We start from the raw sequence: 144,179 nt of genomic DNA on the forward strand, positions 1-144,179 counted from the left end.
GGCATTACTCTCACGCTCCCGGAGGGAACAGGTTCTCAGTCCTTGTGATTTGAACCAGTTCGTCCATCCTGCCTATCCCAGAAGGGTGGTCAGGTGCTCACGTGGAAGAAAGGGGTGAAAGGCTCTAACGCTGACCCTGCACGCCACTGCGACTCCAAAAACCCCCAGTTAGCGACCTCAAGTGTAAGGCTGACTAGTATTGGCCATGCGGGGCTGTTTCTACCATTATTACGCAGTCCTATTTCCGTGTGGGAAAAGCACCCAGAGAAAGGTACGTCTCCCCCGCCGGGGTACTTCAGCACCTAAAACTTCTGCGACGCTACACTCTGTGCCGGTGTCCATTCCGGCTGCAGTATGGAGGCCCGACTCGAATTTTTGGTTGGCAGATTCGCCACTTTGGGGGGTCAGAATTTAAAATGAAAATTCGAATTTGCCTATTTTGGAAGCCCTTTAAGTACAAGAAAACAGAATCAAGAGAGATTTGGGGTCCTTGAATATTTTTATCTTCTGGCTTCCACCTAGCGCGCCGAAAAGTTTCGTCGAAAGCGACGACGCGGACGCTCAGGTCGCCGTTCCTGGCGCGTAGTCGCTGCGGCCCTTAGCTCCCGCCCCCGCCGGGAGTCCGACGTGGAAGTTACTGGCTTCCAAGGGATTCGTTTGGGAGCCGGAGCCGAAGTCGGACCCGGAGCCGAAGCCGGACCCGGAGCCGAAGCCGGACCCGGAGGCCAAGGCGAGCAGAGGTGGAGGCGCCGAGCCCCGAATAGGAGTAGCTGCCGAGACCGGGGCCTGTCTCTGACCACCGACAAGAGCGGACAGGCGGTTCACGATGGGTGAGGAATCTGAGAAGGGCTCCCAAGAGCGGTGGAGGGGCTGCGGCTGAGGGCTGGGGTCAGGAGGAGGAAGGGGGCCAGCTTGGGAAGCCTAGAGTAGTCAGCTTTTCAGGGGCGGGTCGCTGAAGACTTAACTTACCTTGGCTCTTCACCTGTGGGGGTGGACCCTGCTTGGAACTTTCGCCCCTGCTCTCACTTTTATCCCCTTAATCCCAGAAGGATCAGGGGGTGGGGGCAGCGCGGGCCTGGAGAGCGCTTGTGCCTGGGAACCCGGCCCTGAGTCCTTTCCCCTGACCATGAATTTTTGCCTCACCTCCTCAGACCCAGCTTAACTTGGGGGACAGAGTTGGCCTTGAGAAGCTTGGCAGTTTGTCAGTCGCAGGTTTCTTGCGTTAAAGATGAGATCTGACCCCACAGTGGAGGCTGATTCTCTTGTCCTGGTCCCTGGGATTGCGTCAGTTTAAAAAATCCAAAGGGAATGTTGCTCCAATGTTTTCTAGTCAACTTGGCATTTGCTTGCTTATCTGTAGCTTTTCATGTAAATGACAGAGTAAGGTGGAGAAGGAAATAGGGACTGTATTGGTCATTACTGGTCAGTGAATGAAATTTTAATACCGGTATTTGGAGTGCTAATTGAGGGCACTGCATTGCTAGCTTCCTCCCCGCTGGAACCTAAATGAAGGTGCAGATTGTTAAACTGGTTTACAACTGTCCACATGATGCAAATTCTTTGGATTATTTTAATTCCTCTACCATTTTCCAGGGGATTTACTTCTTGTCCTGGAACATAAGTACTTTCCTGTCTTTTTCCATAACTCCCTTAAGTTTTTTTTTTTCCTTAAAGCTTCTATTTGTAAGTAATCTCTACACCCAAGGTGGGGCTCGAATTTACAACTGCGAGATGAGTTACATTCTCCACAGACTAAGTCAGCCAGGTACCCCAGGTTTTTTTCTTTTCTTTTTCTTTTTTTAAGGTGTAAAAGGTAGAAAGGATTTTGTCAAGTTATGTACCTTCTGTTACACTTTTCTAAGGTTCTCTGGCCCATGGTTCTTCATTTTTCTAGACTTGAGGCTCTTAATTGTGTCATTTCTTTGCCAGATAACCATGCATTGCATGTGACATCTTTTCAGTTGTTAACTGTTTTTGTTTTTTTTAATATTGTTCATGTAACTGTCCAATCTTCTCTGATAGCTTTTGGTGGGAAAGGGCCAAAGTGTTTTTTTTTCTGATAGTCATTTAAAAAAATGTATTTTAAAAAAGAGTGGGAGGCTTAACTAGCTGAGCCATTCAGGTGCCACCGAAGCGTTTAATCACCAATCAGTGGTGATTCTGATAATTACAACTCTTGCTCACAAATTTATGTTACACAATGCCTTATATATAGGAAACTTTCTGGAAATACTTAACTATACATTGATACATTTATTATTTTTTAAAATGAGTTTTCTCTCAAAACTAGGTTTTGTTATTTTGGGCTTCTGTGCCTCAATTTCTTTTGCAAGTTATATTGCTTAGAGAGAAATCTCAGTGATTGGAGGTAGTTTTGATGGTGGTGCAATACAGTGGAAACAATAGCTTTTCATATGTGAGAACCTTATTGTCTCACTGCCATTCTGATTTGTCCTTTAGTGTTTAGGGGTTGTGAGGAGATCATGCTAAGGTATTTATAGCCTCCTGATTAGAAAGTGAGCTCCAGGGGGCGCCTGGGTGGCTCAGGCAGTTAAGCACTTACCTTTGGCTCAGGTCATGATCTCAGGTTCCTGGGATCCAGCCCATCAGGCTCCCTACAGGGAGCCTGCTTCTCCCTCTTTCTCTGTTGTCCCCCTTGCTCTATTTTCTCCCTCTCCCTCTGCTGCTCCTCCTGCTTGTGCTCTCTCTCTTACCTCTCTGGAATAAGTAAATAAAATTTAAAACAATTTACATAAAAAAGTGAACTCCATGAGGACAATGGTTCTGTTTCTCTTATTCTGGAATATATTCTCTTGTGCCTTCCTGACACATTATTTAGGACTGGTGACAATCAGTAATTACTTGTTTGATCTTGATTAATATATATCATTGGTAGCAAACTTAGGCATCTAAGAATTGAGGAGAATATAACAGTATTATTTGATTTGGTATCACTTTCAAAGGGCAAGATTAAATGTTTATGGACTTAGTTCACAAAATGATACTGAATGCATTTTTTCTTTTATTACTTTTTCAGGTGGGTTTTTCTCAAGTATTTTTTCCAGTCTGTTTGGAACCCGGGAAATGAGGATTTTAATTTTGGGATTAGATGGAGCAGGAAAAACTACAATTTTATACAGATTACAGGTTGGAGAAGTCGTTACTACTATTCCTAGTAAGTGTTGGTATGATAAACTAATTGTAGGGGTTCTTGTTTTTCCATTTAATGTAATAATAAGTTAATTTTAATGTAGTAAGGTTTGTAAAGTTCTAGTATGGACATAATATTGGTAACATTATTTTTCATAAGTTTAGAGGCAATTTGTAAACCCATGTGCATGGCTGGGTTTTGTTCTTTAGAGCTGTTTTTAAAGTTGGCTGGAGTTAAGACACTTTCATTGAGAAATGAAATGAAGCCACTTTCATTGAGAGCCAGTATCTTTACTGATAAAATGAAGATAATACCCACTGACTTTACGAAGTACATAAAATACTTTGTAAACCTGTTTTTAAAGAATTATGTAGGTGTTAAGTGGTGTTATTGCATCTGATAGGCTTTTCCCCCGTACTTGCTATGATTTTAATTAAGATTTGTTTCTCTTATTTAATTCTGTTGATTGCTTATAAAGAACTTAGTGGAAGAGACAGACTCTTGATTAATCTGGTACCTTTTTAGGTATTACTGATATTTTTATATCAAGAGAAGCACCACCTCAACTTTTAAATCAGTTGTTGATACCTTAGAAGGATATTCTCAAACAGTCCTGTTTGACTACATGAGAATACTGTTGTTTATACTTTTTAAATTTGTTGGTGTGAATTTACTTAGACAAGATTAATATATTTAAACTAAGAGTTTGTAGAATTTGCTGAAGAGTGTTAAATTATGCCTCTAAAATCACTTGTCACTCAAGATATTTTTATATTTAGTATTTAAATTTCCAGATAAAAAAAGTCTAGGTTTCATAAAAGAAGAACTTTTTAACCCCCGTGGCATCGGTTATTTTCTTTGTGCCATCTTCAGTAAATTTTAGTTCCCGTGGTTCTTGCTTCTCAAAGTAACCCATCTCTGTTGTGGTTAAGTCTTGGCCCTTGCAGTGCACACAGTCCAGTGAATTGCATTTCAGTGAATACCCTTTACAGCATACTCTTGTCCTGTGCATATAAACAGTGTTTGTAACTGAGGTAAAGATGGTGATTACACTCCTACCTAATTCTAAGGGAGACATCATAAACTTGCTTTTTAGTTTTTCACTTAGGGGTAGTATAGCTATTTTTCAGTTGTGATAGGGAATGTTTACTGTATACTCATTAGAATCATTTACCAACATAGGCTTAAATTTAAAACAAAAGTTAATTGTCCAGTTATAGCTATAAGTCATTTTTCACTTTGATTTTTTAAGCTTCTAAAATCTTAGAAACCAGTTTTTTTTCAGAATTCTCTCCACCCTCCCTTAAATTCCTTTCAATGAAAACAGTATCCTGCCTTAGCCATGTGGTGTTAGAGCTCCCCCTAAAAAGGATGGGAGGGAAGAGAGATGGGACACCTCCCCATTGACTAGCCACAACCTTACTACAGATGAGCTCTTGAGGAAGTCTGCACAGGGTCTGTGAGATTGCCACACTTAGAGAAACCATTTTCCATAAAGTGGTATATAGCTGTTGCCGAATCCTTATCTACTGAAGTTTAGAATTTAGGCTTTCTTGGTTTTGTTCCCTGTTTACTTGCCGCCTATCAAAATTCCATTTTTTGTAATACATCTGTTGCTGTTCTTCAACCTCCTAAACACTTGTATGCCAGGGTTGTATTATACAGAGAGCTTAACAGTATGATTTCCATTGAGCTAAAAATTCTATGTTTGTAGAGGTGACTAGGGATTCTTATATAACCTGAAAGTGGTGCTCATATTGCTAATTGATGGTGTGTGTGTGTATAGCACAGCAACTGTTTTGTCTTTGTCTTAAGTGGACTAATTTAACCAATAATGTGATTCAGTAGTAATTCGTTAATTGCTAAAATTGGATTGGATACTTTGAAGGTAGAATGCATTAGTCTACATAGACTACTGATTTTAATTTCTTTTCTAGCTATTGGATTCAATGTTGAGACGGTAACATACAAGAACCTTAAATTCCAAGTTTGGGATTTAGGAGGACAGACAAGTATCAGGTATGTACAGAGACCAGATTACTTTGTAGTACTGAACATTTAGTAAGCCCTTTAAAGGTTAAGAGCAATAAGTCAGATATGTTTTCTTTTGTAATTTAAATGGGAACCACCTGGTTTAAAATGAGGTAAAACTACTTATTCTCTCAATTGAATTAAAATAAAAAAAAATTTAAGGAAGCCAGTTCTTCAGGTACCACCTTAATGAAAAGTTTTTTCATGAAAATCTCAAGATCTAATTACTTCAGTAGTTTTTTATCTGAAAAGGGTCTTCCATTTAGTTCTTGTCACTCTGTGAAACAGACTGTTTTGGATTTTATAAAAATAACTTTCAGTCCACCATTTAGGTCTAATGTGAACATAGATACCCTGTAGAACTTACGTCTCCATAGGTCTCCTGCCCTGCATTCTGTGCTTGGCATGGTCACTGTGAGGTTTGGTGACTCACTGTAGTACCTACCATCTTAAAACATAAGTAGGACATTCTCCACACATCCTCCTGCCTTTTAGCTGGTCTTATTTTTTTATTTTTATTTTCTTTAAAGATTTTATTTATTTATTTGACAGAGAGAGACACAGTGAGAGAGGGAACACAAGCAAGGGGAGTGTGAGAGGGAGAAGCAACTTCCCGCTGAGCAGGAATCCTAAAATGGGGCTGGATCCCAGGACCCTAGGATCCTGACCCAAGCTGAAGGCAGATGCTTAATGGCTGAGCCACCCTGGCGCCCCTTAACTGGTTTTAGTTTTTGAACCACTTTTGTGTCCCTCTCTAATTTTAGCCATTTCTGCTCATGAAGTCTTCAGTAGTCAATTTAATGTCTGCTGTATAAAATCACATTAAAAGTTTTTTTTAAGAACCCATTCCTTAAGGAGTTCCTAGTTAGAGATTTATTAGATGTAATAGTAAGGTCTATGTATAGCTTTATCTCAGTACAGTTAGTGATTTTGTAGATTGATTATAAAGTACTCTCTTAGCCTAAAGTCTGAACTCGTTTTGAAACTTCTTGATCCTGTGAATTATGTTTATCATTCCACTCCATCACATCTGAAGGATATGATACATACCATCAGAAACAATGAATTATGGCATTGATTCTAACACTGGGGGCTGGCAAGATTGGCATGTAAACCCCCTAATCCCCATCATTGCCAAGTCCTAGCATATAAATTAACATAACAGGTTCTTTTTCCTTCAAATAATAATATATTCTCCCTTTCTGAGTTTTCTTTAGGCCGTACTGGAGATGTTATTATTCAAACACAGATGCAGTCATTTATGTGGTAGACAGTTGTGACCGAGATCGAATTGGCATTTCCAAATCAGAGTTAGTTGCTATGTTGGAGGTAAGAAAACTTTATTCAAATGTGGGGACATCTTTTACATTTGCTTGCTATTTTTATTGTTACTACTTGCAGGAATAATTAAAAGCAGGAAATTTCCCCCCCTTGGTTTTAGTATCATTTTCTTTTATAAATTACTTCCTATTCCAGAAATTCTGTTGGGAAGAGAGATGGAGACAAAAAGACCAAAAAAAAAAAAAATAATAATAATAATGATAATAAAATTTAAAAAAAAAAATTCCAAAAAAATAAAAAAATAAAAAAAATTCCAAACAGGAATTTCTTTAAACTAGATTCTTTCTAGGAAGCTCAGAGGTAAAACTCTCTCTAAACTGAAGAAACTATTTTAAGTTACTCCTGTGAAGTACTTTTTCATAAAATCTGTTTCTAGTTGTATAACTTAGTTTATGGAAGCAGATAAGGGTATAAAGAAAGCCTATTTGTAAGAATTTCTGGGTTTCTGGCACACCTCTGGCCCTTCTTTATCTTTTCCAGCTTTCTCATTCTTTATTCTTTCCGGTGTTTACAGTCCTTCAGCCATACTGACCTTTCTGTTCTTTGGATACTCCAAGCTTGTACATTCGACACTTAACTTATGGCTTTTTGCACCTGCTCATCTTTCTGCTTGGAATGCTCTTCCTCCAGATCTTTGCATGGCTACCGTCTTGGCATGTTTTATCTCATGTTTCTGCCTCAGAGAGGAGCCTCAGTTATTTGCTAACACCTTATTCTGCCTTATTTTTTGTACAACTTATTGTTTCTTTCCAGTATTTTAAAATATATTTGTTCATATATGTCTCCCACCCTAAAATATAAGTTGAGTTTACCCGAATATTCTTAAGTGTACAACACTTAAGAACTCAAAACATTATAGTTACTGAAGTTCATAAGGTAATTTATTGGCTAGCTGAATTCAGAGGATGCATTAAATAATCAAAAGTTTAAAAAATCTCCAGTTGTTAAATAAGCTTTTCAAATGTGCTTATGGTTCATTTAAGTAATAATGAAATTGCCTTTGTTTGTGAAAATTAGATGAGTAAGTTCCCTTTGCCTGCCAGAACTATGATTCTGACTTAGCTAATCATTGAATGCTTAAATGTTTTCTAGGCCATTTGATTACCAGGGTAGAAGCATTCTCAGAATACTTCGGACTTGTGATTTCTTGACTAATGACTTCTTAATGCTTTCTGAGTTATAAATTGCAGACCTACTCGTTTTAAACTTTTGCTTATTTTTTTTTCACAGTGTAGCATCATACTTATCATAAGAGCTTCTTAGACCAAATTCAAGTGTAAGGAATTCTAAGGGGCTGTTGAACTGCTTTCAGTGTAATGGATTTTTAAGATAAAAGCTTACTTAGATATAATCTAAATGGTATGGATTTTTATCATAAAAAGTACTACATAAAAGAAATCTGTTATTAGCTTCAGTGTACAGTTTTCTTGAGTTGCACTGGATTATTTATGAAATTGGGATTTGACTTGTATAATTTTATGAGTAAGAACTAAAAATTATTCATTCTTTAGGAAGTAATTTTTAATTGATTCAGTCACTGAATATATAATATAAAGTACATGTAACTTATGAGTCAGGTCTGTTCTGTTACATTCAAACTTAGAAAACCAATTTAACTTATCTTATTTTTGTACACAAAGATACATTCTCCTGGAGTAAAGAATTGAATGTAAAAAATTGAAGTTGTTAACTCCAAGAATATGTAAGAGAATATGTTTAACATTTCTAGATAGGGAGGATCTTTCTAAATCAAAGGATTGGAAGGAATTACAAAAGAAAAGATAGATTTAATTATATTAATACAAACAAAAACCCTGCAAATACAAATTAGTGTAAAACAGGGAACCAGTACATAGTTTTACAATCAGTGATTAAGGATTAGTGTTCTTAATCATATCAAGACTCTTTGCAAATAAATAGAAAACTGAGCAAAAGGCATGAACTTAAAGTGCACAGGAGAAAACTATATTGCACATAACATTTGTATTTCTAATACTCTGATACTATTTAATGAGATGCTATGTTGGAAGAATATGTAATTTCTAATTCTTCCAAGGCTATCATATGCTGTTGGTGGAGCCTAAATTGTTATAACCTTTCTGGAAAGTAGTTTGTTAATATATATATAATAAGAACCCCAATAAAGTTTATACCTTATTCTACTTTTAGAGAATTTGTTAAGGAATTAGAGATTCAGATTTCTGTGTAATGACTGTGTCCCTTGGGTTTCTGTAATAGTCAAGTAAAAAGAACCTAGTAAGAGTCTAATACTGGAGAACAGTTACATAGTTGATGGTACATGCATTCATAGTATACATTTTTTTGAAAATTTTGATTGTTTGGAAAAATATCCATGATTTAATGTTTATTTTTTAGAGCAGGTATAGAACTGTATATAAATGTGATCTTAAATGTGTTAATGTGCATATTAATAAATTGTAAGTATCTGAATTATAAAGCAGGAGAAAATATCCAGAGTGTTAAGAATGATCATTTTGGGAGGTAGGATTATGGATGAAGCTTTTTTCTTTCATACTTCTTTATAATTTCAAATAATTTATAATGAACATTATAGATTCATAATTACAGAATAAACTTTTTTTTTTTTTAAAGGTTTTATTTATTTGACAGAGATCACAAGTAGGCAGAGAGGCAGGCAGAGAGAGAGGAAGGGAAGCAGGCTCCCCGCTGAGCAGAGAGCCCGATGTGGGGCTTGATCCCAGGACCCTGAGGTCATGACCTGAGCCGAAGGCAGAGGCTTTAACCCACTGAGCCACCCAGGCGTCCCACAGAATAAACTTTTAAAATAATGTAGTTGTTGACATTTCTTTCTAAAGTCAAGGAAGCAAATTGATTAGAGAAAATTAAGTACCTTCTATTTTATTTAGGAAGAAGAGCTGAGAAAAGCCATTTTAGTGGTGTTTGCAAATAAGCAGGACATGGAACAGGCCATGACTCCCTCAGAGATGGCAAATTCACTTGGGTTACCCGCACTGAAGGACCGAAAATGGCAAATATTCAAAACTTCAGCAACTAAAGGCACTGGCCTTGATGAGGCAATGGAATGGTAAAGTATATTTACAGAAGTCATCTGTGCATTTGTTTGTGTGTGTAGCTCTTTGTACATGTGTGCTTTCCCTTTAGTCTTAAGGATGAAATTCAGATTACTTTGCAGCTTATCATATTAAGTTCCTCCAGCCTTTTCTTCCGCTGGTCTTCATATACATCAGCTATTATTTCAGCCACACCTACCTGATTATAGGTAGATAAGCCAGCTTTCTTTTTTTTTAAACTTTTCCCTTCCTCACCACATCCCTCCAATTCCTTATCCTTTAGGACTTAGGTTAAGACTGTCTTCTTCTCAAGAGCTTTCCCTTACATATCTCCATGCTCACTGCCGTAACACACGCATAGTTGGATGTCCATGTCACAGATCAGTGTTACAGTAGTTACACTGTCCTGTAATTGATTTGTGCAATTTGAGACTAGTTTTCACCTCTTGAGTTATCCACATCTTGAGTTTTCACCTCTTGAGTTATCCACCCACATCCATGCTGCAAGTAGTTAACAGCCCGGAAAAAAAGAATTTGGTCCTTTTGATTATTCAGACCACAGATAAAAGTGAAAGCTAAAAGGCTTTCATGGAAATTGGGTCCATAATGCTATTCTTCAGTGTGACTGTCTTAGCTTTCATCATTTAAAGTGCTTTGAAATCCACTGTCAGCATAAAACTTACTATAAGTGATCATGCTCTATACCTGAAAGTTTGTAGTTAATGTTACTAAACTGTTTTGTCTTCACAGGTTAGTTGAAACATTAAAGAGCAGACAGTAGTTCAGTCACTTCTACCCTGTGAAATGAAGACTACATCCTTTATCCCTTTGGAAAGAAACAGTTAAGTGTGCTTCATGCTACTAAATGTTAAAACTGTGTGATTGTTGGCATATACTGAACTGAATGCAATATTTGTAATAAATATAAAAAATAAGTATTTGGTTGGAAGGGTAACTCACCCATGATTGAACCAACTGGATGTCTGTTCTGTGTAATGTAAAATCCTCCCTTGCTTTCTTGTGTTAAGTATACATTCTATTTGTATGGAATTCTTACTCAAATAGAGTCCTATTAAAGAATGTACTCTTACTGAGGAAAAACCCTCCTATTTTTGAATTAGTAGTTGCAGCTTGTTTGTATAAACACTAATAAATATTTTAACCCCGATTTTTTCCACTAAAATGAATTAAGTTCTTCCAAAGATTAGACTTAGTAGAGTAGGAATGTGGTTTGGGTAACAGAGTCTTCATTTGGTTAATGACCACTTTAAGCTGTTTTGTTTAAAAGCTTTTGGGTAAAGGCATGAAGCTGAAAAATTATCTTGGTGGTTAACCTCATTGATGTCTGTAATTGTCATTTTATAGTACTTGTATGGTTGCCAAAACAATTTTCATATATATAGGAACCCTGTGATAGAGGTAGGACAGGTTGTAATGTCTTTATTTTATGGACATGGACCCAAGGTTCTGATTAGTTGGCTTGCACAGGGTCACCAGCTAGTGAGGTCAGAACAGGGCTCAAAGTGAGATTTCGGTGTCAAGCTTATCCCATAAACTGTATCGTAAATTCCTGAAACTCAGTACTGGCAAGATAGACAAATTGCTTACATAAAATTATGCTAATTGAAGTAGACATGGTATATTCAAAATAATTTCTGTAAATTTGTCTATACTAGTAGAGGTAGTAAAAACAATCCTAAATGGTTATATTTGATGGAATCCACAACATATTAAAGGAAATTAAAAAAAATCTATTTTAAGAAGCATGTAAGAGGTATCTTTACTGTCTTTCATTTCTTTTATTTATCTGTAATTGGACATGTAAATTTGGTGAAAAGCCAAACATTACTGGTTGTACAGGGAGAAATTGAGCATTCTTGGCTTTAAAAAATAGACTTAGTGCTAGGATATCACAAACAGTTACGTTCAAAGGAACTTTTCAAATTATCCAGTCTACCACAGGATTGGCTATGGTGGTGATAGAATATGGTCCCTTGTATTTACTTAAACTGGGGGGAATCTTTAAGTTGGACAACCAGCATTTAAAAAACTTGATGCCCCTCATACTAGTGGTCCATTCCCTGTTCCTGCCACTTTCTTTCTGGAGGCCTCTAGCCTCTTTCCTTCATAGTTTGATCATTTAGATCAAATGAATATGGCTTTCTCTTTTCACCTGTGGGACTTCCATGTTTTTACCCATTCCCCAGCACCCATTCTTTTTTTGTGTGTGTGTTTTTTTTTTTAATATTTTATTTATTTATTTGACACAGAGAGAGAGAGAGATCACAAGTAGAGCAGCAGGCAGAGAGAGAGGAGGAAGCAGGCTCCCTGCAGAGCAGAGAGCCCGATGTGGGGCTTGATCCCAGGACCCTGAGACCATGACCTGAGCTGAAGGCAGTGGCTTAACCCACTGAGCCACCCAGGCACCCCCCCCCCCCAGCACCCATTCTTAATTTGGTTTCTGAAGTCTATTTTGAAGAACAGCTCCTAGGCCCAAGTGTTCTCAGTGCTGCTCCTACTATTACTGAGCATGTAATTAACATTGTTTCATAGTTTCCAAATCACTCCTGATGGATAGACTTTATATATATAATATATATGTAAATATATATATATATCTCCTTGGAATCCAGTGTGGTGCCTGGCACATTGTGGCACCTTAGAGTATATGCATGGTTGAAATAGTAGGTTATATGCCAGCTAGGAAAATACCTCTTCAGCTTCTACTGGGTTCTCCTCTGGTCAGTGGCTGGGTTTGTACCTAAGTAGCTAAGTGCATCCCCACCACCCGTCCACTTTAGGAATACTGTTGATAAGTATGGGAGAAGAGAGGCCCTGGCAGGCAGATGCTGGGCAGCAGATAGCTCTTGGCGTCTTGAACACTGAGCACACCTGAAGTAATAGCCAACACCACCACGTGAATGATCATTATCTCTGTTTTATCACAAAGACTAGAATGTGGTAAATAGAGCATATACTGATTTTAATGTGGTATAAATTATGAGGTCCTTGTCTAGCAGAAAATGACTATATAGGTAAATTATAGGAGTTTGAATGATACTTATAAAAATCTACTGAATATTATTTTGGAGAACCATGAAGATGGGAAAAGCACCAAACTTAAAATCTGAACGCATGAGTTCTAGGCACAAATGGCCATTCCTTCAGTTTGTCTGTCTGTTTTTCCATAAAACAAGAGACTTGGACAAATCACATCAAAGATTTCTTTTAGCTTTGATATTCTGTTTATAACCGTGGTTGGTACTTGTGCTGTGTTATGTGTTCACATTTGAAAAAGGAATGCTGGAATTTTGTTACTAGAATACTTGAGATGCACTTTAAGTTGTGGAAATGTAAGCTCCTTGAGGGTAGGGACCATACCTTATTTATTGTTAGTGTCCCTTGCATCTAGTATGGTGTACTTGGCATACAGTAGGCACTAAATAAATATTTACTAAATTGTTCTTAATATCCCTGAGATACTTGTTCTTTCTGCTTTTTGCCTTAGTGTTAACTCCTGATTTGTATTAAAAATTTTCATAAAACCAGTACAGGCACTTTAAATCACTTAGCATTAATTGCAGTCAGCCTTCTGTGATGCCCCATGTTTATGTCTTTGGCACATTATAAACCCCTTGGAAGTATGAGAACTCCTGTTTGAGACGAACTACATCAAAACACAGATGCTAAAGTTCAGGAATGTTTGAACATTTGATTTCTATGCCATATGCTATATTCTGACTCCATAATTAGAAATTATAAAAAGCATAGGCTTTCAATCTTGGGTGTGAATCCTGATTATGCCACCTGCAGCCTATGTTACCCTTAGGTAAATTATTTAACTTCAGTCTCAGTTTCTTCATCTGTAAAGTAAGAACCAATTTTAGGCAGCTCTTAGAAATACTGTGAAGACTAAATAAAATGTTAGCAAAATGCCTGGCACATAGGATGGATTCTTCTCTCCACCCACCCAGATCCCGCCCCGCCCCATCTATATATATCCAGCACTAAAATATTGCTTCCACATCAATTGTAGATTGAGACAAAGATACCACATAGGTGAACAAGGTAACACCAAATTGTTTTCCAAAGTGGTTTATAAGAGTTCCCTTTGCTTCACCAAGCTTGCCAGCACTTGGCATCATCAACCTTATCAACCTAAAGAGTTCAAAATGGAATTTCATTGATGTTAATTTGCATTTTTGTAATTATTGAGGTTGAATACAGGAGTGATTAAAAATATTTAATAAATAGACATAGCTGATATAGGGGGAGGACCCCTGCCAGTCCAGCTGTTAATTCTATAATTTTTGGTGTGAGGAGATCGGGAATCCAGGACTCAGGTAGCCAGGGTGGCACTTGTGTGTCTCAAGGCAGTGACTATTTACCAACTAGTACATAAGTACTTGAATGTTTAAGAACCAGTATAGCCACATCAGCTCAGTATTAATATTTAAGGGCCATTTATTTTTCTTCTCTGCAATGCCTGTTTCTCCTTCCTGACACTGTTTCTACTGGATTGCCTTTGGTAATTCATACTTAACTCATTATATAACCTGCGTACTACATTCATTATCCGTATATGCTACATACCATATTCCACTTGTGTCTGCACAAACAAAAATTTTTAATTTTCATGTAGAATTTATCACATGGTCACTATGGATAGCACTTCTTGTGACTTACTTTTGATATCTGACCAGGGAAAAACTCTGTTATGCTTTTGAAGAACATCATGGTTATTTTCAGCTTATCTTCCATATAAATTTTAGAACTGGTTTGTTAGGATAATATGAAGAATTCTTGCAATTATACACAGATATGCCTTTAACCAGTGGGATCCAACTTGGGAGGAACTAGTATCTTAAGATACTACATCTTCCTGACCATGATCATGGTTATTTCTCCATTTGCACAGATTTCTTTTAATGCCTTTTGATAAAGTTTTATAATTTTCCCCATAAAAATACTGCAAATCACTTTCATTCCTAACTTATATGTTCTGTTTTGCTGTTGTCTTAAAAAAAAGTGTCACATGTTTTTTAGACAGTGAAGGTAACAGTAATATTATGAAGATGTTTTAATTTAAAAATATATGAGCATGATTATATTAAACTGTGTAATATACAACCTGTGCCAGTTTAACTTAAATAATAAAACCTGCTGTGATTTCAGACCAGCAGATACGCTGAGAAGTTCATGCTTTGGGGTAGATTGAGATACTTTATCAGCAGAGGGAGCACATTACTCCACCATTGCTAAATCTTTCAGGCTGTGGCGCTTTTGTCTCTTGATCTTATAGCCTGGACGCAGGAACTCTATCTTTCTCTTCTTCGCTTCACTTTTATTTTTGTGTTTCTTCAGCTTTTTCTTGGCAGCAATATCAGGATTAGTTACGAACTTGAAAAAAAAAAAGGAAATTTTATATTACTTTTAAAGTAAATGTTAAACCAATAAAAATCAAATGCAGAAATGGGCCATTTTATTCACCTTTAAATATCACACATGTAACACATTCCCATTAAAGACAATCTGGAGCCCCAGCTGTAAAGTCCCCACTTCTCAAACATAGGCAGTTCTTCTTTCCTGCCTGGGTGAGTGTGACACACATGCATGCACATACCCCTGGTTAAAAATACTAAGTCTAAGGAACACCGTAGTTTCAAACAGCAAACATACCTCTAAAGCCTTCCTCTTTTTCCGGAGTGCCCTTTTCTCATTAGCCTGCTTCTGTACTGAGGCAAAAGCTAAGGAGAAGCTCTCAAGTCCAACCAGTTTTTTGAGTAATTCTATGATTTCCTGGGATAGATTCTTAAGCAGAGGATCTGATAACACACAGAGTAATAATCAGAAGTAGTCATGTAGGAAAGGGCACATTTGAACATCTATAAAATCAACAACATGCAAAATTTAAGCTCTTGCGGCATTATCACTTATTACTTGAACATTAAACACTGATCTAAATCCAGCCTTTATGTATCTGAGATGGGAGGATGGCAGTGCTGGGCATGACAATTCCAGCCACCACTCCTCTGGGATGCACCAAGAGATCACAGACCATGAAGCCCAGTTTCCAGCGGAATCCTGGCTTGGAAGACACTAATTTGAGAACCCAAGAGAAACAATTTGGGTTACTTTGTTGGCCTCCTCAACTCTGTGCGGACAGGGGAAAGGTAAGTGTGTGTCTCTAGGCTCTCTCTAATTCATGGGTCATAGATGTTTAGCTCTGGCCATAACCTTTTCTCCAGGGGGGATCAAAGACAGAAGCTGACAAAAATCTTTGCTTTCCCACCATTCCCTGCCTTCTGTCTCCCAAATGCAAATGACCCACTGGTTTTTATATTCAATTTCAGGAGCTGTTCTAGATTACAGCTTTTTTTTTTTTTTTTTTTTTAAGATTTTATTTATTTATTTGACAGAAAGAGATCACAAGTAGGCAGAGATGCAGTCAGAGAGAGAGAGGAGGAAGCAGGCTCCCTGCAGAGCAGAGAGCCCAATTCGGGCCTGGATCCCCAGACCCTGAGATCATGACCTGAGCTGAAGGCAGAGGCCTAACCCACTGAGCCACCCAGGTGCCCTAGATTACAGATTTCTTGAAGATGGGGAGTAGGGTCCTTTCTACCATTGAACCTCCAGTGCCTGGCAAATATTAGGGACGCAATAAAATGCTGGGTGCGGAGAACCAAAGCAGACCTGGCCTTGACCATTGCTTTCTCCTCTTGAGAGGAAACAAGTTTTCTCTAGGTTGTAAGACTAAAATAGCTCCTGCTTTGACATTCACTTTGTTTTGTTTTAAAACTTACTATCTACTTTATCTCTGGTCTCTTTTTCTATATCTAGAAAGACCATTTAGGATCCGTGAGGGAAATGCATCAAATGCCCAGGCAAGAAAAATGAAAAATCGGAAAAGTAAAAATAGTTCACACTTTTGGGGCACCTGAGTGGCTCAGTGGGTTAAGCTGCTGCCTCAAGTGTGTCTGCCTTTAGCTCAGGTCATGATCTCAGGGTCCTGGAATCAAGCCCCACACTGGGCTCCCTGCTCAGCAGGGAGTCTGCTTCTCCCTCTGCCCCTCCTCCCTGCTTGTGCTCTCTCAAAATCTTTAAAATTTAAAAAAAAATTTTTTTTTTTTAATTTATTTGACAGACAGAGATCACAAGTAGGCAGAGAGGCAGGCAGAGAGAGAGAGAGAGAGGAGGAAGCAGGCTCCCTGCCAAGCAGAGAGCCCGATGCGGGGCTCGATCCCAGGACCCTGGGATCATGACCTGAGCCGAAGGCAGAGGCTCAACCCACTGAGCCACCCAGGTGCCCTCAAAATCTTTAAAAAAAAATATTTCAACTTTAGCTTTATAATTCACAATAAGAGAATATACAGTTTATTACTCATTATTGTCCATAGCAGCATGAGGTTTAGAAGCACCTCAAGTTATAGATTTCTTTGAATATTTAACCTATGCTTAGGTGTAAAACCTCTTTTAGGAGAGAGACATTCACAACACAAGAAAGCACACAGAAAGCAGTCAAATATGCCTTATTTGCTTGCTACTAATTGTTTTGATTCCTAGCAAGTTTTCTTAAACTCTGGCAAAGAGGGAGGAAGAAGGAAGCATTCAGGAAAGAAGTGAAGACTGCTGAGGTGCAAGTATTCAAAGACAGGCTGCAGTTACCCTGGTCCGAGTATGTGCTGTTCAGTTCTCGGAACAGAGGAGCTATGATCACTGGGAGATATGGCTTCACCTTGTCTACTCCAAGATCCATTGCTACAGCTCCGAGAAACTTAAAGATGCACGTTCTCTGAAAGTAGAGATCATTCGTTGTTTATTTGAAGTGTTTGTCTTACTGTAGCCATACAAACAGTTAACTTAGAAAACAAGGTCTCTTTTCGGGCAGATATTGATGCAGTTTTGGGTTAAAAAGTTCCTAGAGACTTGGGAGAACTACTAATGCCACTAAAATGCTTTTTTATTTTTTTTTTTATTTTTTTTTATTTTTTTTTTTCCATTTTATTTTTTCAGCGTAACAGTATTCATTCTTTTTGCACAACACCCAGTGCTCCATGCAAAACGTGCCCTCCCCATTACCCACCACCTGTTCCCCCAACCTCCCACCCCTGACCCTTCAAAACCCTCAGGTTGTTTTTCAGAGTCCATAGTCTCTTATGGTTCGCCTCCCCTCCCCAATGTCCATAGCCCGCTCCCCCTCTCCCAATCCCACCTCCCCCCAGCAACCCCCAGTTTGTTTTGTGAGATTAAGAGTCATTTATGGTTTGTCTCCCTCCCAATCCCATCTCGTTTCATTTATTCTTCTCCTATCCCCCTACCCCCCCTTTTTTAAATGTATTTTTAAAAAATGACTACTTTCAGTTATTCTATACATTCATCGCACCTTTAAGGGGTTTCTAGGTGAATAGGCAGCCTCCAGTTTTGCGATCCGGGACAACTTCTGGATCAACCACAGCAGTGTGGCTGGCTTGCTGTGTTCCTCCTTTGCCTCCTCCTCCTCTTCTTTGTCAGAGTCCATCTTCTCATCTGCACAGGACTTGTATTGTTTTACTTCCCCTGTGGCCACACCTTCTCCTAAAGTTTCTTGTTCTTCCATGTCTTCTTTTATCTCACCTTGCTTATCTTCAGATTCAGGTTCCAGTAAATATAAGACTTTGGCTACAAATAACAAATTCTTAACAACCTTAAAAAAAGGGGGGGAGGAGATAAAGGGAGGAATTGGGACTTTGATTTTGAAATAAATGCAGCTTAGTACAAGATAGGTATTCTATAATAAGGAAAAAAATGTAAGTGGGTAATTTACTATTAAACTGATGATTGTTCCCGATTTTGATAATCTTCAGGTCTACCTTATGGTGTATCCAAACTCATTTTCATGTAACTCATCTACTTGGCCTAGTTCTACCCTTCAAGGTCACAAAGAATACTAAGGAAACGATTTCATTCCAGACTATCCATTTACATTTTTAAGAGCGCTTTCATCCCTCCTCCATTAAATCTCTTCATAGATATAAGAGTTTCCATTTATTGAGCAATGACTTTATACACAGCATTCTAATTCAACTCCAAAATACCACTATTAGGTACTATTATCAGGAGAGAAAACCACAGCTCAGAATTATTAAATGACTCCCCCAAAGACAAATTGGTCAGCCAGGATTTAAAGGTCTTTAGAATTCAAGCCTACGTTCTTAGGCACTGAGCTCTTTCTCCTCAAATCCCATCTGATGGAGTTAAACAGCCCAGGGACCTAAATTTTAGACTTATAATAATGGACCCATATATTGAGTCCCTAACTGGACTCCATGAAAGATATTTCATACTATGTGAAGGAGGAAACCAAGTTGGGTTTCGGTTCCTTTATCTTCCTGGATGCTCTAGTAGAGGTGCTGTGTGTCAAAAGTTTCCCCTAAATGAAGGACTCAGAACCCCACACACTGTCCAAGGCTAGCCTGGTCATCAAGAATTCATACCAAGATTATTACTTCCTTTTTCTGGAACATTGGCCTTCCTGAAGACAGTCCCAGTTTTGGAGGCCTTTTCCCCTTGTGGCAGACATTTCACCCTAAGATTATGGTGAACTAAATTCTATAATTTCTTTCATCCTGGGTCAGTACTAGTAAATCCCTTCCTGTCCCAAGTTTCTATGGTTGTATCTGTTAAGATGGATATTGTAGGGGCGCCTGGGTGGCTTAGTGGGTTGAAGCCTCTGCCTTCCGCTCGGGTCGTGATCCCGGGATCCTGGGATCGAGCTCCACATCAGGCTCTCTCTGCTTGGTGGGGAGCCTGCTTCTCTGCCTTCTTGTGATCTCTGTCTATTAAATAAATAAATAAAATCTTAAAAAAAAAAAAAGAGATGGGTATTGTATGGGACGCCTGGGTGGCTCAGTTGGTTAAGCAACTGCCTTCAGCTTAGGTCATGATCCTGGAATCCTGGGATCAAGTCCCACAGCAGGTTCCTGTTCAGCAAGGAGTCTGTTTGTCCCTCTGCTCCTCCCCCTTCTCATGCTTGCTCTCTCATTCAAATATAAATAGATAAAATCTTAAAAAAAAAAAAAGACTGGTATTATATGAGATCCCACTTGCTACTACCCTGGCAGGATTTCTTCGGTCTCACTTTGCTATCCACCAAACAGCTTTCCATTCTTTCTCTGGCCCTGCCATATAATGAAGCATGCTATATTTTCATGAAAAAGTGATGGAAGTATCAGGGTTTATGGGCATGCTACTTGAGATCGCTCTTTGGATACAGCGTTCAGTTTCCATTGTCCGGTCACTTAATCTACATTGCGGCTCCATCTTGTCCATAACGACAAGAGTCATGATCAAATGCCTGCTCATAACCAGATACCACATCTACGTCATCTCATCATCTACCAACCCAATGGCTTTATCAAAGGAGATTAAAAATAAAGGGAACAAATCTTTAGAAAAAAAATAAAGGTAACAGCAGATCCTATTCAAAAGTAATTTACATCTGCTGCATATTTATAAATGCTTCCCTATTTACATTTTACTTATAGTGACATTTTATCATATGAAAACCCCTAAAAGTTTTTAGTGACTTATCTGCCTTCTGTTAGGGACAGACAATTCTCAGACCACACTGTATCATGACCATTATTACTTTCTTTTCAGCTTCCAGGGTTAAGGGAAGGAAATACAGTTTATTACAGGAACAATCAATCAACTCAGTCAACCAACTAATGCTCTTCAGAGCTTTGGTCACAATGTGGAATAGTTCTTAATAAATCTTTTTTTTTTTTTTTTTAAAGATTTTATTTATTCATTTGACAGACAGAGATCTCAAGTAGGCAGAAAGGCAGGCAGAGAGGGAGAGAGAGAGAGGAGGAGGCAGGCTCCCCGCCGAGCAGAGAGCCCAATGCGGGGCTCGATCCCAGAACCCTGGGATCATGACCTGAGCGGAAGGCAGAGGCTTTAACCCACTGAGCCACCCAGGCGCCCTGTGGAATAGTTCTTAAAACTGAACACGTAAAGATGAATAGCTTCCCACTGTATCACCTTTATTGGGAATTTTAAATGAAGCCAAGAATACCCCTAACATGGATCCCAGAACTGATTAGATGATTATAACTGAACATGTATTTCAGTGTATGTCTTTATTTCATTTAATTCCCCAAGCATTAAAATAGGAAAACAAGGGGCGCCTGGGTAGCTCAGTGGATTAAGCCGCTGCCTTTGGCTCAGGTCATGATCTCGGGGTCCTGGGATCGAGCCTCGCATCGGGCTCTCTGCTCCGCAGGGAGCCTGCTTCCTCCTCTGTCTCTGCCTGCCTCTCTGCCTACTTGTGATCTCTCTCTCTGTCAAATAAATAAATAAAATCTTTAAAAAAAAAAAAATAAAAAAAATAAAGCCTCTGCCTTCAGCTCGGGTCATGATCCCAGGGTCCTGGGATCAAGGCCTGCCATCGGGCTTTTTGGTCCGTGGGTAGCCTGCTTCTTCCTCTCTCTCTACCTACTTGTGATCTCTGTCTGTCAAATGGATAAATAAAGTCTTTAAAAAAAAAAAAGGAAAACAAACACAAATACGAAATATAAGCCTATTCCTAGACTTTGTAGATTAGATCCCTTATATTAAACCAGAATGATGAGAACACTTACCTGCTCTCCTAGAGACTGATCTAAGAATTTGGAATGCAACTGATGGCAAGAGGCTAGGGAGATACTTTTCATCTGTGAAAAGAAAATGGATATTGGCAGACACAATGCGGGAGACTTTTCATTGTTTTTAAAAACTCCAAGTAACTACCCACAATAAGGCAACTGAGATGCTTGATTTTGCTCTGAATGACTTGTACCAGTCTGGAGAGGGAAGGTCTATGATCAGAAATTGTGTTACTGTCTCCTTCTACCTGCCCCAAGGACTTCAGCTCAAAAAAATGGGATACTTTCAAGCTCTGGGGTGATACAATCCCTCAGATTATTAGTAGAAAACTTGACAACATTCCAGTACTTTTTCCCTTCTTTCCTTCCCTTCCATCTTCTACTTGTTTAGTATTTATGGAGTTCTCACCATGAGTCATGCATCGTTTTAAGCCCTAGGAAATCAGAGATGGATACAACATGGTTTCTAACTAATATTTTCATGAACATCATCTCATTTAGGACACAGGATCGATTAAGCAGAAGTCTGAGTAGAAAGATAGTCTATAAATGATTTTAGAAAACCTTGGCCTTGAACTCTCTAGTTCCCACACCTCCTATAGAATAACATGTGTGACAAGTCAGCTGTTAAAAAGAGTTTCTCCCAAGGACCAACCCCAAGACAGTTACATGAAGCAGAATGAACATCTCATGTAGATCACAAAGAAAGAAAAAGGTTTTAGGGAAACTTTACCTTTTGTTCAAGGTCATTTGTTAAGAACCTTATTGCTACAGGTACCGAGAGTTTCTTTTTAGTTTTTTTGGCCTTATGTCTTCTAATAAGTTCCTCTGGTTGGCAAGAGGCAAAGAGTAATCCAAAAATCTGGGCTGCAGTGAGCCACACCCAGCTGTGTGGATGTCTCAGGTGACAGTGCACATAACCTAAGGGAACCAAAATGTATTTTCAGATGTTTCAACTTTCCTGACTCTTTGGTGGTAAATGTGATTAGTGTAGGCAATCATTATCTATTATGTACTTGGATTTAGGAACCAAAGATGGACAAAATAGTCACTGCTTCCCAGAAGCTCTCAAGAAGCTAGGGGTAAGTAAGGTGGTGAAACACTGGAAACAGGGGTGCCTGGGTGGTTCAGTGGGTTAAACCCTCTGCCTTCAGCTCAGGTCATGATCCCAGAGTCCTGGGATCGAGCCCCGCATCAGGCTCTCTGCTCAGCAGGGAGCCTGCTTCCTCCTCTCTCTCTGCCTGCCTCTCTGCCTACCTGTGATCTCTATCTGTCAAATGAATAAATAAAATCTTAAAAAAAAAAAAAAAAAGAAACACTGGAAACAACTAGAAAACCAACTCCTAACATGGTGAATGACAAAAGAGGTACGAGTAAACCCAGAAACAGACCTGTTCCATTAGAATTAGTTTCAGGTTCAAAGGAGATAAGGTGACTGTAACATTTACAATTTCTAAATTAAGTAACATAAATAATGCATATAGGCACACATTTGTTTCTAATAATTCTTGAAATCAGTGGAAAGTTATCATTGATTTCTTGAGGCTTTATGTGTGCCAGGCACAGGACTAAGTGTGTTAGATAAATTATCCTGTGTAGGCCTCACAACAGTTATGTGACATCAGAATTGTCGGTTGCATTTTAAAGATGAGGAAAGCTTTCAGATGGGCTAGCTGATGTGCCAATTCTAACAGGCAAAACCAGGCCTGGGCCCCAGCTTGATTTGGCCCTAAAGCTTACACTCCTGAGAGACATGCCCAATCTGAAAAGCCTTGTGGGTTTTAGGGAACAGGATTAAAATTCTGGATGAACCATGTCCTATCTGAGTTTTAGTCTATGCTGCTTTATTTCATTAACAGGGTTTTACTTTTGTTCTCTGTGTATTCTATTTTGTAACAATCTGGCCATGCCTCAGTGAAGTCATACCAGAGTGGGCCATATACTGTATGGGCCATACAGTAACTCTGCAACTGTACTTAAAGCTTTCATTCCAATGTCGATTTCCTACAGACTAATCAAAATTGAGTATGTTAAACAAAAAAATTCTAGAATCTTATTTTTCATTTAGAGAGTGATATATAATAAATGTCCCAGAGAAGTTAAATGGTTTACTAAATCATGGCACATTTGCATGGTGGATTATTTATAGTTATTTTAAAAAACCAGCTACTAAGTGTGTTGTGGTATCATAATATTCTTATTTAGGTACAAACAAGATAATGAAATGTATTACTTGTGAAGTCATAAATATGTATTACTTTTCTTAGAAACGTTTTCACTGTAATCAATTTGAAAGGGCCTTTTACATCTTTTTCTCATGGACCTTTTCCCTGACATTATATACTTTCTAAGTGTTCATATTCTAATTTCCCAAATCCATTTTCAGTAATTCTATTATAACTAATGTGTTTGTTTTTAAATTTAAATAAAAAGGAAACACTTACTCCAGATTTTATTCAGCGTCTCAGAGGGCTTGGTAAACTGAATAATATTACATTCCTTGATGAGTTTACTAATCAATGTAAGAAAACTAAACAGAAGGCGATCTGCCGCTTTTTCTTCAGTCTCTTCCATGATCTAAAAACAGGATGAATGTAAATCAAGTAAGATAATTTCAAAGTTTCTGATGGATGTTTTTACTCCAGCATGTAAATCTGTACCAGGGTTTCTCAACGTCAACTGGCATTTTGGGTCAGATTAATTCTCGGTTATGGGAGCTGCCCTGTGCTCTGTGGAATAACTGCAGCATTCCTGGCCTCTGCCCACTAGATGCTAGCAGCAGCCTCCACCCTCCAGTTGTGACAAACAAAAAAATTTCTCTATATGTTGCTAAGTGTAGAGTGGTTGGTGGTGGGCTGGTGAAATCAACCATGCAGGAGAAATTTCACTCTTCATACACTATGGAAGATAACTTACTTTAAACCTCATTTAAAAAAAAAGAAGATTCAACTGCACAATTCTTTTTTTCCCCCCAACTACACTACATTCTTGCTTTCATTAATAACATTTTTTGAACACAAATAATATTTAATCTTTTAGCCAAGCCACTTTAAGTAAAACTACAAGAATTAGCACAAGTTTTATTCTTCAGCAAATTACTTACATCTTTTAAGTTTTCAGGATCAATTTCCTTTTCGATCACAGGAAGAATAGTTCCAAGTCTTCTCTCAAAAGAGACTCCTTCACTTTCCACAAACAGGCCACAGATGAGGGCAGCCAGTTGTCTATTTAACCTCTACCAAAAATAAACCACCAGAAGATGTTAACACAACTTGCGAGGCCATTTCCAAAATCATAAAATGAAGGTGGGCATGACTTTATCCTCAATATCTCTTTATGATGCCAGAAGTCAACAGAATATGGATCTTTGGTGGCTAACATGAAAAATATAGAGAAGTCTTCATACCCAAGAATAACATTTAAAAAAAAAATGGAACTCATCATTACCTATTAATACCTTCCCCCCATTTTAAGTTAAAAAAAAAAAATCATGGTTAAGTACCAAATAATGTAAAGAACTGTCGAATCATTATGTTGTATACTTGAAACTAATATAACATTGTATGTCAATTATACTTCAGTAATAAAAAAATTTTAATTAAAAAAAGGAAATAAATTTCATACAGTATCCTCATTCCCCATTCTGACTTTAATACTTAAAGCCAATATTAAGATATGACATACGTTGTTTATATTCCACAAACAGAGGCCACTGATGATGGTGGTAGAGTTAGCAATGGGATGCAATCATTGACAAAAATTATATTTCATTAGCTGAATAAGCAAAACTGAAAACAAAGATTCATCAATGGGGTTTGGTTAAGTATATAAATGATACATTCATGTGGCAGTGTAACTGGCTGACAATTATGTAGTGGGACTACATATGTATTCTTACTTAAAACACCAAAAACTAAGACTTTTCATTGAAATATGACTAAAAGCAACCCTAACCTTTTTTGCTCCAAACCAGGTGGTAACCATATCAAAAAGCCAATCTTTTTTCTCAAGGTTGATTTTACTGAGTAAGGATTTGATTGTCATGGATGCCATCTTTTTGCACGTGGCAGAGTCATCATTCACCATCATTAGACAAAGAGGAATAAAGAACATTCCACAGTTCTCATGGAGCAGTCCCTAAAAGAAAACAGGCAGTTATGAGCATACTCAGACTGGAATTCTCACAGGTGCCAGATGGGAGGACTGTGGCTCCCAGGGCTCAAGGGGAACACACACACAGTTTGTGGTTCAAGGTACCTGAGGAAATGTGTCAAAGAGATAGGAGATCATTTCCAAAGCAGACTCTCTCCCAGTCTCATGTTCGTAACTAGGGCAAGAAGATTAGACAGACTTGTTAGTATCTTTTAAATATACCAATAATTGTTTTTAAAAATTTTCAACATTGTTTTAAGGTGTTCATCTATTTCTTAAAAAGTGGAAAAAACTCCATTTTCCCGATTTTAATGTTTATATATATCTATCATATATATATATGCTACCATACAGCTTTAAGTGAATTTTGTTAGATTTTTTATCATTCTCCTTAAGTAGATTCTAATGAAAATCAATGCTCAGACTGAATTTGAAAAGCAACCTTCAGAGAACTGTCAAGGAAGCCATGCACATTGTTTGATAATCAAGTCAATGATGCATAGGGTAAGACCCTTAGAGAAGATGCCATCAGATTTAGGTTTTGTCATTTTTAAGACAGCTGCCACATTAAAATAAGAGAGGATACTAACTCTCTGCCCCTGTGTAGTTTATGGCTTAAACTTACTTCAGTTGAGCAAGCACGAATTCCAAGTTTGGTCTCAATTTGTCACCCAAGGGATAGTCAAGAATATATTTCAGAAAAACCTAGGAACAGAAGTCACACAGATGATTATTTAGGTCCTGTCTCTCCAGGATTCCTGCTTCCTAAGACACACTGGTAAGTTATAAAGGCTTTTCATAAGAGTAATCAGTCAGGTGAAGCCTGCCTTCAGAGTCAACAATGTACTTTCCTTTCTTCTCTGACCTGACTTACTCAGGTCCCACCCCACATGCCTGCTTAAGACTCAAGTCCTGGTCTACCACTGGCACGGCTGTTTTGGGCTCCACATCTACGCTCACTTGTAGGAAGCACCTCTCTTCCATAGGTGGCATGCTGTGGTGGATTCAGTATGGACTATGGTTCAACCCTGTATTTCCCCATGAATAAGAATGACGATGAGGATAATATTAATACTGACGAGAGTAACTATTTCATTTATTAAACCTCTTCTATATGCCAAACATTGTACTAAGTGTTTCTCAATAACTGTCATCACTCCCTTAGAAGGTAACGGATAAGTAACCCCATTTTACAGATGCTGAGAAGGATGATGGCACAGAGAGCAAGTTAACTTGCTCATCTGACAATGCCAGAATTCCATGCCTAGTCTATTTGCATCCAAAGGCTCCGTTTTCAAGCCATTATACTAGTCAGCCTCCTTTATTAATAAACTACAAAAGCTAAGGCACATCATTATACTTTTTAAGACCTGTTTCTTTCCCCCAGCCATAAAATGGGGTATTATTTCTTCTGAAGGGTAACTACAAATGGAAGTCATGTATGTAACGTTCTGGACACACAGCTAGAGCTTGATAAATAACAGCTGGCCCTCCTTCTTCCTAACAATACTCAAGGAGACTTTTTCTAGAGACCTGCTTCCTCCCTTTCCAATGTGGCTGTCTCAGCAGCCCACAGATTCCTTCAACCCCGAGTTTTTATTTCCAATTCAGACACTTCTACGTCCTAGATGTGATATGCACTCATATAATCATGGATGAACAAATGTATAAAAATAGATCTTCTCACATCACTCTCCTCCCTTGATTTCAATAGCTTTCTGCTAGTAGTATAAAGCCCTCAAATCTTCAACAAGACCGTAAGGTGCTGCCTGACTTGGCTCCTTCTGTTTAGCTCCTCCAAAAAGCGAGGCCCTTACTGACCTTGAGGTTTACCTTCTGCAGGCACTGGCTACCCCCTTTACCTAGAAAGCTAAGCCTTATTCTTCCTTCACATTTTGGCTTACAGGCCAATTCTCAGGAAAGCCCTGATTCTAACACTAAGGTAGTCCTCAACCTGATCATATGCTCCTCCATATTTTCTCAATTCTAAGAGGCACAGTTTTTCTCATTTTAACATCTCTGAAATCGGGCTATGTCTTGAAATTGATGGCATCTCACACTGTGTCATAGATTTTTTCTTTCTCTGAGGTGTATAAATAATGGTGTGTCTTGTAAAAGATGAAATATGACAGTGCTTTCCCCTCCTGGCACTTAGGATGGTCTGTAATTAAAGAACTGTGGAATTTTTGCTTTGTGGCTGTCTACTGTAAAAATTTCATTGATAGAGACGGCAAAAATTTTGTTGACTGCTTTTCCAGCAGACCTGGCACACAGTGATATGCACAATTAATGGACTGAACCAAGGGACAGAAACCTTTGGTGCAGGCTACTATGCTGCAGAAGGAAAACGTCTTCACCTATTTGAAACATTCTACTTGCGATGGGCTATAACTCAAAGTGCTCTTTGTTAACTGAAAATGCCCTTAAGACAAAGCAGAGTTGTTCCTCATACTTGATAAGTAAAGGGGTTCCTGAGTCTTAGAATAAAGTAACAACCATGTGACACAAAATAATCTTCAGAATTCAGCCAATGTTGACATGTCTCTAAAAACCAAACTGAGAAGACAGGACCTGACCCTTCCCATGGGAATAAGGTGTCTCGACAAACCTGTCTGCACTGGACTCTGACAGGTTCACTTTGTGCGGAAATTGCCAACTTGGATACTTTCCTCATGACATCATCAATTTCCGGGACCAACAACTTTCTTGATAAAATGGCCTAAGGTACAAAAGGAAAAGACATCTCATTTCATCTTCTACTGCAGATGGGTGTAAGCTGACCTGATGGTAAAGCAGTCATAGGCAACCTCAAAAATAATGAAGGCAATTGCCAAAAGCTAAAGAATATACACTTAAAAATGTTTAAAATGGTGAATTTTAAGTTTTATATATATTTTACAATATTAAAAAATAAAGGAAAAACTCCAATGTCCATCACAATGAATACAAGCATGGTATTTTATTTTTTAAGATTTTATTCACTTATTTGACAGAGTGAGAGAGCACAAGCAAGGGGAGTGGCAATCAAGAGGCAGACGGAGAAGCAGGCTCCCCACTGAGCAGGGAACCCAATACAGGGCTTGATCCCAGGAGCCCAGGACCATGACCTGAGCCGAACGCAGACGCTCAACCAACTGAGCCACCCAGGCGCCCCACAAGCATGGTATTTTTTAACCTATATTTTCCTATATCTTTATAGAAGTCTCTGGAAGTGTTGATAGGGAGTTTATGTTCAAACATCTTAATAAGTAGATATATTAACTTACAATTAATCCACCAAAATCATAACAATGTTTACAAATTAATTTTGGAAATCTATAGCTAGTCAAAACACTATGTTCTACATTATTCTAAGTATCTAACCTAAGATGCATAAAGTATAAAATCCAACATGCTGGTGACACCGTACCTTCAGAAGACCAAATGCAGTGGCCTGTCTTGAAGTATCATAAATGTCTTCCTCAGCATATGCTAGTAGAACTTGAAGCTGCTTTTCAGTTATCTGGTAAGATTTCACTTTCTTCACAAGTATGGTCACACACTGCAAATTATAATACTGAGGTTAATAACCAGGACATCTTACAAATGAAGATTCATTGAAATGGTATGGATTTAACACAACATCAGTGCTTTTTTACACAGGATACCAACCCTCTGGCCTTAGTAAACTAATCTGGAAAAAATTCTGACCAAGACCACAAAGGACAATGGGGAAAACCATAATTTTGATGTTAATTCTGGTCCTGGCTATTTTAAGTACAATTGAAAACACCTCACCTTGAAACAATTTACCACCAGGTGGAAGTTCTGGCCCTTGGCAGCTCCAAGTTTTGCATAGTTCTTCAGCAAAAGGAAAAGGTGTTTGGTCAGCTGTTCTGCTTTTGTTTCTATGGAAGGCAGAGGGAACCTCAAGACCCAGATCAGGCATTGTAAAGCACCTGTGATCACCTGAAAAACAAAAATAAAACCAATCAACCTGTGTAGTGACCAAATCCAATAACCCAGTACCCAAGGCTATGTAGGCTCTAAAAGTGATCAAGTTGAAAGAGTAAAATACTCTGCCCAGCTCAGTCTGGAATAACTGTACCAAAAGCTTAAGAAAGAGGGAGGTTTCCTTTTCTCTCTGGTAGAACTTACTGCTTCTCCATGGCAAGTAAAGATATATCCCAAGCAAATAAGAAAAAGTGGTCAGTGTATTCTTAACCTGTACAAGTAAATGATTGGATGGGCTGGCCAATTTTAGCACCTTTGTTTTGTGTGCAGAAAAATACATTATAAATGACTTCTATTTTTTAGACTGGTACTTTAATCCATTCTAAGCATATGTATATAAGGCATTCTAAATATTAGAAGTACAAAGATAAAGAGAACACCACCCCCCTATTTTCATTCTTTTTTTAATTTTACTAAGTAGGCTCCATGCCCAGTGTGGGGCTTGAACTCACGACCTTCAGATCAAGAGTTGCATGCTCTACCAACTGAGACAGGCACCCCACAACATCCCTCTATTTAAGGAACAGACAGCTGGCTCAGAAACTAAGCATGGGAACAATACATTATAGACTTTAATATAGTTAAGTGCTGTGCAAAAGGTATGAAAAACATATGCTGGAACCAAGCAACCACATGAGAACCCCTGAACCTCTGGGCTAAACCTTAGAGATTGCCTAGTTCAGCTCTACCTAACAGACCCATGCTGTCTGGTTGCTGTAATGGTCTTTTTGGACTGAATTAGATGACGACAAAGGAAAGGTCTTGGGAGTCGGAAAGGCCAGGGATCATATCCCAAGCTCTGCAGTTTATTACCTATTTGACCACAGAGATATTACTTAACCTCCTGGCACCTTCTAAGAGAGGAAATCGGGACATGGGAGAAGTGTAGGTTCTGGAGTCTGACAGACTGAGGCTCATATACGAGATCTGTGATCCGGGCCAAGTCACTTAGCCCAAGACCTAGTTTTCTCTTTGATAAAACAGAAGCATTAATAATATGCAACTCATGGGTCATTATGAGGATTCATACCAGTGGGGGGGCAGTAGTATCAAGGATGATAAAGATGATTACAGCTGACATGGAACCATACTACTCACCCTCATAACACTGTTGTGAGGATCAAATGAAATAAGTAATGGATGTTCCAGGGCTTGTAAAACTGCTAAAGGCTCTCCAAATACATGGGATTATTATACTGAAAAGCAATGTAATGCAGGGAACAGAGGGAATTGATAATATCATAAATCCACTTAAAAACTAAATCATCTTGTAAAGAACAAGCCTTGAAGTTCTGGATATTTTGCATGACACAGCTCTTGTGAAGGAACAGAACTCACCTTCACATCCATAGAAACCAGGCAGTCTATGAGGAGAGAGACAAAAGGATCCAACATTTCCAGAATAGGTTCACTTGAAGACTTGATCTTGGAAGTCTTCAGACTCAGATGTAGCAGCTAAAAGATTTAAAACGATATTTCACACCAGTTGCTCACAAGACCAACTGAGTTAGGTAAAGGTGAAATAATTTTGAGAGACAAGCATAAAATATTAAGATGCTTCTGTCTAATGTGACAGAAATTTTGAAGGAATGGGAAAGAGCCTGGGAGACTCTCTTTTAAGTGAGGAAAGTGGGAGTTCAGGGTGGAGCTGAGATGCTAAGTTCATTTACCAAGTGATTACTCAGCATTTACTTTGATTCAGGTGCTGGCTCTGTATACAGGACACAGCAGTGATCAAGATGAACATGGTCCCTGAATAATGGATCTCAGTCAGGAAGGCAGACTAACAAATAATTAACTGTAAATGCGGTGTGCTTTGAGACTTCTGTGAGGACCCCGGCAAAGGGAGGAGCAGATGGTGAGTCCTGGAGTGGGAAGAGTGTGGGGACTACAGAACAGAAGCCAGGGTGGTTGGGATGTGTTGCAGTGGTACAACAGGAGGCTAGGCCCTCATAGCTCAGAGGGAGGACTGGACTCTTAGGAAAACTGGGAGCCAATGAAGGCTTCTAAAAGGAAATAAATGATCAAATTATTATTATTTTTTTAATTTATTTATTTTTTCAACGTAACAGTATTCATTGTTTTTGCACAACACCCAGTGCTCCATGCAAAACGTGCCCTCCCTATTACCCACCACCTGTTCCCCCAACCTCCCACCCCTGACCTTTCAAAACCCTCAGGTTGTTTTTCAGAGTCCATAGTCTCTTATGGTTTTTAGAAGCTCACAGCTTTAAAAAAAAATTCAAAATAAATTTAGAGCTGCCCATACAAAACAATAGTGAACCTATAATAAATGTTAGGTCAGAATCATTAATTCTGAGACAGTTATATCATCAAAATAAGTACTGGAAGAGAGAAAAGGGTAAATGGACCAATTTACCTTTTAAAAAACTCATAATTTACTTATGGAAAGGGGTTTACAGTGGAAATGAGCAGTACTGGAAATTTAGCATACCCACTATGGGTAGCAAATTGCACTTTAATTCTTACCCGAAGCCCGGACTCAATAAATATGTGCATGTTGGTTTTCCTGCTCACAACAGCTTTCTGCCCACCTCGAACTGGAGTTGGGGGGAGCAGAAGACAGCTCTCGGGTGGGAGACGTGGATCTAGTGCAGGAGCTGCTGGATTTCTGTCAATCACAAAGAAGAAACAGGCAGAAGAACACTGTATGCTGCATTCCAAGCAGTTACAGTGGCCCTGCCTGGTGACTGTAGTCCAGCACTAAGTAAGGTGATGTTCACTGTGGGCATTTTCTCTCCTTTAACCATAAGAAACAGAGAGATTCTTAGATTGTTCGTCGAGGCTGTAGAACCTCACAAAGAGGTATCAGATTGACAAACACACTAAGAGGTATCCCATTAACTAACACACGAACACACATGTCCCCTTACTAAGATGAATAGTAAGGGGACATGCTGTTTGAATTCTGAAACATATGACGAGGAGTTTCTTTTAGAACCCAGAAGTAAAATCCAAAGGAAGGTATTTTAAAACCTTTTGAGGTCTAAAAATCTGTTTAACGAGTATGTATTTATATATATATATATAAATATATAATCAGTATATATTTAAAATCTATCCTAACTTTGATTCAGTAAATAAAACAAAAATGGTCTCAGAGAAGTGCCAAAATACCTGGCTGCTGTCACAGCTAACTCATTCCTTTACTGGAAAACTAATCTCAAGGTGAAATTTATCAGTTGGAAGGATGTTAGCCCAAACACCACAAAGTAGTACCATCTTATAACTCAGGCAAATTATATATATACTCACACACACACTACTAAGGTAAATTATTAAATTAATCCACTTACGAGTAAGAACTGAATGGCTTATCAGAAGCAAGCACCTAAGGATAGTTTTTTTGTTTTTGTTTTTACTTCAAACTTACTTTTCTTTTTCTGTTAATAGGGGGAGATTTTCACTGACCAAACCATAACTGAGCAATAGAATGGATTCTGCCGTCATCTCCTGATTTACGATTAATCCTGCTATGATTCGGCGCAAGGTTTCATGAACTTTCCGGGCCAGTTTTAAACTCGTAGTATTTTGTAAGATCTAGAGGCAAACATAAATTTGCGAAGGTAAAACAGAACTGCATTTTTATTTGTTATGATGGTAGTTTTTAAAATATGTATTTACTTTTTAATATACGTTTGGTTTTTTCCTAATTAAAAAAGAAACACTCTTAATAAAATTTCAAACAGAACATACAAAGTATTATTTACTTGATAATATACATGGAAAATTATGTATTCTGTTGACTCTTTTTCATCCTTAAGACATATTTAACATTCCTAGGTTTAGATAAGATTAATGCATTGTAGAAACAATTACAGAGTTTTTCTAACACCAAAACATTTGGAATTATGGTTAATTCATGTCATTAAATAGTGCTGGTTTTAGTACATAATATTGTAAAAAAAAGGAATTATTAACATTTACTGAATGTGGTAGGCACAGAGAACATTACGTAGGTAAGCAAACTACAGTCCCTGACCAATAGGAGACAGAATGAAAACAGTGCAGAGAATGTGAGCTTTGGAACAGAAAGATCTATAGCTAAATCCTTATTTTCCTCCTTTACCACGACTTCTCTACCTTTCTGAACCTGCATTTTCTTATCTGTTAGATGAAAGAAGTACTGTTGATCTCAGAGTGGTTGTCTGGATTAGACGTGATAATGAAACAATGCTTAGAACATAATACATGTTCAACAAACATCACTTTCCTCCCTCGTGGCAATCTGACTTCACAAAAGCTATGTTCTTAGCTGCTGACTTAACCCAGCTATAAAATTCACCTGCATTTCAATTTTTTTTGCTTCTGCATTTCATGGTTTACATCTAGGAGTCTGGTTCTTGGTTAGCAATGCCCAACTAGGGCTGCAAGCTAGTGCTATATGGTACAGGTGCCCTTAGCACTAAAGGAAATCCTGGTGGTCAGACCCAGCATTAAGGTTTATCCTGCATGGCTCTTTCCAAGAACTCAAGATATGTAACGTGGGGATGTCCTGTATTACATTCAAGTCCTTACCTCTTTTAACGGAAGGATAAGTTTTGTAACCTGATCTTTCCCTACAAACTTGCCCAGGATTTCGTAAGAATCATAACTCTTGCTTCTTCGTGCCTCCATGACTTTGGAGAGGATCTGCTTCACTTCCTTCTCTTCAGCAATGGCACCAAACAACTCATGGTTAAAAATCTTTGAGAGAAAAAAGCCAAATGACAATTATATGCAATCAGCAAGGTAAGTCAACATAAGCAGTCTCTGATACATCTAGATCAGGGGAAAGCAAGTTGGACAGGACTGAAATTAGATGGTAGGAATTCCGATTAGATTTTACTTTTTCAAGGTAGTTCAGGGACCAATTACTGAAAGACGAGCAAATACAGAGACACCTGAAGGGTTTTTTCTAAGGGGAAACAAAAGAAGAATACTATATAGATTTATATATATAATTATAGAATACATAGGTGCTTCTTTGATATTACCAAAGAGTAGCTTAATTTCTCCTTAAAAAACTCATATGATATTTGCAACTTAATTATCAATACTGATACATTTAATTCAAAATGTTTTTAAGTATCTACATTTTTTTTTATGAACGAACAAAGGCTGTATGGCAAGTTTAGTCTCTTTTTAATCCCACCCACCACATTATCACATTATCTAATTTTAAAAATTGATTGTTATTAATTTTTCATTTTTCTATTTTTCATTATTATAGGTAAAGCTTTATACTTTTATATAAACCCCAGACTAAATATATCTCTGACTATTCCTTTAAAACAGATTCTTGGAAGTAGTTGAAAATTTTGCTTATTTTAAAGCTTCTGACACACATTAGTATTCTTTCCAGAAATGTTATACCAAAACTCAAGATCTACTAGTAATGGCAGAGTGCCATCTCTCATCACTTGATCACCTTTTTAAAACTCTGCTAATCTAAGAGATAAGACAGTACATTATATTCATTTTTGAAGGCTATAATTATTTCTTAGTTTGTGAACTGATTTTGTGTCCTTTGCCCAGTTAAAAAAACAGTGAAACTCCCTTTTACTAAATCTTACCTCTATCATTATATCTAAACAAGAGTCCAAATCCCCAACGTGTAGCTTGTTGGTGAGGCCTTGAAGCAACATGTAAACAGTGAAAGTCAGCACATGGACCTAAAATGAAATGCACAGTAAGAATATGAATAGAAAAAAGTAAGATCTAAGACTGCAGAGAGCACTTAGAGTAATATCTGTCATTACTGTAGGGAGAAGCTTTGACAAATTATCACCATGTAAAAGACTTTAACCAAATGATCATTTTGAACATTACTGTGCTTGGGCTCTACTACTGTGACTAAACCAGGCCACTGATTTATAAAGAAAGGCACAAAAGCCTTGAACTTTAAAAAACAACTTGTGAATTAAGGAGCTTGCTAATGTTGAGTGCAATCCAAAGCTGTTCTGAAGGAAACACATTTTTGCCCTTAACAGTAACCATAGCTAACATGCCTAAGAGCTTGCTATTGGCTATTAATACTGTTGTACTAACACCGCATAGATGTATTAAATCCTTTAATCCTCATTTACTGTATCTATGGTGTAGGTGCTATATTATCATAACTTTTCAGAGAGGGAAGCTGAGGCACAGAGAGATAAAGTAACTTGCCACAGGTTGCATGGGGAGTAAGAGTCAGGATTTGAAACCGTATAGACGGGTGCCAGAGCCTCTGCTCTGTATCACTATGTTATGTTGCCTCTCAAGCTTTTTGCGTTCTTCTTTTTTTTTTTTAAAGGCATGTGCTTTATTATTATTAATTTTTTTTTTAAGATTTTATTTATTTATTTGACAGAGAGAGAGATCACAAGTAGGCAGAGAGGCAGGCAGAGAGAGAAGGGAAAGCAGGCTCCCTGCTGAGCAGAGAGCCCAACACGGGACTCGATCCCAGGCACTCCACTTTTTGCATTCTTTATGCTGCTTCTAACGCTATAAAATAATGACAGTGTCAGATAATGATCAAAGGCTAAGGAAACATAATTGATTGTCAGTACATAATTGGTTATCCATATGCAGATTTTATTTTATTTTTTAAGTAATCTCTATACCCAACGTGGGGCTCAAACTAAACCCTCAGATCAAGAGTTGCATGCTATTCTAACTGAGATAGCCAGATACCCTGTGATTGGATTCTAAAGGCAAAATTTCATATATATCTACTGGAGATCTTTATTTACTTTTATACTTAAAATGTTTGCTGAAAGCTTTATACTTAAAAGTCCTTTTGTGGGGGATGAAGAACGACATTTGAAGGATACACTTTTGACAGTGTCTACACAATTAACATTAAAACTCAAACTAGTTGTTCTCCCATCCCTATTTTAGTTATTTTAACAAATCATGGAATGGACTTAAAAAACAGGTGGTTAGAGAAAAAAGGGCTACTCATTTAAATATCTCAGGTGCTCCATTAAAATGTGAATAAATCCAAAAGACAGAGATATACTGTATTTATCCTTCTATGCTCAGGCCTAACACAGCACGTCACATAAAGCAGCCATGAAACAAATGCTGGCTAAATGAAAAGAATAAAAATGAATACTGACAGGGGCTCTGACTCCAGGTAAGATGGAGAAAGCACACACTACTCTGTCTCTCCCACTGAAAGCAGCTCTTAACACCTGGAAAGGGGGCATGGAATAGCTATTGGGGAAGAACACCAGAACACAAGCACCACCAAACTTGCAGGGTATTTTATCAGTTTTCTGTTCAGTATCCCTCCGCTAGAGGCGCCTGGGTGGCTCAGTGGGTTAAGCCTCCGCCTTCAGTTCAGGTCATGATCTCAGGGTCCTGGGATTGAGCCCAGCATCAGGCTCTCTGCTCAGCAGGGAGCCTGCTTCCCTCTCTCTCTCTGCCTGCCTCTCTGCCTACTTGTGATCTCTCTCTGTTAAATAAATTGGAAAAAAAAAAAAAAAAAAAGTATCTCTCAGCTAACATGGAAGTGGATGCCAGGATGCAGGGAACTCCAGGAGAAGCCCATGGCTTGATGAGTAAGAGCAGGAACACAGAATGCTCTAAGAGAGGACAGAAATCCCTGTTTGTTTGTTTTTTCCTTTCTTTTTTCCGTTCTTCCACACCCCAGCCCCCTACAATCCTACAGTGGTGGTGGTGGCAATGGATTAGAAATGGCAATTGGCAGGAGCCACAACTCTGAGGGAGGGGACCTTCCTCTGCCTCAGTGGAAATGCATGCTGAGAGCAGGCCAACTCTAGCTGCTCTTCTCTCTCTGTTTCACCACCGCTTGTCCCCATGGCAGAGTGGGAGCAATAAAGCCCTAGCTTTCTACCTGGAGGACTGAAATGAATGGAAAACTAAAGTGCTAGCAAAGAACTGAAGATATAAAGAATTAAATGTAAATTTTCAAACTAAAAACCCAACAACCAAAATAAGAAATTCACTGGATGAGCGAGCCCAGCAGCAGGATGGAGATGAAAAAGGAAGGAGTAAGTGAACTTGAAGACAGATCAATAAAAATTTATACCAAAAAACCAGGAAGAACTGAAAAAAATAAAAAACTTGAACAGGGCCTCAGGAACCAATGGGACAAAAATAGAAAGTCTAATATTCATTTCATTGCAGTTCCAGGAGAGGACAGAGTACAGTGCAGAAAAAGTATATGGAGAAATAATGGCTCAAAACATCCCAAATTTGGTTAAGAAGCTCAGCAAATCTCAAATAGGGCAAACTCAGATATATCATAATCAAAGTACTGGAAAATAAAGGCAAAGATAAAGTCTTTAAAAGCAGCCAGAGGAGAAAACGATGCATTACTTAGAGGGGGACAATGATTTGAATAACAGGATTATTCATCAGAAAGGCCAGAAGGAAGTGATACAACATTTTTAAAGTGCCGAAGAAAAGTATTGTCAATAATGACAGAAAACTAAGAGCACCTGCTGCCATCATACCTGCCCTACAAGACTGATGACAGAAGTTCTTTAGGCTTGAAAGGAAACGACTACCAGAAAGAAACTTAGAAATTCAGAAATGAAGAAGAGTAGCAGAAATGTTAAATATCTGGGCAAGCTAATAGACTATTTTTTTCCTCTTGAGCTCTTTAAAATATGTTTGACAATTATAAGCAATAACTCGACCACTGCTCGATGAACTTTTCAATATATAGATAACAGACAAACAACTATAAAATTAAAAAAAAAAAAGGGTAAAGGGATCCATATGGTGGTAAGGTTTCTATATTCCACTCGAAGTCATAAAATACTAATTCTAAGTAGAATATTAAAAGAATGTATGTATATGGTAATTCCTAGAGTGACCATCAAAAATTATACAAAGAGAGATTAATATTTTTAGTGTGTTAGGTTTAAAACCTATAGAACAGGAAGTTTATCTTTGAGCAAATTCAGATACAGAAGTAAAGCTGACTACCAGGAGTCTTGACTGTGTACGTGAAAAGAACAAGCTACAGTGTTTCTCAAACTTGAGCTCACTCAGGGATCTTACTGAAATGCAGATAGATCAGGTGTAGGGCTCTAAATTGTGCATTTTTTTTTAAAAGACTTTATTTATTTATTTGACAGAGATCACATGTAGGCAGAGAGGCAGGTAGAGAGAGAGAGAGAAAGAAGCAGGCTCCCTGCTAAGCAGAGAGCCTGATGCGGGGCTCCATCCCAGGACCTTGGGATCATGACCTTGGCCGAAGGTACAGGCTTTAACCCACTGAGCCACCCAGGCGCCCCTAAATTGTGCATTTCTAACAAGCTCCCAGGTGTTGCTGATGGTGCTTGTCCAAGATCCACACTTGGGAGTAACCAACCAGCCATGTCACTACTCAAAGAGCTTTGTAATCCACAGAGATCCCATTACTTTTATTACTTATATGGTTCAACTCTGAAACAAATGTATATGTTCTTTATCTTTATTAATTTTTAATGTATTATTATTATTTTTTGGTGTATGTACTTTATTATTTACATTTTTGTTAATACATTTGACACGGATTCAACAAGAGTATTTTTAAGAACTCAAAAAATACAAAACTTGGTATATCAAATGATTTGGGAAATAAAGGTTACATAACCCAGGCCTAGAAGTGTCTATAAAAATCAAATATAGTTTTCTTAAAAAATAGATTTTTAAAATTAGAAACTTGTGAATATTCTTGATTGCTACCGCAGTGTATCAACTTTACTGAAGATAGACCCAAAGCACTACCACTTACAGTATTCAAATTGTAAATATTTGAATTTCAATCCAACCTGAATGAATATAAGGCACATAATACAATTTACCTGATATCCACGGACAAGGGTAGTCTGTAATTCTTTTAAAATATATTGTAGGTAGTGCACACCCAGATCTTCTATGATTTTTGCTAGAGTGCTGCGTGCAATGTCTCTGATTTCCTGTGCTCTGTTCTTGAGGAGGGCACACACTTTCAACAAAATACTAGAAAGTGAAAAGTTGAAAAGGACTAGTAAAAATACAGAAGCGAATAAAAATACAACCATCCTTTTGTCTCTTATTCAGTACCCAAATTTCCCAATTAAAATCTGAAATCACGGCAAATTATGACAGTACTTCTCCTCTTCCTCACAAAAGAGATTCAAGAGTCAGGAAGAAAGAACCAATTTTTGAGTTTCACTGAACTTTTCTAATATGTCACACAATATACCTTGGCAGATTAGCTTCCATAACTTCCTGTGGAAGGGACTGCATTAGTTTAACCATGGCAAAAGCTAAAGGAACTCGAACTACTTCCTCATCATTCACAACCTTGGATTTTATGAGCTTGTGTTCTTCTTCCCTTTTAGTCTGTAAGAAAAATTTAGGTTAAACTAAAACAGAAATAAATGGATCAGGGACCTGCAAACATGCAACCTTGCATTCGAAAAGTAAGCTCTTTTGATACATCTTATTTCATTACATTTCCACAACTACTGTCTTAAAAAACAAACTAAATTATGCAATTTGAGAATAACCATCTAAAATTTATAAAACTAGTAGGAATAAGAAAATTTTTTCCAAAGGAGTAACCAGAAAAAAGTAAAGCCATATTTTCACTGATGTAGATTAAGACTGCTATGAAATAAATAAAAATCTTAAGAAATCTGTATCAATTGGAATTTTCCAGACTTTGAGTGACACTCTTGGTATATAAGAAATACAGTGCCTCAAATAATAAGAAATATTTAAAAGTATACAAAATAATCTATTTAATATTTTATACCAGGGGCTGGCAAACTTCTGTATAGAGTCTAATAAGTAAGCATTTTTGGCTTTATGGTCTCTGCTGAAGCTCCTCAATTCTGCTGCGGTAACACAAAAGCTGAATTAGCCAATATGTAAAACAATGAGTGTAACTGTGTTCCAATAAAACTTCATCTACAACTAGCCCATGGACCACAGTTTGCCAATCCATGTTTTACACTGAGAAGGAAAGGCTCTGACTTATTGAGAATCCACAGCTAAATGTTATCCCTGTTAACCAGGAAGAAGATGAATTTGAACAGCAGAAAAGTGGCCAAAATGTTGTAAAGGGAAACATATTCTAATTTTTAAAACACTTTTTTTTGGGAAATGAGAGCCATCTAATAACTGCTTTGGAGATAGAAAGCATATGTCTATGAAAACCATAACAAAGAAACACTGCTGCTTAGCTGCAGCAGGAGATGAACCTAAAGATGATGAGACAAATCAAGGAAGGTAAGTTGTGAAATGCTGAGGTAAAAGAAAAATCCCAAAGCTGAAATCAATCAATAATAGTTTAGGAGCCTCAGCCTGATAGGGCCCCACAAACACCGGGGGTTCACTCAGACATCCTGCGTCACAAACAGAATGATTACCGTGGATGCCAGGCATTTATGTAGCCTGGGTAGGATATCCCCAGTTATGGTTCCTTGGATATTTTTAATTGTTCTCTCCAATTCTTCCTTATTCCGCGGAAGGAAAGAGTTGGACCCCGTGATACACTCAGGTTCTCTAGCTGATGTCCCTTCACAATCAGCTGGATCAGGATTTTGCAATTCTTTGTTGCTGTCGTCTGACAAACTCTCACATTTGTTTTCCTTCTCTTCCTCATCCACTTGCTCTAATTCCATGGTTTCATGCTCTGGCAACTCAATCACTTCTATTGCGTCTATGTTTAGTAAACAACAAAAGTCACCTTAAATCAAATAAGGAAACAATACAATTGTGTCACATAGTCTTTCCCACCAACATCTAATAAAAACTAATCATCACTATGGGTAGGCAAGATAGGTGCTGAGGAAAGAGCACTAAATGAGAGGGTTATGGTTTTTTGATGTCTAACAATATGGAACCTAATGAAAAATAGAGACAAGTAAACTCACAATTATGAGGGTGGGAGAGCAAGTGCAGGGTACTTTGGGAATACGCCAGGAGGCTAGGCCAGCACGGGGGTCTTAACAAAAAAAAAAAAAAAAAAAAAAAAGCTTCCAAAGTACTGTGGTTGAGGGTTTCCAAAAACAAAAACCTATACTCACGAGCATGAAAATCACAATGGCAGCCAAGAGTTCTCATGCAGAAATGTCCCTTACTATAGGGTTCAGTTTATTAAAGAAAATTAGGCAGTACAGTATAGTGAAGCAAGTCCAAGCTTGGCTCTGCTAACAAGCCATGTGGCCAGCGTAGGCTTTGGATTCTTCATCAGCAAGCTGGAGATGGCACCTACCTTACAAGACTACTGTGACGGTTAAATGAGATAAAGTCAACAATGCACCCAAAATATGTTTCTGACACTTCACTAACTTTCAAAAATGGCAGCTATTAGTCTTTATTTTGTTTACTGGCCATATAGCTTTATACTTACCATATTCCTTTACACTTCTGAACTATAATTTTTCATATAAAAAATAATGGGGTAACTACCAACTATGATTCTTGTAAGATTTTTATAAGAACAAATAAGACAATGTCTTTAAAAGCCCAGGTCATAGTAGATGCTCAATAAATATTCCAAACATATCTAAGAAGAAAAGAGATAGCTAAGAAAATAAAGTATTTTAATTTTTAATGTTTCTGTTTATGCAAAATTACAAAATGTAGATTCCACTGCGTGAAGAAAAACTTAAGGGGCTTTAGTACATTAGTGGTTTAAAACACACATAGTGCCTACAAATTCAAGCCAGTCTTTGTTATTAATTAGTGTGGCTCTATAGTAATTTTACTATGAATCACAGAATTAGAAAATTCTCAATAGGAAGGAATGCCGGAGTAGTGCAAACTGAGGGCCAGAATATTTCAATGTCTTTAGCAAAAACAATTAGCTCACTGTTCCATTTAAGTGTTCATTCTTTTCTTTTAACAGGTTAAGGAAATTTCTAATTAGTCCTCATCTGATATCATGAATAGATGCTGAATTTAATCAACTATTTCCCTTGTGTCTCTTTAGATGACCACATGTTTTTGGGATGCTAATATGTTAAATTCCATTAACCAACTACACCAACTTCATGAGTTAGTGGAACCTTCCTCTATCAATCATCTAAAATGGCAGGCATAGGTTGAAATTATCGACTCCTTAAATTTTTGTAGAACCTCCCTATAAAACAGTGTAACCATGGTATTTTCATTAGAAGATGGTTTTTAACTACAGAGTTAATTTCTTTAGTGGTTAGAGATACCTCCAGATTTTCTATTTCTTCTAAAGCCAGATTTTGTATTTTTGTTTTTAAGATTATTTATTTATTTGACAGAATGAGAGAGAGACAGTGAGAGAGGGAACACAAGCAGGGGGAGTGGGAGAGGTGGAGGGCTCGATCCCAGGACTCTGGAATCATGACCTGAACCAACGGCAGACGCTTAATGACTGAGCCACCCAGGTGCCCCTATATTTTATTTTTCTAAGAATTTGTATGTCTCATGCAAGTATTCAAATTTATAAGTACAAAGATCATAACATTATTTTACCTTTTTCATTTAACTATGACCTTTGAAAATTCCCAATGTTGTTTATTATGCCTTCTATTTTCACTTTTCACTGACCAATTTTGACAGAGCTTTGCCAATCTATAATCTTTTCAAATATCTACTTTTAGCTTTGATAAACTTTTCTTATTGTATCTACTTTCTATTTCATTAATTATTACTCTAATTTTAATTCTCATCTTATACTTTCTTTGGATCTATTGCTTAATGTTCTTTCCATAATGCAGGTGGTAAAACTGGGTTTCTATATAAATAATCTACAGCTCATTTTTTTAATCATACAATTTAGACTGGCCTTCTCTATTCTTCAATAAGTTTTTACACAAATATTCAAACCATCTGCTTTAACTTCCTCCTGACTCATTCACTGGTCACTGTAGAAAAAGGTGGTAAGCTGAATTTTGCCAACTTTAATTCATCATCATCAGTTATCCAAAAATAGAATGGAAATTTAGTAAGGAAGTTTTAAAGATTTATTTATTTATTTATTTGACAGACAGAGACCACGAGTAAGCAGAGAGGCAGACAGAGAGAGAGGAGGAAGCAGGCTCCCCGCTGAGCAGAGAGCCCGACGTGGGGCTCGATCCCAGGACCCTGAGATCATGACCCGAGCTGAAGGCAGAGGCTTAAACCCACTGAGCCACCCAGGCGCCCCAGTAAGGAAGTTTTAAAAACTTACTTTCATCATTCTGGATTTTTCTTACTTGTTCTTCAAGAGTTTTGTGATCAAAGTGGAATGCTTCTAACACTATTACTAGCAAACTGTTAAAAAAAAGAAGGTACACAGAAATGTTTGTTTGATTCACAACATCATTTGATGATTAAAAGGAAACATCTGAAGACCTACAAACATTAGCATAACCTCATTAATACAAGCTATAAGGAAACTGAGATTAGCAAGACCACTTCAAGAAATAATACAATGCTGATATTTTAAAAACAAAACAAAAATAAGAAGTTTGACCATACATACCTGACACCCAACTTTTGATTGATCTGTCCTGTCTGTAAAACATGAATGAAATGTTTCAAGTAATATATATATGCTGACCAAGAGAGATGTCTGCAAATAGCTCCAATAACTTCTGAGGCAGCAATGGTTATATTTTCATGCTGTAAAACAAATCAAGATCATCAACATAGAATAACATTTGCCAACAAAATACAGAGCTAATTTCATACATTAAAAAGCTTAGACAGTAAGTGATCAGCAATTATAAGGAAGGAATGCCCAAAGTATACTCCATTTTCCCCCTAGCCCTAAGAAAAGGCACTATCAATTAAAGGAATGACACTGTACTTTAAAGGATATTAATACACTTTGGGCTTTTTCCCACTCAGACCTCTCTGGTGGATTCAAGTCTACAAACTGTAAATGAAGTAAATTCATGTGTAAAAGTTGACAAACACTAAAGTTAACTTTAATGCACAGCTCAACATTCAACAGTACACTGCACTGGAGACATCTCTTTCATGCCATCATAGAGAACAGGGACTGGACTTACCCTCCTATCTTAAACTAGAAAAGTAGACAAAAATATATGAAATAGCAGTTTTCAGACTCTGGACATCAAACAACACACTTCAGTCTTCCCTGACAGGAAGGTAACAAATGAAGCATGTCTTATAATTGCCCTAATTCACAGTATCACAGCACAAGTGGGGAAACTCAAAAAGGGCTCAGTGGTCTCCCTAATGTAAGGAGACAGAGTTGAGGCTGTGGCAGCTAGAGTCCATAGGGCAGAGCACCAGAGAAGAGAGAGCTACACAGAGAGGCAAGCTGCACAGGCATACCAAGAAGCAGAAAAATACCTCTCACGAGAAGAAAAATCAACCAATTGAAATAGACCCCAAAATGACACATATGATAGACAAATAGTAGACAAAGGCAGTAAGACATATGATAAAATTACATTCCATAAGATCAAGAAGGGAGAGGAAAGCAAGAACATGTTAAAGAGAAAGAAGTAAGGTATAAAAAAGGCCCAAACTGAATGTCTAGAAATGAAAAAGACAGTTCTGGGAGGGAAGACACACTACATGGGATTAAAAGCAGATTAGACTCAGAAGAAGGAAAGATTAGTGAACCTGAAGACACAATGATACAAAAGTAAAACAAAATGAAACCCAGAAGAAAGAGTAATGGGGGAAAAAAAAAAAAAAAAGAGCCTCAGTGTGTTTGGAACAACTCTGAGTGGCCTAATATACAATGGGGTCTCCAAAAGGGGACCCAAAGTATTCTTGAGAAAGTAATGGCCAAAAATTTACAAATTTGAAGAACACTACAACTCAGTAGCTCCAAGAAGCTCAACAAAAGCCCAAGCACTAAGAAACATGAAGAAAACTACACCAAGGCACATTGTAATCAAATGGCTTAAAACCAGTGATAAAGAGAAAAATTTCAAGGCAGCCCCCCCCCCAAAAGATACATTATACTCAGAAGAATAAAGATAGGAATGACTTTTTGTTGGACGTGATATCAACCAGAAGACAGTAGAGCAATTCTCTTTCAAGAACAGAAAGAAAAAAAAAATAACTGTCAATCTAGAATTCCATACCCAGAAACATTACCTATAAAAGCAAAAATGAGAAAAGACAAATATGAACTGAAAGACCTCATCACTGGTAGAACTGTGCCACAAAAAAAAAATCTGAAGGAGGTCTTCCTGTCAGGAGTAAAATGAAACAGGAATATGTCTGGATCTACCCAAAGGAATGACTGGAAAATTATAATTAACTGGAAGGACCAGAAATCACAAATATGTAAGCAAATATAAAAGATCTTTCCTTATTTTGAAAGTTCTCTCTAAAAGATAATTGGCTATTTTTAAAAAAGATTTTCTTTATTTGAGAGAAAGAGAGAGAGAAAGCAGAGCAGGGAGAGGGGCAGAGGGAGAAGCAGGCTCCCAGCTGAGCAAGGAGGGAGATGTAGGACTCAATCCCAGGACCCTGAGATCATGACCTGAGCTGAGGGCAGACACTTAAGTGACTGAGCCACCCAGGCACCCCAATAATTGACTGTTTAAACCAAAAGTATGGGTAGTGTTGTTTAAAACTGATGTAAAGCCAAAACCTATATAAAAATAGCTCCATGATAACTAGTAAGTCAATAGAGATAAAATAATTTTTAAAAATCCAATTAATCCCATACAAGGAAAGAACAAACAGGGACAAATGGAAAATAAGTAAAAACATCAAAAATTTAAACCTAACCATATTAATACTGATAGTAAATGTAAATGGCCTGAAACCAATTAAAAGGCAGAGGTTGTCAGATTTGACAAAACCGCCAAGACTCAGTCATATGCTATCTACCAGAAACCAACAGTAAATATAAAGTCACAAATATGTTAAAAAGAAAACATGAAAAGGGTATACCATGTTAACATCAACCAAAACTAAATATAACTTATTTTCTCCATCTATACCTCTTTCCTATTTTACTGCCATCAAAATATAAGTTGGCTGTGCTTACTAACTCTTTAAACTGGAATTTTGGGGAGTATTCTTTCATTTACTTAGGTAATTCTTTTTATAATTTTTTTTTAATTTACTTATTATTATTTTTTTAAAGATTTTATTTATGGGACACCTGGGTGGCTCAGTTGGTTAAGTGGCTGCCTTCGGCTCAGGTCATGATCCCAGTATTCTGGGATCGAGTCCCACATCAGGCTCCTTGCTCGGCAGGGAGCCTGATTCTCCCTCTGCCTCAGCCTGCCACTCTTTCTGCCTGTGCTCGCTCTCACGTGGCTCTCTCTCTGACAAATAAATAAAATCTTTTAAAAAAAATTTATTATTTATTTGACAGAGAGATCACCAGTAGACAGAGAGGCAGGCAGAGAGAAAGAGAGAGAGAGAGGGAAGCAGGCTCCCTGCCAAGCAGAGAGCCCGATGTGGGGCTTGATTGATCCCAGGACCCTGAGATCATGGCCTGAGCTGAAGGCAGAGGCTTAAACCACTGAGCCACTCAGGTGCCCCTACTTAGGTAATTCTTTTTTTTTTTTTTTTTTTAAAGATTTTATTTATTCATTTGACAGAGAGAGATCACAAGTAGATAGAGAGGCAGGCAGAGAGAGAGAGAGAGGGAAGCAGGCTCCCTGCCAAGCAGAGAGCCCGATGCAGGACTCGATCCCAGGATCCCGAGATCCCGAGATCATGACCTGAGCCGAAGGCAGCAGCTTAACTGAGCCATCCAGGCGCCCCCCTACTTAGGTAATTCTTTAAAAATTTTTGAAACAACAGGGGAAACCTAACTTTGCACAACACCATGTGGTCAACACAGTATAAATTCAAGTCACAACTCCTGGTATCACCTGAATTAGACTCGAATTTTTGGGTGCTATCTTTCATCAATCTAAACAATAAATATTAAGGCCTTACAATGTGCACAACACTGTTTTTGGCACTATGTAGTACAATAATGAAGACAGTCCTAAGTTCAAATACAGATTCTCAATCTGTATGTCTTTGAGAAAGTTAAATACCTCACTTATTCCCAGTTTACTTTCCTGTAAAATAGTAACAACAGCACCTATAGGGTTAAGCTATGATGAGGATGAAGTAAGATTATGTTAAGTACTTAGAATAGTTCCTGTATCTGGTATAGTGCTAAAGAAAAGGTAGCTATTGTTTAACTTCCTTTCTTATGAGCCATTTGGCTCTGATTTAATTATCAGAATTAAGTCCTATAATACAAAAATAAAAGTATGCTATGTTAGTAATGTGATTATTTATTTCTAAGAGGGGAACTATTTTGTGGTTGGCCTCTTTGGGCTAATAATAGTGAAAATAAAGATTAAAACTACCATTTATAGAGCATTTACTATGTGCCAAATACCACTCTCGGGGCTTCAGAACTATTTTAAGCCTCTAACTGTGTTGACATCAATATGAATGTCACCAACCCCATATGCACTTTGGAAAACTGCGTCATGGTATAGGTAGATGTTTAATGGTTTCCCTGATCTAATGTCCTACCTTGAGCATCTTCTCATCAAAAATTGGAGTCATGGCATAAGGCATGATATAATTCTGAAGAGATTTAGAAGACAGGACAATTTTGCCTTCCATTAGTTGTTTTGCCAGTTTCTTTAAGGCTCTTGCTCGTCTGTGGATCTAGGAGTTAGATAAAATAAGAAATAGTTACTGAATACACTTACCTACAACCAGCTCCATTTCAGTATCATGTTACTTTTCCATGAAAAGATTAAAGGAGTGAAATACAGTCCATGTGTTACATGAACAAACACCTGTGCCTTGATTTGCTTCCAGAGATATAATCCATAGCATCTGTTTAACAAAGGATCCTAAAGCATTTATATACTTCTTAGGAAATGGCAAAGAAATGTGACACTATTATTGTGGTTTATGATACCATGAAAGAAAACAGACCCTAGGAAAACTGATCATTTCCTATGCTAATCTGACTGACAATCATGAAGACCAAGGAATGAGAGGCTCAAAACTTTTTGGAAAAGTAAAATATATCTTTTTAAATCAGATAGAACAGTTTGAAATGCTTATTTTTTTTAATATTTAATTTATTTATTTGACAGAGAGATCACAAGTAGGCAGAGAGGCAGGCAGAGAAAGAAATGGAAGCAGGCTCCCTGCTGAGCAGAGAGCCCGATGCGGGGCTTGATCACAGTACCCCAGGATCATGACCTGAGCTGAAGGCAGTGGCTTTAACCCACTGAGCCACCCAGGTGCCCCTGAGATGCTTATTTTATAGGCAGGAAAAAAGAACTCAACACGGAAGTGTCTTCTACCTGAATGTGCTTCATATTCTCAAAGAAGTCCATTTCTGGATCATGGCAATCAGTGAGCTGTACCAAGTCTTTAAATTCTGGTTGATCTGGAAAGGTTTGAATTAAACAGGAAAGCACTGTGGTATAATCCTGTTGTATATTCTGCAAATGCCAAATTGAGAAAAACAAATTTTTTTTAAAGAATTTGGTGGGTATTAAGGAGGGCACGTATTGCATGGAGCACTGGGGTATGGTACATAAACAATGAATTTTTGGAACACTGGAAAAAAATAAAATTAAATTAAAAAAGAAATTAAAAAAATAAAAATAAAAGAATTTGTTTTCTAGATAATATAAAGAAACACAGAAAAAAACCACTATAATGTTTACAATTTTCTTTTAATGTAAAACATTCCCACTGTAAACACAAACTGTAAGATCAGAAGTGATCACTCTCCTTTTAAGAGTTTTGTATTTATGCAATTAAGTATTTTAATTAAATGTACTAAGCTGTTTCTAACAACAACGTAAGTAGGGAAAAATAAAAGCAACAACAAAATCCGTAAAAGTAGTACAGACAAAGAAAAGAAAAGACAAAGATATAATTGCAAACCCCAATACCTCTGTCTGGCTCTTCAATCCTTTCCTCAACTTCTCCAGGAGTGAACGATGAATGATTTCCCTATATTCTTTCTCCGTGACATTCAGGGCAGCTAGCTTTTTGATGATGCTCATCAGGCACATGCTGGCATTATCACTTAAAGACATGTCTCCTAACTCGAAACAGGAAAAAAAAAAACCCCTAATTATTCTGTGTAATAACTATAATATGGAATATTATTTCCCAACGAACAGCTTACAAAATGTTGATACTCCTCTATGTAAAGATTCCTCCTAAGAAATGTTCCCCAAGTACATTGTATCTAAGGAAGAACTAAATGTAGGGCTGTGAGGAATATGCACGCATACCTCAGAGATATTGTGACTTTGGTTCCAGACCACCAGAGCAAAGTGAAAATCATAATAAAGTGAGTGAAATGAACAAATGAATTTTTTGGGTTCCCAGTGCATGTAAAAGTTATGTTTACACTATACTATAATTTATTAAGTGAGTAATAGCATTATTTCTAAAAAACAAGGTACATGCCTTAATTTAAAAAATACTTAACATGATCTGTTATTTCAGTGCATCATAATCACTGATTGCAGATCATCGTGATAAATATAATCATAATGAAAAAATGAAATACTGTGAGAATCACCAAGATATGACACAGAGATATGAAATAAACAAATGCTGTTGGAAAATGGCGCTGACAGGACTTGTTCAAAGCAGGGTTGTCACAAACCTTCAATTTGTAAAAAAAAATGCCGAAACCAAAAAACACAGTATCTGCAAAGCATGATAAAATGAGGTAGTCCTGTAGTAAATAACTGAAAAATCATGCTTACTGAGAAGTAAGCTGATTTGGAAAATATGGATATTTGGAATATTTGGAAAGTATGATGCAATATATTCCAAATATTCCAAAAATTCCAATATATTCCAAAAATATTTGGAAAATATGATGCAATAGACTTTTTGATTAGTTTTATTTCTCAGAGCAAACAGAATAAAAGATTCACTAAAGCTTGTTTTCAATATTCAGGATCATGTGATAACTGCAAACGACAGAGTTGGCTGGTATAATTTTGGTTAGTTGTGCTCCAATTCCCAGTTTGAGCAATGTAGGTAGTGAATGTGGAGAAAGTATTGCCAACTAAGCCAAGCAGGCAGTGATTTGGAGTTCTTTGTACTAGAATTTGATATGAAATATGAAGAATTAGCCCCAAATGGGGAGATTACTTTTTCACATATTACATAATCATTAATATCAGATGAATAGTTATAAAATGCCACAAAGAGATTACTGATGACATTACATGGTTAATTATAAATCAAAGGTTTCATTTTCCCCAGTTTTGGGTTTTAATTCAGTCCAGCAACATGGTACTTAAAATAGTATGAACCCTTTATATTTCTGAATCAATAAAAGAGGGCAAACTGTCAAATAATAGTGACAAAACTTCAAAACACTGAGATATAACTGAAATACTATACAATTCACCCTTTTAAAGTGTACAATTCAGTGTTTTTTGGATATTCACAAGGTTGTACAGCCATCACCACTATCTAACTTCAGAACATTTTCATCCCCCCCCACCCCCCAGCCCCAAATAAAACCCTGTGCCAATCAGAAGTCCTCCTTCACCATTCCCATTTCTCCCTCCCTGGTAGCCCTTGGTAACCACGGATTTACTTTGTCTCTATGAATTTCCCCTATTCTAGCACATGGCTTTTGTATTTTTCAAAGTGCTTCCACATATTATTTTATTCAAAATATTTGTCTTTTAGATCATGAGAATAACAATATGGTCTTCACCAAACAAAACAGTCTGCAGCTACAAGAAATTTTACACAAAAATCTGTGTCTTGCTCACAACACAAATTAAGAAATCAGGTCATGCAATTATCGTATGATCTCTCTGATATGAAGAATTTGAGAGGCAGAATAGGGGACCATGGAGGGGATAGGGGAAGAAAAATGAAACAAGATGGGATCAGGAGGGAGACAAGCCTTAAGAGACTCTAAATCTCATGAAACAAACCGAGGGGGTGGGGGTAGGGAGAGGGTGGTTGGGTTATGGACACTGGGGAGGGTATGTGCTATGGTGAGTCCTGTGAAGTGTGTAAGCCTGATGATTCACAGATCTGTACCCCTGGGGCAAATAATACATTATATGTTAATAAAAAAAAAAAGAAATCAGGTCATGTAGTTGTAATATCAAAACAATGAAAAACAATTCATAAATTTTTGCTATAAAAACCTACCTCCATATTATAGAAACAATTATGCATAACTGAAATTAAGTAGTTAGCATCCACAGTTTGCATCTCTTTAATGTAAGAGGTGATAGTCTGGAATGTTGCGAAGCGAACATCAAAGTTGATATCATCAAGATGTCTTTGATCAAAGGCATTAAGCTACAAGAAATGAAAACATTGAAACACTGTGAAACAATGACAACGTAGATGAAGGTATACAAATCTTAAATAAATAAAATGACAATACTTTTGAAGCAAAAGAGAAATATAAGACTTTCTTACCTTGACAACATCAGTAATATATTTTAATCCATTCTCAAAATCAGAAAGAGTCTAAAAGGAATGAAAACAGCATATTATTATTGAATAAAACTTTAACTTTTTTTTTTATTAAAGATTTTATTTATTTATTTGGTGGAGAGAGATCACAAGTAGGCAGAGAGGCAGGCAGAGAGAGGAGGAAGCAAGCTCCCTGTTGAGCAGAGAGCCTGATGCGGGGCTCAATCCCAGGACTCTGAAATCATGACTTTAGCCAAAGGCAGAGGCTTAACCCACTGCGCCACTCAGGCGCCCCAAATCCTAACTTTTCTGTCCTCCTCCCTTCAATTCCCTCTTTCCACTCAAAATTATATGAAACATCATGTGGACACCAAGGAAGCTGTCAATATGTGTTACATGTCACAGTGATCTTTTTAAAAAGGGGTGGTTTGGGGTGAAATGAGTACTACAGACCTGGAAAACTGTACAAAGCAATTGTCTTGACAACTTATTCTTAATAACCGAGAAGAGTTTTGCTAGAGGCTTGAGGAAGTTTGTAGGCTCCAGACAATGTTTCAACAGGTTTTGTACTGTCACCAAAATATCAACCTCTGTATCCTTAAGAAGGAACATTAAGAGAAATCACATTTTAGTAATTCAGAAAACTGGTCAACTTGGCTTTAATATTATAGCACAGAAAACAAATAACTTTCAATAAGCATGAGTCTTAATCAGAAAAAGTTATTTCATAGGCCTTTGAAAGTTCTTGGCATTTTAACTTCACATAAAATCCACAATAATGTCCATTAACAGTTTATTCCTTTAATTCTAATAGAAAATACACATGGTTTTGGAACATAATTTCTTCTATGTCCAGTCCCAAAAGGGCCAAGAAAAATGAGGTTGCTCAAGAAAAATACTCACTTCTGGTTCTCTACAGTGCTGTGGTCTTCTATACTGAATTACTCTATAGTAAGAGATGTTCAGTGTAGCTACTAAAGCCTCAATGAGTTTGAGCCATTTGATTTGACTTGAGATTAAACTAAAAGTTGGAAAATCATTTTAGAAACTCCTAGCTGCATGTAATATTAATACAGTCTGACTTTTCGTTAGCAGTTCTGCAACTGTGATGCATACTTAAGATTATATGATGTGCTTCTTGGGTTCCAGATTTGTTATTGATCAAAGTGAGAGGAAAAAAATCTTGAAATGGATTAGAAGCTAAAGAAAGGAAAATGAAGGATTGATGATGGTGCTTCCACACTCTTGTTTCCCCCATTCCTAACTCTTTCCCAGTGTGTCTCCTCTGTTTTCAATTTTTTATTTCTGTATAAAATCTTTTTGCAAATACATCACAGAATCTAAGCAATGAAAATTATTGCTCATGGATGAACCTTAATAATAAAGTACCACTTTAATGACAAAGCCATGTCCTGTGAATTTTTACCTGAGGAATATTGCCACGGTGGAGGAAAGGAAGAAGAAGTGTGATGAGCAGAGAACTTTGTTCTTTGTCTCTCATGAACTTGCTGATCCTAGAGAAGGTGAAAAACTGATATGTAAGATGCACAAGTTAAGAGTATTTCTCTAAGAAGTTAAACTTTTTGTAAAACATGTGACAGACACAGGTGGCTTTTATGTGTTCATGTAGGAAAAGTTTAACTGACTTAAATGCAGTGTCCACTTTTATTTCTCTCCAACTTCAGGCTCCTGGCTACTAATCTATTTCTCTTGCAACATCTGATTTTGTAGGTGAGTTAGAGTAAACTCCGATGCTATAATCTGACAATTAGCAATTTCTTTTTTTAAATTATTTTTGTTATTAGTACTTTTTGGCAATTAGTAATTTCTCACTTCACAAAGAAAATAACATTTTTAAGTGCCAAGACTTGTTTAAGGCTTTACATGCAGTATTTCAATTTAACTCCCACGATAGCCTTCCATGTAGAAATGGTTTTTAGCCCCATTTTGCCCAAAGAAAACTGAGACTCAGAGAAGCTGATGTCACACATCTAAGAAGTGGCAGAGCAGGCCTTTCAAACCCAGTCTTTATGGTGCCTAATCTCTCACCTCCTTTTCACTACCACACAGCCTCTGATAAAATTTAATGAGTGTATTTTGTGTGGTTTCCCATTCTGTAACTTAGAAATACAAAAGTATGAATAAAACATTTCAAAGCAATTCCTGGAAGATTCTAATACATCATTTTGTTGTTGTTGAGGTAACAGAAAAAATAAACTTTGAAGAGTTAAGTCCTGTAACAATTCAGAGTTTTAAATGGAAACCTTTTTTGTACTCTGGTTTAACAACCTTGCTACAGAAGACACAATTTTATACTACTAGGTCTATTGTCAAAAAGAATCTTTAAAAATCCTTGCAAGATCTTGACCCTTAAAAAACAAATAAACAGAACAACCACAACATGCTTTTTTAAGTGAATTATTTTTATCAATTAAACTAAAAAATAAAATGAAAAGTATGTGATCTCATGTAACTCAAAATTCTAACTGAACAAAGTATACAAATCTATTAGCCTACTTTAGAATTTTGAAGATTTTCTCTCATAATAAAATGAAGATAGATGCCATAAAAGTTTTTTAATGAATATACTGGCAGAGAAAAAGAATTCTACATTATCTTAAAAATGGAGGGCATTTAAAAATACTTAAAACCTTTTCAGCTTATTACCACATTAAAATAACTGAAAAACTGGGTAAAAGTTAGCAAAAATTAAAACCCCGGATAGTAATGTTATCTTTTAAGGACCAATATATCACTTACTTTGACAGAATGCCAAGTTCCTTACTGACTTGTGCCCTATTCTTCTTCTTTTTCACCTTTTCTGCACTTATTGTGGTTTTGCTAAGATACTGGAGAATTGCAGGTACATGAGGTAGAATTAATCGTCCTCCCATCGTGATAGACTCTGAAAAAAAAGTAATAAATGTTTTGATTTTAGTGAACTATTAAAGGATAATCGTATACTATCTTCATAATGATAGACAAGGAGAACACTCAATTTTCATAAAAATATAATAAATTTTAACTGTAAAGATTAAATAACTTTTTTCTTAGCATTAATAGCAGTATTATTAGCTAAATTATAAATTTATATATGAGACCCCTGAGGCTTTATGTAAGCCATTTTTGGTACTAGTAAAAGAACTGTTAGGATAATTTGACAAGAAGAATTCAGAGACATGGCAGTGGAAGTCATTTAATAATTTCCTGATGGATAGTTGAGCTTTCTGGAGCATAAATAATCTGAATTTCTACCACTACACAGAAAATTCAGTTTATATAAATTGGTATTAATACCTAGAGAAAAGAAACTTTTAATAATAATAATAATAATAATAATAGTAATTAAAAGAATCAAATTGTGTTGACGTTTTCCATTCTGAGGGCACAAATGCTACTTCAGAAATCTAAGAATCATTTACTTTGTACAGCACACATACCATCTGCACTTTCCATGTACACACATCCAGTTACTGGCAAGCTCAAAAGTGTTTCTGTGGGTTCAAAATCTGGAAGGTTAAGAAGGTCATCGGCTATCTCCATCACAATAGAGGCTGTGGCTTCTGAGAGATTCTTTGCTGAGAGAATTGCAAAAACGTTGGTCAGGATATCACACTCTGGGTACCCAGGTTTCTGTTTAGCCAGGAAAGGGAAATATCTGCAAGGAAAAACACTGAAGCTGTCATCTTATTTCTCAATATGTTTATTTCTGAAAACAAGTTCAATAAGAATTTCCATATTGAGCTTAAATATGTATGTGCACCAACATCAAATGGGAAATTACTTTAAAATCTAAAATTTGGGGCGCCTGGGTGGCTCAGTGGGTTAAAGCCTCTGCCTTTGGCTCAGGTCATGATCTCAGGGTCCTGGGATCGAGCCCCGCATTGGGCTCTCTGCTCAGTGGGGAGCCTGCTTCTCTCTCTCTCTCTGCCTGCCTCTCTGCCTACTTGTGGTCTCTGTCAAATAAATAAATAAAATCTTTAAAAAAAAAATCTAAAATTTGATGGATAATTCTAGACACCTCACAAAGATTATGTTATCTGGGCACTTTATGTATATCTCCCATTTAATCCTCATGACATCTCTATAATGTGGTAACCTTATCCCCACGTTACAGATAAAAAAACCGAGATGTGTCTAAAGCCACTGAGCTAATAAGTTGTAAAGCTGAGATTTGAACCATGGTCTGAGCCTTTTCTAAAAGAAATGTACTGAAGACAGGCTATTTTTCAATTATAAACCTTTTAGAATGTGAATGTTTATACACTCACATAAAAACCAATCCAATGCTCTAAACATGGGAATCATTTACCAAACAAACATTTACCGTGTCAGGATATGCAACATTCAGAGATCAGGATCATTTTTGGAAGAGGTGGTGAATCCATCCCCAAGTATGAAAGATGAAAGACACACACAAATGATAGAAGCATCCCACCCAGAGGAAACACACCAAAAAGGATAGAGTGCACAAAAGCTTTCGAGCCAGTGGCAAACCAGCAACTGTTTTACTTCAGGGATGTAGTCCTCTAACAATCAGCAGGAAGGTAAAACCAAAAAAATTCAGATAGTTCCAATGATACTTTATCATCATTGGAAAAAGCTCAAGCACTTTTAACATACTTAGTACTAACAAACTAAGGAAAAGCTGGAAGTACGTCTCTAACAATTACAGTACTTCTGATTTTTAAGTTTTAATGAAACTGTAAAACTAGCAAAAATGCATAAGTTTTACTATAATATGTACAATTTTAACTTACATTGCAAGATGTTATTTTACTTTTTTTTTTTTAAGATTTTACTTTTATTTGACAGAGAGAGATCACAAGTAGACAGAGAGAGAGAGGGAAGCCTGAGCAGAGAGCCTGATGTGGGACTCGATCCTAGGACCTGAGATCATGACCTGAGCTGAAGGCAGAGGCTTAACCCACTGAGCCACCCAGGCGCCCCCTATTTTTCCCTTTTTCAAAAATAATAAATGAATACTCTAAAGATAAATCATAAAAATTACCTCTTCCCTGTTCTGGGGTACCCAAACCTCCACATGCTATAGTAACATTAACAGTTTCTCACATATCCTTCTAGGCATTTTCTACTTCATTTTATATTTATACACATGCACAGGTATTTTTCTTGGTTTACACTGTTCAGCAGCTTGTATTTTTCTTTAAACCTGTGTATTTTGAAATTCACCTACCTTATTCTCTTTAACTGTACCTATCGTATTTTACCATAAATCATATTATTAGTAACCTTGACTCATTCTGACTAGATTGGTCTAAAACATTGTCCTTTTTAAAGGTGGGAGAAAAATGGTCATACCTTGCATTTCTGCTCCAGACACTAATTAGTTTCAGCAGAGGTGTAGGAGAATACTGACTCTCAGATCCAAGCCTTCTGATCTAGGACACAAAATAAAAACAGAATACAAAATAAAAACACATACAGAACTGTCGGAAAAAAAACAACAACTAAAAAGCAGAACAAGTACAGAAATCGCACCAGAGGATAAACAGCCAAGGGACAGAGATTAACATTTAAAGGACAGACTGAAGAAAAAATAAAGGAATCCAAAATAATGGTTACACGGGAAAAATGGCAAAGATGGAGCAAGAAGTGCTAGACCCTTAGAAGGAATGAGGTACTCGAGGTTTCAACTGGTTAGAAACGACAGAGCTCAAGCAGCTAGAATTCCTAAAATCAAGTCTCCTCCATAGTCTTTTTAGTCATAGTTAAATAACAGGTGTCATCACAAAATGGTTACAAACAAGGAAATATGTAACAAGGATATCTGTGTATTTTCTCTTATGCTTGTCAAAAATCCAGAGACACATCACTGAGGTGCTGTAACAGTTATATTCCATTTGCTTAAGAGATATAACTATATTCAAATTAACCTTAAGTATAAATGTCGTGGTATTAAAGAAACCAGCTCTTGAGCTTTAGGTGACAGTGAAGGCAAAGCCAAGTGTTCTAAAATGTTCAGAAACAAAGGAAGACTCGATGTAAAAGAAAAGACCAGGATAGGCATTCATGTCTGGGTGTAGACTGTGCTGGTTAAAGTCATACCAAAGGAAGAAGCAGAAGGTATCCCGGAAGAGGGTAGTAATGAAGTTTACCTGGGGCCAAACTGCACCATGAAATACAGCATCAACTTCTTCTGTTCTGAATTGGTAAGACTCCCAGTCCAGAAAGATGTCAGTTACCATTTTGATTCCAAGACGTCTTAAATTTTTCAGTGGGTTAATAAACCTGAGCTGTATCTGTAAAACAAGATCTTCTCTTAAAAAAACGTGTTTGATTTTTATCCTTGATTCCTCAAGGAGGCACTGTTGCTCAGATGGCTAAGAATCAAGCTGGACATCCTGTTAAGTCTATTGACTGTGGCTCTGATCTACATGGAAATTCAACTCATCATATCATACTGCTTTTCTCATTGAACAAGACAGGAAAGCAGAGACTTAAAAAATCACATGGTGAGATGTGCGCCATTGTCACTGCCCAGTAAAATCACATTCAAGGGTCCTTTGCAGGGGAAAAAAAAATCACAAGTGGAACAGCTGCTCGGTGTCCTACATTGTTGTATTTCTTTAGCTAAGTGATTGTCTCAAATAAAATCCTGATTTCTTCCTATGAACAGAACATTCTAAATAAAATAAACCTTTCTTTTTCTTCCTTTTTTTTTTTGCCATCACAATGTCTTAGATTGGGGGAAAAATTAAACCTTTATTTCAAATGAAGTCACTTTCTTTTTCATTTTCGTAACTTGTATTATTATTTACTTTTTCTAAAACTAGGAGTTTTCAATCATTCTTGTTAACATTTGTCTAGGAGACTAGTTAAAGAATTTATGGTCTCTCTATATAGTGGGATACTTCATGCAGTATAAGAGAACGAGGTGACTGAATCAAGGTATGGGAAGATCTCAAAATACATAGTTCAAAGAAAAATGCAGTTTGGAAAAAAATCAAAATTTGTCTGTTTAGAGGCACAGAGGCTGGAGTGGGTGGATGCCTGAGTTAAAGGCAAACCTCTTACATAACAGACTCTGCTACTTCTACAGGCATCTCCTTCCCTACCTGTTACAAAATCACAAATACGTGGCCAGTTTGCTCAGGTTCAGAGCAGAATAAGTCATTGAGCCCCCACCAGTAAGTCCAATGGCATGACAGCCAAAGGTCTGACCTCAGCTTAAAAATATCACTGAAGGCGTGGGGGAATTGGAGGGTAGGAAAAGAATAAATGAAACAAGATGGATTGGGAGGGAGACAAACCATTAAGAGACTCTTAATCTCACAAAACAAACTGAGGGTGGCTGGGGGGAGGGGGGTTGGGAGAGGGTGGTTGCGTTATGGATACTGGGGAAAGTATGTGCTATGGTGAGTGCTGAGAAGTGTGTAAACCTGGCGATTCACAGACCTGTACCCCTGGGGCTAATAATACATTATATGTTTATAAAAAAATTAAAAAATTAAAAAAAATATCACTGAGGGAAAATGTATTAAATAGTGTGCCAGACTGAAAATGCCAAAGATATCCAATGGGGGGGGGGTTATTATAAATTTGAAAAGGGAAAAGCTTCACGAAGAGGCAGAATTTCTAGTGGATCTTAAAGGAATGTTGTAAAAATCAGACAAATGGGGTAAAGTGCAACCACTAGTTGTTTTTCCATTTGATTAATATACTGTGGTCTCTGGATATATAAGTGGCCAACTTATTTTTACATATGACCTTAGTGACCTGTATCAAAATCTAAAAACCACGCTGAAATTTATGAAGACAACTCAATACTCTAATATAATGAATATCAAGTTTTATGGCCACAACATCATGAAGAAAATTGTGGACTTTAGTTCCTAGACGAACAGTCTCCATGACTGAATTTCATGTACATTTAAAAGTCCACTGTTTCAATGTTCCAAAATAATAAAATCAAACTAAAATAACCCTCATGATATACTCTTCAGTGTCAGTCAATGTCTTGGAGGAATTAAAAGATATAAAAAAAGTAAATGTATAACTTAGCTCAAATACACAAATGTAGAAGTTTAACTTACTTAAGAAGTATTACTGTTCAGTAATTCATTACAGTACCTCAAGGAATTCTTGTCCAAGAATTTTTTTAAAAAGCTCCAAACTGTCAAAAAGCTTAGCACCTCACTAACTAATGATCTATAAAATTGCATAAATGATCTTTTGAGTCACTGATTGTTGACTCAGGAGTAAGTCTGCATTACTGAGTAACTTACTCTAAGTTAATCAAAAAGTCAGAGAAATTACACAGGGTTTATAAAATCTCTAACCTTTTATGATTTAATATACCCAGGAATGAAGTTACTATCACTCACTATAAGGCATAAATGAAAATTTCTCACAGAATTCTCCCTAATACCATGAAGCTCTCATATAACACAGAGAAAGAATTTTCCAAGACTTCTTTTCAGCTTCCAGTGTTGCCCCCACCCCAAGCCTCTTTTTCACAAAGTAATCAAGTGAAATTTTAAAAACATCAAACAGACTTATTACCCCCTGGCTTCAAACTTCTCCAGTTTTCCCAGTACACTTCGAAATAAATCCATCTCAGAGCCCATGAGGCCCTACCGACCTCTCGACTTTTATCTTACATGATTCTTCTCTCTCCTTCTGCTCTATCCAACTTGCCCCTCTGTCTGTTCTTAGATGTGTCAAAACTGTTCTACCTCAGGGACTTTGCACTACTAGTCATTTTACTCTGCCTAAAAATGTTCTTCCCACAGCTGGGTAGATAGAGGAGTTCAAATACTACCTCCTTAGACAGGACACTGGCCATCCTAATAAAAGCAGCACCCATTCACTCCCAGTTTGGTCACTTCCTATCACATCCCTTCATTTTATTTTAAAGTCTTCACATCTTCACGTCTCTCCTCAACATGCTCATATTTTCCTCTACTTTTGTGAATATATGGAGTGTATTCCTAATAGCTGTTTTAAGTTTTTGGCTAATTCTATCATCTGAGCCACGGCTGGGTCTGCTTCTACTGATTGATTTTTCTCCTTATTATGAGTAAAATTTTCATCCTTCTTGGCATGCCTGGGAAAACTTGACTGGATGTCAGAGACACTGAATTTTGTTTTCATTTAAATCATTTGAAAGCTTTGGGTTTTGTTCTCTGATGTAATTAATTTACTTGGGAAAAGCATGATCTTTGTAAGCTTTGCTAGGTTGCCAGGGCAGCCTTTATTCCAGAGCTAATCTGGTTCCACTATTGAGGCACTCCCCTACCTAGGATTCTTCTGGTGCCTTGGGTTTTATGGGGTTTCTGCTCTGGCTATTGGGAACATGAGCCATTCTTAGCCTTGTATTAGTCAGAGGACTATTCTCAGCCTCCTCCTTTCTCATAGTTTTTCCATGTCTGTTCAAGATGGATCAACAGGGACTTGATTTGGCCTTCCTTCTCAAGCACTAAAAAACTGAAGAGAATCTATGAGATAGTAATTTTCAGATACTCGATAGCAGGCAGCAAAGGGCAGTAAGCCCTGAAGGGATAAACAGAGAAGGGGAATCCTATACGTTCCCTAGATTCCTGCCTGGAGTTTCAGGCATAAGTGTGAGAAGGCAGAGTCCAGGCACAGGCCAGTCATCTTCCTAAGATGAGGAGATGGAGTAGTGTGGCTTGGGGAGAACTGACAGGCAGAAGTACTGGAGGGAAGAAAGCTACAGAGAGATCTGCAGAGGTTCTCATTTATTTCCCTCTCTGTTCTCACCACCAAGTGACATTATTCTCATTATTTCTGTATTTATTAAGTCTTTTTCTCCCATTATATTGAGTCCTTACCTGAGTCTCATTCCCCACCTAGAATGATGTCTGGGAGGTGGTAGGCATGAAATAAATATTTACTAAATAAATAAGGGGACAGGAATTTTTGTTTGCCTTGTTTACTGTTCCATTTCCGGTGCTTACAACAGCCCCTATCACATAGCAGGGGCTCGATTAATATTTGTTGAAGGAATGAAAGAATAAAGAAAATAAAATGGTGCCTAAAAAACAGAAGGTATGTTCTAAATCCCTGGAGCTTGGTAATCAGAGGACAGCATTTCATCAATTAAAGGAGATTTATGTCCATGTGAAGTTCAAAAAAAAAACCAGCATAAAATTCTGGCTGTCAATTTTCAGTTATCATGACCATATCTGAGAGGCAGTTCACCAGGCGTATCAACAAATCAAATGAAACAAATTTGAGCCCAATGAAAACTGTGCCCATTTATCATTAACTGAGAATCAACAGCAAAAATCTTTGAGTCTAGATCTTCACTTCAAGTCCCACTAAGAAGCCTTTAGTCCATAAAGACATTAAGTTTCCCTAAGCTTTCCAAATACTTATGCCCACAAACCTGTTTCAACAGAACATAAATATATTGTCTTTAATACAATTCAGCAAATATTTACTGAGCACCATCTTGTGAAGCTTCTGGCAGTTAGTTGGCTGCCGGGTCTTGCTACTTACCTTTACTCAAAACACTGCACTTACAGTAGGCAAGCTTTTACTTGCAAAAGGTCTCTGCGCAGCTCTTATCTCAAAGTAACAAGGGTGATGCTAACTGTATTCTGTTCATTCTCCAGCCATTCTGGATAAAGCTGGAAGATGTCTTATACCTCTAGGCTCTTGAAATTAAAATGTGAAATACCAGATCAGCTATCCCTGTATATAGAACTAACTATACTATATATACTATATATAGAACTAACTAGCTATATCCCTGTATATAGAACAATCTATTATTTAAAACCTCTTTAAAATATACAAGTGATATACAGCTGACCCTTGAATAATGCAGGGGTCAGGGGCATTGAACCCCTGCATAGTCATAAGTTTTGACCCCCCAGAATCTTAACTATTCATAGCTTGCTGTTGACTGGAAGCCTTACCAATACCATAAATAGGCAAATAACATGGAATTTGTATATTATAAATATTATATACTGTACTCTTACTTTATAATAAGGTCAGGTAGAGTAAAAGTTATTAAGAAAATCATTAGGGGGGGCACCTGGGTGGCTCAGTGGGTCAAAGCCTCTGCCCTCGGCTCAGGTCATGATCCCAGGGTCCTGGGATCAAGCCTCGCATCGGGCTCTCTGCTCAGCAGGGAGCCTGCTTCCCTTCTTCACTCTCTGCCTGCCTCTGCCTACTTGTGATCTCTCTCTGTCAAATAAATAAAATCTTTTTTAAAAAATTTTATTATTATTTTTTAAGATTTTATTTATTTATTTGACAGACAGAGATCACAAGTAGGCAGAGAGGTAGGCAGAGAGAGAGAGAGGAGGAAGCAGGCTTCCCGCTGAGCAGAGAGCCCGATGCGGGGCTTGATCCCAGGACCCTGGGATCATGACCTGAGCCGAGGGAAGAGGCTTTGACCCACTGAGCCACCCAGGCGCCCCATAAATAAAATCTTTAAAAAAAAAAAAGAAAGAAAATCATTAGGAAGAGAAAGTACATTTATGGTGCTGCACTATGTTTATCAGAAAAAAAATTCCATTTTTAAGTGGACTCACACAGTTTAAACCCACGTTGTTCAAGGGTCACCTATAATTTGCATCCTCCAACTACTCATAAATATTTAAAACAGTGAAGACTTTAGATATTGAGGTCCCAACCAATTTCCCAGTAAAATGCAGAGTCTTACTAGCCCAAGAAAAAAGCAACTACAGTGAATTTGTCTCACCTTTTCTCGTTGGTCAAGGATGTGTGATGCCGTCGCTGTCATGCACAGCAGTATCTGCAAAATCTTTGGTAAGTATGCACTAATCAGATGACTGATGTTCTTTAATACTGTTTCAAGGCTATTTAAGATACCATGCTGACGACCTAAAGGAAGAACTTTAGACAAATCCAAATCTTCTACTGCTTGAATGACTGCAGAATGACACTCTCCTAATGAAACAAAGATATCATGTAAAAGGAAGTATTACTTACTAATTACAGCTTCCTTTTTTCAATTGGAAATATTAGTTACTCTCTAATTACAGCTTCCTTTTTTCAATTCCCTCAATGATAAAGTATTTTCTACAGTTCCAATGATTTATACATGATAATATACTTCCCTAATGTATTTTCCTCTGATTCTCTTACCAAATTCAGTGAACTAGGCATGGGAGGTTTTAGTATTATCACACTACAGATGAGGAAACTGAGAATAAAGGAGAAACTTGTGCCAGAACTAAATCTCCATTCTCATCCTGTTTAGACTACTCCCCAAAACCTGAAATAGCATTAGTCTTTTGTTCCACCTAGCAACTCCCATGCATTTTTCTCACTCTCAGCTTTCACTGTCTATGTTGACTTGAGCAGTTTCATAGAAAATGTACTGCCTGCTACATTAGGAGCTTCTTGAATGCTGGAGAGCAAATGTTGTCTCCTGACACCACTGGTGAATAAACAAAAAATAGTCCTTTATAAACTGGCACCAAACTGATTTCATAATTTACTTAAAAGACTTGAATTGTTTTTGCTTGAACTTTACTTCAAACCACTGGTATGAAATCATGAGCTTGCTAATTCATACACTTAAATGGTCTATCCAAAAACAGTATCATATATAGCTCTCCTCTTACAATGGAAGCTGTTTCATTGAACAAATGCCTTTGTCTTCATCAAAGCCAGCTTCCTTTACAGGGCAGTATTACACTAAACGAAAATATTTTTTTTTTTTTTTAAACGAAAACATTTTAACAGCTGAATCCATTATCATAAAAAAAAAATTTCATACAACATATTACTGTACAAATAAATACCTGTGTTAGCCTAAGCAAAGCAATTATGGGGCGAGAGGAGAGATTCTATAGTCAGAAAGATCTACCATTTTCTAGCTGAATGGTCATAAGCAAAATAGTAAACTCTCTAAGCCTCAGTTTCCTCATTGGTAAAATAGAAACAGTCAAGTAATGATACCTCAGGTGGTTGTTTTAAAGATCAACTGAGTTGTATGTAAAAGGGCCCATCATAATGTCAGGCATGGAGTAAGCACTCAATAAATGTTAGCTATTGGGGCGCCTGGGTGACTCAGTGGGTTAAAGCCTCTGCCTTCGGCTCAGGTCATGATCCCAGAGTCCTGGGATTGAGTCCCGCATTGGGCTCTCTGCTCGGTGGGGAGCCTGCTTCCTCCTCTCTCTCTCTGCCTACCGTGATCTCTGTCTGTCAAATAAATAAATAAATAAAATCTTAAAAAAAAAATAAATAAATGTTAGCTATTATTATTAACTACTAACATTGCATACCAGAGAGCATTTTAGCTCATTGGATATACCTATTCTATTCACTTCGTTTAGATGGTGAGGTTGAGGAATAAGTACTTACTTTTCTGTTTTCAAAAGGATCCAGGGTACAGGAGGTATTCAACAAGTCATTATTCAACAGATGAATGACTCAGTGAATGAATAAATACTAAGACAATAAAGTTAATTTCTCAGCATGCCCTAAGTTTCTAAGGAGAAAACTATTCATTGTATCTGGGGAAGCACTATTTTTCAAATGGCCTAAATGCACAACAGCAAAATCCGCACTTCTTTTCTTTCTTATTTTATTTTTTAAAAATAATCTCTGCCCTCAATGTGGGCCTCAAACTTACAACTTCAAGCTCAAGAATCATATGCTCCACAGACTGAGCCAGCCAGGTATGCCCCCAAATACACATTTTCTAATCAGGGGCTTACTAACCCATGGATGATGATAATCCCCAGGATAAACTGGGAGCTCCACCTAATTCAATCAAAATTTAAAATAACTCCACTTCAGCCAAAAGGCCACCAATGAGATTGGGAGGAACAATCACATTAGAAAGACGTCTAAGAGCATGGGAAACCTAGCTAGAGACATCTTAAGTCTATAGCAGAAAATACACATTCGAAGTAGCAGAAACTTGAGAACTACCATTCTTGAAGTGCTTCACAGGTTCAAACAGCAGGTCTAAGAATATCTCAATCTCCTCCGGTTGGGTCCCAGCAAGGAACCTCAGGACAATGGACATGCGGGTGCCTGAAGCGGCTTTCCCCTGAGTTTTACTGCCAGTCTTATTCTTCATTCGGCCATACAAAATTCTAAAAAGTCAAAAGAACATTATTTTGTTTGTAAATTAATCCTAAAACACAATACTAGTCATTCTGTTTTCCTAAGAGGCTAGAATAGCAGCAATAAAACAGACTTAAAAGGTTATTATACAACAAGTAAGGATGAAAATAGAAATTAGATATTTAACATAGAAAAATCAGAAAAACGGGGTGCCTGGGTGGCTCAGTGGATTAAAGTCTCTGCCTTTGGCTCAGGTCATGATCCCAGGGTCCTGGGATCTAGCCCTGCAGCGGGCTCTCTGCTTGGCAGGGAGCCTGCTCCCCCAACCCCCGCCTGCCTCTCTGCCTACTTGTGATCTCTGTCTGTCAAATAAATTAATAAAATCTTAAAAAAAAAAGGAAGAAAAATCAGAAAAACAACAGCAACAACAACAAAAAAACCCCAAATAACAACAACAACAACAAAAACAAGGCTGAGGGAAGCAGGAAGAAGGAAATAATAAAGATAAAAGCCAAAAGGTAGTTCTCTGTAGGAGGAAAAAACCAGTGAAATAGGCAAGCCAAATGAAAATGAAAATACATAGATTAAAAGGAAATAAGTGAATATAATGTTAAGTAAAATAAGGAAACTGGAAAGACTTAAATGCGCAATCTTCTGGAAAAGAACAGAAAACAAAACAAATAAGCAAAAGGAACTTAAGAAGAAAACCTGAATAGAACAGTAATCGTAAGTAAACATGGAATCCATGTAGTTTTTCAAATGAATTTTTTAAATTTTCAAGGAAAACATTCTCATGCTATATAGTTTCATAGCTAAGAGGAAGAAGGAACAGTCCTTTCTCTTTTATGAAAGTGGTATAATGTGATATTGAGATGGGCTGAAGGATACAAATAAAGGCATGAAATTATATACTGATTTTGCTTACAAATGTAAAACCCATTCTTTAAATACAGTATCCAGTGCTGCATTAAAACAATATTAAAGCCAAATGAAGATTTATCCCAAGAATGCAAGAATCACTAGTAAAGCCTATTGGACTGATAAAGATCAATGGCTCACAGAAAAAATTAATATAATTATTTTAATACATGCTTAATAGGCATTCTCAACTATCCATTCCTGGTAAGATACCACCAGTGATAGGACTGACTTACTTTCTTAGTATGACAAATGTTAATTTATAATAAATGTTACTACTTTAACATTCAAAATTGAAACACAGTGGTTTTTAAACTTTTCAATATTAGGACCCTTTTATACTTTTATTAAACATTTTTGAGGTCTCCAAAGAGCTTTTGTGTATGTAAGTTTTATCTATTGATATTTATCTTGGTAGAAATTAAAATGAGTTAACATAAAATTTTTTTTTTTTAAGATTTTGTTTATTTGTCAGAGAGCGAGCGAGCAAACACTGGCAGACAGAGTGGCAGGCAGAGGCAGAGGGAGAAGCAGGCTCCCTGCTGAGCAAGGAGCCCAATGTGGGACTCGATCCCAGGATGCTGGGATCATGACCTGAGCCGAAGGCAGCTGCTTCACCAACTGAGCCACCCAGGCGTCCCTAACATACAAATTTTAATGAAAAATAATTTTATTTTCCAAATCTCTCCCCACCAAAAATAGTGAGTCTAAAGGTATGTTTTACTTTCTTTTCACATTTCTTTGTTGTCTTGCTTACTAAAAAATAACTAGATTTTCCTGTTTCTGTAGTCAATCAACTATAGCATATTATAGTTGAAGAAAATCTAGCCTTAAATAGATACGCAGTTGGAGAAAGGAAAAAATATTTTGTAAGCCTTCAGGTAATTCTTTGAGATCATTGTGGATATCCCATTTTGATACTATACCAAACTTCAACAAGTGATTATTTCTTAAAGATTATTTATTTATTTGACAGACAGAGATGACAAGCAGGCAGAGAGGCAGGCAGAGAGAGAGCGGGGAAGCAGCCTCCCCGCTGAGCAGACAGCCTGTTGCGGGACTTGATCCCAGGACCGTGGGATCATGACCTCAGCAGCAGCTTTAACCCACTGAGCCACCCAGGTGCCCCAACAAGTGATTATTTCTTAAAGGCTGGTTGCAATGCAGAATCTGAAACCATATTAAGAAGCTTTGTGATCTGTTACGTTAAAATCCGTCTCTCTATCTTGCACTTTGAATGGATCTTTAACCATGAATGATTCTGTAACCTGCAGCAATTATCTGGAAAACATGCCATTCCATGAGACAACTTGTATTCAGTAGAGGTGCTTTATGCACACTTCCTACTTTGTCATACAAAACAATAAAAAGACAAGTACTTAGGGCTTAAGATTCACCAGAACATTAAATGAATTAGCTTTTTTGTTCTTTTCTTTTTTTTTAAACTCCAGGTTGTGGTAATGAAGTCACTGTCCTGGTAAGTGCTAAGGCACCACCAGTTTTACCCACTGTTTTGTTTTTTTTTGTATTGTCAGCACAAATATAGGCACCGTGGAAAAAGGTGATGTCTTAGTATTATGAAAAAAGCTCTAACCTCTTGGACCCTCTGAAGCATCTCAGTGACAGCCCCTGACAAGAAGAAGCAGACCAAATTTTAAGAAGGGCTTTACTGTTAAATCCAGTGTCAAGACAGGGATAACTACAAACACTACCACCACTGTTAATTCTGCTATGCTGTGTAGGTAATATGTAAATTAAAAGACAGAAAAAAGAGGGTTTTTTTTTTTTAATCATAAAAGAACGCAAAATTAATTTGACTAACGTTTTCTACAGGCCATGGGGTTTACTTTCTGGCAGGGGAGACAAGTGATAAGTAGGAGGCCATGTCACACAATTGTGAGGGAAAATAGAGCAAGGTCAGGGACTAACGGGTGAATAGAGGAAGGTGCGATTTTACACAAGGTGATAGAGGAAGGCATCCTGACAATACGACATTTGAGGAGACTGAGTGAAAAAGAAGAGCTAGCCGGTCATGTGTTCCAAGCACAGGGAAGAGCAGGACCACTGTCATGAAAGTGGGCTTTGAAGGGAGTGGCAGTGAATGCGTGGTGTGGCTGGACAGGCAGTCGGCAGCTAGGTCATACCAGGCTCTTGAAGGAGGAATAAGGACTTTCTACTTTATTCTCAGTAAAATGGAAACTCAAAGGTGTTCCCCCCACCTTTTTAAAAAAAGATTTTATTTATTTATTTGAGAGAGAGCAGGGGGAGTGGGAGGCTGAGGAAGAGGGAGAAGCAGGGTGTCCAGGGAGCAGGGAGACCAACCTGGGACTCGATCCCAGGACCCTGAGATCAAGACCCAAGCCAAAGGCAGATGCTTAACTGACCGAGCCACCCAGACACCTCCTCAAAGGGTTTTTTTAAATAGGAAACTAACACTTTGATGACTGTTACTATTACTTTTTCAACCAAGAAAATCCAATAAAAACAATTAAAACTAGTAAGAAAGGTTTGTGATGTGGATGATTAAATAATCAACACCAAAAATCAATAGCTTTTATATCTCACAGTTATATACCCAATGAATTATTTTTACTATTTCTCAATAATAAAGCTTAGAGGAATAGAGGATTTAATTTTAACATTACTGTTGAAATAACTCCATGGCAAGATCTTTATGTTAGGAACAAAATATTTTAAAGTAAGTCTCTATAACAATTTGATTTCCTCAAAAGGTTCAATTAAAAAAATCAAAATAAAATAAAATAAAATAAGTTTTTTATAATAAATAAAATTAAATAAACAAAATAAAATTTAAAAAATCATAATCCCTGCAAAAATCATAGTGGTATATTCACAATTGTTTTTGTGATCAACTTGTAAACAAATCAGTTTTAAACAGTGTAAATACCTCATCAGAATAGGAAATAGATCGGCTCGGTGGGCTGTTTTCACTACTGTATTGTCTTCAGAAATGCTAAAATGTACGATCTCTTCCTTAAAGCTTTTGTCTTCAAGCAATCTTTGTAAGTTTTCCCTTTAAAAATGGAATATAGCACAAATCATCACTTAATAATCAATGGTACTTTAAAAAATGCAATATAGTACAGTAATATGTATAACTGAAATTGGAAAATCTATGTTGATATGAAATGAAATAAGAATATCTATGTTGTAGTTGACATCTGTAAAGGAAAATTTTCACAAAATGACAAGTTTTCAAATTTTAAAAGGTAAAAGTGATTATGAGGACTTAAGACTTAGTCAATAATTCAGCTGTTTAAAAGAGATTAATATAAAAGCTTTCTTCAGTTCTTATTGAGAGTGAATCATTATGATTCCCTAAGTAATCATTAAGATTTTGACATTACTAAAGCAACAAGAAATGATATAACCTTCTCAACACATACTTATCAATTAGTAGTCTCTTTCTTACCTTACTTTCTAAGGAGAAGGATTTTTAATACACAAACACACTTTCAATTTTCATTTCTTACCTGAAAATAGCATTATAATTATAGTAGAAAAAGGAAATTTCCAGGCCTTCAGAAAATTATTTTAGGAAAGGCTCTCAAGGCAGAAAGATAAAAACCAGCCAAAGAAAGTGCATTTCTTTAGCTTCAAATAACTTACCTGTAAGGGAGGATATGTGGATGCTTATATGTCATTATACAATCCAGGGTTATTTTTTGCACCATTTGATCTTGATGTAGCAACAACTAAGAATGATATTTTATAAAATAAATTAATGAAGTCACATATACACACACCATGGGATAGTAATTTACTTGTGTTAATTTGCTAAACTAGGTTTCTTATCATCTAAATTTTTAGATGTGGGTTAAAGCTGATTGCTGACAAGAGCCTTACATCTTCCTGGAGGTATAGCATGAATAGAATACATGCTAAATGGAACTAAATGGAAAAAACTCTGACCCCTGAATCCCACATGACAGACCTTCCGGTCTATCAGTCTTTTGTTCAAGGCCAAATCCCTTCATAAATTTGAGTTTACAGCGGGGCTGGTCCTGTGATGAGGGAAAGCTCCCACAATCCTGTGAAAGCTATGGCAGTCAGTAAGATGCCAGGAAAGAAGACCCTGGCATTGAGCCTTTCAGGTCAGTAAGTTAAGAATTCTGCCTCTTGCAGTTTTGAACTCCAGCTTTATAAACAAACTGTATCTGAATTATGGGCAGAACAAAGATAAATTCTGCTGAAATCATGTAAGTTCCACCTAAAAAACATCCAAATGAAAAAAGGAAATTTTGTTTCAGATGGCTTAGAATGACATCCAATGCTTACTCTGCTTCTGACATTAAATTTTTTCTGCAATCTTTTCTGTAACTGAAGATCCTGTTATTGTGACTGCAACAGATTCTTATTCCAACTATCGGCTTTCATTCAGTGTAATAGACCCTGAAATCCCAGCACTGTGTAAGGCTAACTTACCTAGAAGTGAAAAGTAGCTACCTTTTTCTGGCATAACCTCTACTGTTAATACAGTTGATCAATGTTTAGTCACCCAAAATTTCTTTAAAATTAACAATTATTAGTACAGTCTAAAACTGTTTCTCAGGACATAGAAAATAATTATTAATTTTTAAAACACTGTACTTAAAATGCATACATGGGCCCTACTCATCAACAATTATTAAAAAGCGAAAAATGATTTTGGTAAAGTAAATGACAGAAAAGTCAAAAAGAATGGCAATGGCAAGAATTTATTTTACTTACCTGAAGATACAGCTCATATAATTTGGATTCCAGGTATAAGGCTCGTGGATTTGAAAACTTAGAGAAAACTTGCAAATGAGCAATTAACTGCCTAAAAAAACAAAACCAAAAACCATAGGTTAATACAGAATTAAAGAACAGAGACTTTCTTTTTTTCTTTTTTAGTGAGAGGGAGAGAGAGCACATATATGTGGGGTGGGGGTGGGGGCACAGGGAAAAGGGAGAGAGAATCCCAAGCAGGCATAACACGCCCAGTGTGGAACCCAATGCAGGCCTCCATCTCATGAGCCTGAGTTTATGGCCTGAGCTGAAATGAAGAGTTGGATGCTCAACTAATGGCCACCCAGGTGCCCCCAGAGGTTTTCTTTCCTTTTCTTTTTTTTTTTTTTGAAGATTTTATTTATTTATTGGAGACAGAAAGCATGACAGAGAGAGTATGAGCCAGGGAGAAGGGGCAGAGGGAGAGGGAGAAGCAGACTCTGCTGAGCAGGGAGCCCAATGTGGGTCTCGATCCCTGGACCCCTGAGATCGTGACCTGAACTGAAGGCAACGATTAACCGACTGAGCCACCCACGCACCAAATCCCCAGAGATTTCTTAAGATGATAGTGCCCATCAATTTCATTCTTTCTGACAAATATACCAAACACCTGCTAACTACACAAAGAAGTTTAAATTATTTGCATTTCAGAAATTAGTCTCCAGAAATTCTAAATCTCAAGCAGGCCTTCCCCCGAAATCCAGGCTCCCCCACCCCAGAAAATCATTCAGGATGTGCTCAGAATGGTTTAAATTAAACCAGACACAGGAGGAAGTAATCAAACCAGTGATATATTTGCAAAGCTGAACATAGATAATTTTTGGAATGATTCCTTATCTAGATTCTATGCAGTAGACAGGAAGGTGGTAAAATATATTCTTCCTCACTTTCATATGACATAAACACTGATGTCAGGAAACAAAGATCCATATTTTGATAACCGCAGCTTTTGCTTACTAAGAAGGAAGAAGGAACCACACACTGTGGTCAAAAGTTAAATATGGAGATGTGACTCCAAGCCAATGACATCATCCACTACAAGAGATCAAGAGAGCTTCTACTATAGTTACTCACTTGACTTCTAGAAAGCTTTAAAAATGCTTGGGAAACAAACTGTTTTCTCTCTGTTTATAACTGATAAGATGTATTAGGGCTTTAAAAAAAAAACCCAAGTGAATAAATTCTTAACAATTTGGAGAGGTTTTATTTCCCTATCTCAGGAACAAAAGCAGGGAGAATGAAGAGAGACAGAAACCAAGCTGCATTGTGTGGTACTGACTTTGAGGAAAGTGGCTGAATGCTTCAGAGTCTCATTTTCCTCATCTTGACAAAGACAAGCTCTCCTGGACTTTGTGTAAGGACTGAATGAAAAAATAAAGAGTTGCAGGGCCTCTGTTCCTAAGAGTTTAGTAAATAATGCTCTTCTCTGCTCTTGGGCAGAAAAACGCAAAACTGTAAAAATCCTACTGGTTAATACAGAGAAAATAATCTGAAAGTTATGACCTTCTTACATATGATAGAGAAATGGGGGTAAGGTAGCATTTCTGCTTATATTTAGCTTAAATGCCTATGAAGTTAGTCTTATGTGTCAACCTGTCTAAATTATAGTATTTAATTATAACATTAAATTACATGTAATGAATTGCAATTAAGTATTTTGTAGATGTTCACACTTAAAATCAGTTGACTTTAAATAAAGGGGATTACCCTCAATAATGTGGATCAGCCTCATCCATGAGGTCTGAAGAGCAAAAACTGGTGTTTCCAGAGAAGAAGGAATGCTGCCACAAGACTGGCATAGAAATCCCAGTCTGTGAATTTTGTACTCAAGACTACAGCACTGGATCCTTCCTCATTTTCCAGCCTGCTGTCTTGCCATACAAATTCTGGACATGTTGGCTCCCATAATCCTGTGAGTCAATTCCATAAAATAAACCTCTTTATAGACACACACACACACACACACACACACCCCTTCATCCTCTTGGTCTGCTTCTCTGGAGAGCTCTGACTGATAAATGTCCCTATACACTTACCACTGAGTCCTTGCCGTTTTACAAATAAACTTTTAAAACTTTCTTTCAAAACATCCATTCCTTCCCCCCAACATTTATTACATTTTTATGAGCCATGTAGCCTTAAAGAGCCAAAGAGAGGGGCACCTGAGTGGCTCAGTTAAGCATCTGACTTGTGATCTCAGCTTAGATCTTGATCTCAGGGTTGCTGAGTACAAGCCCCACCTTGGGCTCCATGCCCAGGGTGGAGACTATTTTTTTTTTTTAAAGATTTATCTATTTATTTGACACAGAGAGAGACAGCGAGAGAGGTAACACAAGGTGGGGGAGTGGGAGAGGGAGAAGCAGGCCTCCCACAGAGCAGGGAGCCCGATGCGGGGCTCGATCCCAGGACCCTGGGATCATGACCTGAGCCGAAGGCAGACGCTTAACGACTGAGCCACCCAGGCGCCCCAGTGGAGACTATTATTTAAAAAAAAAAAAAAAAAAAAAAAAAAAGGCCAAGGAGAACAGAAGCCAATTTACATGTTTTCAATAAACACTTGCCAGTGAGAAGCATATTCTATGAAGGATTATACATTTGGGATTATGAATGTACTGAGGTGGCACTAGGAATGTGATTACCAATTTACTCACATTTTCAATGGCGTATATTAGCAATATTCTAAGTTTGGCTACAAGGGGCAGAAAAATTAAGATGTGGACCTTATCCTTAGAGACTTTCTGAGTTACAAGGCAGATCTATAAAAAATTAATGAATATCCAAGGAAAGGAGAGGCACCATGATAGAGGCATGGATGGCTCTTTGAAAGTCTGAAGCTGAATTAAGAGAACTTTCAGTTCAGAAGACAGGAAAAGCTTCAGTGAAGAAACAGCACAGGAACTGTTTCTGGAAGTATAAGCAGAATTTTAGTTGGCAGAAATGAGTTAAGGGCATAGCAGGAAGGGGAGCACACAGCAAAGGTCCAGGACTGAGAAACGAAGAGGCATGACTGGATAAATAGCTTATTCATTTATTCACCAAAGAGGAGGAGTCATCTTCTGCTAGCTATTTGCTGAGGACATGAAGAACAAAACAGCAGTCTCTGTCTGACAGGGAGTAGCAAGGGACAGAACGCTCAAGAGATCTGGCAGGTAGAAACAGAGAAGGAACTACAGTTTCAGGACGTGCGGCCATGTTCTTTCTTGCCCCGGGGCCTTACACGCTGTTTCTGTTAGCTGGCAAAGTCCTTCCCTGCCCCAGCTGCCTGGCCAACTTTCATCTTTCAGCTTCAGTGGAGCCCTCTCCTTTTTAACAGTCTTCTAGTTGTAGAATAAGTCATTTTTTTAGTATATTCCTATAAAGCCTTTTTGTTTTGTTTTTGTTTTTGTTTTTGTATCTGTCCTGTCCTTGAACTCCTTTGGAAATACTTCTGTAAAAAAATTCGACCAGGCATCAGACTGTGCTTCCTATGCAGTGGAAGCTAAGTACCCTTCATCTTTGCAGGCCAACACTTAGGAGAAGGCACTCAATACTGCTGCTGAATGGAAGAACCAATAAATGGCTTGTGGGAAGACTGAACAAATGCGTGTATCAGACTGAGATCCTAAGTTTTAAAATAACACGGTAGCACCAGTACACTGGATCCTTGCTGCCCCAATGCAGTCTTCAAGCACGCCGCCAAGAACTTCTGAAAGCCTGATCACCTCCACGCTTTCCAAGGTTTCTTAACAATTTAGGTAAATGAACAACCCACAGAACAGGAAAGAGAACGTAAAAGCATGAGGGAAAAAAAAGGCAGCCAGGCAAGAAGTCAAAAGGCCAAGTAAAAGTGCTGACACGTTTATTTATGAGAGAAGAGATGTTCCATTATGTGGTCCCCCAGCACAGAAACATGACACCCGGTGCCATCAACGTGAAGGACAAAGGTCAAAGAGCATTTAAACCCTCCAGGCCCACTGCTCTATCTGTAAAAACAACTTATGATTAGATGACCCCCCAAAGTCCCTCCAATTCTAACAGTCTGAGGCTAAATAAGAAAAAAAAAAAAAAAAAAAAAGTAATATAAGCAAGTAACCAAAAAACTCTGAAGACAGGAAGTTTTCTTTGGGCTGTGAAAGACGATCTCTAGGATATATAGCACTTATGGAAGTAATTATCTGGGTGGTTCACCTTGTCCAAGGCTCTGTCACACACAGGCCATCAGAGGTCTCTTCCCATTTCTCCTAGAACCTTGGACCTATGGTCTGTCAGCAATGCGGAACTTACTTTGCTGCAGCTCTTCTTGTCTTTTTCTTCTGTGAGGGTTCATCCACGGGCGCCACCTCTTCCTCCAGCTCTTCGGCATCTCCAGCAGCAGGTTCCTCTCCTACTTCCTCTGCTGCCTCGCCTTTGGCTTTCCTTCGCAGATCCTGGGTCGGAGCCACTTGCAGGTCTGCCGGGTAATACTCATTGCTATAGTGGAAAGAGAGGAAGCCGAATGTCCTCATTCTGTTCATGGCAGATGGATGCACGGCCACGGTTCAGAGTCCTACACTGAGGAGTCATCAGCGGCACCTTAGCCATGCCTCCCCACATTAGTCTTTTTTTATTCAGCCCTGCTTAAGTACCCTATTTGACAAATCTACCACTAATGGCAGTTATGGCTTTAAAAATCCCACTGTTAAAAATATTTGAAAATATTTTGGACTGAGTTGAAATCAGTCTCCCTGTTTCTGGAACCATAACTGGACGTGGTGTAGGGTGGGATTATATTAAATAACTAATTAAAGTATAGCATTAAGAGCATGCTGGTCACCTTCCACCAGACACATTCTGCTTTGCCAATGTCCTTTTGCAAAAATACAGGGCTGCAATGAAATTCAGTCCTCTGGATGTGGTCTGGTAAGACAGATGGAACGGTCAACTCTGTTGCTTTAGGGGGCAGTCACAACATGACACAGACTCAAACTGAATGTACAGGCCATAAACATCAGTAAGACTTTCCCTTTTGTCTCTTTGAACTAAGCTTGTGCAATTGGTATTCACATTTATTTTTATTAAATTCTATCCCTTTAATTGTGGCCCACTGTTTTAAGTAACTAGTATCATCTTGAAGGCTGTCACATAGTGCACTGGTTTTGTGTCACTTTAGTTCATTCATTTAGCAATTATTCATAGGTCTTCACTCAAAAATAAACTGATAATAAAAATAACCTGTTTAAGGACAGCAACATACCAACACATAGAAGAAACTCCAGGTTAACACATATTAAACTGCAGGTTAGTACATTAAATGATACCTGGAGAGCTGGGATGCTAAAGCATATTCAGCTTTGTATTCTCACCCAGCAGGAGAAAGCACTTAACACATTAAGAATGGATGAGTGAATTAAAATGAGCAAAGTTGCTGTGTCAGTTATAAACCATACCATCATCTACTTAATGACATCCCTGCTATATTTTCAACACTCAATTAACCTTATAGGACATATTTGTTTAAACTTTTTCTCCATGCACAGCATGTTCACTCATGTTTGTTAAGTGAGATAACTCACACAGAGCGCTTGTAAGAGTGCTCCCTCGTACACAGCAAGTACTCATTACACGTCACCTATTATCGGCATCTTATTGTCATTGTTAGTCATTCTTACTTCTGCTTTGGTTCCTTCAAAGAACGGTTACAAGGGATTCACAAATTCTAATACTGAGTTATTTGAAACACATTTAGAAATATAAATGTCAGATCAAAAACTAAAATATAACATAAAATAAAAGCCCGTAATATATTTCGAAGTTGGAATTAACGGTGACATTTGAGTTTTTACTTGGCTTGGATCATCTATAAAAGTACTTGTTACAGGTAATCATTGCCAACTAATTTTAAATATTTTAAAAAATTGTGTATCTTTTTAAAAAAATTGTGTCTTTAGTCTCTAAGTCTTCTTAAACTCAAAACCACTTGTTTTTACGGGCTCCTCTCTTCATCTCTAGTAATCCATTTGTAATCTACTTCTTTCTTAGGGAATACTTTGGAAACTTAACATGATAAGAAATTTATTTGCTATTAACACCCTTAGTCCTAACTTGCATATGTATAACTCTATGTACACAAAACAAATGATAAACATTATTTTATATGATCTTCAAAACAAGGCAAAGAAGCTAAACATTGCTGTTTTCATTCTATAAGTAAATTAAAGCCTGAGAAGTCAGGTAAAAAACCATTACTCTTCTACCATGGTATCTAACTGATCAGCCTGAATCTTTGCTTATAACCTTTGCCGGAATGAATTATTCATGTAAACTTTTCTACTTATGCATTGGATCCTATCTTAACTATTCAATGACATGACTCCAGCAATTTTATTCCCTCTCTTGCATTACATATCCCCCCACCCCACCGCCTTCTGGATCATTCATACCAGTATTATACAGATATATGATGTCTGAATCTTAAATAGCAACCTAGCAAAAGCAGCTCTCTCTGCTCCCACATCTTCCTCCACCTGTCTGCTTCTTGGACATAGAACTGTCCATACTTGCTGTTTTCATTTTTCTTCTTCATTTCTTTTTAATCTCATTTTAATCAGGCTTTCATCCCTACCAGGTTAACCAAAACAATTCTTGTTAAGGTCACTTCTAAAGCCAACGGTCAAGCTTTATGCTTCATCTGACTGATACCTCAGACATGTTTGATCCAACTGATAACTACCTCTTTGAAATACTTTCTTCACTTGGCTCCTGAGGTACTATGCAGGCTTGGTTCCTCCTCTGTCACTCTTTCCTGGCTTCCTTATCTCCAACCTCTAAATATCAGTATCAGTCCTCGGAAGTCTTCTCTTTCTACATTTGCACTTTAGGTGTGGCCTCATTCTCATTTAGGTGTGGCTCTCCTAATTTAAAAAATCACCTGTATACTGATGATCCTCAAATTTATAATCTTTAGGCCAAACCTGTCCCTTGAGCTCAAAACTGCAAATTCAGCTGCCCACTTAACACCCGTACTTAGATGTCTATTCAGTATCCCAAACTGAACACGTCTAAAGATGAACTCCCAATCTTTCCCACAAACGTGCAAACATCTGCAGTCCTCTCAATCTCAATAAATGGTGACTCTCTTCTTCCAGTCACTCAGATCAAACCCTTAAGACACATCCCTAGTTCCTCCCTTCCACCCTCCTGGGCCATACTCCTGCCCCCCAAACACCCATACATTTAATCTGTTGGTTGACCACACCCCATAGGCTGATCTGGTTGTAATCCTTCGAAAATAGTTTTTACTTAATTAAAATCTAAGAATATCCAGAATTCAACTACCTTTCATCAGTTGTGCTACGTACAAGGTATAACTAGTACCTGGTACCTTGGTCAAGTCACCATCATTTCTTGCCTAGACTTTTATAATCTCTGAAACTTATCTCTCTGCTCTGGCCAATTTACAGTCTATTCTCAATATGACAGATAAATCCTTAAGAAAATTTAAGTCATGCCATCCCTCTATTTAAACCTTCTAATGGTTTTCCATTTCACTAAGAGAAAAAAACAAAGTCCTTTGCAATCACTTAAAGGCCCTACATAGTTTGGTCTCCTATTAAGTTTCTGCCCTCATTTCCAACTGTTTTCTCCTCAGGGTCACTGCTACAGCCACTGAGACTTCCTGGCTGTTCCTTGAACAAACCAAGCATGTTGTGTTTTGTAGCTCTCTTAATCTACACCTATGGCATTTTCCCATATAAATGAAATGCTACTAGAAAAGATACTTTTTATTGAATGATTAGTACTGTCCTGTACATCACATCCCTTATCTTTAGAGTTTTAAAGTAATCCAACTCTCACACAGCCTACCTAGTCACAATTAAACAATGCTCCAGAAAGTTATTATTCTTTGAGAGTACATTCCCTCAGCATTCTGGGAAACATCAGAAGGCTCACAACAGAGTGGCTGGGCTTGGGTTACTGGAAAATAAAGCCCCAGGCAGGAAATAAAATAACAAACAGGGCAAGAAACAATAAGGACTTTGTACATTGGTCAAATTCAACACAGCCTTTCTTATTTTGTAACCTGTAATTTTTATTTTTAGATTTTTTAATTTAACCTGGAATTTTTATTAACATCATTTATAGGCTGGTGAGATTTTGACTCCTATAAAATTAAGTGGTGACAAAAACTAGTTCTCTGAGAGCCAGTGCTAAACAGATATGTCCATGATTTGAAAACATGACTGACATATAAAAACACTCAGACTACTTGGAAGCTTAAGACTTTGCATCTTCTCTTCTTCACACTCTACCAGAGATGTTCCTAGAAATGAATACTTACTTGATAAATCTCAAGAAAAGTGGAGAGAGCTCCCTGGACCGTGGCTCTACCCTCTCTGGGAATTTTGCCAGAGCTCGCCAGAGCAAAAAACGAAAGTTGGTGTGGTCCAGTCTTTCCTGACAGTCAGTTTTCAATGCTAACTGTTCGTGATAAAGAGTTCCAACATCTCCTTCCTGAGTCTGCTCCCAACTTTCATCTCCAATGGACTTCTCGTCTCTGACATCATTTTGCAGCTCTTTCTCTGCAAGGAAAAAAGACATCAGAACCACTAGACAAATGTTATCATTTGTCCTATGTGTTTCCTCAAGTGAGGGCTTTTCTTTCTCTAATGTATGAGGAAACAATAAACTATATCTGAAGGTTTTACCAAGGTAATTTATTTCTCATTTGTTTCCCCATTCATGTGCAATAAAAGAGTAAAAAATTAAATAAACAACCTCTTTTCTTCCCAATCTCCCCTTTACTTCCCTTTACATACCAGCATGTATAGCTGCTTTTTCTAGATGTTCATAGTAGACTTTCCAAAATTGCTTATTTTCCATTTCATATGCATGGGAACTAAGAGAAAAGATCATAAAACAGAATATGTGCTATAATCCTTTTTAAAAGATCTCTTAGTGGAAAAAAAAAGTTAAAAGATACAACTAAAACTTAATTAGGTTATCCCTGAATATAGGGCTTAAACAACATTCATACTTCTTTATATTTTTCAAAATGCCTGCACTGAGCAGGAATTATTATTATTAATTTGAATATAGCTGACACACAATATTAGTTTCAGGTGTACAACTTAGTGACTTCACAAGTTTATTATTTTATGTTATGCTCACCACAAACGTAGCTACCACCTGCTCCATTACATGGCTATTATAGTATCACTGACTGTATTCCTTATGCTCTGCCTTCGGTGACTTCTTCATTCAATAACGGGAAGTCTGTACTGCTCACTCCCCTTCACCCATTTTGCTCAGTCCTCCCATTCCCTCCCCTCTGGCAACCATCAGTTTGTTCTTTGTATTTATAGGTCTAATTCTGCTTTTTGTTTATTTCTTTTTTTGTTGTTTTTTAAAGATTCCATTTACAAGTGGAATAATCTGATATTCATCTTTCTCAGTCTGACTTATTTCACTTAGCACAGGACCTTCTAACTCCACCCACATTATCTCAAATGGCATGATCTCTCTTTTCCATGACTGTATAATATTCTATAGTATACATATACCACATCTTTTTTATCCATTCATTTACTGATGGACACTCAGATTGCTTCCATATCTTAGTTATTATAAATAATGCTGCAGCAAACATGTATCTTTTTGAACTAGTGTTTTTATTTTCTTTGGTAAATTCCCAGTAGTGGAAACACTGAATCATATAGTATTTCTATTTTTAATTTTTTGAAGAGGAATTATTTTTATATTTATAAAATACTAAAGGATATTTTAAGAAATCTAAGCAGACCCCTATAAGTAGACTATTTCTAAAGGTACAATAATGGAAACAGGGCATCAGGTATGAGGTATATGGCACAGTAAAGAAAGGAGAGGATTTGAGAGAAAACTTTGTTCAAAGCTAATGTTAAGTGGTGATTTTTCCACCACCAGATTAAAATATATTTATTGTTAACAAAAAGGCAAAATAAAAACTACATGAAACATGCATACCTTTCAAAATTTGAAGAGATGAATCATGTAAATGTTTATATTACCTGGTATCTTAGCAACAATAGTCTCAAAATGTTTAAATTCTTTCTGCCAGTAATTTCCCAAGAATATGATTTTTTTTCTTGTTCCTAATATTTTATTGGTCACCTCTAGGCCTGTGCGTAACCAAATGGACTCCAAGGAGGGGTCGAAATTCACCAGCACCCAGAAGGGAGCATGAGATGGAGTTTGAAGGAGCAGGTCTGGCCCTTCCTGATCAGCACACACAGGGCACCTGGTCAGAGGCATATGTGAGGAGCAAGAGCCTTTTTTTTTCCACATTTGGAGATAGATATTATCTTTAATAATGCCACAGCCCAATATCTTTTTATTGCCATAGCAATAAGAACATAGCAGGTTGTGATTAAGAGAGTGTGTGTGTGTGTGTGTGTCTGTGTGTGTCTGTGTGTGTGTCTGTGTCTGTGTTAGGTGTTTGTGTTCCTGAATAGATGAGGGGCCAGAAGAGACTCTCACGCAGGTCTTAGTCAACAGCTCTACTGAGCAGCAACCTGAAGATAGTCTCCATAGTGACACAGGCTGGACTCCTGGCTCCCTTTTCCCTGGCTACTTTTTTCATGCATTCTGAGGCCCATATCAGTCCAGATTAAAGGGCTTCTTAGCAAAGATCAGTCTCCAGTTCCTAGTCATCACTGCCTCTGACCACAGGGACGTCCCTGGGTAAAACAGAGATTGTTAGGTAAAGGTGGATAACTATTACACAAAACTGAATTATATATGTTGTTGACTATACATGACAAATAAACCAGTTTTCAGATAGATGTACCCAACAGGGAGACTGTCAACCAGCCATGGAGAACATTAAAGGCATTTAGTAAGTGAGAAACCAACATTTTTGACAGTGGGCTATTGGTAACACATGTATCAGATTCTTCCTTAAGCGCAATAAACAAAATTAGGAAGTTGATGTAAGGAAGGCCTTGTTTTCAGCATAATGGCTTGATGGTTCTTAAAGGCAGACATATCAGTTCCAAATTGGAAAGAGATTTGTTTACTTCTGTTAGATAAAAACTAATGATTAGGGTTCTAAGAAGTCACACATGATGTATTTCTAATCTGACAAAAAGCCAGAGTAGACCATCGGAAGACAAAGGCCTGCAAAAGGACAGACTACATATGAGACACAGTATATGTGTTTTCTATATGATTATCAAAGTCCTTTTTAGAGCGAAGGGAATTTTGGACACTAGACAACTAGGGTTTTAAAAAGTGCTTATTTTTAAACTAAAGTGTGGCTCACTGACTCAATATATATAAAATAAAATTTTGTAATTATTCTATAATATCTTGTCACTGTAAAAAAATTTCAATATAAATTATCATATAATTTATATATAAAGTAAAAAGTAAAAGTCCTCCAAAGTTATTTTACTTCACAAAGAAACATACACAGAACATTTGAACTGTTAAAAAACTTGGAGAAAATAGAGAGAATAATTGATGTTTCCTTTTTCTTTACTTTGTCCCAAAAGGATTGGAGCTACAGATACTATACACACCCATTCATTTAAACCATACCTAGAAGGAGTATAATAGTGGCCTGATCACTCTGCCGTAGTTAAAAATATAACGGCTTCATCTGTTTAACCCATGCTTACCTTATGAGTTCAATGACAGGATCCCAGAGGGCACTGAAGTTAACATACAACATCCCTAATAAATAACGAAGTGGCACCTGCAATGATAGGAGACAAGTTCAGTAAATGGGTAATAAACTACAAGAGAACACCCCAAAATACAAATATCCCAACTCAGACAACCGGAGGTTGGAAAGAAGCATGTGCTTTAAGGAACAAGTTGTAGGTACCAATCCAAAATTCAGTGTATAATTTTCCAACCCTCCCCAAAACATCACTTGCTATTTTTTTTTTTAAGATTTTATTTATTTATTTGACACACAGACAGAGATCACAACTAAGCAGAGAGGCAGGCAGAGGTGGGGGGAAGCAGGTTCCTCGCTGAGCAGAGAGCCCGATTGATCCCAGGACCCTAAGCTGAAGGCAGAGGCTTAACCCACTGAGCCACCCCAGCGCCCCATGTCACTCGCTATTTAACAGAGAAGAAACACTAAAGCAAATTCAAACTCACTCAAGATGTTCACAAAGGACACAGCATTTGAATCAACAGACTCGACTCACGATTAAATTCCTACCTACCAAACATTGCTCTTACTGTCACCTTATAGGACAAAACCTGAGCAGTAAACATACCAAAAACCCAAGACAGTACGCTGTGAATGGCAGCTGGGGCTTTGCAAGCCGATGGCTGAGTTTTCAATACTAGGCATTAAAGGAAGTTCAGAGGGTCCGAAGTTTTCTCAGTTGCCTTGAGAACAACCATTATTGCTTACATCTCCATGTGCTAGGGAGGCATCATATAGAATGGTAGTTCTAATAATATTTGGGGGTGAGATGTTTGTTACTATTTTAGCAGCAGAGCCCTTTTCTAGAATGAAACAACACAGGACAGTAATATATAAAACAGGTTAAGAGCAGAACCGCTCTGATCTAAAGGGAATGCTTCCATTTGGCCTTCCTCCTAAAGGGATCTGTGACCTATCTTCAAGGGTCATAGATGAAAAATCCCCAATTCCAAAGGTAAAGGCCTGACATCCTGAGGTGATGAACAAATCTGGAGAAGAATATCAAGTTTTAAACTTTAAACTCCTGTTGCCACTTCCTACCTATCTTCACATATTATACACCTATTCAGGAGAACAGAGGAGAGTAAATTAATTCCACTTTGAAAAAGCTTGCAGAGCCATATAATTCAAACCATTTAAGAAAACTGGAGATTTATCTAGTTTAAAAAGAATTTTTAACTACTTGATAGTCTTCTCTTTTCAAAAGCCAGCAAGGGGCGCCTGGGTGGCTCAGTGGTTAAGCATCTGCCTTCAGCTCAGGTCATGATCTCAGGATCCTGGGATTGAGCCCCGCATCATGCTCTCTTCTCAGCAGGGAGCCTGCTTCCCCACCTCTCTCTGCCTGCTTCTCTGCCTGCTTGTGATCTCTCTCTCTCTCTGTCAAATAAATAAATAAAATCCTTAAAAAATTATTTTTAAAAACCCAGCGAAACAGACCATAAAGTGTAAATTAAGTTTAAAAATCATGGACACTGTTTTATACCTCCTGTAATGGCCCATCAGGGACTGCAGCTTGCACCACATCATGTCTTAGTTTTCTCAAATGAAGAAGCTTCTCTCTGTAATCGCTCACAGTTGCTGGGACAAGTTCTGCCTGGCGTAATATAGCAAAGGCAGACTGACGCTCTGAGAGCCCATCATCCTAAGTGAATGGAGAAAACCAAGGACGTAGATCAGTACTTTGATTTCGCAAAAAGACCATGAAATGTGGGCAAAGTTCTAAGAAAGAAAAACTAGGCTATGTTACTGTTTTTAAATTAAATAAGCAACACTTTTTTGGGTAAATGATTAATTTTTCCTCATAGTATTTACGTTTTGGTAGTTAATTTAAGATTAACGTTTAGCATAGAAATGACCAGTAAAAACTAGGAAACTTATTCTCAAAGTGACTAAAATCGATTGGCCATATTTGTTGAAATAAAAATGTGTATATATACTTCCACTATACAATTCTACTTTTAGAAGTAGTAATTTGCATTATGGGATTATTTCCCTATTATCAGCAAAAGGATGTTCACTACTCTTACTGGAAAAGCTGAAAACCTACAAACATCCCACCTAAGCATCCATCAACAGAGAACTGGTTATGCAAGATATTTTAAACTATGGTATACTGTTCAAACTTCAAAAGAAATAAGGTAAACCTCGAGGTGCTATATGGCAAAATCTCCATGATGCCATTTACTTAAAATATACATGTGGATACAAAAATCTGAAAGAATATTCACCAATTACCTGTGAATATTCAGTGTGGGCAGGAGTAAGAATTACAACAAAATTTTCAGTTTTTAAGATAGATATTTATACAGCAGTGTTTGAATTTTCTGCAAAAGTGTCATTTTGGAAATAAAAAAGAATTGCGTTTTTAAAAAGCTATCCAAGTTAACAGTTAAAATACCTCCATCAGTTCTGGAAGTCGAACCTCAAAATGGTTTAGGATCCTTATTGTCAAAAGCCGAATCTAGAGAAAGTAAAAGGCATGTTTCAAATTCCAAAGTTTTTAAGAAACTGATTTACAGCCAGTGAGATCTAAGTGTCATAGAATAAGGGAAATATTCCACTGTCAAGAGATACATGTTACTCTATCCCTTACTTCATATTAGAAACCAACCAACACTTTATTCAAATAGTATATGGAACAATTTAATGACCAGAAGAGACTAGAAGATAAAGTTGCTCATGGAACAACGTTTTTCTTTCAACTACGACACTATAAGCATCTCTAGAAATAAGTGCAAAGAATCTGATTAAGTTTACAATTTTGTTGTAATTAGTGATTTTTATTTGTATGTTAACATATTTAGGTATTTCTGTACACCTGACCAAACAGCAAACAGCCCCCACAAGCCTGGGGGCTTTAAAAAATGATGCAGATTTTTCAGTTTCAGCCCTACTGAGTCAGAATTCTAGCCTGTGAGGACCCAGAATTTGTATTTCCATTAGCTCCCCAATTAATCCTGTTGTAATCAATTTGTAGGTCAGTGTTTAGGAATCACCGTATTAAACAGAAATCATCCCACAGCAGCATTCTCTGATTAAGGAACTCTGACAACCACTGGCAATACATACAGAATCAAAAGACGAGAGACTGAGGACACATCACAAAACACCATTACCTTGGATACACCACTTGAAATGTTTGCTTGTAACTTGGGAAATAATTCCATTAAAGCTTCCTCAGAAAGTGGCCCTTTGCAGCCACATAAGGATAATCTCTGATAATAGAGATCAGCTAACAGCAACACAGATGGCTCCAAAGGAAATGTTCTGCAACAAGATATTTATTAGACCCAACCTGCACCATGTAGTCGGATATTTGGGCTATAATAGAAACTACAGAAAATTACAACTGGTGAAGAAACTGTAAAAGGGACCAGGTAAAAGTTTTATGAGGACATTTAGCGTCATTTTAGAGATAAAGAATCTGAGGTCTTGCAACAGTGAGTAATGTGGTCGAGGACGAGAGGTGCAAGCATTCACATGTATCCTATCTCTGCGGGAGTTGCAGAGGGATGTTTTCTCAGAGAAAGAGCACAGAAACTGTGGCACCTGCCTTAAGATAATATACCTCCATGTATTTATTTATTCTTGTCAGGACATATTTCAAGGAGGATTTGAGATGGCTGAGATGGCCTCACGCAAGCCAACAAAGCAGCTCCATTCTCATTGCTTAGAACCTACAGATTTGGCTACATGCAAGGAATATGCCTGTCGTAAGTGGGCTTGGCACTGAAATCAAGAGAAAAGTTCCACAACGGCTCCTTGTGGGGCACTCCCGACAGCAGTGACACTCTTGTCTCCTCAGGTCAGGAACACAGAGAGCCCCAGATCCCAGATCCCCTCATGCTTTACTCCCTTGCTACCTCTGCTCAAATGTCTCCTTCTTGATGAGGTCTTCCCTATTTGAAACTGTTGTCCCCAACCTCCAGACTCTCCTATCCTGACTCTGCTTTAATGTTCTTACCACTGTCTAAAGTGCTATATATTTTACTTATTTTGTTTAGCGTTTCTTTTTGCTAGAATGGTAGCTCCACGAAGACAGGGTATTTTGTGTGTTTCATCCACTGACCGTGTCTCTCAGTGCCTAGAAAAGGGCCTGGTATGTGAGAAAAGCAAATGAATATTTACTGAATGAAGGAAATGAATAAATCTGTTTTAAAAAGCATGGAGCTGAAATGGCTTAGACTCTAGGGGCAACTGGGTGGGTCAGATGGTTAAGCGTCTGCCTTCGACTCGGGTCATGATCTCTGGTTCCTGGGATTGAATACCACGTTGGGTTCCTGGCTTAGCAGGGAGTCTACTTCTCCCTTTCCCTCTGCCTCTCCCCCTGCTCATGCTTTCTTTCTGTATCTATCTCAAATGTATAAATAAAATCTAAAATAAACTAAAATAAAACGGATTAGATTCTAGAAAAAGAAGTCAACTGCTTTACTAGGTTTTGAAAAGGTATGACCTTTAGAAAGGGTGTCGGGAGGTGGCTGACATCAACTTACTTGTTATAAAAACAAAAAGCTGGGTTGTGTTGGTAGGTAGTAAAAGTACCACAGGAAAGTGCTCTGAAATGGTGAACATGTCAAGCTAAGACAGAATGAGTGTAGTAGAAATAATATGTTGGAACAACTCAGGAAGTTCTAGAAGGTCAATACAGTGCAATGTTAGGGTTGGACACAGTCTACAACAGTAGTTTACACACATGGTAAAATACCTCTCCACAAAGATAAATACGCATTTAAAGACTGTGTAAAAAATAAACTGACGTTAAAGATTCAAATCAATAATAAATTTCTAATATGAATACAACTTAGGTATAAAGTAGATCAAAACAAGGACTTTCATTATGCCCAAAATTTCACAAAAACAGAAGCTTTTATATTTTATTCGTGATTAAGATAAATGGGAGGTATTTTTACTTACAATACTAAATTCTTCACACGTTCCACAGGAACCAAATGAAGAAGTTCAGATGATTCTTCCAAACTTAGGAGAGTATTTACAGCTTGACAAAGAACAAATAAGTTTCCTAAGGGCAGAAAAAAGAAGAAACTATATAACTTATTCCTTTGACACAAAAACTACCAGACATCTAATTTGTCTAATACTTGCTATTTGCAGAAGTTCTTAAATTAAAATGAATTTGTGCCTCCTTATCATCTGTCAAATGTCAGAATATAACAGGAAGGAAGTGAAAAGAGAAGGTTCTCAAGTCTTATATATTAGCTTTCTTAAGGGAAAAATATATTAAAAAATAGAGAATAAAATGTATGTTTCATTAATTAGGATAAAGAGGAAGTCTGATGGTCCCATTCACTGGCATTATCCAAATTAGAATTTTTAAGGAGATGTACTTTTTAAAAGCTAATAAACTATTTATTTTTTATTTTTATTTATTTATTCATTTATTTTAAAAGATTTTATTTAATTATTTGACAGAGAGAGAAATCACAAGTAAGCAGAGAGGCAGGCAGAGAGAGGGGGAGAACCAGACTCCCTGCTGAGCAGAGAGCATGATGCGGGGCTCAATCCCAGGATACTGAGATCATGACCTGAGCCGAAGGCAGAGGCTTAACCCACTGAGCCACCCAGGTGCCTCACTATTTTTTTTTAATTAGACATACATTTAATCTTAGACCAGAGGCTGGCAAACTTTGGTCCACAAACCAGATTTGTATGTAGCCTGTTTTGTTTTACAACTTACAAGTTAAGAATGCTTTTTAAATTTTTAAAGCATTGTTTGAAACAACAAGCCAACAGTAAAGAATATGCCACGACTGACTATGAAAACCTAAAATATTTACTATCTGGTCCTTTACATAAAAATTCTGCCAACTCTGGCTCTGGATACTAGAAAAGTACTGTCCTTTACAACTTTCTGCAATGGTAGAAATGTTCTGTACTTGTGCCAAGATGCAGCTGCAGTCCAATACCGTAGTCACCAGCCACATGTGACTACTGAGCACTTTAACTGGGGTCAGTCTACTTCATTTTCTAATGTGTCTGCTTCGTATCTTACAGAGAACCTAGCACAGTAATATCTAAATGAATGAACAAATACTATACATAATGTTAGAAAAGAAATACTGTACTAGAAATGAAACAAAATACCTACTTTCAAATTGCTGTTCTCAGGTTAGTGAGAGGAGATATTCACGTATACAGCAGGAAAGGGTGTTCTGAGTAGGGCAGGCTAGTATCTTGCTCAGGGTAAAGGAAATGGAAGTGCCTGGGGTATAAGGTGTATACAGAGTGTGAATGGGAGACAGAGAACAAGACACAAGCTAGGGCTTGGAAACAAGGGGTCTTAGATCCCCTGACAACCTCTGACACTTAGTCCTCAGATTCAGCTTGTGCTCACCACATTATGAGGTACGAGTGCAACTGCCACCTTATCCTCTTTTTCCTGTATTTACCATAGAGGGGGTTGCATCAGAGCACAATGTTAGCACTATTGTCCATTATTCCACGTGTTTACAGTTACCTTGGCTGTGCCAGAAAAGAAAGAGAACGAAACAAACGGGGATTGTAACTAACCTTTTCCAAAGCTTCCCTTGACAACATTCATGAAGAGTGACTCTATGAAGCATGTGACCAGTGGTATCACCTTCCCTTTCTCAAGAGGTCTGTCCAAGAAGTCAGGAGACAAAGGGAAAAGTTCAAACTGGCATTCAATGCTTTCTCAGGGAATAGCATGGAAGGGCTAATAAATGTTTAAATCAGCATGCTAAGTAACTCTTTCACAATTAACCACAGTTTATTTTCTCACCTAATATGAGGTAACACGACAAGTGCTGCCCAAGAATGTGAAAGGTAAGTAGCATTTTTATTTGGGGGTAACTGAATTATAGATAACAGGTGGTCCAATACTGGGATCTGTTCTTTTCCTCCCTTGGATCTGGTCTTCTTCTGCCTTAAATAGGATCTGAAGGAAGAGAAGAAAAACAAATGTTTATTTATTTAATTTTTTTATTTTTTTATAAACATATAATGTGTTATTAGCCCCAGGGGTACAGGTCTGTGAAAAAAAAAAAAATGTTTAAAACAGAAGAGAACATAATTGCTCTTGCCCTCTGAAATTTAAAATAAAACTGGTTCCTTTCCACACATGGAAGATTTGTGGGGAGGAGGGAACTGGTGGTAGTGGTTGAATATAAATAACCAAACAAATGCGAATCATTTACTGATTTTCGGTAAGCTTTTTCAGTGCTTTTGGTTTTACTTTTTCCTATTTCCTATTTTAATTTGCTTCATAACTTAAAGCAAGTCTCTTCAAGTTTTTTGTATTATTTCTGAATTTTCTGATTCTCAGATCCCTTCTTTTCTGTTGTGCTGATGGACATTTTTTTTTTTTCAGACAGATTAACAAGAAATTTTATTTAGAATTGAACCATATTTAATACCAACTGACTTGGCAAACACATAGAAGATTCCATCCAACAGCAACAAAATACACATTTTTCTCAAGCACACATGGAATGCTCCAGCACACTAACCACAAAACTTGATACATGTTTATGAATTTTGTATAGTATATATCATGTATTATAGTTACCATTCCTAAAAGAAATTTGTATTGCAAAGGAATTTCATTTGCCAGAGATACCATTTCTGGATCCAGTGCTTGATCCTTTTTCTGTGATTATTTAAAAAATGAACTATAAAAAATTACAAAACACAGGAAGATACAAATAAGTCATGAAATTATTTTAACCTAACTCTTAGAAATAACAGTCTCTAATATTTTGACATACACACTTCCATTCCATTGACCAAAATTACATCATGTCTACTTGTTCTCTTTTTATAGGTTTTCATGTTACTTTAAATGGTTTTTAAAATCAGGATTCTTAGCAGTTACCACCAATTATTGGAGCACTGGGTGTGGGGCAAAAACAATGAATACTGTTATGCTGAAAAGAAATTTAAAAAAAAAAAGAAAAAATACTGGTAGATTTGATGACACAAATACACATTTTTAAATGTGTGTAGGAGAAATAAGTCAAGTTTAATTGCAAATATAAAAAGAAAAAATATATAAAATATTAACATACTACATATATATGGAATACATATATATATATAGCTGCTCATACTTAAATTTAGCAAAATCTACTGGACCAGTATAAAGACAGAAATTGACAATACTATTTAAGAGCTTTCTAAAAAACTATAAAAAATGTTTAAATTTAATATTTACAATCTTTTGACAAATAAACCAAAATAATTGGTAACTGATGGACATGTTTTTAAAAACTGCAGAGGTAACTTATTGTAATGAATGGACTTCCTCTATTCTCCCCCACCCCCCCTTTTTTTAAAAGATTTTATTTATTTATTTGACACAGAGAGAGAGACAGACATCACAAGTAGGCAGAGAAGCAGGCAGACAAAGAGGGGGGAAGCAGGCTCCCTGCTGAGCAGAGAGCCCGATGCAGGGCTTGATCCCAGGACCCTGAGATCATGACCTGAGCTGAAGGCAGAGGCTTAACCACCCAGGCGCCCTCCCCCTTTCCTTTTTGACAGAAATTTTACTACTTTACAAAGGTAGAACAATGTTGCACATAGTGGTAAATTTGACAAATGCCACTAAAGTGATTACAATTTAGAACCGTCTCTGCTTCTTTAATCTCATAAAGTTTATTCGAGGACATTTTCTGACATGACATTTGGCTTTAGGTATCTGTTACTTTGGCACTTTTCTTGTTTTCCTCTTTTCCTTTTTGCCAATGAACTACACCTCAGTTCAATTTGAAAGACAGAAATCTAATTGAAAGAAAAGTCACAGAAACAGTAAGTAAAATTATTTGTTTTAATAATTTATCCTCCATGTCCAGTTGGTTAGCTTGTTACATAACAGAAGTGGAAGATCAGGTTTTTATTCCCGTGTCCCTATTATGAAAATCAACTAAAAGGTTCTATTCTTTTTTGTTTCATACTTATCAAGTATGAAAACATTATTTAATGTTTGGAAATTATAAGAGCTAGTTTAGTCAATTTCACTCACAATTTTTGAAAGTCCTTGATATATAGTCTCTCTAGTAGTAAAGACTCAACAATCGGTAAAAATCTTACAAGAAAACATTGAGATGCTTTAAAAAAAAAAAAAAAAGGTGAGTCATAGCTTGGCTGCTTCATCACACCTGCTGATGAGCTCCTCCAATAAAATCCACACTCCCTATCTTACCTTACAAGGCCCCATGTAATCTGATCCTGGCCTGCCTCTCATGTCCTCTCATTCTACCCTCCTCCCTACTTGATGCTCTGTACACACACAGACTTTCTTTTGTTCCTCAAACATACCAGGCTTATTCCTATCCCAAAGCCTTTACACTAAGTCTTCCCTCTGCCTGGAAAGCCTTTCACCTAGACCTTTGCTGGGCTGGATCTTTCCCATCATAACAATCAGTCCACAGGTCCCTTCCCTGGAGAGGAGTCATGCTGCCTCTCCATTCATTCTCCCTTTCAACACCCTAGTTTTATTTTTCTTTTTATCATTAAAATTATCTTGTTTATTTGTTATCTGTCTCACATCCCTCCAGTCCAAGAATGTCATCTCCCCAAAAAGAAGGAACCTTCTTATCATTCATTATGATATCCCAAAGCCTAGAGTAGTGCCTGATACAATTAGCATGTGTCTACTCATAGAATAAATGCATCTTCTAAAGAATCTTTTTACATCTATTATTTCTTCCTAGTCTCAAAACAAATCTGTGAGATAGACGAATGGAATATTACTAAGAATGTTCAGACAAAGGTGACGATTCACATATATCCCATCTCTGTGGGAGTGCAGAGGTATATATTCTCAAAGAAAAAGCACAGAAACTGTGGCACCTGCCTTAAGCTAATACACCTCCATTAACTTGTTTATTCTTATCAGGACATGCCTTAAGCTAATATACCTCCATTTATTTGTTTATTCTTACCAGGGCATATTTAAAGGAGGATCTGAAATGGCTGAGATGGCCTCACACAAGCCAACAAAGCAGCTTCATTCCCATTTGGGAATAAAATTTGGCAACAGGCAAGGAATATGCCTGTCGGGAGTTGGTTTGGTGTTGCAATCAAGAGGAAAGTTCCAAGGGAATAATTCTACAGGAGTTAGTAATTATTCCTGCCTCAGGAATCAGAGCTCAGTAAACTGGAAAACCAACAGATTCTATTAGCAAGTTTTGATAGAAAAGCTACTTTTAAGGTCTGTAGAAGAGCAACATGTGAAGAAGATGAGTTCCTCCGGAATTTCATGCTGATCCAGAATCAAAAACTAACTCTGCTGTGTGACTATGGGGACAATGACATGCATCTCAAGGGATGCTGTGATGCTTCAAAACTGAGTACTCAGCAAAAACTCAAGGAATGTCTATCTATTCCTACTGCTCCAAAGCAAACCACAAATGCAGCAATTCTAACAAATCCCAGAGAAATACAAAACTTAAGTATAAACACATAGGAATGACAAGGGAACTGGTTTCCTAACCTATAATTTCTAAAATCACATGCACAACTACTGGAAAAATGATAAGCAGAATCCTCTCACTTATTTATACAAACCCTGTTTTCAATATCTGAATGGTATGTATTATTTTTATTTTTTTTTAAAGATTTCATTTATTTATTTGACAGAGAGATAGAGAGAGCACAAGTAGGCAGAGCAGCAGGCAGAGGTAGAGGGAGAAGCAGGCTCTCTGCTGAGCAGAGAGCCCAACGCAGGGCTCAATCCCAGGACCTTAAGATCATGACCTGAGCTGGAGGTAGACACTTAACAGACAGCCACCCAGGTGTCTCAGGGTATGTGATATTTTTAATGAAATTAAGAAAGTAATCAATGGCTCTCCTAACAACTCAAACAATGCAAAGGTATATAATCTAAAAGTTAACAGTCACTTCTTTTTCCCTTCCCGTCCTCCTGACATAAAGTTAAAACTTTTGTGTATCCTTAGGGAAATGTCAGTTCTCTCCAAATTGATCTCTAGATTTAAGGCAATTCCAAACAGAATCCCAGTGAGTTTTTCTGTAGACATAGACAAGATTCTTCTAAAATTTATATAGAACAGCAAAGGACCAGGAATAGCTGAAACAATCCAAAAAGAAACAGAAGAATGGGAGGAATTCTTTTTTTCAAGATTTCAAGACTTATTTTGGAGCTATTGTAATAAGACAGTGTGGTATTAGAGGAGGATAGATACATGGATCAATGAAAGAGAACAGAAAACCAGAAATAGAACCACACATATACGCCCAACTGATCTGACAAAGGAGCAGAAGCAATTCAATGAGGAAGAATAGCCTTTCAACAAATGTTGCCAGAACAGTGGGTATCCACAGGCAAAAAAAGAAACTTGACCTAAACCTCACACCTTATATAAAAATTAGCTCAGAATGGACCATGGACTTAAATGTAAAACATAAAACTATGAAAACTTTTAGAAAAGTAGGAGAAAACATCTAGGAACTACAGCTAGGCAAAGAATTCTTAGACTTGACATCAAAAGCATTATCCATAAAAGAAAAGTTGGTCAACGGAACCCCATAAAAATCTAAAATGGTGCTCTGTGAAAAATCTTAAATGAACAAAGTCAAACTATGAACTAAAAGAATATATCTGCAGACCATTTATCTGACAAAAACCCCTTTGTCTACAATATATAACATGTTCTCAAAACTCAACAGTAAAGGAACAAACAATCCAGTTACAAAATGGGCCAAGGAAACAAACAGATAATTCACTAAAGAGGATATACACATAGCAAATAAACACAGAAAAAGATGGTCAACATCATTAGCCACTAAGGAGATGCAATTTAAAACCACAACAATATCTTACTACACCCCACTAGATTGACAAAAAATAAAAATCAGTGATGATACCAAATGCTGGAGAGGATGCAGAGAAACTTGACCATTCAGACTGCCAGTGGGACTATTTTTTTTTTTTTTTTAAGATTTTACTTATTTATTTGAGAGAGAGAGAAAGCATGAGAGGAGAGAGGTCAGCGGGAGAAGCAGACTCCCTGCGGAGTAGGGAGCCAGTTGGGACTGGATCCCAAGACTACAGGATCATGACCTGAGCCTAAGGCAGTTACTTAACCAACTGAGCCACACAGGCGCCTCTGCTGGTAGGACTATTAAATGGCCCAACTACTCTGGAAAACTCCTGGCAGTTTCTCACGAAATGAGGGATATACTTATGATATAATTCAACAATTCCACTTTTGGGTATTTATCTCAGAGCAACAAAAAGTTACATACATGAATGGTTGTTAACAGCTTTATTCATCATACTAGCCAAAAACTAGAAGTGACCTAAATGTCTTTCAACAAGTGAATCATTACATGGGCTACACTACGTCCACACCATGGGCTGCTACTCCACAACAAGCACACGAAAAGATGTTCAACAAAGGGATGGTCTCTTGACGCATACAACTTGGATGGGTCTCAAGGGAACTGCATGACTGAAAGCTGGTCTCAAAAGGTGTACTCTCTAATTCCATCTATATAATACTCTTAAAATGATACAATCATAAAAACAGAGAACGGATTAATAATTGCCGGTGGTTAAGAATGGAGGGCAGAGCATCAGAGTGAATGTGGCTATTAAAGGTAGCATAAGAGAGCCTTGTGGTTAATGGAACAGCTCTGTTATCTTGACTGTGCTGGTGCTTATGAATTTACACATGTGATAAACTGCATAGAACCACAGAGCCAGATATACACACAGCTAGAGATGAGTGCATGTAAAACTGATGAAATCTGAAAAATGCCAATTTTATCATGTGATATACGCAGTTAACTTATGCAAGATGCTACCACCAGGGGAAGCTGGCTGAAGTGTACCTAGAACCTCTCTGTACGATCTCTTTCAAATGCATGTGAATGCACAATTATTTTAAAAGTGAAAGATTAAAAAAAATCAATAGTCACCTCTTTCTTTCATATACCACCCTCCTGACATTAACCAGGTTAACCTGTTTATGTAGACTTCCATGTCTTTTCCTTTGCTTATCTATACTTTTTGTTTTAACTTTGCAAAATGGTATCACACTAAACAACTATTCTACGACTTCATTTTTTCACAGAACAATGTATCATGGACATCTTCCCAGCTAATATACAGAGATCTTCATTTTTTACAGCATTCTTATGTATTATAAAATGGGTAATCCTACCAACATTACAGGGAATAAAAACTTAGAACTTACTCCACCGTCTGTTGTGAAAAGACCAGGGGATACTTCTCAATTGCCATCGAGCCAGCAGTGGGAGGTGCTGCTTTGTTGAGAATGAGCTTGGCCAAAATGGCTAGAGCATCATCTTTGACAGCAGCCTCATCAATCATGAAGCAATTTTCAATATACAAGAGAAAGCTGGGTAGAAAAAGCTAAAAATAAGAAAGGAAATCACATTTATTAACACATATATTTTCATAACACTTATCGAAGAGACAATTCTAAGGCTTCCACAGAGGGAAAAATCAATCATAAATACAGGATCAGTAATCACAAAGGCATCAGACCTCTTCTCCACAGAAACTATGAAAACTAGAAGACTATGGAGCAATACCTAAAAACCTGAGGGAAATGACAAAATCTATAATTCTATACCTATCTTGCTAGCAATACGAATAAAGACATTTTCTAAAACACTAAATCTCAAGATTTTACTTCCATTTGTCCTTTCTCTAGAACCTCTGGAAAATATGTACCATCAAAATAAAAGAGTAAACTAAAACAAGGGAAAGTTGTGGGACCCAGAAAATAGGAAAAAAAGCAAAGGAAGTCCTATTATGACATCTGTGCTATGGGCTGAGAAAGCAACCCATATCAGACTTGCATTGCTCTAGGAGGAATGTGTCTAGGAAAGGAAAGAAAAAAAAAATGAGCTGCTAAATTTTCTGACATGTGAAAGGCATTTTAGAATGCTGTTGGCAGATAGACTCACTAACCAGCTAGTCAAGAAAAATCATTTCCAGTTTTTAAAGAATGAGGCAATCTATAACTTCAGGATACATGAAAAGGTATATAAAAAAGGAAATGTAAATATAAAATACTTTCTTAGAAGGATTAATTATATGGTGAATAGGCATCCAACCAAAATTTGTGATGCAACTCTGTTGAGAAGATTAGAGGTATAAAAGAACCAGAACATATCCACCATAGGAGGAAGTCTGCAGAAGAGTAGTAGAACTAATGAATCAAAGAAAAGCAGTGTATCTGAATGATTAGAAAATAGAAAGTAACAGAAAAATAAAGAGATGTGGTTGTTCTGGGCGAGGAACATGTGAGTGAACTTTTAACCCTGCTTGACTTTTAAAACTACATACAAAGAGTATTCTGAAAAAATAAGATGTTCATAAAAAGACCAAAGAGAAAAGGGGAGAAGGAATAGACATAGCTGCTAAGAAAACCAGAGCAAGGTAAAGGGCTCTCATTGGACAGGAAGGAAGGACACGAATGAAGAAGGTTTTTCTCGAAGCAAATGAGAATATATTAATGCCTAAAGGGGAAATCAGAGAACAGACACAGAGACAGGCTTCCATGAGGTATGCTATGGAAGATCAGTTACAAGGAGTGGCAAATGTTTGACAGAACAGAGGGAACAGGGATAAAATAAGCTCAGGATTTAACAGGAAAGATGTCTACCTCACTACATCAGGTATTTACACACGAACAGTGAAGTGCATTAGCAACTATCCTGCAATCCAAATGTTTCAGGAACTATTTTCTATGCTTCAAACTCACATGAAGAAAGTTCCTTATAGTCTTTTTTCAATTTTACCACATGGTTCTACAACTTCCTCAAGGATTATTTAAAAACAAGTCGATTATCTAATGTCATTTTAAATGCCCTCGCATATGGAATAAAGTTTTACTTGTGAACTAAAACTGAAATATAATTGCTTTAAAATATATGGACTAAAATATCAAATACTTATTCTATTCCTCTCAAACAAGAATCACTGGATTTTTAAGTTTGATTATTTTATCATGACAGATTGATAACAAAACAAATCCAACTTTAGCTGCTCACCTGCTCAAACTGCTTCATAACAAACATAACTTCAGAAAAATCCAAAATTAAACGTCTTTCAAATCTGCTCTCAAAAACCTGTGGACCACAGGTAAAGAACATTAAGTACACAGAGAGTACTTCTTCATTCCTGAAAATCATCTTAAGCCTTCAAGGTCCTCTCATTTGCAAACAGGAAGTGGTGGGACACTTGGTACAAGTTAATAGAGCCAAAAAGGACTTGACTGCTGAATTTGCTACTGTGAGGAAGGACACATCCTGGTGTGAGACACTGGCACTGAACCCTTCTCCTTGGGAAAGCAGCTGGAGTAAGAAGTGGCAGGCACGGGGCACCTGGGTGGCTCAGTGGATTAAAGCCTCTGGCTTCGGCTCAGGTCATGATCCCAGGGTCCTGGGATCGAGCCCCTCGTCGGGCTCTCTGCTCAGCAGGGAGCCTGCTTCCTCCTCTCTCTCTCTGCCTGCCTCTCTGCCTACCTGTAATCTCTGCCTGTCAAATAAATAAATAAAATCTTAAAAAAAAAAAAAAAAAAGAAGTGGCAGGCACACTTCAACCAGTTTCCTGTACAAATGCTTGCCCTTTGGCTGCAAGAACTTACAAATGTTAGGGGCACTGGATTTCTAGTGATTATGCTGGGTTCTGCCTAAGACTCCTCAGTTCCTTCCCAGAGACAGAGAATTACAAAAGGGCAAGCAGTACTATTTTATACCCTTTTTCCATGCTATATACTGCTGTACTGCATGAGGCTAGGAGGAACCTAACTGGTCTACTTTCAATCCCACCTTCCTACAAACCATCTTCTAAACTCATTAAAATGCAAATCTTATCAAATCATTACCCTGCTTAACATTTCTTCAGGGCTTTTCACTACTTACAGAATAAAACCCAACCTAACTTTGCAAAGCCAAGCAGAATCTCGCTGGTATACACCATACCTCCTCATGTGTCCATATACTCAGTAGGCAAACATTTCTGGACTTGTTTTTTTTTTTTTTCCCATTTCTGGACTTTTTGATGCATCTTGTGCTATTCTCTCTCCAGCCATTTTTAACCCCCTCACTGACTGGCAGATGCTATTTAACCTTCAAGGACTATCCCAAATATAAATCCTTTGGAAAGCATTCTTTGTCCCTCAACCCGGGGCAGAATTAATCATTATGTTTCAATGTGACAACAACAGTTTAATTCAACACATTATAATAACTCACTTCCAGGGCCCCACCTCCCTAACAATCAAAAACCACAGGTACCATAATGCCCACCCTGGAATACCTAGTCCATACCCAGCACATGGTAAGCTATACATGTTTGTTGAATATTTGCCATTTACGTTATCACCTTTGGTTTTGCCTCTTTCCATTATTAAGTGCAATTCACATCTCCTTGATGAGATTATAACTTCCCCGAAGGCAGAGTCTTTGCCACATTTCATTTGTATTCCCCGGGAGGCTTACTCAATGCTAAATATCTTATTAACTACTCAATTAGTATCTGTTGAAGTAAATTACTTTTTGTATGGTTTCTTTGATAAGGGTCTCCGGCAAGGAAACATTGTCACCCAGGATCAAAGCAGAAATTACAGCCAAGAGGGTCTCCCGGCAAGTTGTAGAAAGATTGGCTATTTGTAATGTTTGAGATAATACCTATAAAATAAAAGAAAAAACAATGCACACTTAGCAATAACTTTTAATGAACAGACTCTAAGCAAATGAAGGTGGGAACTCACCTTACAAACATCCACAGGTTTGGTTATCTTTGATCCGTTCCCATGTTTCACAAGTATCAGATATGTTTCTAACAACCTTCTTATCTGTTCAGAACTTTCCCCACAGTTAGTTGTGCTTACTTTTGTATGTAGATCTAGGAGTGATTCCTGCCAATGGGGAATTTAACAGAAAGAGTAACTATAAAATATCAAACTCATCTGTTAATCTAATAATGAAAGTATTGAATGAAGCGGTTCAAATTTTCACAATTTTGTAAGAAAGACACACTTCCCAGAAGTCACTAAGGATAATAATAGCTAACATTTTTGAGTGCACAGTTATGAAGTGCTTTATAAGTATTTACTCACAATCCTCATAGCAACCACAAGGTAGAGCATATTACTGTCCCATAATCCCACCAGATGAAAAAACTGGGGAAGAGAGATTTAAGTAACCTTCCCAAGTCAGTGACAAAGCCAAGATTCAAACAGAGGCAGTCTGACTCCAAAGGCTGTGCTCTTAACCACAGTGCTCTACTGCATCTCAAAATATCGAAAAAGTACAGGGGATAAAGAGGGGGGCAAAAAAAGGGGAACAAAAATCCTAATTATGTGTGTAAAAGTATAAAGACAACAATTATAAAATACAATCTCCAGGAGTGGTCTGCTAAACTAAGAGCAAGAACAATCAACTCTCAGGCTCCTTATTACATACAAATCCTTAAAAATTAGAACTCACTTGCAAACATTCAAAAAATGTACCAAAATGTTCCTTGTAGATGTAGAACGCAGTTGATTTGACCATGTTTTTGAGTGTTTCTCCAACTAAAATCCATGGCAATTGAGTTTCTGTTTCAGTAACTGGTCCTAGTTTTTGTAAAATTAGCTTCACTGCCTGTGGGAATCCAATATTCATTAAAACGGACATGTATACTCTTATTTTTAAGTATTACACTCTTATTTCCCATTCTGATTATTCCCCACTCGGATTAAGCTATATTAAAATCTGATCTGGAATAATCAAAGATATGGCAGCTTTGATGGTTAACTACATGTCCTACAAGGAATTTCCAAACTAGGAGGGAGAATTTTATCATCCAAATGCTCACTCCTCACTCATTAATCAATTTATGTTATCTTCTAGGATTCAGGATAAAGAAAACAGCAATAATTTTATAAGTAAATATACCTAATCACCTAGAGCTTAGGTAAGCATTGTTATTAAAGCCCTAATGCTTCCCACTTAGTGCTTTTTATTTATTCCAGACTATCTTCTCTTCATACTATTTACATAAATCTCATCCACTTTCCTTTCAATCTCTTTCATACAGACTCAAAACATCCTCCCAGTCATTTACCTTCCCTGTACAGGAATGAAACATGTTTCTAACTCCTTTGCACATTTCAAAGAGCAACTGTCCAACTCCTTCTACCTTTTCTGGATGTTCACCAAGATCAAGAAACATTAAATTGAAAAGTGCATTTTTATCAGAAACCTAAAACACAAAATGCAAATGGAAAATTGTATTTACAACACAAGAAATCCAAATGAAGACATATTATTTACTGTTGCACAGGTTCATAGTTAAATGTAATTAGGATAAAAATTTAAAAGGAAGAGACACTTACAGTGATTTCAAACTATTCTAATAGTATATCACTTCTAATTTCACACACAGCACTGATTCAGTGAAATAACGTACAGGTCTGTGCCAAGAAAAACTACATAAAGCAACATTCTATCTTTCAAAGTAAATCATGTACTTATGAGTAGAAAAGAAATTAATACCAGTGTTTCTGTTTCATTACAAGAATCCTCTAAAATTTACTATGGAAACACAAGCAACATCATGATAAGAGTTTCTTCTGTGAAATTGCTATGAAAGTTTCTATTACTCTCACCATTCATATATTTACTGACTTGAATTAAGAGGGTACTTCTGATATTTAGACTGAAAGCTACCATAAACCTAAATAACAATAAAACAGTGACTCAAATTATTTCATATTAGTGAGCAAAGACAACCTAAACATGAAATAAAATAGTAAAGATTTCTTCTTATATATGTTATATTATATATTGTTTTCATATTTCATAATTCATCATTCATATTTCATAATCTATATAATATATAGATTATATTATCTATCTACCTATATTAGTCCATGCAACCACATTATAAAAGATATGTTTCTGTTCATCAGATTCTTGAGGACTAATGAGCAATAAACATATAAGATATCAGACTAACCTTTCTCATCAAAAAAGTGAAACTTTCAGCAGCAAAATTTCTTATATGTAGTTTTTTATGAGCCAGGAGTGTACTATACATGCTACAAATGAGAAAATACGACATGTTTAATAACATTTTAATAAACACACACTCCACATCAACTCTATGTCCAACACTGAGCTAGGTATATGAGGAATACATTGCCAGTATAAAGCAAGTGGTTTAAAATCTTGTTCATTTACCAAGACAGAAGATGAAGATAATAGAAAAGAAAAATCCTAGGATTGGTGGTACAGATCTTACAGAGAAGACTCCATGAATAGCTAAAACTTGCAGTGATTCCTGAATGATGAGAAGAATTCAGGTGGGTACTGGTGTACATATGATAAGAGATAAAAGTGAGAACAAAGGCAGGGTGTGCAGAAATGATCACAGTCAAAGGACAAGGAAGCCAGTGTGTCTGAAAGGAAAAGGATGGTGGGGTTGGGGATGACTGTGTCAGGTAAAGCCACCCAGGTAAACAGGTAGCTCTGAACACCAAACAGAGGAATCTAGACTTTAGCTTATCTCTATGTCAGCACTCACTCTGTGTTACTTCCTCTAACCAACACAACCCCATGGAGTATAGGTACTATTATCCCCATTCCACAGATAATAAGCCCAAGACAGAAAGGCCAAGCAAACTGCTCAAGGTCATAAAGACACTTAGCTGTAACTAAATAATTACTTGTATAATCACATTGTTTAAACTGGTCACATAGTTTAAGCATGGTCTCCTACTTTTGCCATATTCTCAGTATCTAGCCCACAGCAGGTACTAATACATATTGGCTGCGTGGGAAATGAGTGTTTTGGAGAGATTAATGTAGTAACAGTATGCAGGATGAAATAAATGAAGACGCTGGCAATCCAATCAGAAAGCTGCTCAAGTCATGTGAGCGTGGGTGAACAAGGGCATGAAAGAGGCTTATGGTAGAGGGAAATGCTGAAAGATGAATCCAAGAGGCATTTCAAGAGTTCTTACAGTGGAAGCCAAGAACTTACACTGCCCACAAGAACCTTATATGATTGGGACCCTACTAATACAGTGTGGCACCACCTAATTACCCTCTGCTTATACACACTCCCCCACGACCCAGGACTCCTTGCACATGCCAGGCATGCACTTAAGATGTTCTCCTGCTAATCTGTAAACTTTGCCCAAAGAGGGATCTTTATCTGTTTTATTTGCAATTGTATCTCAAGCGCTATACACATAGGTAGTGCTCAATAAACACTCACTGAACTGAGTACATGAATAACAGAACCAAGAGGATTTGGAGTCATTGAAGGTAACTGGATCAAAAATGCCTCTAAGGGGTTTTGAAGGGTCAGGGGTGGGAGGTTGGGGGAACAGGTGGTGGGTAATGGGGAGGGCGCGTTTTGCATGGAGCACTGGGTGCTGTGCAAAAAGAATGAATACTGTTACGCTGAAAAAATAAATAAAATGGAAAAAAAAAATGCCTCTAAGACACCAAGCTTCAATTGATGAAAAGAAGAATGGAATCACTGTTGGAAAATGGGCAACCAAACAGGGCCTAGCAGTGTGTATGTATTTACTGACACACGAATGGATGAAGAGTTACATTGAGTAGGAATGTATTGACTCTGATTTCAATAATACTTAAGTGAAAAGCAACCAGGCTGTTGAAGATGTCACACTGAGAGCAAATAAATTTAGAACTGGAAAGCCCAACTTAGGAAATACAAAAGTAACAACAGAAGTCATGACCCCAAATAAGCTATACAGTGGTCTCCCCCTTATCTACGGTTTCACTCTCCATGGTCAACAGCAGTCTAGAATCAGATGCTCCTCCTACTGACTATGGTCAGAAGGTTGACAGGAGCACAGCATTACTTGACAACATAAAGGTTGTCATTCTCCTCATGTCATCTCAGGCATTTTATCATCTAACATCATAAGAAGGCTGAGTATGGTACAATAAGGTATTTTTTTTTTTTTTTTTTTAAATTTTTTTTTTTCTTTTTTTTACAGATAGAGAGAGAGAGAGAGAGAGATTACAAGTAGGCAGAGCAGCAGCCAGAGAGGGGAGGAAGCAGGCTCCCTGCCAAGCAGAGAGCCCGATACGGGGCTCGATCCCAGAGACCCTGAGATCATGACCTGAGCTGAAGGCAGAGGCTTAACCCACTGAGCCACCCAGGCGCCCCACAATAAGGTATTTTTGAAGAGAGACAACATTCATACAACTTTTATTACAGTATGTCGTTATAACTGTTCTAGTTACTGCCTTTAATCTCTTACTTGCATTTATGAATGATACTTTATCATAGGTTATGTGTGTGTAGGAAAAAACATTAACAGAGGGTTTAATACCATCTATGCTTTCAGGTATCTACTGGGGATCTTGGAACATAAACCCCACACATACTGTATACTGCCCAAAGATCTTGGTTTTGAATGAAGTAAACTTGGTTTCTAATACACTTTACCAAAAGCTTCACAGAAAACTAGTAAAGGCTGAAAAAAATATTTCTTTTTTATTCTTTGTTCAAAGTGGGGTAAAGGGAAGGGTGGTTCAACAAAGGGGAGGGTGAAGGTGGTTGGTACAAAAACAAAATCGACAGTTCTATCCCATACCGACACCCATACTTAGGAGGACGGCATAAATCTTCATATTCTTGTGGCAACTAAAGTATGCAGAAATAACCAGTAAACAAGGCGAAAATCCATCAAGTACCTGACTGAAATCGACTATAATCAATCTTTTTTCTTAAGCAAGAAAGCGACTATTGAACTCATTCTCTTTTCCTGTCCACATTTGCTCACAGTGTTCCCTGAGTACCTCTTTTGGCTTAATAAATATGTTAGGGGCTGGGTAAATTCAGATATTTAAGACTGGATTCTTGAAGAGTTCAAGGTTTATAAAACACATCATTACACTGTGGACAAACAATTATAACAGAAGTTGTGTGATGTAAATGTGTAGAATGCCAGAAAGATTCAGAGTACAAAGTTTTCACTCTAGGGTAAGGTACCCAGAAATATCTGTGGAGGTTATGAAAACCAAGCTTGGCTTTGATGAAGCAGGATTTCAGTAGCTGGAGATAAGAGAAGATCAGGTCAATGCAGACTAATAGAACAGACTATGGACCACTATGGCTGGAGAACCAATTTCGTATAATTAGAGACTGAGTTGGAAAGGCAGTGTGGAGTCTGATCTGTCAGACTCCCAAGGAAAAAAACAATAGAAAAAGCATGTCAGAATTATGCAGCCATATCAGCATGTAAACATGATGGGTACTGTGCATATTTTAACTAAATAGGGTGTGGGAGTGCAAAATCCTGGTTGTCAGTATTGATAAAGACTGCACTTGACCCAAAAAATAAAAACTTGACATGGAGGACATTAGAGAAGGAAAGGAAAAGTGAAGGGGCAAGGAATCAGGGTGAGAGATGAACCATGAGAAACCTTTTGGGACGATGGAAATGTTCTTAAACTGATTATGGTGATATTTGCGCAATTTTATAAATTTACTAAACAGCACTGAATTGTAAATAAGATAAAAGAAAATTTAAAAGTCACAAACCCCTAAACCAAACTGTATTACAGAGAGAAAAGGGTCACCTGTATATATTGGACATGTCCTTCACCATTAGTCTCCATAGGTACTTGTAAAGATAGGACAGTGAGGTGAAAGCCCATTCTAGTAACTCTGTGTCCTGAGTCTCCAGGATTGAGGTGATAGTCAGGAAAAAATCCTGAAAATGTGGATAGAAGTCCGTCTGCAGATCTCGTGCCAACTGTACAACCAAGCTGGATTAAAAATAAGTAGAAGTAACTGATCGAGACAAGTGTATCAAAAAACAAAGTCTATAAATCTATTTCACAAATGATAGCAGGTTGCCTGCGATCTCAGGATTAATTTAACCTTCCAAACTAAGTCTTAAGAGACATAAAACATTTTTCACATTTTAAGAGTTTAGCAAAGTGGGGTGCTTGGATAGCTCAGTTTTTGGGAGTCTGCCTTCAGCTCAGGTCAAGATCTCAGGGTCTTGGGATTGAGGCTCGCATTGGGCTCCCTCCTCAGCGGGAAGCCTGCTTCTTCCTTTCCCACTTCCTTTGCTTGTGCTCCCTCTCTTGCTGTCTCTCTCTCTCTCTGTGTCAAATAAATAAATAAAATCTTTCAAAAAAAAAAAAAAAGTTTAGCAAAGAAATGAGCCTGGGGCAAGAAGGTACACTTCATCGCAAGTTACACTCAGTCATTCTGTAGTGTGAAAAAAAATGGGGTCTTCTTAAACGTATAAAACAGCAAAAAAAAAAAAAAAAAAAAAAAAAAAAAGGATAACATCAAGATTCTGCTTTTTGGCAAAGCACTAATGTTCTAATCAGACAGAAAAGGCAAATTCTTGTTTTTAAATTCAAACACCAGATCTAAGGCAAATATAGCTATAAAACACAACCTTTCTTAGTTTTTTTTTTTTTAATATTTTATTTATTTATTTGGGACAGAGAGAAATCATGATCATGAGCAGGGCGGGTGGAGGAACAGAGGTAGAGGGAGAGGCAAGTTCTCCATAGGGCAGGGAGCCCGACACAGGGCTCGATCCCAGAACCCAGAGACCATGACCTGAACTGAAGGCAGATGCTTAACCCACTGAGCCACCCAGGTGCCTCTTTTAAAGATTATTCATAATCTTTAGATTATAGAGTGAGCACAAGCAGGGAACAGGTGTTGGGGGGAAGAACAGACTCCCCACTGAGCAGGGAGTTTGATGCAGGGCCCAATCTCAGGACCCCGGGGTCATGACTTCCACCAAAGATAGTCGCTTAACCAACTGAGCCACCCCAGCACCCTTTAAAACACAACCTTAAAATTCAGGTAAATGTCATTGAGCTTTCTCTCAACATACTACTTACTCCAAAAGGGGCTGATAGGCAAAACTGTTCTTGATTTGCAGGTGAGTCTTCAAACTCTGAACTATCTCATTTTGATGATAGACCAACTGATTGAAGGATTGGCATTTGTCAATAACTTCTTTGTAAAATTTGCCTGGGGGGGTGGGGGGAGAGAGAGAGAGAGAGAGAGAATATGTTCTGCTTTTTCTACCATACCATTATTAAGTTGTTTTAAACAAATAAAGTGCAAATGATGGGAGAATAAAATAGAAACAAAATGGAATATACCGAAGTGTTCTGTAAGGTTCAATTCTCTCCATTTCAGCAGACCCTCAAAAAAGTAGGTTTCGACTTCCTGCCAAGATTAAAGCGGTCCATTAATTTGGCAACTCAAAAACTACGATCAAAGTAAATAAGAATAATGAAATAGTAATAACTTGAGACAATGATAATAGTCAAGAATTTAAAAATATTTCTTATGAAGGGCATTAACTAACAAACTTAAATAGCAATCAGCTGTATAATATAGGCATATGATTTATAAAAACAGTATTTTATTGATTTGGTTGTAGCAAATAATTCTCTAAAACCTAAATAATAGCCACACTAAAGAGAAAAAATTTTTTTTCTGTTTTCTACACTTTTAGGCCCAGGAAAAAAAGGTGCTCTTAACAGTTCTTTCATTCTGCTTTTAGAAATATGAATTATAACCTTGTGGGGTGGTACTCTGGCAATTATTAAAATGAAAAAAAAAAAAAAAAAAAAAAGAAACCAACAAAACAGGTATGTCCTTTGACCCATCAATTCCCATTCTGGAGATTTTTCTTATAAAACTTACAAACATACCAGTATGAAGATGTTTATTCAGCTCTATTGCAGTGGGGGAAAACACCAAACACCCTAACTATGCAACAACAGGAAAATGCTTAATGTAACCTATGGCCCATAAATACTCAGGTACATTATACGGCTATTAAAAAGTTCTATCTATATTGAATTAGAAGGATGTTGATGATAAACTCTCACAGTGATAAAAGCAAGAAACATAATAAAGCAAATGGGAGGAACCAAGTTTTTAAAAAAAACTTCTATAAATACACATTATTTACATATACCCTAAGAGAGAAAAGTATAGAAGAATCCATATATACCAAAATGTCAATATTAGTTTCTTTGACAATAAGGAATGGGAGGGGTGAGATAACAGGTTTTTCTAAGTTCACCAATATGTTGTCATGTTATATAGCTTATTACCACAGTATATATTACTTTATACTTTTTTAAAAAGATTTTATTTTTTACTTGACAGACAGAGATCACAAGTAGGCAGAGAGAGGGGGTAGCAGGCTCCCTGCTGAGCAGAGAGCCCAATGCGGGGCTCGACCCTAGGGACCCTGAGATCATGACTTGAGCGGAAGGCAGAGGCTTAACCACTGAGCCACCTAAGTGCCCCTACATTATACTTTGAAAAGTAAAATCAATAAATTATTACCCTGTGTGTATGTGTATGGAGAGAGAGTTCAAATTACTACACACACAAACAGCATGCCAAATTTTCTACGATCTCAAAATATGTCATTTCCCTTTGCCTTGTGATTCATAGCCCCTACCACAAAGGGATGGAGTCTGCTTCCTCACTCCTTGAATCTGGCCTTGTTTTTCTGACTTCCTTTGACCATAATGTGCAATGGAAATGAACATGCAACCAGCAAAGTTAAGTGTTAAGAGGCTTTGTAGCCTCTGCTTTTCCTCTCTCGAAAAGAACCTACCACCATGAAAAGAAGCCTAGTCTAGCTTATTGGAGAATAAGAGACCATGAGGACAACCAAGACTAACAAGCCCCAGTCAAATGTGATTAAGACCACTGTGGACCATCCAGTCCAAAATCCTATCCTAGACTCTCTTCTCTATTAACTCGACATTCTACCTCTTACTCATCTATGTCTCTTGTGGCTTAAACTATAGACCATATACTGAACACTAAATCTGTAATTCCACCTCCAAAGTCACCTGTACTCCTCCAGATCCATATATTCAACTATCTTTTGGATACCATCATCTGGATGGCTGTAGGTATATCAAATTCAACAAGCCCCAAATGGAACCACCCCTGTGCTTCTCTTCCTATAAATCTATCTTGGTAAGTTATGTTTTCAACTGCTCAGTTGTTAGAACAAAAACCTTAATTCCCTTCCTCCCTTCATAACCAGCAGGTTGTAAGTCCTATCCTACTTTTTTAATATCTCTGGAATCCTTCCCTTCTCTCCCTCTTGACTGCTGCTACTACAATAATTTCTTACTTATATAACTACCATATCCTCACAACTGGTTGTCCTGACTCCGATCCTACTCTTTCTTCCACATTAAAGCAGAAAGATCTAAAACTTAGATTCGATCATGTCACTCACTGACTTAAAATCCTTACAGTCCTAGAATGACATCCTACAGCTTCAGGATAAAATGCAAACTTAGCTTGACATATGAAGTCCTTTATGCTCCTTGACTATATCTTCACCTTTATCTCTCACCAGTGTGTCCCTCCCCAATCCCAGTAATCATCAACACACACAAACATTACACATACAATTATAACCACATTGAAATGTTGTGCAGTTTCTTGAATGTGACACGCATTTTCTAGTCTGTTTATACAGGCTTCTCTCTCAGCCTGAACCAGCATTTCCTGTCTTGTTCGCCATGTTAAATACAAATAACAAGACTCAATTCAGCTATCATCTTGTCTACATTACCTTTTCAACACCCCACCCTATACCCACAGGAATTTAGGTTAGGCTCCTTCAGTATGAGTTGCCAAAGCCTTATGTGCTTACCCAGATCACATCAGTTAACACATTAAATTCACAGACTGGGGGGCACCTGCGTGGCTCAGTGGGTTAAGCCTCTGTCTTCAGCTCAGGTCATGATCTCAGGGTCCTGGGATGGAGGCCTGCATCGGGCTTTCTGCTCAGCAGGGAGCCTGCTTCCCCCATCCCCTTTCTCTGCCTGCCTCTCTGCCTACTTGTGATCTCTGTCTGTCAAATAAATAAATAAATCTTTAAAATAAAGAAATAAAGAAATAAATTCACAGACTGGAGATAAGGCATCCAAAGAGACAGTGAGTAGTGACTACAGCCAAGTGAAGAACTGTAAGAACTGAAGATGAGTCCCTTAAGTTCGAGGCATGATATACAGGACTTTAAAAGGCTAATGGAGGAACAATGACTTCATTTAGCAAAACAAGATTTCTCAGTAGAGGTGTGACTGAGAACATGGTAAGAACTGGAAAAAAATATGTGGTTTAGCCCCTTTCTTTTTATAAAGGAGGAAACTAAGCCCCACGAAAGTGATGTGCTCAAAGTCACTTTAAAATGGAAGCTTCAGGAATATGAATCTGCAGCACAGCTCAGAATGCACATGGGAAAGGAAGAAGCTGGAATCACAGAAGTCACCTAAGTGTCAAGTTAACTGTCTAACACAGCATCACCCAATAGAACTTTCTACAGTGATGGCAATGTTCCCTATCTGCACTTGCTTAATACTGTAGCAACTAGCCACATATGGCTACTGAGCCCCTGAATTTTTAATTTACTTTAATTTACTGTGTGTAGCTACTGTATAAGATCACACAGGTTTAATGCAATTCATGTAAATAAAGGAATGGCCTGAAAAACAATTCACTTATACTTAAAGGAGAGACTAAAAAGCCAACTATGAATACTAGAAGATTAGCTAATACAATGTTCTCTTACCTCATCATAGCTTGCGGTTCTATCAATCCGGTGAATAATATCAATATTCACATTCCCCAGTCGTTCAGCAAATGTAAGAAACTGTTGGGGGATATTTAATATACAATCATCATTTAATACTTATCACATCTTGAATACCTGTTTTGAGTGCTGTATAATAATCACATGTTGACAATTTCCTTGGGAAAACAGAAAGTTTAAAGTTTCAATAAGCTTGTACTATAAGACAGTTCTCTTGCACTATCATTACAAATAATGGTTTGCTTTGCTTGCAATTTCAGACTTATATTTTCAATCAATCATAAAATATATAATTGTGTTTTGTAACTAGAAGCAGACATCACTGATGAATCACAAAAGTGTAAGAACAAACTCAAAGACACAGTCTTAAATGCCCTGTACCACTTTATGAAAATAATTAAAATACATAAAAATGAATGTATTTGCAAAAGTTCAATCATGTCATTTCAAATAAAATTTCCATGCTAGATTGTGGTGCACCCAGGTGAAATTTGGCGATGTGGTCTCGCCAGATGTGTTAGGTTTCACAAGCCGCTACAAGCACAGGGATCTGGTTAAGCCGTTGCAGCAATAGCGTTTTTAAAGACATACAGATAAACGGCTATACAGTAACAAAATAATTCTAAGGGAACAAATAGAAAGCGATGTCACAGCCGTTAGCTGGGATTCACTCATTTCCTCCCGCCGGCTAAGGATAAAAGAGAAGTGGAGAACATCTCCTAAACACTTAGTCTAAGATCATGCATTTCACTCTGGACTAAGGGAATTCCAGGCAGGCCAGGCCCCTCAAACCACGGGCGAAGTCGGCTATCCCAAACGTCTTTCCCCACCCTATGTTTACTACACCCAGAAAGTCTCCCTCCTTTGCCAGATAAGGGACTCAGGCTCGGCCCAGAAGACTGAAGCCCCGAGAATCCCGCTCAGACCCAGTAGCAAGGCTGAGGCAGCAGGGACCCACACCACTGTTCTGGGCCCAAGTCTCTTTGCTCACCCGGTATGTGTTCTCGGTCTTGTGGGAAACGGGCTTTATCTTCATGGCTGCAGAGAGGCAGGGGCCCGCGAGGACCTAGGTCGCGGGGGGAGGGTATGCAAAGGACGGCACGAAGGGAAACTAGCTCACACGCTCGCACTCCCGGATCCCCTGATGCTCAGACTTCATCACGTGCGGGTTATGCCTCTGGGCGCCGCCATGTTGAAGGCGGGGAGGAGACTAAAAAGATCACGTGGGCGGAAGAAGTGACAGAGCAGGCGCAGCCTCCTGGGAACCCCGCGGGGAAGCGGAGAGCTGTCGTGGTTGCTAGTGTAGAGTTCTTTTTCTCCTTTCAGTTAAGAGTTCTAGGAAAACGTGTATTTTTTATTATAATAGAAAACAAGCCAGTCCGCATGCCTAGCTAACAGTCATTTCTCTTCAACTATGCACCCTGCAAAGTTCTTTACATCAATAATTTCATAGTAAGGCTCATTGTGAACGCTGCATGAGCATAATTAAGGAGCATATTTTTAAGCCCCTTTGGCATGCGAAGAAAGCAGGGATATGCAGCCGGTAAGTGGTAGTCTAGCAGAAGTCTCTGAGCTTCAAAGACTGATACTCTTAAACACTATCCGTTCAAATAAAATTGAAAAACAGAAAAGGAGTTTTAGGGGGAAAAAATCTTATAATTTCGTGTTCAGTCAGTTGATATTTCGGTATTTTTCCTATCACTCTTACGTTGTGAAAGATAATTGTACAAACAGTTACATGTATTTTTTTTTTCACTTACTCAACAAGTATTTCTTGAGAATCTATGGGCCATGCTCTGTTCTGTGAGCTGAATAAGACAGACAATAATAATATTAGTATAAGTCTGTTTGGAGGTATTTAGTGAGATGTTTACATCTTACACATGGAGAGATGTTAAGTAGACAATTGAATATATTCCTGCCCAGAGCTCAATGTATAGGTAAGGGCTGGAAGTGTGGCTTAAATGCCTTAAATCTCTTCATTGCTCAACCATGTGGGGTATTTAAAGCCACAGAACTGGTTGAGATCATTTAGGGAGAAAGTGATGAAAAGGAGCATGAAGAAGACCCAGTTGGACCTTGCAGTGCTCCAACATTTAGCAATGGACTAGACGGGGAATGGGATGGAGAGTCAGTGAGGTAGATACAGACTAGTCTTGGCATGGAAGAAGAACCAGTGGTCAACTATGCTGAAAGCCCAGGCTAAGAAAGTGGCTGCTGGATCTAACAAGGTGAAGGTCGCTGGTGACCTTGACAGTGTTGACAAGTTACAGTCTAGTGCTGAAGAAAGGAAGCAAAATATGCATGGATTGTGGAGGAAATTGGGTGAAGAAGTGAAGTAGGTGTAACACTTTTGTATTATTTTTGGCATTATGACATCAGTATTTTCTATGTCATTATGGGGTTGTTGTAAATATTTTTAATGGCTCCATAGCATTCATGGATATTATTTTAATGTGGATTTTTAATTTTTTTAAAAATTTTTTTTATTAACATATAGTGTATTATTAACCCCAGGGGTACAGGTCTGTGAATTGCCAGGTTTACACATTTCACAGCACTCACCATAGTGCATACCCTCCCCAGCATTCATGGATTTTTTTTTTTAAAGATTTTATTTATTTATTTGACAGAGAGAGAGAGATCAAATCTTGGCAGAGAGGCAGGCAGAGAGAGGAAAGCAGTCTCCCAGCTAGGCGGAGAGCCCAATGTGGGGCTCGATCTCAGCACCCTGGGATCATGACCTGAGCCAAAGGCAGACGCTTAACTGACTGAGCCACCCAGGCACCCCGGATTTTTTAATAATAAAATAGAGAAGTGCCCAATATTTGGCTGGCTTCCAGTAAACTAATTGGCTTTTTTTTTCTTTAGGTGGCTCTTCACCTTAATGCGTCACCAATCTCTTAAGGAAGTCTGTAAAAGCTGTAGACCTTCTCCTCAGAAAAGAGCAAATAAAGTCATTCACACTGAAGTGTGGAGATGATTCAGAAAAATAGAAGTCTGCAGTCATCTGAAGGTAGGAGGCCCTACTCTAAGCAATATTCCCAGCTAATTGCTAAAATCACTCCCCAGATAATTGCGTCCTTTTCTTTCTCTGTTACTTATTTTTTGTAATGGAGTCAATGGGACTATAAGGAATGGAGAGAAAAATGAAAATCAAAGACACTAAAAGAGCGGACACTTGTACATTACATATTGCATGGTTAACCATTACATGATCCTCATATACACGCATACCTCATTTTATTGTGTTTTACTTTATTGCCCTTCACAGATACTGTTTTTTACAGATTGAAGGTTTGTGGCAACTCTGCATCGAGCATGTCTATCAGTGACATTTTCTCAACAGCATTTGCTCACTTCCTGCCTCTGTGTCACATTTTGGTAATTCTTGCAATTTTTCAAACTGTTTCATTACTATTATATTTGTTATAGTTAACTGTCATCAGAGATTATGATTTGCTGAAAGCTTAGATGATGTTTAGCATTTTTTAATCATAAAGTATTTTTTTAAGGTTTTAACTTAAATCACAGTTAGTTACATACAGTCTAATATTAGTTCCAAGCACACAATATACTGATTCAACACTTCCCTACAACACCCTTAATCCCCATCACCTGTTTCACCCATCCCACCATCCACCTCCCCTCCGGTAATCATCAGTTTGTTCTCTAAAGTTAAGAGTTTGTTTCTTGGTTGGTCTCTCTCTATCTTTTTCCTTTTGCTCATTTGTTTTGTTTCTTAAATTCTGCATATGAGTGAAATCACACAGTATTTGTCTTTCTCTGACTTATTTCACTTAGCATCATACTCTCTAGTTCCACTCATATCATTGCAAATGGCAAGATTTTTTTTCATTCATTTGGATCACTTTATTGTGATACTTGTATTATTGTGATGGTCTGAAACTGAACCTGCAATATCTCTGAGGTATGCCTGTATTGATAACTTTGGTTGAACAACCTCTTTTTATAACATGGTTAAGAGCATGAATGCTGGGACCAGATTACCTGTGCTTATGTCCTAGCTCTGTCATTTATTAGTGGTATGACCTTTAGGGAAGTTACTTATCCTATCTGAGCATGATTTCCTTAAATGTAAAATGGAGTTAACAAGAGCACCTATTTCACAGGGGGCTGTTGTGCAGAATAAATAAGCTAATGGATGAGTGGCACTTAGGATGGTGTCAATATACCATAACTGTTCAACCTCTGATTAATTACTTAATCTATCCGAGACATAGCTTTCTGATTTATTAAATAGAGATGATAGTAATAACAATCTTACACATCATTGTGTTGACACATAGCAAATGGAATAAATATTTGCTGAGTGGATAAATAAGTAGACATTTATTCTAGCTACCTAACAAGTTCTTTTAGGGCAGGAACCATGTACTTTTTCAACTCTGCACCACCAACATATCTCTTAAATTTAAGAATTGTTTAGTGAATGTCTGTTGAGTTACTAGAACATTTAATACTTTATTTAGCCCTGAAAACCTCAAGGGTAGTATAACTCCTGCATTGGATGTGGGTTATACCATGTGATTTTTAAGTCTCTCGCAAAGCTAAGTTTCTGAGGTTCTGTGTTTTAAGTTTCTGAAGCAGCCATAGGAAACATCTCTGTTTCCTTATGATTATCTCCTTGCCCCCAGCTTTTTTCCTCTGTGTCAAAGCCTTGAATACCCCATGCCATCCTCTGTTTTCCCCCACTGTTGTTCTGCCTGATCCATTTATTCCAGTCAGGAAATTTACAGTTCCTTCCTTCCTTCTTAAGCTTGATGGGGAATTCTTGGAAGTTTTACCTTTTAAACTTTGTTTCCTTATTACCTAGTACACTATAACTTCAAGCCCATGGAACTATATGATTACATGAGTTTATGGAAGTGGAATCCAGAGAAGACTTCTGGGTAGAGGTGACATCTTAGCTGAGACCCAGGAGATAAATAGAAGTTAGCCAGGCAAAGGAAGAACACAGACATGAATGATGTTATCTAGGTAAAGGGAAAAGTATAAAAAGAAAGGGAATAGTATATGAAAAGTTTCAAAATGGTTGGGTATACATTTGGTTATTTCTAATTCCTCATCCTAAGCCACACCTGTCAAGTTAGCGCTGGGCACTGGCATTATCCCTATCATCCTTGGGCTAATGGAAGGAAAATATAAGGGACACAGTGAAACTGAGAGATGGGGAGAGCCTCAGTTTCCTGACCTATAAAGTGGGGACAACAGTCATACAAGGCTACTGAAAGATGAGCTAAGATATTACAGGTGATGGGTCTATATAGGGGGTGAGTCTGTCTGGTAGCATGGTCTTGTCTAGAAAGGGGTTCAAGGGATGGAATATGTCAAATCAGAGATGATCTCAACCCAACAAGGGACTAAGAAAGTGAGGTCTCAAATGAACAGAGACAAGTGAAGTGAAAGAGAAGAAAGAGTGGACCAAGGGGGATCTCTTAGTGACTTGTAAGTAGCAGGGCAAACTGATCCAGAAGTCATCCTGTTCTTGAGAGAACTATGTACTGTTCATAGTTGTGTGGAAATCAGAAGGCATCAAGAGCATGGAGGTTAGATCCAGAAGAACAGTTGGGATTTTCCATGTTTAGCTGATAAGTGGACTAGTGACTTAACCACACAGCCTCAGTTTCCTTATGTTTAAAAAAAGCATAATAACCCAACCTGCCTTTTTACTTCCTGGTTGGTAAGGAGATCCTTTTTCATAAAGCAGGTCAAAGTCTCCTATAACTTAAGAGAGTTATTTAATCATTAGTTATTACTATTTTTATAGTTGTCTTTCTCAATTATGTGACCACATTTTAGCATGGGACCACTGAGCTTCTGTTCTCCTTTCCTTTGTTTAAAATGCAGGCATCAGAAATATCAGACCAGAAATTACAGGTTGTTGGGTTTCAGTGTAGCCCATTAGTATGTTTTGTTTACAATATTTTTTTAAAAAATTTATTTATTTATTTATTTAAGAGAGAGAGAAAGCAAAAGCAGGGGGCAGTGGGGGGGGGGGGTGTGGGCAGAGGGAGAGGGAGAAGTGGACTCTGCTGAGCAGGGAGCCCAGTGTGGGCTCAATCCCAGGACTCTGGGATCATGACCTGAGCTAAAGACAGATGCTTAACCTACCAAGCCACCCAGGCAACCCTGTTTATAATATTCTTAAAATGTTTTAATTTGTCAAAAATGTGGGAATTTCAGGTGAAAATCCAGAATTCCTGCTTCTCTTACAAAAATCTGTGAAACTCTCCTACATTTGGAAAAGCAACAATCAAGGCACCTGAGTGGCCATCAGTTAAGTGTATCCGACTCTTGATTTCACCTCAGGTCATGATCCCTGGGTCCTGAGAAGGAGCCCTGCATTGAGCTCCCGTTGAGCATGGGACCTACTTAAGATTCCCTTTCTCACTCTGCCCAACCTGCCCCCTACCTCCTGCCACACTTGCTCGCTCGCTCTCTCTCTAAAAAAAAAAAAGGAAAAGCAACAGTCAGCTGGAATTGAATAGTGGCAGCCCCCTTGTCCTTGTCCCCATGATTCCCTGAGGTCCTTCCCTGGCCCATACATTGGCTTAAGGTGTCCACCTGGCCCTGTAGGCATTTCAGTTTGCAGCCTCTGCATTAGACTCTTCCAAGTAGAAGGCTGTTATCTTTGATTTTAAGCATACCTCTTGCAAATAGGTTGCTGCTGTTGCTTTTCTTGTTGAATACAGTGAGTGACTCAACTATTTACAGGGGAGTTGTTGTGGTTCTCAGTCGGTGTTAAAATACTTGTAATCCCTTTCCCCATCCTCTGAAACACACACACGTGCACCCACATGTACATGCATATATGTGCACGCGTGCACTCATGTGTACACACCATTGTCTTCTACGTTCAACTTGTTTTCCTTCCTCGTTTCCACTCACCATTTGCATTTCTGCCATGAACATTAAATTCCTTATTTTCTTTTAAAAGATATGAGAGGATGGGTGCCTGGGTGGCTTAGTTGGCTAAGCATCTGCCTTTGGCTTGAGTTGTGATCCTGGAGTCCTGGAATCAAGCCCCATCAGGCTCCCTGTGGAGTCTGCTTCTCCCTCCCCCTCTGCCCCTCCCCCTGACTTGTTCTGTGTCTCTCCCTCAAATAAATGAATAAGAATCTTTAAAAATAAGAAAAGATAATTTACAGTAACCCGCGTTTTGAACAATTTAAGCATCTACACATTTTACATACTTATTTTTATGATTTCTACTCTTTTTTTAAAAATTTTTTTATTGTGGGATGCCTGGGTGGCTCAGTGGGTTGAGCCGCTGCCTTCAGCTTGGGTCGTGATCCTGGGGTCCTGGGATCGCGTCCCGCATCAGGCTCCTTGCGCGGCGGGGAGCCTGCCTCCTCCTCTCTGCCTGCCTCTCTGCCTGCTTGTGTGTACTCTCTCTCTCTGACAAATAAAATCTTTAAAAAAAAAAATTTTTTTTATTGTGTTATGTTAGTCACCATGCATACATCATTAGTGTTTGATGTAGTGTTCCAAGATTCACTGTCTGTGTATAGCACCCGGTGCTCCATGCAATATGTGCCCTCCTACTCTTTATTTCTATCCTTAACTAGATCACTGATGTCTTCTTTAGGAAGGATGAGCAGTCTCATAATTTGGATGTATTTCTACTTTTCCATTTCCTACCCTCCCCTCGGATTATGCCTTTGCATCAAATTATTTTTTGTCTTGGTTGTTTTACATCATAGTTGCTTCTTTGAATCAGAGGTGAGTTGAGCTTCGACTTCACTGCCAGGTCTCCCAGGCTCCCTTGCTCTGTCACTACTCTGTGGGCCTCAGTTTACTGAGGCAATTCAAGTGTCCCTCATGAGGTTGTTAGGAAGAATCAGTAACCTAGTAGGTTGGTTTTCAAAGTGTGGTCCGCCTAAGCAGCAGCATCAGCACCCTGTGGAATCTTGTTAGAAATGCAAGCTCTCAGGCCCCACTGCAAACCTACTGAATCAAAACCTCTGGAGGTGGGTCCCCTGATAATCAGTGTTTCACAAACCTGCCAGATGATTCTGATGCAGGCTTAAATTCAGGAATCACTGATATAATGTATGTTAAAGCACCTGGAATGTTAGCACATGTCACTCTTGGTGTCTGAGTTCAGGTTAGGTACCAGGAAGGACCTGTGTCTGAGGGTCTATTTCTTCAGCTAACTAATTGGTTCAGAGAAGAGCATGTGTCCCAGACTGGGCTAAGAGCCCTATCTAGAACTTTGGGTAGAGCTATAGGGAAGGAGGAGGTGGTTCTCGTCCTCCCCCTCCTCCCCCTCCTCCCCCCCACTTCTTCTTCTTCATTTTTTTTTTTTTTTTTTTTTTTTGGTGTGCCAAGATAATAGGAGCCTGAAGCTCATGGTGGCCATTTCACTACAAGAAGTTGGCCTGAAAATGAAGTTTACACAAAGGAAAATAGAGCTGAGAGAAAAATAGGGAGGGAAAGGGAAGGGAGAAGAGGGAGAGAGACAGTGAGAGATTGAGATTAACTACTTTGAGCCAATGGATCCTTCAGTCATTGGATTTTTTAGTTACCTTGCTTCATTAATTCCCCCTTTCATGACTAAGCACATTTTAATTGGGTTCTGTCACTTGTAGCCAAAATAATATTTATACAGATAATGTAAAATTTTTATGTTGCTGGTAAAGAAGGCTGGAAACTTAAGCCTTCCTCTGAATACAAATATTTATATATGGAATAAGAATCAAAAAGTCAAATATAAAATCTTGATGATAGGAGTCAGTGTGATGGATTGGAAAGAATATCAGGCCAGGAGTCAGAAAACCTGGATTCCAATCTTGAGAGGTTCATTCCACTGTGTGACTTTGTAAAATTAACCCTGTTTTCAAAAGAAGAAGTGTACAAAGTCATTATTTAAATGTTGCATTATGTGAAATTAAGAATTAATAGAGATGCTTTGAGAACTTCATACATATATAAAATGGTAAGTTTTCAGTATTAGTAAGAGAAGATGGAGAAGGGGATACTTTATACCATGATATGATACTTTAAAAGATACACTTAAACATACACCTGAAGAGGATGAAAAAACAAGCCACAGAATGGGAAAAAATATTTGTAAAACACATATCAGAATAAAGACCTGTACCCAAAATATGCAAAGAACTTAAAATTCAACAATTAAAAACTCAATTTAAAAATAGGTAAAAGAACTGACTAGATGGCTCACTAAAGAAGATACACAGATGGCAAATAAGCATATGAAAGATGCTCAATGTTATATATAATTAAAGAATTGCAAATTAAAATAACAGTGAGATACTCCTACACACCTATAGAATGGCTAAGTTCCAAAATAGTGGCAACACCAAGTGCTGGTAACGGTCTGGAGCAATAGGAACTCTCATTCATTGCTTGTGGGAATGCAAAATGGGATAGCCATTTTGGAGATATTTAATTATAAGTAATCTTGTACCCAATATAGGGCTCGAACTCACAATCCTGATATCAAGAGTCACATGCTCTACCGATTCAGCTAACCAGGTGCTCTGGAATAACCATTTGGGGAGACAGTTACCTATTTCTTACAAAGCTAAACAAAGGCTTATCATATGGTCCAGCAATCTCTCCCTTAGATAAGCTAATGAATTGAAAACTTATGTCCACAAAAAAATCAGCACATGAATGTTTATAGCAGCTTTATTCATAATTGCCAAAACTTGGAAGAATTAAGATGTCCTTTATTAGGTGAATGGATAAACAAACCATGGTTCATCCGTATAATATGGTATTATTCATCAGTAAAAAGAAGCCATCAGATCATGAAAAAACATGATAGAAGTGTAAATGTGTATTGCGAAGTGAAAGAAGCCAATTTGAAAAGGCAACATACTGTATGACTCCCAACTATATGATGTTCTGGAAAAGGCAAAATTACAAAGACAGTAAAAAAAAATCAGTGGTTGCCAAGGACTTGGGGAAAAATAGAGAGGGAGAGCTGAAACCAATGAAACACAAGATTTTTAGGGCAATGAAACTATACTGTATGATACTTTATGGTGACTACATGACCTTATATCAGTAGAACTATATGACACAAATAGTGAACCCTCTGTTATACTTGGACTTTAGTTAATAATGGTGTATCAATATTGGGACATTCATTGTAACAAATATACCATGCTGATGTTAAGATATTCATAATGAGAAGTTGTATGGGGAAGGAAAGTGGGTATATGGGAATTCTATGTTAAATTTTTCTTAAACTTAAAACTGCTCGAAGAATAGGGGCACCTGGATGGCTCAGTTAGTGTCTGACTCTTGATTTCTTTTTTTTTTTTCACTTTTTTAAAAAAATTAACATATAATGTATTATTAGCCCCAGGGGTACAGGTCTGTGAATTGCCAAGTTTACACACTTCACAGCACTCACCATAGCATATACCCTCCCCAATGTCCATAACCCCACCACCCTCTCCCAACCCTCCTTCCCCGAGCAGTTTGTTTTGTGAGATTAAGAATCTCTGGTTTGTCTCCCTCCCAATCCCATCTTATTTCATTTATTCTTTTCCTACTCCCCAAACCCTCCACATTGCATCTCTACTTCCTCATATCAGGGAGATCATATGATAGTTGTCTTTCTCCGATTGACTTATTTCACTAAGAATAATACCTTGTAGTTCCATCCACGTCATCGCAAATGGCAAGATTTCATTTCTTTTGATGGCTATATAGTATTCCATTGTATATATATATACCACATCTTCTTTTTTTTTTTTAATATTTTTTTTTATTTATTTGACACACAGAGAGAGAGAGATCACAAGTAGAGCAGCAGACAGAGAGAGAGGGGGAAGCAGGCTCCCTGTGGAGCAGAGAGCCCGATGCGGGACTCGATCCCAGGACCCCGAGACCATGACCTGAGCCGAAGGCAGTGGCCTAACCCACTGAGCCACCCAGGCGCCCCCTATACCACATCTTCTTTATCCATTCATCTGTTGATGGACGTCTAGGTTCTTTCCATAGTTTGGCTATTGTGGACACTGCTGCTATAAACATTTGGGTGCACGTGCCCCTTCAGATCACTACATTTGTATCTCTAGGGTCAATACCCAGTAGTGCAATTGCTGGGTCATAGGGTAGCTCTATTTTCAACTTTTTGAGGAACCTCCATGCTGTTTTCCAGAGTGGTTATACCAGCTTGCATTCCCACCAACAGTGTAGGAGGGTTCCCCTTTCTCCGCATCCTCGCCAGCATCTGTCATTTCCTGACTTGTTAATTTTAGACATTCTGACTGCTGTGAGGTGGTATCTCATTGTGGTTTGGATTTGTATTTCCCTGATGCCAAGTGATGTGGAGCACTTTTTCATGTGTCTCTTGGCCATCTGGATGTCTTCTTTGCAGAAATGTCTGTTTATGTCCTCTGCCCATTTCTTGATTGGATTATTTGTTCTTTGGGTGTTGAGTTTGATAAGTTCTTTATAGATTTTGGATACTAGCCCTTTATCTGATATGTCGTTTGCAAATATCTTTTCCCATTCTGTCAGTTGTCTTTTGGTTTTATTGACTGTTTCCTTTGCTGTGCAAAAGCTTTTGATCTTGATGAAGTCCCAGCAGTTCATTTTTGCTGTTGCTTCCCTTGCCTTTGGTGATGTTCCTAGGAAGAAGTTGCTGTGGCTGAGGTCGAAGAGGTTCCTGCCTGTGTTCTCCTCAAGGATTTTGATGGATTCCTTTCTCACATTGAGATCCTTCATCCATTTGGAGTCTGTTTTCATGTGTGGTGTAAGGAAATGGTCCAGTTTCGTTTTTCTGCATGTGACTGTCCAATTTTCCCAACACCATTTGTTGAGGAGACTGTCTTTATTCCACTGGACATTCTTTCCTACTTTATCGAAGATTAGTTGACCATAGAGTTGAGGGTCTATTTATGGGCTCTGTCTTCTGTTCCATTGATCTTTGTGTCTGTTTTTGTGCCAGTACCATACTGTCTTGATGATAACAGCTTTGCAGTAGAGCTTGAAGTCTGGAATTGTGATGCCCTGAACTTTGGCATTCTTTTTCAACACTTTTCCTCCGGCTATTCAGGGTCTTTTCTGGTTCCATATAAATTTTAGGATTATTTGTTCCCTTTCTTTGAAACAAATGGATGGGATTTTGATTGGGATTGCATTAAATGTGTAGATTGCTTTAGGTAGCATAGACATTTTCACAGTATTTGTTCTTCCAATCCATGAGAATGGAACATTTTTCCATTTCTTTGTGTCTTCCTCAATTTCTTTTATGAGTACTTTATAGTTTTCTGAGTATAGATTCTTTGCCTCTTTGGTTAGGTTTATTCCTCAGTATCTTATGGTTTTAGGTGCAATTGTAAATGGGATTGACTCCTGAATTTCTCTTTCTTCTGTCTTGTTGTTGGTGTAAAGAAATGCAACTGATTTCTGTGCATTGATTTTATATCCTGACACATTACTGAATTCCTGTATAAGTTCTAGCAGATTTGGAGTGGAGTCTTTTGGGTTTTCCACATATAGTATCATATCATCTGCAAAGAGTGATAAAGTTTAGCTTCTTTGCTGATTTGGATGCCTTTAATTTCTTTTTGTTATCTGGTTGCTTAGGCTAGGACTTCTAGTACTATGTTGAATAGCAGTGGTGATAGTGGACATCCCTGCTGTGTTCCTGACCTTAGCAGAAAAGCTCTCAGTTTTTCTCCATTGTGACTCTTGATTTCAATTCAGGTCATGATCTCAGGATTGTGAGATCAAGCCCTGTGTTGGGCTACATCCTGAACATGGAGCCTGCTTAGCGTTCTCTCTTTCCCTCTATCTCTCCTCCCTCCCTAAAAAACAAAAGAAGACAAACGGAAAAAAAAAAAAAACCCAACAACACTGCTCCAAGAAAAAAGCCCATTAATTTTCTAAAAAATCACATTTCCACTTAACTTCTCCTTCTAAACCTAACGTCTTCTGGAGAACAATATGGCTCTCTGAGATGGGATCTAGAAAGACAACACCTGCTCTTAAATCCTGGGAATGCCAAGAGGAATTTGAACCAGAATCTCAATACTAGAAACCAATAAGATTTGGATCTGTGAGATCCAAAGTGAATTAGAAAGAGAAATGAATGCCTCAGAACACCGGAAAAAAATTAATTTATTCACTTAATAAATCTTCATTGAGTGCCTACTATGTATTAGGCACTGATCTAAGGTTGAAGATACAGCAGTAAAAAAATTCTCTAGCCTTATGGGACTCATATTCTAGTGTGGGGAGACAAAAAATAAACATGTAAATCTATAGAACATTAGATTGCAATAAACACTATGGAGATAGAGTAGGTAGAGAGTGTGTGGCAGAAACTCTTATTGTTTCACAGAATTTGTTCTTTTTCATTTTTAGAAAAAGAACCCCAGTCTCACGTTTTAGCTGGTAATGTGGCCATACATTTCCTTCACTCCATTTTCCTCCTGGATATGCTGTGACCAAGGTCAGTCCAATGGATTATGAGGGGAGGTGTTTCATGTAACTTGCAGGTCATGTGCTGAAGGATAAAGGCACTTACCTTGGAAACTTTCTTTTTCCTTCCCACTGGCTGGTAAATGGCATTTACTAAACCGTCCTTGGAAGCCAAGGGTGGAAGGTGGCAGAGCCTCCAGCTTTAGATTGTTCAACTCTTTACTGTTGCATGAGAAGGAAATAAACATATATTTAATATGAGCCACTTCATTTTTGGATCTCTTGGTTATTACAGCTTATCTGGTACCTAATTCAGAGAGCACCAGAGAAAAGTGGGGAGAGTTTACTCTGTTATATAAGGTGGTTAGGGAAGCAGAAACCTGAAGGAAAGGAGTGGGGGAGGGAGCCATGGGGCTATTTGGTGATGACAATTTTAGGCAGAAGGACAGCAAGTACAAATGCCCTGATGCAGGATTAAGCTTTGGTCTGGTCCTGGACTAGCCAGGAGCCCAGCTTGTCTGGTATACAGTGAGTAAGGAAGAGAGGAAGTCAGGGTTGGTGTTGTGGAGCAGATTGCATAGGGCCTATACGCTATAGTAGGAAATTGCTAAAACAACATCTGAGAAAGACCTGAGAGTCTCAAGGCAAGGAGAATGGAAGAGAGTCCATGGAAGAGGACATTGCCCAATGCCTTGTATGTTAGAAGAAAGGAAGACTACCATCCTCTATTGGAGCTTTTTTAAGTTGATCTGTGCTTATATACATGTGGTCATTGTGGTGTCAACATATACTCTTAGATGTATTCTGTTAATCAAATATTGTATTTATGGTAAAATGCCATCTGGAGAGATGTATTTCCCAGAGATTTGGTGGTGATTTAGCTGAAATGGTGGGTAGTACTCTACCTGGAAGTGATCAGAGCCCTCTGTCCAAAGAGCCATGCAGTCACAGTACTGCAAGCTTTCCTCATTTTACAGACTGGAGCAACCCAGAGAAATGCAATGATTCACCCAAGATGACACAGTAAGTTAAGCACTGAACCGGGAACTAGAATCCAGATGTCCCAACCCCTAATTTAATAGCTTCCATTACAATTAGCTTAACTTCATGCTAGGTATCAATGTGGTGATGGGTATTTTAGATCACAAAATAATCCTGATGACTTTTGACTTTCATTTGGTTGGGGAATCCATTATTTTATTTCAACAGCAGATTTTCTTTCCTAATGATTCCTTACTCAGAGCAGTGTGGAATGGAAAATTTACCTGCTAGTGCACAAATCAGATCATCTGGATGGCAGTGATGAATATTAATAAAGGACTTGAAGTTTTCAAAGCAGTCAGAACCCATAATCTCTGATCCTGTGGCAGGCCTGTGAGGTAAGCAGAGTAGATCTAATTTCTATCCTACTGTAAATGAAGAAACAAAATAATTTCAGAAACAATAAGTGACTCAGCAAAGGTGACACATCTTTGATTTATTGTGCCACACTTTCTTACCCCAGGTTCAAAAGACTTGTTGCCACATGCATCCTCCTGATGACTAATAGCTGACACTTTATAGCTCTTATTACCGCATTCCAGATACTGTTCCAAGGGCTTTGCACATAATGATTCATTTTCTCTTCCTTCAAGGTAATTCTATAATCTCCATATACTGATGGGAAAACAGGCCCAGAAAGACTAAGGAATTTCCCCCCAGGTCATATAGTGTCATAAAGTAGGCAGAGATGGGACCCAAATATAACAGACTGTATTCAGAGTCTGTCCTCTTACACTGCACTATGCTACCTCTCCATTTAGGACTTGGAACCAATTTTATGATTCAGGTGGCTTATGGGCACACTTCAAGGTTTGTTTTTTTTTTTTTTTTAAAGATTTTATTTATTTGTTTGACAGACAGAGATCACAAGTAGGCAGAGAGGCAGGCAGAGAGAGAGGAGGAAGCAGGCTCCCTGTGGAGCAGAGAGCCCGATGCGGGGCTTGATCTCAGGACCCTGGTATCATAACCTGAGCTGAAGGCAGAGGCTTTAATCCACTGAGCCACTCAGGCACCCCAAGGGTCTTTTTTTTTTTTTAAGATTTTATTTATTTATTTGACAGACAGAGATCACAAGTAGGCAGAGAGGCAGAGAGAGAGAGGAGGAAGCAGGCTCCCGGCTGAGCAGAGAGCCCAATGCGGGGCTCAATCCCAGGACCCTGGGACCATGACCCAAGCCGAAGGCAGAGGCTTTAACCCACTGAGCCACCCAGGTGCCCCCCCTTTTGTTTATTTTTAGTCTGTGTGGTTTCAATACCAATACATCCCCTTTCTTCTGGGTTGGATGCATGACCCAAGCCTAGACCTCCTTCAAAAACAGGAGTAGGTATGTGATCCTAGTTGGTCCAGTGAAAGTTGTCCCTAGGACTTTTACTTGAATTATGGGGAAACAGAAATCCCCTTTTTACGTAATGATGAATACAACAGAGTATAAGCTGAAAACTGAGGGTGGCCATCTTACCCAATGAAGGATAATCATGCATGAGCATGAAACTAAGACAGACAAAAGTAGAACGAAGAGATGGAGGGAATCAAGTGCCCAGTGACAAATTTGGTGCATCTAGAGCTAGCTGTGTCTACCCTAGGACTTTTTAATAAAATAATCCAATAAATTTCCTTATGTGCTTAAGCAAGTCTGGGTCAGATTTCTGTCACTTGCAACCTAGATTAATTTTCCTGATGAATTATTCTGATTAACACAGGCATAGTTCATTTGCTATATTTTCTGCTTTGCCTGAAAGTTAACCATCTTAGTTGTCTATTGGCACAATAAATCTTCAGGAGCAACCCAGAACATACAACATTGTATTCTGCTGAGCAAAACAAGTGACAAAAGCAGCCCATATTCAAGGGGTGGAGAATTAGTTTCCATCTCTTAATGAGAAGAGCTACGAATTTCCATTGCAAACAGCATTAGCTGCAGGGAAGAGTGGAGAATTAGATCTGTTTTTGTAATTAGTCTACCACACTCATCTTTGTTTCTTTCATACAAACGTGGTGGTAAGGAGGTAACATAAGCAGATGGACACTGTAACTTAACCAGATGCTCACCAAGGGAAACAGATTCCTTCAGTGTATCAAGCAGGGTATGACACTACCCTATCCTTATTTCACTCACTAAACATGAGTGATTTTTCTTTAACTTGGAAATACAGAAACCCTGTTCTGAAAGGCCATCTGGCCCACCCCTACGTTTTTCGGAAGAAATCTGGCCCCAAATTAGGGCCATCATTCCATTCTGTTTCTGTCATCACATTACCTTCCAAACTAGAGGCACACAGAAGCAAGCCTGGACCTTTACCCTAGGACTTCCAGCCTGCTCTCCATCATTTAGTGCTGTTGTCTTTGCGCACCAAGGCAGTACAGAGTGAAGACTACGTATTCAAACTCTGGAGTCAGCCAGCCTGGTTCTAATTCTTTCTTTATCGCTTATGAGCTACAAGACCTTAGAGCAATTATTTACTACCTCTGAGCATGATGATAGTAGTGGGTACCTCATATGGCTGTTGTGGGGATTAAATGAAAGAAGTAAATAAAGCACATGGTAAATATTCAAATAATTTTACCTATCATTGTTTCTTAAAATACAACTTTTCTATTTGACTTATTCCTGCCTACATTATGTCTGACTTTAGGAGTTTAGGGGAACTGAAAATATCATAACTCCTAATATTTAGATGTCAGACAGTAAAAAACTTTAAAAAAAATTATGCGGGAGTACAATCGCATGTTTCTTATGAGAAGAGATGCTTATAGCCTAGTTCACCGGTTTCTTTCCTAAGTAATATTTACTAAGGGTGTCCTCAGAGTCAGGCACTGCATGTTTGCTATTAGTGCAGCATTATTACCACAAATATGTACCAGTATATGTTCTGGAGTGCAGAAGTCTAAAATGGGTCAGCCAGGGGTGCCTGACTGACTTAGTCAATTAAGTGTCCAACTCTTGATTCTGGCTCAGGTCTTGAGATCAAGCCCTGCATCAGGCTCTGCACTGAGCGTGGAACATACTTGAGATTCTCTCCCTCTCTCCCTTTCCCTCTGCACTCCCCCTGCCCCCCCCCACTTGCCCACATATCTTTCTAAAAATAAATAATAAAATAATATATAATAATTAAAAAATAATACAGTCTAAAAAATTAGTCAACCAGGCTGTGTTGGAGGTTCTAGGAGGACAGTCTACTTCTTTGTTTTTTTTTTTTCCCCAGCTTTTTGAGGCTGCCAGCCTTCCTTGGCTCATTACCCCAGCTCCTGCTTTTATCATCACGTCTCCTTTTCTTCATCTGTTTCCATGGGCTCATTGCCTTCCCTGACCTTCCTGTCTCCTCTTATAAACCTCTCCCTGTGGCTTGTGCTTGCATACAGCATGGTGGCCTAGAGTAGTCAGACTTCTTACATGGCAGCTCAGGGCTCCTAGAATGATTCTTCTCGGTAAGCAAGACAGGAGTCTAAAGTGCCTTTTATGCACTAATCTTAGATAGCTTCATTTCCACCATATTTTGCTGGTTGAAGCATTTTTTTTTTAAGATTTTATTTATTTATTTGACAGAGGTGGAGAGAGAGAGAGAGCGCACGTGTGCGCACACACATGAGCAGGAGCAGAGGAAGAGGAAGAAGCAGACTCCCTGCTGATCAAGGAGCCTGATGTGGGACTTGATCCCAGGACCTTGAGATCATGACCTGGCCTGAACTGACTGAGCCATCCAGGCACTGAGCAAGGAGCAAGGAGCCTGATGTGGGACTTGATCTCAGGACACTGGGATCATGACCTGGGCTCAACGGACTGAGCCACCCAGGCGTCCCTGGTTGGAGCAGTCTTAAGCCTACTCTATTTCTAAGGGAATGGACATACATCACATGTCTTGAGGGAAAAAGTTTCAAAGAATTTGTAGTTAGATTTTAAAAGCACCCAAATGGACTTCCCGAATGTGATTTTTTTTTTTTTTTCAGTCACTACATTTCCCTGCCATTTCACCTGCCTTGGGACTGTGGAGGTATCTGAAGTTGTCAGTGGTTTCCTGAAGGCTTCTGAGTTGGGTGGTAACTTGGCTTTTCTTGGGAGGCTGTTCTCTGGCTCTGAGGCCACAAAGCTGAAAGCTAATGGGGATATCCCTGAATTTAGCTTTGGAAGCCTTTTTGCCAGTTCCAGCACCCATTTCCTGTATTAAGTACTCTTCTACTTGAAATACATACTTAGAGTGTTATCTGTTTTCTTTTTTTTTTTTTAAGATTTTATTTATTTATTTGACAGAGAGAGAGAGATCACAAGTAGGCAGAGAGAGAGGAGGAAACAGGCTCCCCGCCGAGCAGAGAGCCCGACACAGGGCTCGATCCCAAGACCCAGAGATCATGACCCGAGCCGAAGGCAGCGGCTCAATCCACTTTATAGCATGACTGATACAAGCTCCAAAGTCTGCTTTTTTTAATATAGATTCAATTAGCCAACATATACATGAGTACTATATAGTACTTATAGTGTCAGATGCAGAGTTCAATAATTCATCAGTTGCATATGACACCCAGCGCTCATCACATCACATGCCCTCCAGTTACTCCATCCCCCCATCCTCCTCCCTTCCAGCAACCCTCAGTTTGTTTTTTAGAGTTAAGATGACTTCCCTGATGAAAGGGATGACTTTCCCATTCAGATTTCTGATGGGAAATCTCTGATGACTTCCCATTCAGATTTCTGTCCCTTCCCCTATGATCCTCTGCACTGTTTCTTATATTCCACCTGTGAGTGAAACTATATGATAATTGTCTTTCTCTGATTGACTTATTTCACTTAGCATAATACCCTCCATTTCCATCCATGTTGATTTAAATGGTAAGTATTCATCCTTTCTGATAGCTGAGTAATATTCCATTGTATATATATACCATATCTTCTTTATGCATTCATCTGTTGATGGACATATCAGCTCTTTCCACAGTTTGGCTATTGTGGACCTTGCTGCTATGAACATTGGGGTGCAGGTGCCCCTTCATATCACTACATTTGTATCCTTGAGGTAAATACTTAGTTGTGAAATTGCTGGGTCATAGGGTAGCTCTATTTTAACTTCTTGAGGAGCCTCCATACTGTTTTTCAGAGTGGCTGCATCAGCTTGCATTCCCACCAGTGGTGTAGGAGGGTTCCCCCTTATTTTTATCCTTGCCAACATCTGTCATTTCCTGTGTTGTTAATTTTAGCCATTCTGACTGGTGTGAGGTGGTATCTCTTTGTGGTTTTGATTTGTATTTCTCTGATGCCAAGTGATGTTGAGCACTTTTTTATATGTCTGTTGGCCATTTGTATGTCCTCTTTGGAAAAATGTCTGTTTATGTCTTCTGCCCATTTCTTGACTGGATTATTTGTTTCTTGGGTGTTGAGTTTGATACGTTCTTTATAGATCTTACGTACTAGCCCTTTATCTGATATGTCATTTGCAAATACCTTCTCCCATTCTGTCAGTTGTCTTTGGTTTTGTCAACTGTTTCCTTTACTGTGCAGAGCTTTTCATCTTGATGAAGTCCCAATAGTTTGTTTTTGCTCATATTTCCCTTGCCTTTGGAGATGTGTTTATCAAGAAGTTGCTGTGGCTGAGGTCGAAGAGGTTGTTGTCAGTGTTCTATTTTGGATTTTGATGGATTCTTGTCTCACATTTAGGTCTTTCATCCATTTTGAGTTTATCTTTGTGATGGTGTAAGAAAATGGACTCTTTTCATTCTTCTGCATGTGGCTGTCCAGTTGTCCCAACACCATTTATTGAAGAGACTGTCCTTTTTCCATTGGATGTCTTTCCTGTTTGTCGAAGCTTAGTTGACTATAGAATTGAGGGTCCATTTCTGGGTTCTCTATTCTATTGATATATGTGTGTGTGTGTTTGTTTGTGCCAGTACCATACTGTCTTGATGACCCCAGCTTTGTTATAGAGGTTGAAGTCAGGCATTGTGATGCCCCCAGCTTTGGTTTTCCTTTTCAACATTCCTCTGGCTACTCGGCATCTTTTCTGGTTCCATACAAATTTTAGAATTATTTGTTCTAGCTCTGTGAAAAAAGTTGATGGTATTTTGATAGGGATTGCATTAAATGTGTACATTGCTCTGGGTAGCATAGCCATTTTTACAGTATTTATTATTCTAATCTAAGAGCATGAACTGTTTTTCTGTCTCTTTTTGTCTTCCTCAATTTCTTTCATAAGTGTTCTATCGTTTTGAGAGTACAGATCCTTTACTGCTTTGGTTAGGTTTATTAGTATGTATCTTATGGTTTTTGGTACAATTGTAAATGGGATTGATTCCTTAATTTCTCTTTCTTCATTTTCATTGTTAGTGTGTAGAAATGCACTTGCTTTCAGTGCATCGATTTTGCATCCTGCCACATTGCTGAATTCCTGTATGAGTTCTAGCAATTTTGGGGTAGAGTCTTTTGGGTTTTCCACATAGAATATCATGTCATCTGTGAAGAGTGAGAGTTTGACGACTTCTTTGCCAGTTTTAATGCCTTTGATTTCTTTTTGTTGTCTGACTGCTGAGGCTAGGACTTCTAGTACTGTGTTGAACAATAGTGGTGAGAGTGGGCATTGCTGTTATGTTCCCGAGCTTAGGGAAAAAACTTTCATTTCTTCCCCATTGAGAATGATATTCACTGTGAGCTTTTCTTGGGTGGCTTTTATTTTGAGGTATGTTCCCTCTGTCCCTACACTGTGGAGAGTTTTAATCAAGAAAGGATACTATATTTTGTAAAGTGTTTTTTTTCTTCATCAACTGAGAAGATCATAAGGTTCTTGTCCTTTCTTTTATTAATGTGATGTATCACATTGTTTGATTTGCAAGTGTTGAAGTACCCTTGCGGCCTAGGAATAAATTCCACTTGGTCATGGTAGGTAATCCTTTTAATGTACTGTTGGATCCTATTGGCTAGTATCTTGGTGAGAATTTTGGCATCCATGTTTATCAGGGATATTTGTCTGTAATTCTCCTTCTTGTGGGGTCTTTGTCTGGTTTTAGGATCAAGGTAATTTTGGCCTCATAGAACAAGTTTGGAAGTTTTCCTTCTTTTTCTGTTTTTTGAAACATCTTCAGAAGAATAGGTATTAGTTCTTCTTTAAATGTTAGGTAGAATTCCCCTGGGAAAACATCCAGCCCTGGACTCTTGTTTGTTGGGAGATTTTGATTACTGGCTTAATTCCCTTGGTGGTTATGGGTCTGTTCAGGTGTTCTTTTTCTTCCTGTTTCAGTTTTAGTATTTATAAGTTTCCAGGAATGCATCCATTTCTTCCAAATTCCCTAATTTGTTGGCTAATAGTGCTCATAATATGTTCTTTTTTTTTTTTTTAAATGATTTTATTTATTTGACAGGGAGAGTGAGAGAGAGGAAGAGATAGGGGAAGAAAGAGAGAGTGCACACAAGTAGGGGGAGTGGCAGGCAGAAGGAGAGGGAGAAGCAGGGAGTCAGATGTGGAGCTCAATCCCAAAACATGGGATCATGACCTGAGCCAAAGGCAGATGCTTAAACAACTGAGCCACCCAGGTGACCTGCTCATAATATGTTCTTAAAATTGTTTGTATTTCCTTGGTGTTGGTATGATCTCTCCTCTTTCATTCATGATTTTGTTAATTTGAGTCCTTTCTCTTTCCTTTTTGATAAGTCTGGCTAGGGGGTTATTGATCTTATTAGTTCTTTTGAAGAACCAGCTTCTAGTTTCATTGATCTGTTCTACTGTTCTTTTGGTTTCTGTCTCATTAATTTCTGCTCTAATCTTTATTATTTCTCTTTACTTGCTTGGCTTGAGCTTTATTTGCTGTTCTTTCTCCAGCTTCTTTCTTTAAGAAAGGTAAGGTAGCGTCTGTATTCAAGGCTTTTCTAATTTTTTAAAAAAGATTTTATTTATTTATTTGACAGAGAGAAATCACAAGTAGGCAGAGCAGCAGGCAGAGAAAGAGAGGGGGAAACAGGCTTCCTGCTGAGCAGAGAGCCTGATGTCAGGCTCCATCCCAGGACACTGGGATCATGACCTGAGCCAAAGACAGAGGCTTAACCCATTGAGCCACCCAGGCATCCCGTGGCTTTTCTAATTTTTTGAGAAAGGCTTGTATTGCTATGTACTTCACTCTTAGGACTGTCTTTGCTGTACACCCAAAGGTTTTGAACAGTTGTGTTTTCATTTTCATTTTCCATTTGTTTCCATGAATTTTTTATTTCTTTTCAGCGTAACAGTATTCATTGTTTTTGTACCACACCCAGTGCTCCATGCAACACGTGCCCTCCCTAATACCCACCACCTTGTTCCCCCAACCTCCCACCCCCTGACCCTTCAAGACCCTCAGGTTGTTTTTCAGAGTCCATAGTCTCTCATGGTTCACCTCCCTTTCCAATTTCCCTCAACTCCCTTCTCCTCTCCATCTCCCCTTGTCCTCCATGTTATTTGTTATACTCCACAAATAAGTGAAACCATATGATACTTGACTCTCTCTGCTTGACTCTCCCAACCCCCCTGCCCCCAGCAACCCTCAGTTTGTTTTGTGAGATTAAGAGTCACTTATGGTTTGTCTCCCTCCCAATCCCATCTTGTTTCATTTATTCTTCTCCTATCCCCCTAACCCCCCATGTTGCATCTCCATGTCCTCATATCAGGGAGATCATATGATAGTTATCTTTCTCCTATTGACTTATTTCACTAAGCATGATACCCTCTAGTTCCATCCACGTCATCGCAAATGGCAAGATTTCATTCCTTTTGTGGCTGCATAGTATTCCATTATATATATATATATATATATATATATATATATATACCACATCTTCTTTATCCATTCATCTGTTGAAGGACATCTAGATTCTTTCCATAGTTTGGCTATTGTAGACATTGCTGCTATAAACATTCGGGTGCACGTGCCCCTTCGGATCACTACATTTGTATCTTTCGGGTAAATACCCAGTAGTGCAATTGCTGGGTCATAGGGTAGTTCTATTTTCAACCTTTTGAGGAACCTCCATGCTGTTTTCCAGAGTGGTTATACCAGCTTGCATTCCCACCAACAGTGTAGGAGGGTTCCCCTTTCTCCGCATCCTCGCCAGCATCTGTCATTTCCTGACTTGTTAATTTTAGCCATTCTGACTGGTGTGAGGTGATATCTCATTGTGGTTTTGATTTGTATTTCCCTGATGCTGAGTGATGTGGTGCACTTTTTCATGTGTCTTCTCTACCAACTTTCAATCTGGAGGTGTCTTTAGGTCTAAAATGAGTCTGTGGTAGACAGCATATGGATGGGTCTTGCTTTTTTATCTAATTTGATACCCTGTCTTTTGATTGGAGCATTTAGTCCATTTACATTCAGAGTAACTATTGAAAGATATGAATTTAGTGCCATTATATTACCTGTAAAGTCCCTGTTTCTGTAGATTGTCTCTGTTTCTTTCTGGTCTATGTTACTTTTGGGCTCTCTCTTCATGTAAAGGATCTCCTTAATATTTCTTACAGGGCTGGTTTAATGGCAACATATTCTTTTAGTTTCTGTTTGTCCTGGCAGCTCTTTATCTCTCCTTCCATTCTGAATGACAGCCTTGGTGGATAAAGTATTCTTGGCTGCATGTTTTTCTCATTTAGTACCCTGAGTATATCATGACAGTCCTTTCTGGCCTGCCAGGCATCTGTGGATAGGTCTGCTTCCAGTCTAATGTTTCTACCATTGTAGGTTAAGGAGCTCTTGCCTCGAGCTACTCTCAGGACTTTTTTTTAATCTCTGAAATTTGCAAGCTTCACTATTATATGTTGGGGTGTTGATCATTTTTATTGACTGAGTAGGGGTTCTCTACCTCTAGGACTTGAATACCTGTTTCCTTCCCCAGGTTATGGAAGTTCTCAGTTATGATTTACTCAAATATACCTTCTGTCCCTCCTTCTCTTTCTTCTTCATCTGAGATCCCAATAATTCTAATATTGTTTTGCTTTATGATATTGCTGATTTCTTGAATCCTCCCTTCATGGTCCATTAGTTGTTTTTCTCTCTTTTCCTCAGTTTCCTTTCTTTTCATCATCTTGTCTTCTATGTCACTGACTCTCTCTTCTTCCTCATTTACCCTAGATGTTAGAGTATCCAATTTAGACTGCATCCCAGTTAAAACATTTTTAATTTTGGCCTGATTAGATTTATTTCTGCATTAAGAAATTCTATAGTGTCTTTTATGCTTTTTTTCAAGCTGATCTAGTAACTTTATAATCATTATCTTGAATTCCAGCTTGGATATTTTACTTATATCCATACCAGTTAGATCTGTGGCAGACAGTATTACCTCTGGTTTTTTCCTTTGTTGTGAATTCATCCTGCTAGTCATTTTTCCCAGAGAAGAATGGATGAACAAGAGAGTAAAATAAAAAGTAGCAACCACGACCCAAGTGAAATACACACTGGACAAATCTGAAGAGTTCAGGAACCAAAAAAGAAAGAAAAAATGGAAAAAAAAAGAAGAGACTATACTGTCCCAGGTGGACAAAACAGGGTGATACACTTGGTCCTGGGTATGTTTTGGTCTATTTGTCAAAAGACACTAAGTCCCTCTTGTAAAGAAAGCAAAATTTTTCTATATATACAAAAATAAATTTTAATACAGTGAAATGAAGCCAAAATTGCAAAATATATCTATAGAATATTAATGTAAAAATGAAAGCTAAAAAAAGACTTAAAAACAGAGTTGATAAAATAAGAAACTACTTGAAAAGGAAAAAAAACAGAAAAGGAAAATTTTAAACTGAAAGACAAAAGAATCATGAGGGAAAAAATAACCCTCAAATTCTATATACTATTTTCCTTGTAGCCCTGGGGTTTTTTGCAGTTCTGTGTGCTTGGTAAATTTGGTGTTTGCATGTTGTTCCAGCTGGCCTTCTGGAGGACGGGCCTGCTGTGCTGATTCTCAGGTGTCTTTGCCTGGGCGGAGTTGCACCACCCCTTGCCCGGGGGCCAGGCTCAGTGTAAACTGCTCAGGTTCTTCTATGTGGCTTTCGTTCCCTGAAGTTCTGTGCCACTTTAGAGGATGAAAATAAAAAATGGCCTGCCCTGATCTCTGCAGACTCCTGTGGTGCAAACAGGCACCAATTCTCTTGGGGGAGGGTTGCTTGCTACAGGCCTGCCACTAGCAGGGCCCCTGCATGGAGAGTGGTGGCCAGGTCTTGCCCCAGGTCATGGTTTATGGCAAACGCAACTGAGAGCCCACTCCAGGCTTTGCTGACCATAGCCAGTTTTCCCTCTCCAATGCTCGGGAACTCTCCTGGCTCAGGCACCCCCATTCTTTCTGTGACTCTAGGGATCCTGAGACCACATTCTCCCACCTAGGATTTTGCTCCATTTTGCCACCTGAGCACCTTTCAGGCAGGGATGTCCCTCATTGGAACAGACTTCTAAAAGTTCTGATTTTGTACTCTGGGGCTGTATCACTTTCCAGCAACCGCCTTATGGAGACTCTCTACTCCCGCTGTTTATCTTCCAATATATCCCCTCTGATTCACTTCTCCACACCTCCTACCTTGTGAAAAGTGGTCGCTTTTCTATTTGTAGAATTCTAGCATTTTTTTAAAAGGATTTTTTAAAGATTATATTTATTTATTTGACAGACAGAAATCACAAGTAGGCAGAGAGGTAGGCAGGGGGGTGGGGAAGCAGGCTCCCCGCTGAGCAGAGAGCCCGATGTGGGGCTCAATCCCAGGACTCTGAGATCATGACTTGGGCCGAAGGCAGAGGCTTAACCCACTGAGCCACCCAGGTGCCCCCCAGCAATTCTTTTCTTACATCTCAGGTTGAATTCATAGGTGTTTGGAATAATTTGATAGTAATCTAGCTAAATTCAAAGGACCAGATGAAACGAGGTCCCCTACTCTTCTATTATCTTGCTTCCCTCTCTCCAAAGTCTGTTCTCTTAACTGCTACGCATCACCTTATTAATCCTTGCCACCTTTCTCAGGCTCCCAGCCTGTTCCCTCACAACCCACCCCACAGCTGCACAACCAGCATGCCCTCGGGAAGATGACTCTGCTTCATATTGCTCAGAAAAAAAGAGTACATTATAGATGACCTCTGCCAACTATCCTCTTTTCCCAACTTTTATTTTCTTCTGCTCCATCTTAAAATAATTATTCTATACTTCTGGGAGAAAAAAGGGTAAGACATTTTTATGTTGTACAGGACACCATTTATCTTCTCAACCCTATTTTCTGCCATTTTCTCATATGTGCCAATGTTACAGTAGACTAACTGTATTAATAAAGAGATTCATAAAATAGGTGGAATTGTTGCTGTTAACAAAAAGGCCAAAAGACACATAATGCCTCAAACACCATGAAATGTATTTCTTGTTCAAGTAACAGTGCTGGACAGGTGAATAGTCAGTGGGGCAAGAGCACCTCTATTTAGGGACATAGACTGATGGAGACTGGGCCATTTTCCACATGTGCTTTCCAAGCTCACTCTTTCTAGACATCCAGAAGGGAGAAAGCATATGGAGGATATATATGGGAGGTTTTTATTGCTCAGGCCTGAAATGGTACATGTCTTTTAGTTAGAATTCAGTTATGTGGCTATACCTCACTGCAAAGGAGGCTGGGCAGTGTAATCTAGCTGAGTGTCCTTGAAGGTGAGAAAATGGGTTTTGATGAATAGCTATCAGTGTGTGATGTTGTGCCTTAAATCTTGGAAATCTTACCTAATTTATCAATACTTCAGCTTTATCATTTTTTTTTAATTTTTAAAATTTCTAAAAAGATCTTATTTATTTATTTGCTAGAAAGAGAGAGAGAGAGAAAGCACCAGTAGGCAGAGCAGCAGGCAGAGGGAGTGTGAGAAGCAGGCTCCCTTCTGAGCAGAGAGCCCACCATGGGGTTCAGTCCCAGGACCCTGGGATCATGTCTTGAGTTAAAGGCAGACACTTAACCAACTGAGCCACCCAGGCACCCCAGGTTCATCATTTCTAAATTGAGGATAATTGTTGTACCTCCTTCCTAGGGCAGTTGTAAGAATGAAATATGTTGGTGCTGGAAAGACTTTAGAACATTTTCTGGCACAGAGTCCGCATCCAATTGAAGTTATCTGCCATTATTATAATCCTTAGATGTTACTTCCTGTGTTAAGCTTTTCTTCTCCCTTTTTCCTCTTGCCCATTTCTTTTTTTAAAAAAAGGTTTTAGGGCGCCTGGGTGGCTCAGTGGGTTAAGCCACTGCCTTCGGCTCAGGTCATGATCTCAGGGTCCTGGTATCGAGTCCCACATCGGGCTCTCTGCTTGGCGGGGAGCCTGCTTCCTCCTCTCTCTCTGCCTGCCTCTCTGCCTGCTTGTGATCTCTCTCTGTCAAATAAATAAATAAAATCTTTAAAAAAAATAAATAAAGGTTTTATTTATTCATTTATTTAGTGGGGAGAAGGGGCCGAGGGGAGAGGAGAGGGACAAACAGATTTCATGCTGACCATGGAGCTGAACATGGGGCTCAATCCCACAACCCCAAGATCATGACCTGAGTCGAAACCAAGAGTCAGACACTCAACCAGTTGAGTCACCCAGGTGCCTCACCTCTTGCCCATCTCTCTACCAGAGTTGTATTGTATTATAACTACCTGTTTTATGATTGGTGGTTCTTATTGAGGGTTCTTATTAAGGGCAAGGTTTGTGTTTAGTTATTTTTATATCTCTAGTACCTAGTAGTCCCTGGGATATAGGTACTCACTAAATATTTATTGACAGAGGAAAAGAGAAAGTGAAAAAGGAGAGAAGGAAGGGAGGGAGAGGGCAGAAGGAAGGAAGGAAGGATGGATGGATGGATGGATGGATGGAATGATGGAAAAGGAAAGGAAGGAAGACCATGTAAAGATCAGTATCTTATCATGGGTAGATTCATGAAAGGTCATCCTAGTAAGCTGCAGAGCAGCTTTAGTGGTCACTGTATCCCAGGGCCTAGAGGGTCACTTGATAACTCCTGCCAGCTCAGGACCAAGGCTGTTTACATCATTTTCATGCCTTACATTGGACGCCCCTTGTACACTGCCTCCCATCCTCCCAGCCTAGCTTTACTCCAGCCAGTGGTGCAGCATCCAGCTATCAGAGAGGTGTGAACCTACAGTCCCTTACCTCAGCTGCACTGAATCTCATTCTGCCCCAGGGTTGTTCTTACTCTCCTTTGGACACCTGCAAAAATGTATTTTGGCTTCCACATATGCAATCATTGCAAGTGCAAGGGAGTTGGCATCTATGTCACAGGGCAACTTAACTAGTGAAGAATGGGAGCTAGTGAATAAATGTTCCCATCTTCTGACTCTTGGGCGAGTGATTTTAATAGGATGACAAACTCATCTTGGTTGTCTCAGGACTGTACTTTGTTTTGTTTGTTTGTTTGTTTGTTTGTTTGTTTGTTTTTGTACTGAAAGTCCATGTTGCAAGAATCCCCTAACTCTGAAAGGCATTCTTTTTGTTGTTTTTTTTTAAAGACTTAATTTATTTATTTGACAGACAGAGATCACAAGTAGACAGAGAGGTGGCAGGCAGAGAAAGAGGAAGGGAAGCAGGCTACCCACTGAGCAGAGAGCCCAATGCGGGGCTCGAGCCCGGGACACTGGGATCATGGCCTGAGCTGAAGGCAGAGGCTTTAACCCACTGAGCCACCCAGGTACCCCTGAAAGGCATTCTTTAAGGTTTCTTGTAGGGTCCCAGAGAGGTCAAGTCCACTGAGGTCAAATCCCAGTTGCCCAGATCTTAATAACATGCCTTTATTGCCCTTCCCTGCTTTCCCAGATTACAGCCTCAAATCAACTACCTCCATGTAAGCCCCTTCTCAGGCTCCGCTTGCTGTTGGCCTCTGAATTGAGTAGCCCTGAGCTTAACTGTACAGTGAAGAGTGTTTTCAGCTCTAGAAAACTAAAAAACGCAGAGGCAGAGGAAATGAGTCAGGGCCCCAAACAGCCAAATTACCACTTTCCTGATGTTGCCACAAAATTCATCTAGAAGATACGGTGTGGCTCAAAGATGCTATCATGAAATGTTTATTATAAGGTTTAATTGCTTCAACAGCAAGGTATTAGGAAGAACTGCAGACAGGCAGACAACTTAGTTTTAGTCTCCCTAAAACTATTTAAAATTCTGTATGACTCCTACCACTCTTCTTCTCCTTGGGTCTCAGTTTCCTATCTGTAAAATAGGAGGTCGAGTTGGTCACTTTTACCTTTACCAGTGGTCCTATCCTTGACTCTTTTAGTTATTCCTGGGGTGGAGGGAGGGCAGAGGCTTGAGGGGGTCAACAGGCCTGGTGGCTGAGGTGGGACAGAGGCTGAGGGTTCATACCCATATCAATAGTTGAGTACATATGGCAGAAAGATTTTCTAAATGGGTCCCTGTGGACTGTGAAGAACCTCTAATTCATTTCTCTAACATTCTTGAGATTTGGCTCTCTCAAGTCCTCTGTCCACAGTGCCAACTAGACAAGATTTCAGGGCCAATAATATTTGCCTCTTAGGGTTTTTAAATTATTCTTTTATTTATTCTGGATGAGGGGGAGGAACAGAGGGAGAGGGACAAACAGACTCTGTGGTGAACATGGAGCCAGATGACCCTGATCATGACCTGAGCCAAAACCAAGAGTTGGATGCTTATCCAGAGGAGCTACCCAGGCATCCCTTGCCTCTAAGTTTTAAGAAAAGTCTTTATAATACCCAGAGGACTGGAATCCATAACCATCACAGCCAAGTCAAATTTCCAGCCAACGTTGTGCTGGAATGGCTTATACCTGCCTGAAAGTGCTGATTGCTGAATATTCAAGACTTTTGCGAGCCAGTCAACCCCTAGTAGCTTGAAACCGATCATGATAGGAGTGTTGACACGTAGAAATTGGAAAACACTACAAATAGATTGGGGCTTCTTTGGACCCTTGAACTGGTTCACCAGCACATTATTAGATCAGCTTTGAACACTAATAGCTTCTTATCCAGGACAATGGATAAATTAAATGTGTATGTCTTATAAAGAACTTTTTCCCCCATGCTGTTTGGTTTGTGGATACAATGAACAGAATTATTAAAACCTGTCTTTCCCTCTCCCTCTGCAGTGGCTTTACAGATTCCGTAAATCTAATAGATGCAAATCCCTTCAGAAACCAGGCAAGTTTCCACAACTCCAAGCCCTGCAGGTTCTGCCGGGAAACTCTCAGAGCCACATCAAGGTGTTGTGCTGCTGTTTCAGGGGAGTTTGCCCTCATGAATTGTTGATTTGGTGGCTTTGAGTAATTCTTTAAGGATTTTGGAAGCCTGGTTAGAATACTTGCTCTGCCACTTGGGAGCTTATGATGCGGTTATGTTTAACCTCATTGAGCTTCCTCATACACAGAATGGATAGTGCATACTTGAGAGGGTTTATGGGTTTACCACGAAGCTAAGAAAGTTTGAGCATCAAAGAACCTCATTTGTATGGACCCCTCCTAGGGAGTCTGTAGGCATGTTGTATTTTGAATTTTATAATCGAAAAGACCCCCGCCCCAAAGTGTGTGAGCTTCAGAGCCTCACACAACTTGGATCAGCTCCTGCTTGTGGGAATGAATCATGTAACACATGTAAAGCACTTAGCCCAGGTCCAGCCCATTATGAGAGCTTCATAAATAGTCCTTGTTGTAACATGGGTATTTTCCCTCCATCATCGCACATCCCACTCCCTAAGTGTCATCACTCAGGCACTTTCTGTTCATAGTTTGCCTTTATTACATCTATAACGTTGGTTTTTGCCAATCACTTGCCACTTGGCTAAACTTATTCCATGAAGTGCAACGTTCAGTATGCTACTATGTTCATTTTAATGATGGGAAAACAATGGTTAGCAATTATGCTCTTCACAGAAGTGATGTGACAGCAAGGAGAGATAATAAATAAATTGCCCAAACTTCCTTGGTGTGATGGGAAACCAAAGTCATATTAATGCTTAACAAAACATCCAACAGGACAGGGAACGAAGGGCAGTTGAGGCAATACTGTGATGTTTTGCCAGTTGTTAAAGAGGCCAGTTGTCATTCAAGCGTGATGTAGAGACTTTTCCCTTAAGAATTTCACGTGTATCTCAGAATTATCAAAGGGCTCTAAGTTACCCTAATAATGGGCTTTTAACACAAGCAGAGAGAATGAAAGCCATATTTAGTCTTAAAAGATGCAGCATTTTTTGTGAAGTGTATAAACCTGGTGATTCACAGACCTGTACCCCTGGGGATAAAAATACACTATATGTTTATAAAGAAATAAAAAAATTAATAAAAAAAAGATGCAGCACTTTGCACTGCAATTGTAATAAGATTCTCACAGCCATTTATCTTTACTCAGGGTGAGTAAAGGGGCGAGTGGGTGCCTGTGAGCCTCACATGGTTCTTCTGCCCTGAGCTCGACTCAGATGCAGCTTAAGTACAGCCATTATCAACTGTCTGTTGTATACAAGGTGCTGTGAGTGGTGATGAGTAAAACTGGGTCTCTCTGGTGCTTTCTATCATGCAGTGCTGGAAGCTGTCAGGTCAAGTGGAGAGAGTGTGGCCCTTGGGATTAGATGAATCTGGTTTAATTCTGGTTTTGCTTTGTACCAGTATGTGATTTAAATTATTTATGTAACCTTGAACCTCATGTTTCCTCTTCTGTAAAATGGGAATAATACCACTCATCTTGCAGGATTGCTGAAACATAGCAAGTATTCAGTAAATGTTAGTTTCCTTGCCTCCTTCCAAAAGCCATAGAATCTAAGTAGCTTTTCTGAATCTTGTATTATTTTAGTAGTTGAAACTTTTTTTTCATATTACAAAAGGAGTACATTTTTGTGGCATAAGAATTTAGAATAAGTAAGCAAAAAGGAAAAATTAAAAATTACACACAATTCCATATGTAGCTATAACATATTAATGCTCTTGGGTATATCCTTCCAGAACACTTTTTACTATTATTAACATCCTTGGGTATATCCTTCCAGAACACTTTTTATACCTATAAATATGCATGTTGCTAAAGATATAACTATACAATACATGTAATTTCATAACCTGCTTTTCTCAGTACAATAGGTCATGGGAAATCCTTGGGAAAATCCCTCTCATGACAAGGCCACATAATAATTTTTCCTTATAAGGGGAAGCAGTTGAGATTACACACTATGACAATTGTCTAGAAAAGTTACACCACAATTTTGGTATCCCTTTCCCAGAGAAAGGCTGTATAGCTACTATAAGGAAAGAAAGCAAGTAACATCTACAAATCCCATCTTAAAGCCCCTTTACTGAGCACATGCTCAGTCAGTTAAGCCACTGCTTTTGGCTCAGGTCATGATCCCAGAGTCCTGGGATCAAGTCCCACATGGGGCTTCTTGCTCAGCAGGGAGCCTGTTTCTCTCTCCGCCTCTGTCTACCACTCTGCCCGCTTGTGCGCATGTGCACTCTCTCTCTCTCTTTCTCTCTGACAAATAAATAAATAAAATCTTTAAAGCCCCTTTACTTAGAAATCATGCTTATTTTCTTTTAACAGTTTTATAACTAGAAAGAAACTTATCTTGTATTTAAAACAAGGCAAAAAGAAACTTATGATTGGATACTGTCTTAGCTTGGGCTGCTGTAACAAAATACCATAGACTAGGCAGTGTAAACAGTAGACACTTATTTTCTCACACTTCTGGAGAATTGAAATCGAGATAGGAATGCCAGCAGATTTGGTTCCTGGTAAGAATTCTGTTCCTGGTTTGCAGATGGCCACCTTCTAGGTGTATCCTTATATGATGGCAAGAGGTCAGCTCTGGTTTCTTCTTCTTCTTATAAGGACATTAATCCCACCATGGGGGCTCAACCCTCATGACCTCATCCTAATCACCTCCAGAGGCCCACCTTCTAGTACTATTATATTGGGAATTAGGGCTTCAACATATAAATTTCGGGGGGATACAACCATTCAGATCATAACAGATGTTGTTATAAACCCATAACTTCTGCCCTTGAGAAGATATTAAGAGGGGGCAAAATACCTTTAGGA

The 144,179-nt window shown here is 38.2% G+C and overlaps 2 protein-coding genes across 3 annotated transcripts; one reads left to right on the forward strand and one right to left on the reverse strand.

The window, feature by feature from the left end:
- The first annotated feature begins 584 nt into the window (after nt 1–584).
- Nucleotides 585–10,961, forward strand: ARL1 (ADP ribosylation factor like GTPase 1). The gene is made up of 6 exons (XM_046011150.1): nt 585–830; nt 3,038–3,175; nt 5,089–5,170; nt 6,400–6,511; nt 9,412–9,590; nt 10,327–10,961. The coding sequence occupies exons 1-6, from the start codon at nt 827–829 to the stop codon at nt 10,355–10,357; spliced, it is 546 nt and encodes a 181-aa protein (XP_045867106.1). The 5' UTR covers nt 585–826; the 3' UTR covers nt 10,358–10,961.
- Nucleotides 10,962–14,641: 3,680 nt separating this feature from the next.
- On the reverse strand, nt 14,642–111,901 carry UTP20 (UTP20 small subunit processome component). Of its 2 annotated transcripts, none has more exons than XM_046011149.1 (62): nt 111,712–111,901; nt 110,700–110,780; nt 107,239–107,305; nt 106,972–107,104; nt 105,679–105,867; nt 102,071–102,152; nt 101,177–101,314; nt 100,558–100,713; nt 99,840–99,986; nt 99,622–99,756; nt 98,116–98,193; nt 96,288–96,466; nt 89,852–90,007; nt 89,620–89,708; nt 88,006–88,111; nt 86,208–86,358; nt 85,490–85,552; nt 84,575–84,733; nt 83,048–83,124; nt 80,207–80,286; nt 79,729–79,969; nt 75,696–75,881; nt 71,394–71,484; nt 70,293–70,378; nt 69,571–69,696; nt 65,607–65,773; nt 63,403–63,611; nt 57,821–57,964; nt 57,024–57,103; nt 55,142–55,359; nt 54,462–54,606; nt 53,128–53,215; nt 52,155–52,298; nt 51,705–51,755; nt 51,429–51,581; nt 49,178–49,333; nt 48,578–48,718; nt 47,787–47,924; nt 43,783–43,922; nt 43,489–43,571; nt 40,706–40,998; nt 39,535–39,674; nt 39,152–39,308; nt 34,922–35,020; nt 33,885–34,052; nt 32,740–32,906; nt 31,836–31,977; nt 30,684–30,800; nt 29,130–29,300; nt 28,762–28,893; nt 27,961–28,071; nt 25,978–26,057; nt 25,458–25,527; nt 25,155–25,337; nt 24,304–24,435; nt 23,645–23,777; nt 21,934–22,121; nt 21,198–21,269; nt 17,960–18,259; nt 17,242–17,368; nt 15,256–15,401; nt 14,642–14,976 (listed from the first exon to the last, which is right to left on the reverse strand). In XM_046011149.1, the coding sequence occupies exons 1-62, from the start codon at nt 111,754–111,756 to the stop codon at nt 14,821–14,823; spliced, it is 8,382 nt and encodes a 2,793-aa protein (XP_045867105.1). In that variant the 5' UTR covers nt 111,757–111,901; the 3' UTR covers nt 14,642–14,820. The 2 variants fall into 2 exon arrangements, with proteins under 2 accessions (XP_045867105.1, XP_045867104.1); XM_046011148.1 differs by having other exon boundaries at nt 40,706–41,025.
- Nucleotides 111,902–144,179: the final 32,278 nt, after the last annotated feature.

The sequence above is a fragment of the Meles meles genome, chromosome 7 (genome assembly GCF_922984935.1).
Source record: "Meles meles chromosome 7, mMelMel3.1 paternal haplotype, whole genome shotgun sequence".
In the NCBI taxonomy this organism is placed as follows: Eukaryota; Metazoa; Chordata; class Mammalia; order Carnivora; family Mustelidae; genus Meles; species Meles meles.

Bases quoted from the DNA above. Each gene is read 5' to 3' on its own strand.
- ARL1 (XM_046011150.1), top strand. The intron at 3,176-5,088 runs GTAAGTGTTGGT...TTTCTTTTCTAG, and splicing joins AGTCGTTACTACTATTCCTA to CTATTGGATTCAATGTTGAG. The intron at 6,512-9,411 runs GTAAGAAAACTT...TATTTTATTTAG, and splicing joins AGTTAGTTGCTATGTTGGAG to GAAGAAGAGCTGAGAAAAGC.
- UTP20 (XM_046011148.1), bottom strand. From the start codon at position 111,756: ATGAAGATAAAGCCCGTTTCCCACAAGACCGAGAACACATACCGG. The intron at 47,925-48,577 runs GTAGAAGACACT...TCTAACTCCTAG, and splicing joins AGAATATGAAGCACATTCAG to ATCCACAGACGAGCAAGAGC. The intron at 43,923-47,786 runs GTAGGACATTAG...TTTGTTTTACAG, and splicing joins TTGATGAGAAGATGCTCAAG to CATGAAAATATAACCATTGC.